Source organism: Pezoporus wallicus, unplaced genomic scaffold, assembly GCF_028554395.1.
Source record: "Pezoporus wallicus isolate ANWC-B61680 ecotype Strahan unplaced genomic scaffold, APGP_CSIRO_Pwel_v1 contig_13368, whole genome shotgun sequence".
NCBI classification, from domain to species: Eukaryota; Metazoa; Chordata; class Aves; order Psittaciformes; family Psittacidae; genus Pezoporus; species Pezoporus wallicus.
Window position 1 is genome coordinate 509170 of NW_026641141.1, and position 144179 is coordinate 653348.

Consider the following 144179-nt stretch of genomic DNA (forward strand, 5'->3'; position numbering starts at 1 on the left):
GGGGTGAGAATCTGCCTTCCCATCGTTGAGGTCTATGGAAAGTGCTTCTCACCCCAACCACAGCCATCCTTTCATACAAGCAGCATTCACATTGAACATCACTGGTGGACGTGCAATGTGGTAAACTTCATTTTTTTAGCCCCACAAGCAAGTGTAAATGTCTGGAAAATAAATTCTCTCTCCTGCTCCCAGGCAAAAATTGGCCTTTTTGTGTGGTTGATGTGAGAATAACCAGACCCTGTTAATTCAGCCCTACACTCAGCAGTAACAGGGAAATAAATTAGCAGCCATGACACAAAGGAAGCAGAAGTGACAGCAATTGCTTTCTGTTTTACAGGGTTTGGGCAAGACCATTTGAGCTTAAAATACAATCAGCATGTGCTAATACTGCCACTTGCATGTAATGGATGCAGCTATCGTATCACAAAGTACAGCAGCACCAAGAGTACATGCAGATTAATATTGTAGAAGTGAAGGAAGAGCTTTAACATGCCCATCAGGAGCCTCACGTTTTAAAGCATGTAAATCTAATGGGCCCAAGATGAATAAAACCAGAGAGCAGGAAAAAAAAAGGGGGGTAATTCAAGACAGAGTTAAAAATACAGTTATTTTTTAATTGTGCGGAGAAATTACTATGCAGTGATTTTGTGTTGCAGATGGACATTGCAATAGGCCACATTCTAGTGTGAAAACATCTGCATTTACCTCAGCAGCTGCACGCAGTGTTTCCCCATGTCTTTTGCCTGGCCTCAGCAGCCTACTGGGAGCCATAAAGCATCCTGACTAAATTGGTTGCAGGATGTGCATCCCATGGATGTGACTGTTGCCTTATAGCTCAGGAGGAAGCCTCAGCAGCTCACACCTCTGCACAGCCACAGCGCTTGGGGCATCAGCCATCTGCCATCCTTTTAAAGGTGGCTCCAAAGGCAGGAGACATCCTCACTTCACCCCGAAAGCCTGTTCAAGTGTTGGAGAAGCTGGGAAAACATTTTTGGGCCCTACGCCCTGCTCAGCTAGCAAGAGAAGTTAAGCATGACTGGTGTGACTGCATACAAGGGGCTTTTAAGAACAGGAGTCTTGGAGAAACAAACCAAGAAATGCTTCTTCCAAGGTGTTCATCCAAACATGCGGCACATACAGTAGCGGCTATAGGATGTAGTAGTTTCAGCCCCCTCCACATATGGTCCCATTTGCCTGTGGAGGGTTGAGTAAACAGGAGGCAGAGGGTACAGCAGGCGAGGCAGCTCTGCCAGGGCTTATCATAATACCCATCTCTGAAGAAGGCAATTACACATGCTATGAATGAAGTTATTCAGTGAACACATTCAGTTCTCCAGCCAGCCTAATAGGCTGTAATTTAACTCTGTTTCCCTTCACACTGAAAGAAAAAGGAAATCGATAACTGATAGGCAAGCTGCTGATGTGGAAGAAATACTATTATAGCTCTAAACTGGTACTTCCTTGCACCACGGGTTTTATGATGCTGTGATGCTGTGGGACCCCGCAACCAAGATCTGAACAGCCTCTACTCACTAACCTGGTTTAAATTCATGAATGGAAACCCTCCTCTGTAGCTAGCTAGACAGCAGGAACTCACCAGCTGAGATTTATTTCAAAGAATCCTCCCCCCTTTCCTGAGGCTTTTGTTATTGCCACTGCCAAGTTGCAGAGTCACAACAGCCACAATGGGGCTGAAACTCCCAGGGCTCAACCGCCCCCAGGTCTGCTCCAGGCTCCTCAGGTTTAACACTGGCTGTAAATCTTTCCAAATCTAGTGATTTTCCAGCCCCCCATAGCTGCTTCTGCCATGATTTCCAATGGAGCAGATGGTAGCACTACTGTCGCTATTCAGTACGATTATTGAATATTTATTAGCTGATGTTTGTGCTGTTCACCATTGGGCCACCAAGAAAGTGACTGCAGGACACAAGTGACCGCATGAGTCTGTGTATGATGATCTCTTTTGTCACACAGCTGCTGGTATCTAAGCAGTGAGGAGTGAACAGGCTGTCACTCCCACTGTCACCAACACCTCTTTTGCCTGTCACACTTTTCCTGCATATCACTGCCTTCAGGAGCCCCCAGACCTTCCCTAGGTGTTGCTGGGAGATGGCAGATGTGCCACATCAGTCTGCCTTCAACTAATCATTCAAAACTGCCAGTGCAAGCAGTGGAACAGCACGCTCTGATCCCACTGCAGAGACCCCCTATGGCAGAGAGCAGTGAAGGTCACCATCAGCACACAACAGGCCCTGGACAGGCCACTTGGTAACAGACCTGCAGACATAGCACAGGTGGGGAGCCCAAGCGACCTCCTGCACTGCGAGGTCACTGGCTGTTGAAAGGATTCTAGTGTTTCCCTGTAAAAACCCCTGAGTGTACTCTCTTCAGAACCATGTCCATGGGCTAGGAAACAGCAATAAGCAGCCAAAGTTTTCCTACAGTTCTCAAGTTCAAGTTAGGTAGCGGTGCCAGAGGCTTTCATCAGATGAGTAGAAACTATTTGCACATTGAGTCTTGTTCTTAACACTCCTCCTGGATCTGCAAACTGACAAGAAAAACAAAATCACATCAAGTACTCAGCCATTTGCCCAGAATCTGCAGGAGATTTTGGGAACTTCCTCACTAGAAGTCATAGAGACAGAGATGGTTTGGGCTGGAAGGGACCTTGAAGATCATCTACATCCAACCCCTGACATGAGCAGGGACACCTTCCACTACAGCAGGCTGCTCCAAGCCCCATCCAGCCTGGCCTTGAACACTGCCAGGGATGGGGCAGCCACAGCTTCTCTGGGCAACCTGTGCCAGTGCCTCAGCACCCTCACAGGGAATATAAACAGTAAGGAAAAGGAGCAACCTGAGACACGACCTTGTCTGGGGGGCTTGAAAACAAAGCTTCCCAAACCACCCCAGCCACATGAGCACAGCCTGCTCTGAGCCCAGGCCAGAGCAGGCAAACATGGTTCTTGTCAGTGCCTGCCCCCAGTTTGTCAGCCCTGCCCTCCACCACACACCTTTCACCAGGCACTGTGCTGCACACAGGGCTCCCTGCAGGGCAGGGCTTCAGCCTGAGCCGCAGCTCAAAGGTCACAGCATCACCACAGCAGCCATAGCACAGAGTGGGCAGAGAGGCAGCCGTGCAGAGCTGCTTACAGCATCCCAGCAGCTCCATCTCTCTGTGTAGCTACCGAGTAGGAGTTGTGGCGTGATGTTTAGGAGGGGCTTGCAGGGACAGGCTTTGAGCAGATCCCCTAGCAAGCCATCAGCAGTCACTGCGCCTGGTTCGGCTTTTTCTGACATTCACTGGGCACCAGAGGACAGGAGCCAAAGCCATGGAAGTACCCAAAATACTGTCTTTTCATCAGTCTGTTCATCCCTTTTCAGCATTGGTTGATGACCTCCTCCATGCCTCTGCAGCGAGAGGCATTCCCTAAGGAAACAGGCATCTCCATAGCAGGAGTCAACACCTCATCCCTGATGCCAGGCTGATCCATGCAGCTCACTGTGACAGCTCCTCTTGTACCACCAGCTTATTAAAGATGCTGCAGCAGTTACCCAGGGCCATTCCCAGAGTGACATTAACCAAACTGTACTACAGCAAAAAAAAAAAAAAAAAGGATTGATAAGGATTTGTCCCTGCAAACCTGCCACCTCCTACACGAGAGCCAATGCAGTGATGAATGGTGCAGGCAAAGCAATAGCAGTCCTGCGGCAGGACATTTCCTGGGTAAGCCCTTTAAGCAGATTTGGGAATAAGGATCAGCGTTGCAGGAGCCCCTGGTCAGCAGAGCTCCACAAGAAGCTGCGATATTGGAAGCACCACTGCCCATCATTGAAATCTTATGTCTGTCACTCAGAAATCCTCTTTGATTTCATTAGAAGCACCAAAATGCAACAGGGAATTCCTGATCCTGTCCATGTGGCTACACACAACCAGCCAAAGGCCAAAGTTACTGTTCTCCAAAGCAGGCACGCGTGCTCCACACTGAGATTTAACTGTATTTACTTTAAGATGAAAATCCTTAGTTTAAGATTTTGGTTAGCAGAGTACAGCTCTAGCCTCACAGCTTGGGCAGCCTTCAGCCCTAGAGCCAGTGGAAACAGGAGAAGCTTCTGACTGTGCCGTTGCCATTACCTGTGCCCAGGTGCGAGGAGCAGGGCAGGCAGCTGCCTGCAAACCAGGAAGAGCAGCTCCCAATAGCAGTACTACAGTGCCCATCTTACCCTTCTGCTCCGGGGAAAGTATTGCTAAAACCTGACGTTCAAAGCCTTCTTTCTCCCCTCAGCTCCGCTGTTGCCTACGTGTAGCGCGCACTCTGTGCGCACCAGCCGTGTCCCTCAGTGCGCACATACATACAGTTTACCCACACACGTGTATTCCTGCGGAGCGCAGCGCAGGGCTCCCCGGCCCCACCACCGTCCTCCCGGCAAACACATCCTCTGCCACACGTAACGTTAACACATCAGCGCCTCCGGTGGCTGCTTCCCTCCCAGAAGGAGCTCTAGAGAGCACGGTGACAGAGCATTAACACTTACTGACTCAAGGGCTCCACCAGGAGGAAATCCAGCCCGGTTCATTCCCTCGGAAGGGCTGACGGGAGGCGCTCCCCTGCCAGGTTGGGGGTGACTGGCAGGGAGGCCACACTTGGGGTTTAACAACGCTCAAAGGCAAGGAGGAGGAACGTGGCGGAGTGTCAGCTGGCCAGGGGCTTGCTCCAGATGTGCTGCCACACACCGTGTCCTCGTCTGCTGCTAAATCTCACCAGCCCAGAAACAGGGCCTCCAGGCTGCCAAGAAACACTGAGAGTGAGCTTGCTAACTGCCCTGTCTTCACCCACTTTCTTCACTTTCCCAGCAAGGTCTGGGAATAGTCACTAATACACTGCACTCCACAGTGGTTTTACGATCAGAGAGCAGGGCTGGGCGCACACTGTCCACCCATGACATCAAGTCAAGGGTTCAGTAGGACCCATGCATCCGCTTGAATGAGAATCAGTCTTTTTGAAGCATGATGGCCACAGTGTGAGATACACAGAGCCAGACCCAGCTTGTGCACCAGAACCCTCAGGAGCACAAAGATTCTGCCCAAACCCAGCACTGGAGCAGAGTGAACCTTATGCCCTGCATGCCTGTCTCAAGGAGTCACAAAGGGGCAGCAGGGACAAGACTTTTGACTTGACACCCTCGAGGACACCATCTTGTATGAACCTCAGCCAGCACAGACTGTGGTGCCTAAGGCTGGGCTGCAGGCATGCCTGGGGCTGAACCCTACACTGTGGGGCCCAGGCACAGTCAGAATGCCCAATGCAAGGGCACGATGCCCTAGACAGATCAGTTACCACCCACCAAAATTACATTACTGGAGTGTTTCTTCTTTGAACCTAAGGGACTCCCAGGAAATTTCTCCTTGAGCCAGAAGATTCCAGAAAAAAAGTATTTGTTTGCTCCCTAAACTGCAAACACCATTTCTGAGAACAAAACCCAGCAAGCTGAGAGCTCACTAAGTGCAAGACAGCGTATGGAGCACTCTTAACTCTCTCCCGCGACCCAAAAGCTGTAAACACCAATTTACTCTGGCATGGCCCAGTTTCATCATTTTGGATATCTCATGATAGAGCATGTAACAACAAACAAAGGCATGCTCCTCTCCACATTCAAGTTTTATTGAAACTGTACACGTATTATACACACAAACGGGAGCTGCTGTACCAGACTTTGGCATCTCCTCTGCATTTACAAAACCTGAGCACATAGCAGTTTCATACTTGTATATTCTGTACACTCTCTTCCTAATTCACAATACTCAAAACAAACGCTTTTTCACAGTTTTAGTGACATAAAAATAGGTTCCATTCCTCAGATAACAGACCCATTTAACAAAATTTTCTCTTTTTCCCCCAGTACCACAGTATTTCCAAAAGGTGCTGGATTTTCTTCCCAAGCCCATAGTTCTCTTGCAGTTGCAGGGCACTAGTGAGGGACATCAATCCCAGCTTTTCTCTGTATTCTCCAAGATCCCCTCTGCCCTCCCTAAGTACCTTATGTCAAATGAAGCAGGCACTTCTGTAGGCAAGATAGCCGTCCTGTTTCCGTGCCCATTACATACTCACAATCTTTTACTGAGACCAAACAAAAAGAGTCAGTTCTGCTGCTTATTTTTACACCAGGGACAACTGTTCACTAGGAACTATGCTAAAGCAGTGGACCTGTTTCCTGGAACTCAAGTACCCAGGGCTATGCCTGATGTGGGCTGGCAGGGAAATAACACCCCTACCACCCCATCACCAATAACCCTGGGCCGTCAGCTCATCTCATGGCAGGCGTATTGAAAGCAGAACAAGATGTTTGCAACAATAAGAAAGACTTATAAAAGCTCTTATACAAATTGCTGAACATTATGAAAAAATGCTTGGGTTTAATGAAGAACCCTTTGTCCAGCTCATGTGCACTCACTTCAGCAAAAAGAACATATCTATTTGCAAGTAACCCACCTACAACTGAATAGTATCTCTTCCATCCCAAGTACCCCTGCAGCATGCTTGCCATTACTCCATTGATTCATTTGCTGCATGTGACATCAAAGAACTTGAGCAACTTCCAGACACACACTGGAACACACCAAAACCCAAAGAGCAGTCCTCTGTGAGATGCTGCTGATCCACACTACTTCAAGATTTGGTTTTAAAAGGTTTAATGCCTTCCTCCAGAATCGATTCTGTGATGGTTTCAATGGTTCACATTAAACACACAACTTGAAGTACCTTCACACATTACTGGTGCTTCCTTACAGCCTAAGCAGTACGTTTGTAGCACCTCCAGGGATAATTCTTTGGAACAATATGCCTTCTCACCCCATCAATGCACAAGGGAAACAGAGAAGGGGAAAATATTAAACCACCCAGCATGACAAAGGGAAGACAGACCACACCCAGAGCTGGCTGTTCCAGTGTTGGATGCTGATTGCAACTCAGCACAACTACAGACTGCTTAATAAGGCACTTGTTCAGAGAAGCATGGAAAAACAAGGAGCACAAGACAAAGACATACAGGATGTGTGTTTTCTCCTCTATTAACAGGCTTGCCTTTTCAAGGAGCATTCAAAGACCACTGACCTGCTCAGTAACAGCTGTAAGACAAAAATCATATGTATTTGATTTAAACTCCCACCAGCAGCCATCGGTTTTGCAACCAGAGTAAAACATTTCCAGACAGAACCCAAGTTAATGGGAAGATCAAAGTGTATCCCTGGATTTAGCAAGATTTTATAGTACACAGGTTATATCTTCCCACAATCACTTATTACTCTATCTACAGCAAGATGAAAGGGAAGAGCTTTTATTCTAAACCAACTCTATAAACATGAAAATAGAAACCATGAAAATCATTTATAACAACATATATACAGAGTGCTACCTTATCTGGTTTTCAGATTAAAATCCCATAACATGAGGTAAATACACAGTTTGCTTTCTTAAAGTACTACCGAAGTCTTTAAAAAGTAGCTGTATCCAGGTGATTTTTAAAGACAGCAATCACAGCAGATGAATCAAGGGAATCTTCAAAAGGCAATCCTCCTAAAAAGCCATATAAAAAGGACACCCCCCCCTTTTTTTCCTTAAATAGAGAAATATATTTACTTCTCTGGCAAACAACATGAAAACCCAGGAAAAAAAAAAAACAGTAGACTTCAATTCCAGGAGAGAAAACGGAGACAACTTCACAGCATAAACTGAAATGGGCAGAGGGCAACAGTCACTGTTCATTTGCCAAGTCATCAAAAATCCGCATCCAGAGTGAAGACATTGTCCATTGTTTCTGCCATAACAGCAAAACGTTGATATTCTGAAACCCGCTTCTCAAAGAAATTTGTTTTTCCTTCCAGAGAAATATTTTCCATGAAATCAAAAGGATTTTCTGCATGAAAGGCCTGTGAAAGGGAAACACCATTACCCTGGTGATTCTGAAAGGGTAACAGTGCTTTAAAAAACTTCAACAAACAAAACAGTCAAACCCTTTCAAACTAGCTCATCCCTTGCTGCAATATGCTGTAGGATCTATGGACCTCTATCTAAGCAAATTCAGTACTGTCACTCCTCAGGAGTTTGGTCTGTGGTGAAGCTCACCAGTGCAAGGTGCTTACTACCCTTGGAGGACCACAGAGCTTGAGCACAGCACAAGCTTCCCATTACAAACTTGCAGAGCAGCTGAAGGGAAACAATGGCATAAATTGTTCTTGCTCCTTTAAACAGTGAAGGATATACATTAGTGCTGTGGTTTCAGCTGTCACTCACAGAAAGTGGAAGCACTAAATATGACCTGCTCCCAGGCACATCAAGAGTGCTTTGTGCCGACAGCTTTCCTGGGCTACCAGGGCAGGCCAGCACTTCAGGCAAATGCATCTCTTACCTTTGAGAACCCAAGCTCCATCAGTAACCGGTCTGCAACAAATTCAATATATTGTTTCATCAAAGTGCAATTCATTCCGATCAGACCTACAGGTAATGCCTCTGTTAGAAACTCCTACAAGTTAAAATATAGGCAACATTTAGAGAAATGAAATTTAAGAAGGAAAAGGGAGAGAAGACACCTGTGTTTCACGGTAACATGATTTGTGATATTCCAGGCTCCTCAGGCACTTGTCTGAATAAATAACTTGTATCATTAAACTCAACAAGTGTCTTCTGCTTCCAGTAGTTGTTTGTACCTTCCTTTATTTTTAGCACATTTTTCTGGAAAAGGCACAAGAATTTTTATTACTGCCCCTCTCATCTGCCTTCCCCCTCCTCCCTGTACGAACCCAAGCTTCACTGTACACCTGAACTCCAACTTCCATAAAACCTACAGACCATACTAAAGGGAGCAGGAATAGATCCAGAAAACTACTGTTTTCCTTGGCTTCCAGCCATTATGGAACAACAGATCAGAGAGGACAGTGATTTATGTAAGTGCTGAACACAGCCACGTACATACTTAGGCACCAGTGCAATACCTAACAGTGAGGCAAAGCCAGGGCATCTGTCATCATCACAGTAGTTAAATAACAACAGAAAAGAAACAGTAAACTACAATCCCGCCAAACACGTAGCAGCGCAGAAACTTGTAGTTGCAAATGGGTAGCAGCTCGTGTGAAACAACCTGACAGCAGCCTCAGAACTCAGCATAGTACTTGTGGCCACAGCAGACCCTGTCTTCGCCTGAGGACAGGCGGGGATGTGCATACAGTAGGGAGAGACAAAGATCCTGAAAGGACAGAGGTAACAAACACTTCTCTAAGTGACCCTTGTGGCTGGACTACATGGTTGTTGTAAGTATTTTCCAACTGGAACTATTCTAACCTACCCTATCCTATCCTAAAGAAGACAGCCTTTCTTACTGGAGGAAACCAGCTGCCAGCTTCAGCTTCTCCCAGTTGATTGACAACTGAATCAGGAAGTCTCTGATTCTTATTGTCACCATCAAGGAAGAGAGAAAGGATAATATAATGCATCAGGGATCCAGGGCTGAGCCAAGTTTCAATTTATTTATGCACACAAGACTGATCCTGCAGTGCCCACGATGCTGTCACGGCCAGGCTTACCTGCTCGATTTCAACAGCATTAACGATGATCTCACGGACCCGCTCTTCTGATGGCCTGTTCACTAAATAATGGAACATGAGACAAGCAAAATCACAGTGTAGACCCTGAAGTAACAGAGAACATGAGAAAAAAAACTCAGGTTTTCCTTCCTTCACATAGTTTGCTCTTTGAAGCCACTTCATTCAGGTTAAAGACTGTCAAGCAGGAGGCTAGGAAGCCTCATGTTAGCACACGTAGCAGGCACTTTTAGTTTATAACCCAGTTAATAACATCTGAAATCCAACATGTGCCATCTATGCCAAAATAATGCTCAGCATACATATTTCTCAGGTAAATATTTTTGAGAGCTGCTCTACTGCGAGTGATCCTTAACAGAGCCCTGCTGGGTCCCTGCCTTCCACCAGAGATGCTTCTGCAGAAAATCTCCTACATCAAGATCTGCAAAACTACCTGCCAGTTAAGGTAGACTGTTTACCTGCTCTCCACTTGGAGATACCTGTACAGAAATACTTGGTTTAAGTTCCTTCAATAGCATTCTTCCCTTGCTTCTCGTCACAGCATTTTCATAAAGAAAGATTTAGATTAGAGTCACAAAACCCAAGAACAAGTCTCTCCACACAATGTGCAGTTACTGTGAGGAATTCGCTACCACAACATGCATAGATTTTTAATACTTAAGACTACTGTGCCCCAACTCAACCCACCCTCACATCCACGCCGCTATCCTGCACAAGGCCAGTAAACTCTGCTCATTCCCAAGCTTCCCAAGACTTCCAGAAAAGCCTCCAGCCAGGACAAGACAACATCAGGAAAGATGAGCAATTCCTCACAGTCTGAGGGGGATCCCAGACAGCTGCTCTAAGAGGTGCCTCCATTTTGACTGGCTACAGCTTGAGACTCTGGCATCAGCCATACCTACTGCTGCTAGACTAAAGCAGCACTGTGCTACTGCCTCTCCTCCTGACAGCAAGGTGGTGATTACAGCCTATATGGACCATTAGGGCACATCCAGAGTGAAAACCCATCAGAAGGATTTGGTGGATGGTGGGCTATGAGACAGCCCTCTGCTATTGTTAACAACAGGCAAAACAAATCCAAGAAGCAAAATGTTTTTCAGAAAGGCCACAAAATCCTTGAGATTCAGGTCATGAAACAGCCCTGAAATAACGTAATTTGGGAAATACTCCTCCTCTAGGGACAGCACTAGGTGCCTGCTGCAGGGTTCCGTGGTCTTGTTCAGGGCAACATCACCAGCAGGCTGCAGGATGTGCCTGGCTTCTCCCTGAAGTGGCGTGCTGCCCTGACTGGTGCTCCCACCAGCTTTGCACCTTTAAGAATCAGAATTGCACCAGCTCAAAAAACAGCCTGAGAACAGAGCCTACAGCTCAAAACACATTAAGCACCAACGATTTATCTGTTCAGGTGCATCAGAAAAGAGTTTCTGTACTTTTCCACTGTGGATTCTTTTTACTGCCACTGCTTCTGTAACAGTATTTCCTGGTTTTTGGTGCAGGTGCTGTGTGCACCAAGCCTTACATTTCGCAACAGCTCTGCAGCTTGAATTATGCCAGTGGGGCTCAAGAAAAAAAATCAGTCTTTTGGTGCTCAACTCTGCAAAGTACAGTTACACTGCTGTATGGAGGAACTTAAATCTCATTCACCTGAGAGTGACCCTTCTGACAAATATACTTCACTTGAATACATCAGTTCACGATGACTCACAGGAACAAAAGACACAAAGAAGGCCAAGGCTGAAGAACTGTTTTGCTTACTGATCATATCAATTTCTTCCAAAGTGTCTTTTAAATTAAAGGCATCTTGCAAGATGCCTCTTTTCAAACCAGTTTACCTAATACATGGAAATTACTTACATTATGATAAAGATCTCTATTCTTTTAGACCAACTCTGGTAAATTCAAACCACTAGCTTTTTATACTGCATACAAAACTGGTCCTTCCGCTTCTTTAGTACTGCCAGCACCATAAGATGTGTGGTACCTCAAAGACGGGCCCCAACCATAAGCAACTGCTGCCAACTGGCAGGCAGCAGTGCAGGAAGCAGTGAAAAGCAAAGGCACTTGTCACCACATGGCCTGACACATTCAATGTGCATCCCCTCAGATACATCACATCTTAAGCTAAGAAGCACTCACCTCTAATGCAGATCTGTAGCTGCCCACACCCAGGAAGTTCTACTGCTGTGCAGTAACACCAGAACATGGAGAGGAATGGTATCTGCTGCTTATGCAGCACCCTAACACAGCTAGCCAGGCAATGGATGCAGGCGACCATCTGCAAGCTCTGGGACGCACAGCTAGGGGCTGTAATGGGGAGTGGTACAAGGAGACCACTTGGACCTGACTAAAGGTGTACAGCAAGGCTCACACATGTCCTAGTGAGGTCCTTGCTCAAGAGAGCCAACGCTGCAGCTGGAAACCATGCAACTCCACGCCAGTCTTTGGGCAGCCAGGCACAGGAAAACAAATGTCCCCTTCAATCAAAAATGTCCACCTTTTAAGTCATACTTAAGTCATACTAAGCATAACAGTATAGCTAATATTTATGTTTATTCCCTTTAAAAACAGGCATTGCTGCTGAGGAACATAGCATCTTCATTAATATAATTCTGCCTTTCCCCTGGAAACCCACCTTTCCTCCCAGACAGTATGTAAGATATTACATACATTACCTCATCTCTGCTAATAAGTTCATTGGAGAAAGTCAGCCCTGGCATCAGGCCCCTCTTCTTCAGCCAAAATATAGCAGCAAAGGAACCCGAAAAGAAGATGCCTTCAACAGCAGCAAAGGCAACCACTCTCTCACCTGTTTAACAGAACACATTTTCAGTTAGACACAAAACAGTGTATTGCTTGTCAGCAAGATGCACTATTTGCATCAGACAGACAGATGCTGGAGAGAAGCAATCCCCTCTGCAGCACCAGGTGCTGTATTTGACCACATCTTTCAGCAGATCTCGAGGCACATGGGGTCTACACGCACAACAGCACTTAACCACAGGCAATGCCAGCAGAACTGAAGAACCAGAGCACCCACTGAAACTGTCACAGGTCAGAAGGGAAAGAACATATCTATCCAAAGTGGGCAGGACATTGGTACTTCTTTATCTCTTTCTCCTAAAAGGCAGGAAAATGGATGTGTAATTAATAGACAAAACCAAGAGAAGAGCTGATCTCCTATAAATTAAACTAAAAGCCCTACTTGTTGAGAATCTACATAAAACCATATTCTTGTAAGAGTGCAATACACATAATGTAATTCATCAAGACACAAATAACTACTTACATTATCCCACCTTTCATCCAAGGATGAACTATTGGTCCCAGTTCTCCCTGTTTTCTACAGGAATGTATTTCTTCAGACTCTTAAAACCATCTGACTGCCTAGTAAAGACACATCATTCCATGTACTCTATTTTTAACAACTTCACAAGAGCCTTGGATAAATTCTAACATGAAAGCTTATGCATTAAGTGCTGGTGCCTTTTCACAGTAAGAACTGCATAGAATTTTCTTTAAAAAAAAAAACACCTCGTAACAGCCACATGTTCTACTTCCCCTACGAGATGCAAATGCCATCTACTGGCTCATCTGAGGAAATTCAAGTCAGGAAAAAGCATGAAGAGCAATACAAACTGTATCAAGAAGTTACTAAGGAAAGAATTTGTCGGGCAACACTAAAAATCTCCTAGGTTACTTCTAGAGAGGAATGGAGCAAAGCTGCTCATACTATATAGATTCAGTGAAGGACAAGACTGAATATCAATAAGATTTTTAGTACATTCCACCTAACTAGCTATCATACAAATGAGTTACGCTGAACCAAAAATCACCAATCAGCAGCACCACATAATGTGAGTGCACAGTGGGAGACCACAGAACAGGTACAACAACTGAAACCTCAGCATAAGAAATCAATCAAACTGTGGAGACCTGGCTACAGGGCAGGTCCCCAAGCTGTAAGGAAACACCACGCAAACAAGCCACTCAGCCACTTCCATATGCCATATCTCCGTATGATATATCCATAACTGTAAGACCTGGGCCTCACAAATGTTTTAAATCTGGGAAGTCTTCTCAGTAAGATTAAAAAAGAGAAGAGGAAAAATGCACCTTACAAAAATTTGGATAGGATGCATGAAGTTTGAAGGCACCGAGGGAACATTGCCTTTTGAGTTAGGGAACCTACTGATTCCTAGCACACCCCATGCTGCTGGGAGCAAAATGAAGGAGATGAAGAAGAGATGCCATCATACACAGCAAGCAAAGCCAGACTAGGGAGGTAGTGGGACACTCCAGGACAGGAGGATCTACAGCTACAGAAAGAACTCCACTCAAAAATGAGCTGTGAACAACAGATGATGCAAAAAAATGATATTCAGATTTATTTTGTTTGTCTGGATGAATCTCTCCATCTCCTACACTTTCTCTGTTTGGTTTAAAAACTTCACCAGACTCTGCTCATTATGCATTTCAGCTACAATACGTCTTTCAGAGTCAACATTGTAAGCTGAATGCAACTGAATGCAACACTGGAAAGGACGCTCTGCATTATGCTGATGGAAGATCAGCCAGTGTCCCAGCTCTGAAATGAGATACAAAAAGTAGAAACCCGGTCCCAACAGCAAACCAGAAACACCAGAGACAGATGATTTTTGAACCTTTTTCACTCAGACTCAGTCACGCTGTTACAAAAATGGCTAACTACATACATTTGTCTGTATAAACATGAACACAGAAAAAGCTTGGACTTCAGCTGCCCAGTTCTGCACACTAGGAGCCAACTGAAAGAAATAAGTGAAACCCCTAGAAACTCACCACTCCAGGGTGGTGAGGCACTGGAATGGGTTGCCCAGGGAGGCTGTGAATGCTCCATCCCTGGCAGTGTTCAAGACCAGGTTGGATGAGGCCTTGGGTGATATGATTTAGCATAAGGGGTCCCTGCCCACGGCAGGGGGGTTGGACCTAGATGATCTTAAGGTCCTTTCCAACCCTAACTATTCTATGATTCTAAATAAGGTCTACAAGCAAAACCTGAGGAAAGTAGCATAAAGACAAAGACAGAGAAGTCTACAAGCAGTTCGCATAACATGATTCTAGTGGGCACTGACATTACAATATTGCTTTAGCTGAAGATATAAATATACATGCTCAGCAAAAGTTACTTCTAATTCTTTAGCTAAATCAGAGAGCCAGAAGCCACTACATCATCTGTGGAGAATTTATTTCATGTTCCAGGGATGCAGCTCACTTCCAGAGGATTAGTTTGTGACATGTGACAGGAACAAATTTTTAAGAAGCTACATACCAAAAGTGGATTCTCTGTCATCAATCCACTTCAGAGCCCAGTCTGCTTTCTTCTTGACACAAGGCATTGTTTCAACAGCATTAAATAAGTAATCCCTATAAAAGAAAAGAAATAGAAAACATCAATATAATAAAAAGTGACTGATGTAAATCTGCCCTGGCTGTCCACACTGGCTCCACCAGAGGAACCCATTATGCCAGGCTCTGAACTAATCCAAATAAGAGACTTGGGACTCACAAGGGACAATCATCTGGCCTGGTTTTGTCTGGGAAAGAGTTAATTTTCTTCCCAGTAGCTAGTACGGTGCTGTGTTTTGGATTTAGGGTGAGAATAATGTTGATAACACACTGACGTTTTAGTTGTTGCTGAGCAGTGCTTATACTAAGTCAAGGACTTTTCATCTTCTCACACCACCCCACCAGCAAGTAGGCTGAGGGCACAAGAAGCTGGGAGGAGACACAGCCAGGAAGCTGACCCAAACTGGCCAAAAGGATATTCCATACCATATGACGCCATGCTCAGTATATTCACTAGGGGAAAGCTGGCCAAGGGCCACTGCTCAGGAACTGGCTGGGCATCGGTCAGCCAGAGGCGAGCAATCGCATTGTGCATCACAGGTTTTGCATATTCTAATTCTTTTATCACCATTGTTGTTATTTTCCATTCCTTTTCTGTCCCATTAAACTGTCTGGATCTCAACAAGTGGAGGGGGAGGGAAGGAGCAAGCGCCTGTGTGGTTTTGCTGCCTGTCGGGTTAAACCACAACATGATCTTTGATAACAAGGGCACAAGGAGGCAGATGTGCAGAAAGCAACAATACCAAGGTCTCAAGAGGAGGTGAGCTGCAGAGATGGGAAATGAAGTCAGACCCAGGAGTGACCACTCACCAGACCACCCACCGGACTCCAAGCCAGACGGCAGCTACTTCCTACCCACAGAGCTAAACCTCATCTTGCACAACTCCACAAAAGGAACTGGACAATTCCCATGAGCACAGGCTCTGTTACCATGCTAAACACCTGAAATGAAACCTTGCAGTCCTCGCACTGTTACCACACAGGATGCTACCGTGGGATACCAAGCTCTGCCTGACCATCAGCACTGTGGAGTCTCTGAGGGAAAGTGCTTCTTTTCAAATGTATTACCATTTGCACTAGGAAGGTCTACAGACAACAAAGGTATGGGGTCTCCAAAGAATCCAATACGTTAAACAGTTCAAGTCATATGAAAAAGCACTGACAACAAAAAAGCTGTCAGGATGGCAGTAACATTGATTACTGTACATTAGAAACACCAGCTGGATCACAAGCACTCAATTTCCTGAGGCAGATCATTTGCTGATGTGACAGCAAGCACCTCAGGAACATAATAACCACAAGGAAACTCTAACAGCATTTCATATCATCCACACTTTCTGCAATCAAAGATTTATACAAGTATTAACTAACTTTCTGACAGTCCCACACAGGTCTGTTGGTCGGTGATACTTCCCTGTATTTTGGGGGTGAGGCATGAAAGTCTTGAAAGCTTTAAGGGGCTGGCCCCAACTCCCCTAGTAAGTCAGTATGAAAACGGAAGGCAGCTGCTTGCTTCTACTGCCCAGCAATTGTGCCCCCAGTCTAGGTGACAAGATTTCCCCAAGGTCTTTAACACATCCAGAGGTTTACCTTTTCTCAGGATCTTTGATGTAGGTGTCTATGAGCAAGCTGTACATCTCTGAGTGAACGTTCTCAATGAGAATCTGAAAGCCGTAGAAACAACGGGCTTCTGGGATCTGCACTTCCTGACTAAAACGTGCCACCTGCCAAAACCAGAAAGCATGGCAATGAGGACAGTAAAACCAGTTCTGCATGACAGTACTGTAAACTTAGAATCACAGAATCATAGAATCGTTAGGGTTGGAAAGGACCTTAAGATCATCTAGTTCCAACCCCCCCTGACATGGGCAGGGACACCTTACGCTAAATCGTATCACCCAAGGCCTCGTCCAACCTGGCCTTGAACACTGCCAGGGATGGAGCATTCACAACCTCCCTGGGCAACCCATTCCAGTGCCTCACCACCCTAACAGGAAAGAATTTCCTTCTTATATCCAACCTAAACTTCCCCTGTTTAAGTGTTAACCCGTTGCCCCTTGTCCTATCACTACAGTCCCTAATGAAGAGTCCGTTCCCAGCATCCCTATAGCCCCCCTTCAGATACTGGAAGGCTGCTATGAGGTCTCCATGCAGCCTTCTCTTCTCCAGGCTGAACAGCCCCAACTTCCTCAGCCTGTCTTCATACAGGAGGTGCTCCAGTCCCCTGATCATCCTCGTGGCCCTTCTCTGGACTTGTTCCAACAGTTCCATGTCCTTTTTATGTTGAGGACACCAGAACTGCACACAAAGACAATAGATCTCTACCCTGAAGAAAGGATGGGGGCTATTCAGCCCTTCTTTATTCACAGGTATGTCAACAGGTGTGGTGCAGAAGAAAATAAAGAAAGCTAGCTAGAAATAAATACATCTGCTGTGCATATTGGATAGAGAGCTCTAGTGAAGCATGAGGGCACAGGTACACAGGAGAACAGCGAAATATTGCAGTAGAAATCACTTCCTGTGGAACAAAGCCTCAGACTTTTTGTTTATCACTAAAAAAACCCAAACCTGTATAAGGCACACTCATGCAATATATGCAGATACTATGACATTCTACACATTAGAGACATTCAAGATTTAAACTGGGCATTTGCAGCCAGCTACCACTGATAACCTGTGGTGAGACATTCTGCAGAACTGATTTCAGCAGGAAGATTTCTCTACCTTTTTAGCATCATCCACCTGCAGCCCTCAAAGATTTTAGGATGCTGTTCAGTGAGAGCCAAATGGGTTTTACCAAAATGAAGCATACAGACCATGGCACAGCACAATCCTTCCCTACTTCTCATCCAACACAAATACAGGAAGAAGTGTGGGATTCTATTAATTCAATGAGAAACATGGATCAACACAGTCAGGCAGAAGGCTGAGCTTAAAAACTGCATCCAAGAGTGACGTGGAGTCTTGCTGACCACAGCTGGCCCAATTTAACTCAGACACTGGCCCCAGTGGAACAAGCTGCTTATTCCCCTTGGCAAAGGTGAGATGATGGGAAGAAAAAAAAGTGCACATTTAATAAACTTACGCATTAATGTCAGAAAACCAAAATTAAAAGCCAGTAAGCCAATAAACCAATAAAATCAGTATTTAAGCCCTCTCTAAAGCTTCCTTACCAGGTTTTCATTTACAATTCCATCACTGGCTGCAAAAAATGCCAGAACATGAGAAATAAAGTATTTTTCATCTGCTTTCAGCTTGTTCCAGTGAGGAAGGTCCTTTGACAAATCAACCTAATGAAATGAAAGAAGAAAAGCGTTATTGCCCTTTGAGTCTGTCATTCTATAAGAACAGAATCAGTCTAGTCAAATGACCACAGCAGAGTTTTGGATTTTGCTCTCAAATCTTCACATGTAAAGGATTTAAATACATGTGGCTGTAAAAGACAACAGACACACAGCAGTACTGCTGTCTCCCTCTGCAACAGTAACATCATGTGTTTGCTTTGCAGTTTACACTTCGTAATTTAGAATAAAAATCAGTGTCAGTTGAATTATAAATAAATCAGATTTTGAAAAGCATTAGTACCTTCTTACCATGAGTATGAACATGCACCAATAAGCTGAGTTCATTCTGAGACACTTAACTCTACTTGAAATAAATGCTAATGCTGCAAGAAACCCATACCCAGGTGTGCCAAACGATGGACTGAGGGGACCTTTGCCTTTGGCAGGTTTTCAGCCTCCATCCTGCCAAAGAATGGCACAGGGCTAATGCTGTGCAACTGCTCTCCTCTACCAGACTGAGCTCCAGCCACAGCAGAAACCGCAACTTCCTTGGCAAAGCCTTTTCTGTTTGTTTGTTCGGAGGGATTTCTGAACCACAGCAGCAGTTAGGTAGGGCCAGATGTGAAAAATATGGAGGCCTAAAACCATATATGTGTATACGTGTGTGTGTATAAAACATGTACACGTATAGGTGTGCATATCAACACATATACACAAACAGGTTTTACAGTTAACTTTCCAGTTCATTGGGAAATGCACTGTCAGATGGCAGGACAGTGTAAGAAGGAATCATCAATATGGTAAAATGCTGATCAGGCAGGAGTTTTAAATGCCTTTTCTTTTATGGTTTAAATCAACCTCTACTGCAACAGGGCAGCAAGCCTCCCAGGCTAGCAATGGAATAGCACTTCTACAGGCAGCAGCTCCTCACCATCCCAGGACACTGGCCTATTTAGAGACTACCAGTACTTCCAGTTCATTGCCTGCAACTGCAGATCACCGGCCACACACAAGGCTGCAGAAGTTCTTGAGTTAGAATGAGTTCAGCTGGCAGGTAACCTCTCCCGATCAGTGCAACGCCCAGAAGCTTCCTCTGCTGCAAGCGTAGCAACCTGAGTACTGCTCAGGTCTGGCTAACCTGGGAAAAACTTACAGCTTGCAGTGTAACACTGTAACCAGTGAGAAGCATTTTTATCAAGTGTCCCTAATTATCACCATCTTTCTGGAAACTGGGTGCCTAACACTAAAGACCAGCAATCACATGAAATTACACAGAAGATCTTACATAGCCAAGGAGCTTGTTGCAGGCACCGACACCACAGCAGGATAGCAGCTACTAGACCACAAATCAGAGTCGTAGAGCTCTCTCCGTAACCAGAGAAGTGCCCCAGGATTCGATTACACCTCTGCTAAACCAAAAACCTAGAGCAGATCTGCTGAAGTTGCCTGGTGGAAGCAGCTTTTTTTCCAGTGCCCGTGAAGGGAGTCCTGCTCTGTCAGAGGCACCTTGTGTTTGAGGCAATTAACTCCAACCCCTTACAACATGGGAGCCAGCAGCAGAGCTAGGAAAGATGCACCAGGACCCCAGTTTGAGTGCCTTGTGCCAACCCACTGCTCACCTCTTCTGCAGTCCAAAAGGAGGCCTGAGCCTGTTTATACATTTTCCATATGTCTGGGTACTGGATGGGGAAGATGACAAACCGACGTGGGTTTTTTCTGAGCAGAGGCTCATCGACAGGGTCCAAGCCATTTTCAGCAGCACTCTGAGGGGAGCTCTGAAGATGAAGCACACACAGATCTTGTTAAGGTTGCCGTTACTTATTACTTCTCTTCCCCATGTCCCAGAGGCGTGGTTCAGAAGCCACTCATGTCACACACGACACTCACCTGCCCCCCTGGGGTACCTGCTCCCTTGCCCTCCATCCGCACTCCCACTGCCAGGGCAGCAGGGCTGCCTGCCTGGATCCACCGACTGCTCCCTGCCAGGAAGCTCCTGCGTGCAGAGGAAGCGTCTCTCCAGCGCAAGGAGGAAATCTGCCCAGGAGATGGCATCAGCGGCTGCAGTACGGCACAGGGGAGGTGTGTGCAAGCTGCTGCTGCTGCCCGCCTGCACCCAGCACCGCTGCGCAAGCCTCACCCCCCAGGATACCTCCAGAGCATTTCCTGTACATCAAGCCACTGGAGGGACTGACTTACTTTAAAATGCCATGAGAGCACAGCAACTAATCCCCTTTGGTAGAGGAACAGCCCTGTGCCACAGCAAGTCTGCACGGAGGTCTGCCTATGCAGTCCCGAGGGGAGCAGAAGGCAGCCCAAGTCAGCGTGGGTCTGGAGGCTGCTCTTAAATGCTGACATGAAGCTGTGTGCCCTCCTGCCAACAGCAGGCAGCAGGAAAAGCCCTGCCCGGACGCACCCACCCCACCTCACTCCCGCTGCACAAGCTCCTGCCAAACACCTGACCAGAACTCTGCCTCACAGAGCTACCAGCCTGGCTGAGGCAGGCACAGCTGTGTTTAGGAGACAGGCCAGTGAAGAGCAGCATGGAGAGGGCACTCCACAAGTGGCACCTTCACCTCACCTCCAGCTGGGAAGACCCATCCCTGGGATCAACATCAGACAGCATCCTTGCCAGGCATGTCACCAAGCACCTACTGAAGACAACCTCGGAGAGCTGTCAGGAGAAGGGCTGGCAACTCACGCTAACCAAAGTTTGCATGCCATCAGGATGCCTTTATGTGTTAGTTATGAGATCCCACCTCCACCTCCACATGAAGTATTACACACAATACAGAAGGGAAGGGGAGCAACTGACTACCATTGCTTCTACCCTCCCAGGAGGCGCCAAACTCCTTTCCCTACCCAGTCTGCTTGTAATCACTCACACAATAAAAAGTGATTCTTTATATCAGTTTGGAAAATACCCTCAAACAAATAATTCTACTCACATTTAAAACCAAACAAACCACAAATACCTATGCAGCTTGCATAGCTGGCACACGTACCGCAGAGTCCTAAAGAAAACACATCAGGAAGCACATTCTGGGTTACAATTTTACCATTTTATTACGTTTTTAAATATTACTCAACTACATGAGACAGATTTCCCAGCACCACCTTGCTGAGTCCCTGCTGAAGGCTACGACAGTGCCAGACCTTTCGTATTTCCTGGGACGCAGACAGTTGCAGTAACCCACTGGAAGTGCCAGAAGGGAGAATGTGGGCTGGCTGGGGAGGGCTCCCCACCTTAGCACACACCTTCTCAGGGCCTGCCACACAGCTGGCACCTCCATCTGCTTCTGCACCAGCCACATCGGTGGAAAGGAAACACTGCAAAAGCCTTCCTTGTTAGCCCAGTGTTACCCTGAGCCTTTTACCCTTCCATACTGCCTGGGGACTATTCCCAAGTATATATTTTAGCTTCACAAGCTGTACAAGCAGTTGCTAACTCAGCCTTGATGCTCTTAAGCCTGTCAAAAGCCAGCATACCCAGCCCATAATGCACAGAGATAACCTGAGAAATACTTCTGGTGTCCAGAAGTGAAGCAGAGTACATAAAGAGTAAAGTTCCAGTATGGCAAGAAAACTAGAGACCAAGGAGCACTTGTCATGTTTCCAATGGCCTTTAACAGCTACAGACCACAGAGGGGTCAACACACCAGAAACAGTGTCAGTACACAGCGAGACAGAAAGGCAAGAGAAGAAAAAACCTGTGAAGCAGTGTGTGTGCTCTGTAGAGCCCTCACGCCAGGAAAGCAGAAGGATGGCTGGAGAAGGTAACAGTCACTACATCAACACACCTCCTGTTTTCAGTCTGCACCCAGCACCTTTTCCTTATTCCTACAATGGTGTATAAAACAATCAACACTCAACATAATAATGAAGAACATCCAGTTTATAATGTGAACATTCTACTTTCTGTTCAGACAACATGAACCAAATGCACAAAAGAGCTGGAGCTGGCAGACACAGCCCTACCCCTGATCTAGCAGGGTCAGCCAGAGCAGATTGCACGGGACTGCATCCAGCCAAGGTTTTGGTATCTCCAACGATGGAGACTAACACAACCTCCATGAGCAACCTGTGCCAGTATTTGACTCCCTTCACAACAAACAAGTGCCTTCTTACATGCAAATGTTATCTCCTGTGTTTCAGCACGTGCCTGTTGCCTCTGGTCTTATCATGGGGTACTACCAAGAACAATCTGGCTCCATCACCTTTATTCCACCAGGTAGTTACGCACACTGATGAGATCCCCAGAGCCTTCTCTTCTCCAGGCTAAACAGGCCCAGCACTCATGGCTCCTCTTCTTATGACAGATATTCCAATCCCTTAACTATCAGCCCTTTGATGGACACACTGCAGTACATCATATCCCAGTTGTTCTGCAACTGCAACCAACCCTTCTGGTGATGACAATAAACCCAACAGACAACAATGACTGAAAAGTGGTACTGGAGCTCTTTCTCTTAATTTCAACACAGCAGACTAGGAAGCAATTAACATGTATACACATACAACCACCACCTCACAGCAATAGCTGTTGGGCTGTGTATACAAGTATCTTGGTTATCAGCTGTAGCCAGGGAAAACGCTAAAGGTGCTGGCAGAGCCAGCACTGTGATGGGGCACATACCATGTTGTAGTATCTGACCGTGACCTCTTCCACACCCTGAAAGAAGGCAGTAGGTACACTGCACGAGCTCCCAAGGGCTTCAGGCTGGCCCTGAGTAGCCCAAGCCATGCTACTGGTGACACTGGGAAGATCACAGTGCTCTGGGGAGACACAGCTTCCACTGCACAGCAGCTGAGGAGCACAGCACCTGCTGGTTCTGTCTGCTGAAGGGATGCACAGCACTAAAGCTTGCCTCCGGGCAGGCTGGTGCGAGCACCTCTTCACCATACATACATGTGATCAGCATATCGCTATTCACAGACAGAAAAAATAAGGGCTTTTTCAGGCTTGTATTTAACACAGCAAATCCCAGATTTAGGCAACGTAAGTACTGCTGAGATGCAAAGGTTTGGGAACATCACGAGGGACTTTGTATTATAGAGATCCTTCACCTTCGCACCCCTCAGCCTGGCTTCGCAGGCTGGTGCTGCGGAGCACCCAGGAGGAGCTCACGCACCTCCCTGGGTCAGCCCCTCCCGGCCCACAGGAGCTCGGGGTACAGCGGACTGGCTGTGCCCCCCCAGCCCCGGGCAGGCTCAGCCCTGCGAGCCCAGGAGGCAGAGCCCTGTGCTGCCCAGGCCCTGCGCCAGACACCAGGGCTGCCAGGCCTGTCCGAGGCCGGGCCCGACTCCCGGCTGTGTTCATACATCACAGGTAAGCTCTGAGTGCTCTCCGCAGCCACGGTGCCGCCGCAGGGTACGGCCCCCGGGAGCGGGACAAGGACGCGAGGGCGCCCCGTGCCCTTCCCAGGGCCACCGCAACCGCCGCCACGGAGCCGCGCCACAGAGCCACGGGCGGCCGGGGTGGCCAGGACCCCTGCACGCCCGCCCCGCGCCCCCCGGGGAGGCGGCGACAGCTCCCGGCACCCGGCGGTGCGGAGGCCGCGGCGCCCGGCTACAGCCGGCTGCTCGGGCACGGGCCGGGCTGGGCCGGAGCCTGCAAGGCCGAAGACGGGACAGCGCCGAGCAGAGCTGCGCTGCCCTCGGCTGGCTTCCGCACGCCCACCGCACCTGTCCCCGGCGGCCGGTGGGTCCCCCGGCCGCGCGGCAGCGACTGCGCGCCCGGGACATCTGCCGTGAAGCCTCGCCGCCCCGACCTTACCGGCTCCGGCCCAGCCGGCTCCTGCAGGGCCGCTCGCCCCCGGCTCTCGCCCATGGCCGCGGGAGGGCGGTGGTGGTTGAAGGGGGAACACCACGGTTGCGGCAGCTCCTCCTCCCCGGGGCGGGGCGGACAACGGCCGCTGCCCCGAGCCCCGCGGCAGAGCTCGGGCGCCGGAGGGCCGGAAAAAAGGAGTGGCTGCGGGGCCGGGGCCGTCCCCCATCGCCCGGCTGACGGCAGGGGATGGAGCGGGGGAAGCGGCCCGTGCTTGCAGCCAGCCTCTGACCTCAGGGCAGACAGCGCAGGAGAGTGTGCGACCTCCGCGGCCGCCGAGAGAGAGGCCGAACCGTGGGGTGGTGGAGCGCTGACCACAGTTGATGCGTTCAAAACCGTCAAGAAAAAATAAACAACCTCCCACAACAGGGAGAAAATTGTGGACAATCCTCCAGAGGACGATAATGGAAGATGAACTAGTGGAGGGAGTTAACTGCTTGGGTCAACTATTTACTGGAGAACATGTACAGAGCTAAAGATAGCAGTGGTAGCTGCCACCGAGGCAGAACCTGAAGTGCCTGTACCCAGTAATAAGGAGGCATTCTAAAAGCGTACAGGAGCAACCAACCAATGTATGGAAAAGCCTTTAATCCACCCTGAGCTAATACAGAACACCCTCCAGCAACTGTGTAGGAGACATACATGGTTGCAGTGGTTGGAGATGCTTACAGGGGCTTCCAAGTGCGAACAGGGCCAGTGAAAGTCCCACTGACATTTGTTTCTGTCACTTCTTGCAAGCACAGAGATTGCATCCAGAGCTAGGACCCAGCTGAGTTCAGTGGTCTTCTCTTCTTTCCTCATCCCAAAGCTGGGCAGGTCCTTGGATCCTGTTCCTGTAGGGGTGTGGGTTATTTACTAAAACACTGAAATAGTCCAAGACTAAGAAGAAAAGTCCCACCCAATGGGTAGTGCCTGGTTTGTCATGAAGACCTCACATCAAAGACAAATCTAAAAGCAAAGACCGGTGAGCCACAACGAGCAGCAAGACAAGCGGGGAGCACACAAGCACAACTGAGCTGTACTTAGAGTCCGAGAGAAATGCCTGGAGACCAGGGTGGTCCCTTCAGGAGGAGGAGGACATGGAGGCCTGGTGTTCTCAGTAGAGATGAATCCACAGACAGTGTGTACTGTCCTCACGACCGGTACCAGGTGCTCTCCAGTCCAAGTGCCAGCCAAATGTCCCCACCACCCCACAGCCAGGGAAGGCACAGAGTGCTCAGGGAGGGCTGCAGGGAATTCTGGTATCCTCTTCCAGAAAGGTAACCTTCAGTTTTGTTAGTTCTCTGCCATCAAGAATTTCAGATTATTTTCTCCAAGGCACCAGGCTGCCACAGAGTGACTGAGACCTTCCCTATCCCTGCTTCCCAAGCACGGGAAGTGGGAGCTGGGCCAGCTGGGCTGATCCAGACTGTCCGTATCTACCTCCTCTTGCTTTATACATTCTGTGAGAGGAGCTCAAGCCTCCCCAGGACAGGGTGTGAGGAAAGTTCAGCAGCGAGATCCATGCAGCATGGTGACCATGCTCATCCGAAGCTCAAGAACAGCTTTGGGTTTTGTACATTGAGTTTTCTGAGGAGCAAAAACACCGCCCTAAGCAACAAGTTACTCAGCAGTGCACTAGAAACACGCAAACAGTAAATGAGAAAAGGTGGGTTTACACCAACATCTGCTGTTACCTGTCTACTGCTCTTTCTGAGTGTCCTGGTTTCAGCACACCGAGTCAGCTTTTCAGTGCTATTACCCAGGTACCCATACAAGTTGCTTAATATTCATATCCAACAACAGCTCCACTCACTGGCATACAAAGTACCAGGGACTCCAATTTTTTGTCCAGAGCAAATGATTAGAGAAACACTGATTGATGTAGAGTAAACCCAACTGACCCATTAACACTGACAAATTACACTGGTGTGTCTAATGCAGAGTGTGCTGATGGTGTATGAGGGAGACGTGAGTTTCAGGGCAAAAACCACTAAGCAGCAAAACTTAGGCATGCTAATCCTGTCAAATAACACTGACCTTCCTAGCAGTTCTCTTAGCCCCCTAACCTGATTATCCTGGCTGCTCTTGCAAAACTCCCCAAACAAGGGATTGTCCCGCTGAGTATTTGACAAGGTTTAAGAACTACCACAAATAAGTATCTTTAGCAATAGAAAGGAGTTCTAGTATCTGGGGATAACTCCTTAAAGTCACACCTGCCCTTTAAGAGATGCACAGCAAACATCTATTTACATAATGCCTAGATTAATATACAAAGGAAAAATACTGCAAAGGAAGTATACCACAAGGATTAACAAAGCAGCAGTTGGCTGCTCTTGCACCTCCACAGAAATCCACCAACTTGTTAGCTTTGTTTATATTAGTTACAACGTGCACATGATACTGAAATATGGAAAAGCACATGTGGAACTGTAAAACAGTTTACAAGCAGAATAATCATATACATCAAGTACAGCATTATGCATGATTTTGCATGTTACTCAGCTCTACCTATGATGTCATATTCAGAAGGAGCTCCTCAGCAGGAGGTGGAAGCTGTATTCATTCCTTAGTTCCCAATTGCCCAGTGGTACAGCACAGAACTACAGAATACCACGTTGGCAAGGACTTCAAGAATCATCTGGTCCAACCTTTCTAGGCAAGCATAACCTAGCCTAGATGACCCAGCTCCCTGTCCTGGTCTACCAGCCTCATACCTGCACTCGCTCACAACAAACATGGGTGCTAGGAGCTGTGTTTCTGCATGGGGAGGGACTCTGATGTGCAGGATCACATCCGCTGTCATGTCCTGAGGCAGCACACTGCCAGAACGGGTGTTCCTGCAGGGTGACCTGTGGCTTCACAACAGCTCTCTCTCGCTCTGCTAACTGCAATTAATGGAGGTGCAGCAGCAGCACACACCTTTAGTGCACCTTTGGACAGACCCTGAGCTCATGGGATTACAGCAGAGCTTTGCATTCCTAAAACGTGCTCTGTCCAACAGAGTAATTATGACCCACTAAAACCGAAACACCACAGTTGCATTTAGCAGTCCTAAAAATAATAAAAGCAATTTAAAAAAATGGAGTCCATATTAGCAGCGCACTTTTTCATGGCAAGGCAAAATCAGTTACTGATAGTGTCCCAAAATTTTACATTCTAAAGCATCCCAAATGCAGTAATCACAGCTTAAATTATAATTGCTCTTCCCTCCCCTTCCCCCAAAAGGTATTACTTATTTTAGGAGTGGTTAGATGCCTTTTAAAAATGCTTTATAAATATCATTTTTTCTATGAAGAATGCCATTTCAGGTAAATTGAAGAATTTTCTTATGTAAATTAAATTCACTTAAAACTGTTTTCTTTGGAGTGTCCTTGCAAAGCAAACTAACTACAGGCTGTGGCAGCAACCTATTTTCCAATAGGCTCACATGATTACAGTACTCACACACGTTTGTGTTAGTTGCCATTATCACTGGACAAGGGATACTAAGAAGTTTTACCACAGGAGCAACCGTTTCTTGCTATACTAAATGGTATATTACTATAATAGTAACAACAAAAAATACCTGTATATTAAGAAAGCCATTGATAAATGGGAGCAAAAGAAGTCCTACAGGCTTATGTTTCAAGCAAGATATAAAGTTATCCTCTTAAAGACAACTCCACAGAAAATCTTTAAAAGGTATATGAAAAATTAAAAGCTCTCCATGATGCTCAATTCAGTAAATCTGTTCAATCATAAACTACTCAAGTAGCTCCAAATGAAAACCATGAAAGTAGTTTCCAACTAGGAAAGGACCCATCGCTGCTCCTGGTGATGCTAGAAGTCCTGCTGGGCAATGAGTACATTGCGATGGAGGCCAGATTCCAGTTGTGATGCCTGTTCTATGTCCTCCCCACACAGACCACGTGGGAACTTCCAGCACTGCGAGTTCAAGTCTCTGGAGCTTTTGCTAGACCCGTTCACCTACACACTTCAATCTGTGTGTGGACATTCACACCTTGGGATAAGCAAATGCCACACGCACTCAAATCCAGTTAATCCAGGCTTGCAGAATTTTCTGTTCTGTTTTGACAGACCTGTTCTTAAAAAGGCAGTATGAAGAGTTCAGATCAAATCATACAAAGCTTGAGAAGAAAAAGGGAATAAAAGCTACTATGATAGACAGCCGTAGTTTGCCCTAGAGAGAGGAAGCCAGAGAAAAGTGTCACTAAAGCAAAAATTACAGACATGGAAAAAGCTCAGAATGGCATTTACAGATTCACACACATGACAAGATCCACAGATAAGGACACTATAAAAGGGAGTTAAAGGAGAACAGCAGCAAGCTTCCTCTGGGAAGGTTGCAACTAACCCACTGCACTCTCTCACACGGTGTTAAGCATGATGAAGAGGTGTGCTGAATTAGGGCACCCTGGGAGAAGCGGGACCGTAAGGGAGGCGGGTGCTGGGGACTGGGCACTTTTTAGACCTGCACTCCAGCTACCCAGGGAAGGCTCCCTCCTTGCCCTCTGTGCACTTCTCCTTGGGTGCATATATGGAAGAAGTAAACTTCAGAAAAACAGCAGCTCTGTATACAATTGTGCAAGTTATACAAAGATAGTTTTAAGAGATTAGTAAAATTTCCCTTCCTCTGGCTCCCTGAATGACTGCGGCTGCACAAGAAGGGTATTGCTTTCCATTCACAGACTTGCCACTTTACAGCTTTTTCACTGCATGTTACCTAATGACCAGATGACTAACTTGCAGGAAAGAAAACTTCCTCCCAGACCAAACAGATGGGAAAGGCCACTTGATGACAAGTCCATCCAATTTTTCACTTCTGGAAAACTAACGAAGCTGGAACAAGCAAATTTGTTTCTGCACTGGATATAGTCAGCTGAGAACAGAAACCAACAAGAATTAGCTCTGGAAGTTAGCACTAAGGTGTCAGCTCTCCCTAGTTCAGAATAGAAACTAGTCTAGTAGTTGGTGATAATGTTTCATTAGGAGCTAATTTTATCTCCTTTTTCAGCAGTTACGGATTTAGGACTATTCAAAAATGTAAACATTACAGGATTTTCTTTTAACTAGTTTCTCTACCTCTTAAAAGTGAACTAACAGAAGGGCTTAAGCCAAAGGGAGATGAGGTGTATGATTTTAATAAACATTTTTCTTATTAAAATCTTGATATAGTTTAAATATACCATACAGAGGAAAAAAGCTATTTATAAAGCTACATACACATTTCAAGTCAATCATGACAGCATAAATCATTCTAGAGTCCCTCTTATCAGAATGCCTTGTGTGTGTATATATGGTGAGCTACTGAGTTATCGGTATAATTTCTGTCTAGCTATACATTACAGGACTTTAAAAAATGTTTAACCTATATACAAATATATATACATATAACATATATTTATATGTTATACATACACATACACTTATATACATATACACACAATACATATATATATATATACACACACGCATAGTACTTTACATTTATATATGGCCTTTCATCCAAGGGCCTTGGATACTTTTTAATACATCGAGTCTCACAAAGCTTTGTGAGGGAGGGAGCTTTATTTTACAGACTGTAGATTTGATGCCTATTCTAAACAGTTTGTCTTGTTGCCATCTACTTACTTTACACATTTCAGTTAGAGGCATTTTTGGTAATGGAAATAATGACACCAGTTAGAAATCCAGGCATATGTTGCTTTGTACCCTTGTAACTATCCTCCTTAGTATATGAGAACAGCCATGCCAGCATAAATTTTCTCTATACTAATACACCTACAGCTAAACTTGTGTAGCTGTACTGCTTTTCATTTTTAGCTGATATTAGCACAGTAAAATCCAATACAGTTTTGAACTTAAGATACACTGGAGGTCACAACAGGAAATCCCGACTAGAATCCAATCCTCAAATACTGAAACTACTCTTTTCTAAGATAATTGACTTAAGAGCTATTAGTACATGCAGAAATAATTCTACACCCGTTTCCTCAGTTATCCGCAACTTAACTACACAAGTCTGAACCAGTCAGCCTTATTTAGAAAACAGGATTTTCAACATCAATTTGGCAACTGGTGATCAGAATTTCTGATGTCAGCTGTCCTCCATACCTCTAGCAACTAAATAAACTCTGAAAACAGAGGCTTTTTTTTAAAATCACAACTGTGGGTAACTTCTGGTCATCCTCAACTAGCTGACAGAAAGGAAAACCCAGTGGAGCTCCAGCAAAGGTGAATTCCACTTGGATTTTGACAGAACGATAATTTTCTTCCAACAAAAGGAAGAAAAATCGCAAACATGGACTCATGGTGTTGGAGAAGCAAGAAAGAGGGAGAACAACATCACCACCACAAAAGCTCTTAACCTTCAGTACTTCAGCCTGCTAAGCTTTCAGATACTTGTTTTGACACAGAAAAAGTAGCTCCTTCCTTTATTAATCACTTCCTAACTCTCAAAAATCTCTCAAGCATTAGGGAAAACAAGTCCTAGATTATGGTCAAAGACTGCCCTCCCCAAAAGCAACCAACCACTTCAAAAGTGAACATACAGCAGAACCCACTACAATGCAGTTTGGGAATTTTATCCTGACCTAATTACCTTGAGAGTTTTCAGAACAAGCCACTTTCCCTTCAAACCAATTCTGTGAAAAGAAGGGGTTGCCTGGCCTGTTTCATTCAGGATTCTCTGCTAACTGTAAAATGTGGGCTGAATATCTTCTGCAGGTCAATTTTTCAGTTACAAAATCCAGATTTTTAATGAACAACTATGTTTAGTGTATGCAGTTAGCTAAAGTATAAATGGCTAAATAAATAAAAACTATTGTTTCTTCAATATGGCTTGGTATTTTGTCTGTAATTTCTTTATTAAAAAACTGTAACAAGATACTTAAAAAAAGGCTAGATACAAAAGAAGTTAAGCTGCTCACGAACATTAAAGTTTTCCAAAATGTATCTTCAATAATCATGATCTTATAAACATTTTACAGTTACCAGAAAGTGCCCAGGCTGAGTTTACATAGTTAAGATAACGTAGTACAAGTGTTGGGTTAGAACTGGTAGTGGAACAATCGCCTGACTGTCTGTTCACTGAAACAGGGATACAAAAATGTTGATTGTGAACTATGAAATACTGTGCATTGGCCTCATCATATGTACAGGAAAAAAAAACCCAAACTGAAACAAAAAGCCACTAAGGTTACAGATTACATGCAAAATATTAGTGATGGTATCTGATGTGCCAGAGTTCAATGCAATCAGAACAAAAATTGCAATGAAAGTGGTTTCGTAGGTGAACGATCCCAACTCTGGGATCTGAGCTGTCAGGAACTTTTTACAAGTTCAATATACATGATACACAACTGCAGCCAACCACAAATTAAACACCATTTAAAAATAAAAAAAGTTAAAATAAAACACAGAACATACTTAATTTTTTATTTCGAAATTCCCTACTCCCTCTATACAAGAACCTTTGCTGAAACACTTTCCACAAAGGCAGCAGTGAATTTTCAGAACATTTTACATATTTTCCCTCAGCAAAAAGATAAATCACAGTGTAAATTATATTGTTCTGCTGTCATCTTTGGCTGGGGTTAGGCAAAGGAGTTACTGACTAGCAAACTGTTGCAATCAGATCTTGCCAGTGCTCCTTAGGCCTTTATGTTACAAATTTAGTACAGGAATGTTTGCATTTAAATCTTTAAAGTACCACCAGGGGTATGACAGCATTAACTTTCATAAACTTTTATAGACAAATGGAAAAATCTACAAAACTTAGCTAGTAATATTACACAGCAATACACACTTTTTATACTCTACACAAAACCAAAATTCTTGGTCTTAATGGCGAGTAACAATTTCTGTTTCAAAATCTGCTTAGAGGAATAGAGTGGGACATAAAGGCGAGAAATGCAAGTGTTTGCTGTAGGAAGATGTTGGTCATCTGGAGGTCTTATTGTAATTGACGGCATAGGCTGGAATCCCTCCTCACTGGCAGGCAATGATGGACTTGAGGTCCAAAAGTAAACCTGAAAAAAGAAGACAGCATTTAAAATGTTGCTGTACAAGGCTAAAATTTGTATTGCCTACATGTTGTATAGGGATAGGTTAAAGAACTGCACAGTCACAGCAAGTTTGGTCATACTATGTTCAATATTCCAGCTAACTCAATGGTTATGCTACATGGTTTTGTAGTGGCTTCCTTCCTTTGACTGTTCATTTTATGTTTTTCTGTTAAAACTGATAAAAGCAGCATTCAAAATGATCCTGCATCAACAAATCTTCAGTAAATCACATGCCCCCAGGTGGATCTGGGGAGATGGTGACTGCCATCAATAGAAAATGCATCAGAAAGGTTTCACAAGTTAGTGGCTACAGAATGTAATGGTTGTACAGACAAAAAGGCAGCAACAGAGAACATTTGCTTTACTGTCTGAAGTGTGATATAATGACCTGCAGGGCAGAATCACTACCAAATATGCCTTAACAAATGTGTTCTAGATTTTCTGTTTTTCAGATTAGTCCTTATTTCCTTTTAGCAAACTGTAAAGGGAGTACCCTAAGTAGTAGAAGGTTTTTAGGAAGCACACAATGAACACAATTTATAGACAACTTTTACAAAATGAACCCTGCTGAACAGTATCTCACTCTTTCATGCTTCTCATCAGCTATTCCTAAAGGGCTCTGAGAAAGAGATAGTGTCATTACTGACATCTTTCAGCGAGGACACAGGTATTGCCTTTGGGATACACAGATTATCGAGGAGGAGAACTCAACCTCAAGACCCCACTTGCCCACAGCACAGCTGCCAAACCACAGTTACTCAGTTTAAGAATAACTGTGCAGAGACTCTACTTCCGTGAGAGACCTGTGAATATGGATAAGGACACACTGCACTTACTTTCAGCTGCAAGGAAGGTCTAGGATTCACACCTGATGTTTCCAGAACTGAGAGTCTAATCAAACCCTGTTACATTGCTTTGCAACCTTAATTTTTCACATACAGGTAGACACAGTTAAAAACAGTAATGATGCCTAAGTTATTCCAGTTCCTCTGTACATTTCCCCTGGGAACAGACAACTTACAAGATCTTGTCTTTCTGTCATGCTCATCTTCTCAACTATTGACCAAAACCAACGCTTGAATTGCAAAAGCTTCTCGGCATTTTCTCCTGTGTGAAATAAAAGAAGATATATAATTCATCTGGTGCACTGGACAGTAAATATTAAGAAATCTGTTTTACCTGTACTGCAAGTTGGATCTCAGCTAAGTCTCATTCATAAAATCCAGATACTGGAGACACTAGTAGCTTCAAAACTAATACACATACTTCTGAATGTAAAAGCCAACTCTGAAATACCTCAATACAACCCTCATCCCCTCCCTCTCAAAAAGCCTAACAACAGCTAAATATAAAAATAATTTATAAAATATTTATAAAATAATTTATAAAAATATTAAAAAATATGCAAGAAATATCAGACTGTATCCATCACATTTATAGTTCTGAAGTTGGCTCAGAACTTTTAGAAGGAAAGACAGGCTACCAATAATACAATCCTTGTATTTAAGATATAGCGACAGGAAAGCTGGGAAAGCCTCTCCCCACCCCCCTATTGAAGGTAAATATTTTCAAAGGTATGTAAAAACAATAATAACTGTATTAGGACTTTCAGTGACTTCTTAAGTGATGTCAAATTTGAAGAGGTAGTTTGACGCTGGTAACTTTACACAGAACAGGCAGCCTTAAGTTATTCCTGCAACTCAGTTTCTGAATGAGGAAGTTCTTTCATACCTGACTCATCATTGAAAGAGGTAAAGCTGATTAGCATTTGCACATTTACTTCACCACAGCCATTTACTAGAAGTCTGAAATCTTCTGCTGTCAAATCTTCTAATGAATTCTTTGGAAGTACATCCAGGAGACCCTTCCTCATTGCCTTAAGTAAAAGACCACAAGGTTCACATTATAGTCATAATCATTTTCAGACTGACTATAAATGCATTACCAAAACATTCCATGGGAAATCTCCCATTATCTCAGAATTCCTTATTCTCCTAGCTGTTCTTTCCTTTCAAACCTTTGCCATCTGAGATTCAAATATTCTGAAGCAAAGAACTGCACCAATCTGTTAAACCCTACACCTACTGTTGCAAAAGAAAGCAGTAATGATTTGAACTAATATTCTGACCAGAAGCAAATGCACTCTCTAATGCTAAAAAGTCAGGTATTTTGCTGAGCTACACTGAATCTACTGAGCATTACAAAAAGCATCCTGCATGTTACTTTTTCTTTGCTTCCACAGATACTCACATGCCAACTCTGCTTTAAAAATGTTATACACACACATATTTTATATGAATAAAATCCTGAAAAGATTAGAAATTTCATTTTCAAAATGAAAGTATGAATAGATTTGTCTTAGGAAATTCCCAAGTGAATACAAACATTATGGCTTTCAACTCTTAAAATAAACAAGAGTGAAATTATGAATACAGCCACACACTGAGATCAAGTAGCCTATTTCTGGCAACATGTTCTGTCTGTGAGAACTGTGGAGCTAAACTTCGCAGAGGTAATCAAGCAGTCTGCTAGCCTATCTCAGAAGTATAGCAGGAAACCACCGCCCTCAGAAATGACCAAGATTAGATGTAGTATCATATAACAGACAGTAAGTAGTTCCCCGTACTGGACCTTCATTAACTGTTAACAAGAATATATGGTTCCATAACTTCAATTTAAAAAGTTCTTCCTTCAAAATCCAAATTATTTTTAATGCAGTTTTATAGTCAATTGCTAGGGCTCTTGCCAGGGTAGTAAAATAAAAGCAAAGCTGTATGTTTCATAACTGATTTTTGCTTTTCAAATGAGGACACAAGTCAGAAGTTCAAGGTGATTTATATAAGTATTTTGAAATTGCTTTTTAATCTGTTTATAAGGCTAACCAAATCAAAGGTGACAGACGACTGTAACAGTCACTGCTAAATACAAAGCAAAAATTCCAGGAGGGTATGTGCCATTTGAGCTCAAGAAATGAATATACAAGCTTAAACCAATGAGATCAAGTTTAAAAGAAATTACCTTTCATTCTACAGAAGTATGTGGTCTGCACAGTACTGCACAAACAGCTGTATCATTATGAAACATTAGGACATTACATATTTTTAACCAAGCTGTCAAGACTTCAAATGAAACCTGAGTAGCAATACTGTTGTTAATGATACCAGAATTATCTCACTGAAAATTCATATATTTTTTTGTTCTTCCGTTTTTAAAAATACTGCACCGAAGACTTACATGTAGAGGTTGTTCTGCTACTACCAACATCCGGTGTTCTGCGTATTTCCGGACATATTCATATACATTCTGAGGAGTGACTGGTATATTTACACCATTGGAAATAAGTTCAACCTATGGCAAAGTAACAAGCACCATTTAAAAAGAAGAAAAAAAGGAAATAAGATTATTACAACAGACACAGTAAGCTGCACAGTGATTTATTACTTAATATGCCTCTAAAAACAAGAAAAAATTCCGATTAAAGGTTAGCTTTAAAGATTCCCTAGGATTGACTGTGCTATCCAGACTTCATGGTAGGCTCTACATCAGCTTCAAGGAGAAAAGCCACACTTCAGTGTCCAAGAACCACCCTGTATTTGAGTCTAGGAAACGTAAAACATTATCTCTGCCACCTGGCAAGTACACGGGTTATATACATGAACACTACCGCATGCATAAGCTGTCCAGTTCTGAAGCTACAGAGATACAGGTTTTTCTGTGCTTACCTGCCCTCCACCCTCCTCCTTACACAGGTCTATTGCAAAGGCTAAATCCATTGCTGCAAACACTGCATCAGCATCTGTACTCTGCGAAGCGAGGATAAGTTGCCGAAGGCTTTCATACATAACCGGATCAAAAAAAGCAAAGTCATGCCAGTTCACCTATAAAAAAAAGATAGATGTTTGAAAGTAATGTTTGAAGCACTCCTGTTGTTCAAGAATATACTCAAAATTATGTGATCTGTGCCTAATCTATGCACTGGCATACAGCAGTGCATCACCCATGTAAAAAGCATACAAACACTTGGAAGTAAAGGCAGTCAAACTGATATATTCAGCCACCTCTGAAGGTACATTGGAACACTCAACTGAGGTGCATTACCAGAATGTAAAGATAGACCTCTAAGGCCTTTCCTGACGTTAAGGGCATAGAGGCTATAAGGAAAATTTACAGGGTTTTTTTTAAACAAATTCTTCTACATATTACCTAGATAACAGAAATATGATGGAGGCTGACTGAAACTGGAAACAATTTGCATTGCTGCTACAAAATGCTGAAAGTTCCCCTCCACTTAAAACACATACATATTGCTGATATGTATACACATTTAAGTGACCAATGGCTGAAATGTATACCACAGTTTCCAACAATTAAAATACCAATGTCTAATTCTTGTTTACGTAGTTCGTTGCTTCTTTGTTCTTTATCAGCCTGGAGAGAAGTCATCTACAAACTAAACTAAACCTAAAATACTCTTTAATGTATCCGACATTTAACTGAAAGGAATGCAAACGGAAGAAAAAGCTGAAGAATATAATTAGAAGGGAATATTTCTTGGAAGATATCAGGGGATTCTTGGAGGCATATCTTTCTGCCATTAAGCCTTTTTCATCAAAGATTGTATGTATCTTGGATAACCGATTATGTGACCAACAGTTTTTAAAGAAAAAACAACAGTAACAAACCTTGGTTTAAGTTCGTTGCATCACACAGAACTCACAATGCTACCGACTAATGCATGAAAAATGCAATATATAATATGGATTTCTGGCGTGTGGAAGCATTTTTTGCCAAAAGTTTAGGTAATTATTCTCCGAATTAAGTTATATCTACACCTGAGACAAAATGACAAATTCAAGGAGTTCTCTCAAATACTGAGGAAAATGCCTTTTAGAAAGCTGACATGCTGTTGCCTAGTACTGTTGAACACTACATCTTCAAGTCTTCAGTCTCAGGCAGAGAAAAAGAGGAGACAGTAAGCTGTTTCTGAAGACAGTAACAGGCTAGCCTACTATAAATCATTACATCTTGGTCAAATACCTGACACCTGGTACACGCACTCAGTTCAAACTCTAGGAAATGATAAAACTAATATTCTTCAAATTAAATTTAAAGGCAGCCTTACAGTTCCAGTATCAACTCTGCTACTCAATGCATGCACAAAAGAAAATAAAACAGTTTTTCAAGATTAAGTTTCATTAATTGAAGAAAATTAAAATTTCTGTGTCAATTTACCTTTCTGCCGAGAAGAACTTTGATTACGTGTCTATTTAACGTGATGGGACACAGCTCATTCTGCAACAAGCACAATCCTAGGATTCTGAAAACATGCATATGGGTTTTGATTCAGCACAAGAGAAATTACACTGGAGATCATTCAGCAAACTCACATTAGGAAAGTCAAAATATTCTAAGAATCAAGCTGCAGGTAGCTTTCCAGCCCTGTCTATCCCAAAAAGAAAATTATAGACATATATGATTTCAAAAAAGTATTTCCTTCAATATAAAACTTCCACATTGTTAAAAAAAGATAAAAATATAACAGGAAAAGAAACTTCACACTGTTTTCACACAGTGCAAATTCCCCACTATTTAGCTCCAAGTGAGAAATACAAAGCATAAAAGTAATAAAACTTTTGCAGCTAGTATCATTGGTACTCTCCGTGGTATTTTGTATATTCATCTTTTACATGTTTCAGACTGCACTAGTTACTAGTAGCATACCTGCCAATGTTTCTGAAACAATTCAGCCTTGCTTCTGTGTTTTTACCAGGTCTTGGTGTATAAAAACCTCGTTTTCCAGGTTGGTAGAAAAGTGGTGCATTGTCATCCCCATCATCTGTATCATCTAATTCCATATCTACAACACTGCGGCTGGAACCATGTCGCTTTCTGTTTTCCTGTTTTGAAAGTCAGAATAGCAATTAACATACTTAATTCTAGTTACTGACACACATCAAGAAGCTATTTGCTGCTAGACCCAAAGGTTCAAGTTCACTGCTTAAGAATTTCCATTATATTTCCTAATGGTAACATTTTATACCTCTTGTCTTGCATGATAAAGGAGAGGTACAGTTGCTTAAGTTTTTAAAATTAACTGATATAATTGGAGCTTAAGTAAGTTTAATTTGTGCAACAATTCATTACCTGCACTTTATCTGAAGAGTCTAGCAATCCAAGATCCAATATACTGTCAGCACCATTCTCCCTTGACAAGGGAAAAAAAGATAAAGGCAGATTTAATTTCACAGTAAGGAACTGGGATATTCTGAAACGAGACAGATTAGATTAAACCAAAGTCAACAAGTCTCTAATCCAAAGAAAAATACATACAACAAAGCAAGGAATAAGTTGTATGTATCAGAGTTAGCTGTAGCATAGTCAAAGTGTTTTGGTCACAAAATCTGTTCTCATTTCTTACCTAAATCCTTGATACTTTACCTGCCATGTGCAATAATGAGTTCCATAGCTTCATCAACTCTTGCTCTAAGTGAATCTTCACTAGCTAGTAACAGAAGCAGCTGAGCAGGGGACAGTTCCAGCAACATTCCTGTGATTTTACTTGCAAATGCCTGGGGATAAGGAATTATATGACTTGGTATTCTCCTCCAGTTCGCTCATTTTCAAATATAGTTTTATGAAAGTTTTAGTATTTTTAATATAGAATTTACTGCAAGACACTTCCTAAGCTAAATAATAAATTACAGAAACAAAATCTTAAGAAAATGCCAAATAATATAGGAACAGTCCTACTTGTTCTAATAATTTATGTTAAACAATAATGGACAAGAAAATTAATTTTTAATTTAAAAAGGACAAGAGCAACGTATAATCAAGTGTATGAAACTGTTAAGTCTTACTGGTTGCATTGCTTGCACTCGAGGGTAGAGCCTTTCTCCAAGGGCTTGTCTGTGTGCTGGAAGAGGGTCAGGGTCATCGCTAGGATTTCCCTCTGATGCTGGTCTAAAAGGCCGTGTGTCAATGGAAAGTTGTCTTCTAAAGTCCCTTAAGAAAATTAGAGCACTCTGTACTTATTTCAGAGGAAATACACAAAAATCTAGAACAGTATCATTTGCACACAGATGCAAAAAAGCATTAGCTTTTATGCCGGAATAGTAGTGTTGCTCACAACTGCTTGGAGAGAATGATTCAGAAGCACATAATCAAATGAACCAGAGATTTTTAGTTCTACTAGTATTCTGGATACAGCAGTCAGACATGCCAGCAATGAAAATGTTTATGAACCACCTCACAATTTTATTCTAGTACACAATTTTTTATTATTGTTTTAAGCAGGACAGATGGATGGCAAATAGTTGAGACATAATCTATCAATGCTAAAGTAAGCATTATTATTCTTTAAAGAACTGAAGTATATATTGGATTGGAAAAAAAAATTACCCTGAAAATTGCTCCTGAAAGTAAAAAAAGCCGGACACCTTTAATTTGAGGAAGTAAAGGTATCTTTCCTGAAGATGACCAAGGCAATAATTCTGTTTGACAAAGTATCTCCAACAAATTGAAAATATATATCACTTACCTATCCCTATCTCTCCGAGAACCAGCTCGTAAGCCACTACTTCTCCGCATTTCTCTCTCCCGCTCCCTTTCCCGATCTCTCTCTCCCCTATTTCGCAATCTCTGCATCAGACCTGAAGGGGAAAAAGCCTCATAAGCTCATAAACACCTTTATATTTCTTTCTCCTACTTAAGTTTCAGTGTAAGGAGGACACGGCTTCAGAAGATAGCTTGAAAGACGTAAATGAGACAGACCACTTCACTCAAAAGTAGTGACTGGGGTTCAGTCAAACTTAAGAAAGGAACCTGAAGTGTCTGTACCAACTTACAAATGCTGAAGTACTTCAAGAGTTATATATACTTTCAAAAACATTAAAATGTATTCATGACAAGCCAGATGGAGCAGTTATATTAAAATGTGTAACCTCTTACTAGCTAAAATCTTGACAATTATTACCTACTGGAGAGGAAGATGCTCAAAAGAACTGAAAGTATGTAAAGCAGACTTTTGTTTCTAGAAAAACAAGAGCTTCCTGTTTCTAGAAGCAGAAAGAATGCCATTTCCTTGCCCCAGAGAAGTAACATGCACAATTTTCACAGTTCCTCTGGTAACTAAGCTCTGAGACAATGCCAAGTACTTCAGTGTAAAAAAAAAATCCAAGGCTTTTATGAATGTTATCTGTAGATTAACTGCTATGCATCACTTACTTGTATGGGTACCTTTGTTGGCATTCTGAATGCAATCTAGATTTGGCAGTTTCTCGTTTGACAGAAAAGCTTGTGCAATAGCAGTGTAAAAGCTTCGTGCTACACCACTGCCTTCTCCAGGCTCATCCTTAAAAGTAACTTTTACTCTGTGTACAGCCATCGGAGTAGTAGCACACCTGCGACCAAAATGATTGTTGAGCTGCCTCATGGTCTGCTGAATTAGAAGATCTCTGTCTCGATCAACCTAATAAAAACACAAAAAAAGTTTCAACTTCACAAGAAGTTTCTGGACACTTGTGCATAGACTGAGAAAACACCAATTAGACTGTGAGAAACTACAGCTCACAAAGTAAAGTTTAAGACACCTTCTTGCAGATTCTGAAATACAATTTCTCCTAGCAAGTTATATTAGCAAGTTATCCTGTGTGCAATAATTCAATTAATGAAAACAATTCAGAAGATAAACTAACATTTTTTACCTCCAATGTTAAATCCCTGGATTGCTGGTTTCTAAGCTTTTCCATCTCTCTACGGAACTTTGATTCCTTTACTTCAAAGCCACCTAATTCAGTCAGGATCTTAAAAAACAAAAAACAAAATCAGAATGAGGGAGGTGCACAATTTAATTTGAAGAGGAACTGCCCTTACACTGGGAAACACGTACCGATCCAGGCTCTGCTCCAACATCTTCCATGAATACTCTACCAAACAATTCTAAGGAAAGGCGCCAACGTCCCAGCAACATGTCATGAGATATAACCATGCCCATGAAGCTACACTGTGGCCTGATAGAAGGCAGGAATAAACAACAGAGAAGAAAATCAGCTGAAATTTCAGACACAGTTTGTGTACTTCATCTTTTTCTCATCCTCTGCCTTCAAATAAGCTCTTCTGATAAACACCACCACAGTACAGTAAGTTTGTGGACAAAAGCATATGAAATGGTTTAGTTTCAGCTGAAACACACATCTTCCTTCCAAGGAGAAATTACTCTCAAAGCATGTAACTTCACTGCTCCACGGAATTTACTGTTATTGGTCCCCCTTCAATCAAAACCTCAGTATTTTTTTTTAAAAGAGCTGCAATTCAAAGTGTGGGCAGTTCAGCCCCTCACTGCAAGAAGGGTGGGCAGCATCACCCTGCAAACATGGCAAGCTGTCAATTCCAGTTTTTAAACTTAGCTACCCAGGACACCATAGTAGGTCTGTAGCAGGAAGCCAGGTAGTAAAGGACTTTTACTATAGTTTGCCCAGACTTCCTTGAAGACTGTTTGACTGTTCATTTTAAAACTATCAAACTACAAATTCAAACTAAAGCTGCCCATTTAAAGTTTAGAAGACTTTTCAGAGTCCCAAATATTCTTTTGTCAGCTCAGTAATATTTCACAGAGTGACTTTTAACTCGAACTACCTGAAAGATGTGAGAGGTGGCCCTTCACTTTCTGTCAATCCTATCTCTGCCAACAAGCTGCTTTTCAGTTGTGCTGCAAGATCATGAGCTGAAGGCCCTGGCTTTGAACTCTCAGATTCTTCTGTAGGCACGTTTTGTTCCTCCCCTTCCTTCTTTTGCCGATTTTGCATGCTCATAACATTTTTTAAGTTGGCTGCATAAGACATTTTAGTTGGAAGAACCTAAAGAGGAGAAGTAAAATTTAATTGCACTTTCAAAGTAGTCTATAAGGCTTTTTCAGGATACATGTAATTTTTAAGCCTCACAAGTATGAGCAATGTAATGGACCTGTTAAACACAATAACCTCAATCATTTCAACTACAAAACCACACATTTTCCCACTTCATGCTTGCCATTTAATGCTTGGTCTGTAGCCAAGTCAATTTACTGGGATATAGGAATATTAAAGTCTTTTTATCATAAATAATGATATAATTGGCATTTCAAAATTAACTTGGGACCGTACTGCAGCCTTTGAAAATAATTCTTGAAATCTGCTATAAATCAGTAATCATAAAAGTTCCTACATTAAAAAAAAAAAATCCAAACCCACACTTTCAATAAAAGGTCCAAGTTTTCACACGTACTTTCACACTTACGTAATTTGAAATTATTCTGAAAGCCACTTAAAATTCTCCCTGAAAATACTGAAGTGTCTTTTTAAGGAATGAAGGTAGTAGCTTCAATTGTTAAAGTAATAAAAACTTTAAATCTACCTCAAGGCAGTTTCTATCCACTGTGACTTCCATTAAGCATTTCCCACTGTTGGCAGAAGATGAATACAGACCCTGACTTGGTCGGCCAAACAGATCTTCTTTGCGAGCATTTGGCTGAAAATTAACAGAAGCATTCTGGGTAAATAATATACTTCAGTTAGAAGTGAAAAAGCAAAATGCAGTTTTCTTCCAGAACATCATCTCTGATGTCACCTGTAATAGATGAGGCTGGTCTGCCAGTGGGATGGCTTCTGCCAGAGGAACCTCAAAAGGATTGGGTGGAATGCAGCCAAGGAACGTCATAGAGTCTGATCGTCTGAAAAATGGATGGTTTTGGCCAGTCTCTGCTGGAAGGGAGTCATCATCTTTGTCGTTGAGTGTAGCACCTAAATATCAGAGAAGATTTCAATGCAATTTTAACAGTTATAGAAGCAAAGAATTTAAAATACCAAAATGTTAATACGCTTCCCTCTCAGCTACCTGACTGGAGGAACTTTAATACTTCTACAGGATGCTTCCACAAATCCCGTATTTTTATTAAGATGCAGTTATGACTTTTTTTCTTTTTTACCGTAACTAATTTTACTGAACACGTACTCCTAATCTATATATACTCGGTACAGAGCACATATTCCACCATTTTCAGCAGCAGTTTCATCAGATCAAAAAAATCAGTTTAACTCCAAACCAAATTTTAAATCCTGTCATAGTATAGAATAAGTAAGAGATGACAAAAAGAAGGCCCAGAAATGAGAATAGGCAATGGCAGAACAAATTTGGCAAGGAATTATGGTAAGGAAACCTTTCAAAAAAAACAACTTCAGTGTAACATACAAGTAGCAAAACTTATTCAAATTCTCAGCTAGCTAAAGGGGAAAAAAAGCTAAGAAAGCATAAGTGGTATTTTTGCATACTACAGAAGTGTATCTGTACACTCACTTTGATTGGTGTCATCATCATTTTCATGTTCTGAATCTTCATTGTCAAGACCCAGTTCCAAAAGTTCCCGAGTTCTTAAAAAAAAGAAAGAATAGTCAATCCTTTGAAGAAAACATTAGGCAAGACACAGCTGTAGCAATCAGTAAAAGCAAGAGTATAATCTGTAAGTGTGCTTGAGAGATATACAAAATAAGAATGAACGCACTCTAAAATCAAAGTACTGTAGAGTACTTCTCATTACGTACTCACTACTTTACTCACACAGTTACTCTCCTACCCATTTAGCCACCTACTAAGTTTGATCTAAAAAGCTGCAGCTTCAGACAGTGATTGGTATGCTTGTTTTTAAGGACTCGTCTATATATAAAACCTAGGAACCCTACATTAGTGTAAGAAATACAAGTGAGTACTAGTCTAAAATTTACTGGTGTAGAATAAATATGCCCAGTCTTACAAAAATGTCACTGATCACACTTCAGAAAGTTAAGCCTGCAAGCTGCATATTAAAGAAATGGATTTCACTGTATTAAGAAAACAAGGATCAAGAACTTTGACTTGCATTCATTTCTGGCAGTTTGTGCATTGTGAAATATATTCCGAAACTAGATGATGACCAGTAAGATCTCATTTCATACAGGCTACTAAAACGTTATCTAGCAGACGCAACTGTTTGAATTTGAACCACTGATCTTTAATTGAAAAGGTCTGTGCCTTCATAGCTTTATAAGCATTTTGTGTGAATTTTGCAATTCTTTGATGAACAGTTATTTGCCAGATTTCAATATGTGAATTCTGGAGGGACAAGCAGATTCCAGGAGTATCTTATTGCCTGGAAAAGGCTTAAAGCCACAGCTCTAACTATTCAAGTCAGCCAGTACAAAATCTCATTTATTGTTTTAAATCACCCCTACTTGTAAGGAAACTACTGTTAACATCAGCATCCTCTGGTATGCATTTTGAGATCATAATAAGCCTTACATTATATACAATAATATTATATACAAGCAAAGATATATTGAACATGACACTGGAACTAAAGCAGCAGCCCAATATATATTTAAAGTATCAATACCTCTTATTTTACAGTTACTAAATTTATAGAGAAAAGGAAAAGTTATGTTTAACCTGTGATACTGACAATTCAGGGCAGGAAGGGGCAAAGATGTGCATTTATTTAACCGTTGACTATGACTATTCAGGTATGTTACCTCAAAACTTAGTAAGAAATGGGAACAGATAGCGCAGACTACCAACACACAGATAATTCTATGACCATTAACTGACATTTCAAAATCAAACAACATTTCTAAAAAAAAAGAAAATTAAAATCTTGCAATATATTAAAAAGTAATAAATGCATCCTGTAAAATGCTAGAGTTGAAGTAGCAGGGATTTAGAGATTTTCAACTTAAGGACATTTTCAGCTCTTTGATTTTCCTACCAAGTAAGTCTCAAATATCCAAAACCAAACAGAAAACAGCTAAGCCCATCATACTGAACTTTTTTATTTTTTTCCACATTGTTCTTAACATGTTTGAGAGAACTCCAAATAAGTTTGTCATCATGTTAAACGTTAACAGCAGACTGCACTTTTCAGATGAAAAATTGCCCTGCGTACATCTTTTAGAGGAACTGCCATGGAGCTTAAAATCAAATTAAAGTTTCAGCAGCAAGAAAGAAATTTTTTAGCAATCAGCGTAAAAAGATTTGAACAGGATACTGCAGCAAGCTTATCAAACATACATTATACACCATTATATATGTATTTTTTATATTACGCATGTTACTACATATACAGGCAGAGACGCAGATGTAAGTATATATTTGAGTTGCTGAGCAACACAAATGACTAAAACAAAAGGGCATACACCACTTGTGCAAAAGTGTTTGTTTCTGTGAGTCAGGCTCAGTACCTTTTCCGTTCCAGCTGAGGAGTATCCAATGTTGTCTGTTGATTCATTGCTTTAATCCAGTAAATAAGGGCTTGAAAAACATACGCAACGTGCTTTAATGAACAGACATCCAGAACAGGAAGAACATCTGAGTGCTCATCATTGTGAGAACGCATCAGAGACAGTGCGTAGTTCAGGAAGTCACCACGTGCTGACATCATTCCCTGACGGGCACTGAGTAAAGTAGCTCGTCTAGTGAAAGAAAAGGATGGAATACAGAGAGATCAGGCATCACAGCAGAATTCAGCCTTTACCTATTAGTATTTATTTCTGAAAGATGGATGTGAAAACTAAAAAACAGAAACTCAGTGTGGTAACAACCATATTCCATGCTTTACTATAAGCAGCTCAGGTGCTGCATATTACAAATAATTAATACTCAAGGTGAATGTAACACATAAAAATAAATGAAATAGTATGAACAACATAGGAAGCCAACTTAAAACAGTAAGTAAACTGCTGCATTACAAAATGTCAGCAAACAAGAAGATTAGATTTGACTCCAAGACTGCTAAATCATATCACATAATCAAGCTATTTTCATACCTTCTTCCCTCAAGTGTTCTTAAACTGGCTTCCTCACGGGCTGTCATTCTTTCCCTTCTGGCTGAATTCTGAGAAGCATGGAGAGGATGATTTGGATGGCCAGGATCACCAGCAGATGCTAATGCAGAACCATAACGCAGCTGAGCTTCAGTAGAGTCCATGATACTAACCATCCAATTCCAAGTAGGAATAAGCTTTTCTTCTACGTAATTCTATAGAAAATGAGATGTAATGAGTTTTGCAAAGAGAACTAGATGACGAGAATGCAATCTCAACATAAGCCTCCACCATGGCTTTTATAGTTACACCTGATTCCTTCCAAAGAGGGTGTAAAATCACATTTCAAGAATGACCAAAGAACAGTTTCAGAAAGCTCTACTGCAACTGCTGATTTACTGTAGTGGTATGCAGCTCTCAATACTTTATTCCTTGGTGTCTGTAAAGCTTTCTCACCACCCCTCTCTCTCCTTCGGACATCTCCTCCTCAACTTATGACCACCAAGCATCTTCCAGGTGTGCACATCTTGGGGATTTTGGTCCAATTGCTGACTTTCTAGTAGCTTTAACATCCCTCATCCCGCTATAGCATTCACTAGCCAGATCTTTCACCATTCTTCACCCCTCGCAACTTACTCAGTAAAGACAACAAAGTTAAAACCTGCACAGAGAACTATGTCTGCATACAGACCTCTCCTGGTCCAGTCTTTCTTCACCTGTTCCCAATATAGGGAGAAAAGCAGGCTCCAGAGTCTAACTGCATTGACCTGTTTTTTGTTTGTTTTTTTTTTTATCCAACATCAGGGACAGCAAACAGACATTTATCTGTACAAATCTTTTATCTCATTTAATTATTTGGTCCTTACTAACTTTCTTCTTTTATAAACTCAACAATTCATATTAAAAAGAATAGGGTGAAGGTTTTCAAGTACAGATCACCAGTATCTCCAGAACAGTCAATCCTGACTTTATTATCACTCAGATACCAGTCAGACTAAGCTAAGAAAAAAAGTATGTATAAGAAATATGAACAATTTAATGGAATTAGTAACTACAGCTACTGCAGCATACACTACCTCTCATATAACAGAGAGGTAGTAATATAGAGGTAATATATTAGAGAAGTAAAATAGAGAGGCTGATAGAGCTGGGATAGTTTAGACTCAAGAAATAAACTCAGAAGGATCTTACCAGTGTGTGTAAATAGCTCATAAAAAGGCATAAAGTATACAGAGACAACCTCTTCCCAGTGAATGGACAAGAGGCAATAAGCACAAACTTAAATACCTGAAATGTCCATTTAAACTTTAGCAAAAAACTTTTACTCTAAGAGTTGTCAAACAACAGGCTGCTCAGAGCACTTGTGGAGTCTCCATCCTGGGAGGTATTCAAAACCTAACTGAACATAGCTCCTGAGCAGCCTTCTGTTGACCCTGCAGGGAATTTAGACTAGACTATCTTCAGAGGTCACGCTCAACAACTCTATGATTTTACAAAAAAAAAAAAAAAAAAAAAAAAAAAAAATAAAGTCAGCTGTAGTGGAATTGTTTCTCTGCAGAGATCTGGATGTTCTTACCTGCAAGTTAACTGCATCTTGGTAAGTCAGCTTCACTGCAGCTGGGATCTGGGAGTACACTAAATGATTGTACTTGGGAATCAGACCCATCAGGTCAGATATCTGCCGTATCACAATACTGTATGCTCTTGCTAAGCTGCTTGCAGATGTTAAATAGCTGCTTGCATTACTGGCTTCAAGGGCTGCAGCTGCTGCTGCAGCACTCGTACTGATGGTACCACTTCGACGCAGGTTTGATGGATCAATGTAAATCAAGCCCGCTGAACTTGCTAAACAGAAAAGAAGGTATGACATTAATGAATTCATCTACCCTTTGTTACATATTTTCTGTATTGACTTTTATCATGAACATTTCTAGAAATAAACTGGTAAATATTACTGACATCACAACTGTAACTAGCACAAAATTACTGGCTACAGTAAGCATACTCATATCTTGAGAACTACAACAGATAATTCCTTTTTTTACATTCAAAACCAGAACTGGAACAGTCAAGATAGGTCAGCACTGTCCTTCTATAACAAAAAGACTTCATCCTTATGAGAACAAATGAACACAGAGGAGGGGGCAAGGCCAGAGACAACCGACATGCATTTTATTCAGACTTGCCTGCTGGGGCTGACGTACTAGAAGGAGCAGTGCTAGTAGTTCTCTGGTTTTGGGTATTACGTACAGCCCACTGCATGGAACGGGGAGCCTGGGCAGCACCACTGGCATGTGAGCTATTTGTGGTTCGTTCCAGAGGCTCATCAAGCATGAAGGTCTCCTGTTCTATGTCATCACTCTGACTGCTGCTGCTATCGGAGTCGCTGGAATCATTAGACTGAGAGTCGTCTTCAGAAAAAAATGCTGGAACACTGCTAGCTCCTGTGAGGAAAACAAGCAATAAATGTTAACTGACAACTGCACATTTGTGCCTGTATGATGTCAGTGCTCTAAAACTTTTCCAAGAGAAAAAATTACACATACTAAAAAGGCTCAATTACCACTATTGAAAATCTTTATTAAATTATCCTTGCAACACGCTGCTAACTTTCCACAAGTTTCATGAAAAAGCAGTAAAATTAATTACATTTCAGAAGATAAACTAAGAAATAATTTAATTCAAAAGTTCTTCACTGATTGTGCCCCTAGGCAATGAATTCTAAAAATATGCTTCCAAACTGGACAGTAGAGCACTGGCATTCAAAATGGCTTAAAATGATTGGTCAGGTTTTCTGTTTTGTTTTAAACTGTATCTAACTTCTATACCAAAAAATGAGTGAAAACATTTCATTTAATGAGAAAGCAGAGAAATCTCTTGTAACACATGCAGAAGCTCTGTAAGAGCAAACAAAATTAGGATGCATCTTGGTGCATCTCCTTGTCTAAAAGTCTGTGTAGTACAATTACGGGCAAAGGGAAAGCAATGGAAAAGCAGGAAATGTGAGGAAATGGGGGGGTGGGGCTGCTAGGTGGTGGTGGGGTGCGAAAGAAGCTGGGTAAAGAGAAAAAAAAAAATACAAGAAAGGGAAAAAATAAGATTATAAGGGAAAGGTACATGTGAAAATGTCATAACCAGGTAATTCTCGCTCTGTCCAGTCTAGCTGTGAAGTAATTTCTCTAGTGTACCTCTGGAGTGCTGGATGCAGTCTAGATCCAAAGGGACAAATTCTGCCCTTGTGAAAGCCATACTAAATCACTAACACATTTATTTTTTCTGTACAACTTGATATCTGAATTTGAAGAGCTAGATCATACACAAGATGATGTGGCATACCTGCTTCTGACCCAGCAGTAGCTGCAGTGACAACACTTCTGCGCCCACTAGCATTGTCCTGATTACTGTGGTTACTCTCACTGTCACTTTCTGTTTCAGCAGCAGCTAGCAAATCCAACTCCATATCACTGCCTATAAAAACAATACACAAAACATCTCATGTTTAGAATGTGGAAAAAAATAGCATGACTGTAGTGATTCATATAAGACATCTTAAACCCAGAGCCTCTTACTATAGCAGAAGTTAATGGATACCCAAGGGAGATGTCATAAAAGCAATGCAAACATACAGCAACACATGGAGTATATTTTCTTATTTTCCAGCAGTTTGCAGCCCCTGGCCCTCTCACACCATACTGCACATACACATTCAACACACACACTGAAAATGAAGACTTTAAAGACTCAGAACAAGTCACTGAAGCCAAAGACTCTGCAACTCTTCATGCACATGTATTAGCACAATTAACCATATAAGGTTTCAAATTAATATTTAAGGAATACCTGAAAACTTTAAAAAAATGTAATAAAAAAATACAGGTTCTATTCAAGTTTAACTTTTGAGAATCAAATGTCCTGAATACTCAGCAAGTGAACAGACAGATTTTCTGTACTGTAAATGTATTGACTGAAAACACAAAGCACAGTCAGAAAGAGATGATAATTTTTTTTAAAAACATAGTTTTGAGCCATCTAATCCCCAACTAACTAAATACAAGTCATATTAATTGCAAGAACTTTCATACACAGGGGATTCATTTTATTCAAAATACTGAACCATAATTTATTACTTTCTGATTGGTTTGTAAACTAGCTCACCATAATTCAGATCCCTTTTGAAAACACATCTACCATTAACCACTATTCTATCATTGACCATGCAAGAGCTGGGCTACTTTCGAAGCCTTGGGTGAGATGGTTTAGTGTGAGGTGCCCCTGCCCATGGCAGGGGGGTTGGAACTAGATGATCTTAAGGTCCTTTCCAACCCTAACTATTCTATGATTCTATAGGTTATGTCTGTATTTTACAGTAGCAAATACAAAATGAAAAATAAATATTGTTAACCAGGAACATAACATTTGTTTTGTTGTTTTGTTTTTTTTTATCCTTTGGCACCTTAGTATTTTCTCCTCCAGCAGAAAGAGAAAACTGAATGTATTAATGTGCCTACTACAAGCTGTCACTCTCCTTATCTCCTTTTGTAAGATGTTTTGAGACCCCACTTGCAACACTGTGTGCAATTTTTGTGTCCTCAACGTAAGAGGGACATGGAGCTGTTGGAGCAAGTCCAGAGGAGGGCCTTGAGAATGATACAGGGGCTGAAGCACCTCCCATAAGAAGGCAGACTGAGAGAGCTGGGGCTGTTCAGTCTGGAGAAGAGAAGCTGCAAGGAGACCTCACAGCAATCTTTCAGTAGCTGAAGGGGGCCTACAGGGATGCTGGAGAGGGACGCTTCATCAGGGACTGTAGGAACAGGACAAGAGGTAACAGGTTTACACAAACAGAGAAAGTTCAGTATAGAAATAAGGAAGAAGTTCTTTATTGTGAGGGTGTCTAGGTACTAGAGCAGAGCCTTGGGTGACATGGTCTGGAGTGTGGTATCCTGCCCGTGGCAGGGGGGTGGAACTAGATGATCTTAAGGTCCTTTCCAACCCAAACCATTCTATGATTCTATGACGTATAATCTGAAACCTTTGGATTCTCTACTTGTGCAAGTCTCCCATGTCATTATCACTGGTGACTTCAAAGATACCTTTTATTTATGATGCACAGATTGCTTACCCAAGCAGTAATGTGCTATACATACCATCTTCATCATGCTCATCATGCTGTCCTTCTGCTTCAGCATTTTCTTCACCGTGCTCTTCCTGTTCATCATGATGGTCTTCTTCACCAGCTACCCCCTCAACCACCTCAACCTGGAAAGAGCATTGTAATTTTATACTAGAATATCTTCCATATCAGACATAATCTACATATTTTCAAAAACTCAGAGCAAAATTTATATTAAAAACAGAAGAAAACAAAAAACCCCTCACATCCAAGAAAGATGAGCTCACAATTGAATTGACATGAACAGAAAATGAACTTATAGCCACACAAAACTTGTCTACATTTGTACAGGCCACAGTTTTGGGGGGAAAAAAAAAAAAATCAGGCACATAAATAAAACACAGCACTGGACATTAGATTTTAATTTTGAAAGGGTAAAACTGACTGTAAAACCTAGAATTAGTTTCTAAATATTGAAGAGCTACCATCTTCATAAAAGACCCTGTAGTTCTCTAATAGAACCTAAGAAATAGCAACCATGCATGAAAGACTTAGAAGTTTTTAACAGGGAGTTGTAATATAGCACAAGTTTATATATAAAAGGAAATAACAGATGTATTAATTAGTATTCTAAATCATACTGTAACTGTCAAATGCAAGACACGGTATACTCTAAAATGACTAAATATTGATGAATACAAAACAAGTTACAAACCTCTACTAAAACAATATGCTTACGGCACAGTAGGGCTACTTCAAGTGCTACTCTATCTTTTGCAAATCGGGGTTCCTGATGCATGTGTTTCTGGTTCAGACATTAAAGTATGTGCTAATGCATTAGGTGTGTGCTGAGAAAAAAAAAAATACAAAAAAAAGAAAACCAACCTCTTCCACGTCTGCTGAAACAATATCATCTTGTTCTTCATCCCTGCCACGAACTGGCTGTGACTGGCTGATTCGTCTTTGCTGCGGATTCCTTATGATGTAGGATGACTGAGATTGACTAGAACTTTAAAAACAAAACAAAAGTAGGTTGGACCCTTGGCTGTCATTATGTACCTAAAATTACTGTAGAAATATGTCAGTAGGAAAATACTTCCAAAACGTTTGGCCAGAATAAAAAGCCTCAGAACAAAACCACCTTTAGCAAGTCTTTAAAAAGAACAAATAGTGAGCTTCAGTGAATTTTACCTGCTAGACTGGTCAGATGACGGTCTGGGTGGCAGAGGCTCCACAGAAAACAGTTCTTCACTTCCCTGCATGGCATCTATACTAGTGCTAGCAAGTGTAAAGGGTGCTGTAGGACGTGCAATTCCCATCCTAACTGGAATAATTAGAGATTCTGCTACATTGCACAACTCTTCAACAGCATAAGGCAATAATGCCTGGAATACACGTTTACATTTTCCAATTGGCTGTGGAATAAAATTGCTAGGGGAAAAAAAACAGAGAAAAATAAAGGTTAAATAACTTTTTAACACACACACCCCCCACCAAAAAAAAGTATTATGGTAATATAATAATATCAATTTTAATTTTTTCCCTCCAGAAAGTCAAGACAATTATTTTTAACAGATACATACATTTGCATTTATAGCAACTATGCACAGCTATTCCAGTCAGCTAAAAACATCCTTCAATAATTCAAGACTAAGGCTGAATACCGAAATCTATTACTGACAATCACAGACTGTAGTTCTAAGTTAAAACTCCCTTCTTCCAAAAATCCTAACATTTTAAACAGAAAGGTTCAGTATGAACATGTAAGTTTAACAAGTTTTGTATTAAAAAGCTACATGACATATCATTAGCTAACATGCAGGCTTGAGGTTTGCAACTTTCCGCATTATGCTGCCTACAGACCACAAATTAAGATGTTTCTGCCTACTGTTGATTTTTATCAACTAATTTAATAAAAGAATAAATGTTGAAAAAATAAACCCACCACAGCCAATGCTCACAGGCATCCCACCACTTCACTTACTTTTTCTTTTTGGAGGAAGCCATTTCCACGCTAAGAATGACAAACACTCTTGCCACAGAACGCAGGAATCTCATTGTAACAGCAATAGCTTCTTCTCTGCGCCCTGGCGTATACTTGTTTTGTAATTCCTTTACCAGAGTACCCAGTAAAGTATCTAAGAGCTGTAGAAACAGGTCATTACAACCCAATATAGTGACATGTAATTCAGAAGCATAAAACAAGACACACATTAAGATTTAAAGGGAGATCACAGTTGTAGCACTAGAAATTTACAAAAATACAACCAACAAGTCATTTTCAAATTATTCTCCAAGAATATCACCAGAGATAATCTATAGTTTCATATTATTCAGAAAATCTATGTAAAATATGGCTAAAAGTGCTTACCAAAATGTCTGCTGTGCATTTGACAATGAGGCAGTGAGTAAAACAGTCCAAGCGAATAGTTCCACTTTGTTGGTTAAGGTAAACTTGTTCTTCAGGCAGAAGATGACCTATCCTACTGCTTGCACTAAGACTTGGAAAGAATAAAAAGAAAGGGAATGAATTTTATATAAGTCAGCAGGTCTCCAATATCACATCAAACTTTACATTGACAACTATATCTAAATACACACGGGTCTTTGTTTTCCTGGGAGCCAAACATGATCATGGACTTCAGTGCATTCCAGTCCTGCAAAACACGTTCCAAAGCAAGCTGAGCAAAGCGAGGAGGCTCTAAATCATGATCAGGCATATCAGAATCTAAGGAGACAAAAAAGCAACTTAAGAAAGAGGTACTGAAACATGGGATTTGCCATTTATTACACTGAAACAGCTCTTACCTTCAGGATTTGCAGTTTTACGATTACGATCTTCCCTAATTCTAGGTGGTCTGTACTGGCAGTGTTCCACAGTTTGTCTGGCAACTGTCTGTACTAAAAACAGCAGCAGATGCTCTCCCCTATAATGAAAAATTGATTAGTGGAGATATGATATACCACATATTCAAAAATAATAACAATTATTCTACCCTGGGCATTGCAAATATGAACTTGCCTGCTATTTGGCATGGTAACAAGATTTGTGGTAGTAAGCAGGCGGTAAAGGAGATCAAGGCGAGCAGACTTCTGTCCAGCAATTAGCGTTTTACACTTGCACTTTTCCCAGCAATCACAGTAGGCTGTTGGAGATGTTCGTTTGAGTCTACAAGAAATAGAAAAGGTGAGCTGCAACACTTCTCAGTAACGTACCAAACATTCTCTACACAGGCAAAGGGTCTTAGTGTGCACATTAACATTCCTGGTAAGAGTTTTTTGTTTATTGCAGCAGCAAGATGTCAAAACCTAGCTAAAAAGAGAAATGTAGTTTGTGTGTGGCAACACCTGGTATCTGCTGTTCTTGTTTCCTACACCCATTTCTTTTCATAGCACCTAACTGAAACTCATCCAAGACCATTTATCCTTCCCCAAAATAGCCTTCCAGCCAAGGAAGCTGCCAATCTTCATGACATGCAGTAAAAGCTCAGTAACTGCTACAACACTAAGAATTGTAACAACACTGTTATAACTGTATCTGTTAGCTTATTATAGCTAGGATATTAATGCCGTAACATTTACACCCTCTAACAGTGCCACAGAACCTCTGCAGCTTCAAAGCTTTCGCCAGGCTGATCAGAGACTTCTTGACTGTTCCTCTGACTGCCTACTCACTTTTCCCTTTATTACAGTTGATCTAGGCATTTAATAGGCTACACTTTTCTAAAAGTTTACAAAAATGATCTGTCATCAGGATTCACTGCCTTCAGATAACTGCTAGAGACATCCAAAATTAAAAAATTTATTATTTAGATATATTATTCTCAGAATATAAAACACTTTGAGAATTAGAATTACACACTCTAAATTCTACAAAGTGAAAAGTAGAAGACAGCTTCAGATTACTCTTCCCATTCTAACTCATAAAACAAATCTTGCAGAGCAGAAGAAAGGTATTTTAAATATTTTATTAATTTTCTGTTCTCAAATATCTGAACACTTCAAGGAAAAAAAATTAACTATCAGTAAACAAACCCACAAAATACTGATTTCATTATAAGAAAGAGAATACAATACTTACTTGCAGTCATGGCCTTTGTGACAGACCCTTGCACATTCTGTGCAACAACAAAGCGATTCCAATAGGCCACATGTTCGGCATTCAAATATATCCTAAAAAAAGCATTACCAAAAACATTACACAGTTTTCTCCCTGCAGCACTTGCAATCTCACAGTATTCCAGGTTACAGTGAAAAAAGCACTTGCTCGAACTCATGCCTTCACTTAGAATTAAGTTAATTCCAGAAAGTGAAACTTCATTGTTAGTTTGAATATTCAGTGTTTGCAAAAAGCTGTTTCCATGAAATTGCCAAAGTTAGCCAGAGGGGAAAGAGCCACACTCACAAAGAGCCATACTCTGACCAACACAGCCAGCTTTAAGAGTACAAAGCAATTAGAGGAGGCAATGATCATACCAGACTAAACAATGCAACTTTAATAATTTGAAGATTAGATTAGTAGACTAACACAATCCATGATTGAAACACCTTCCTATTTACTTAAGGAAAAAAAAAAAACACAACACAACAAAAAGCCTCACCTGGTTAATATGTTCTGCACCAGTCCATGTAAAACTGCATGTGTCATTACAACACAAAACATACAAAGGAGAGTCATCTGGATTTGTACCAGAAGGACAAACCATTCCCATAAACACATCATCTTCTTTTTCGCTGGAAGTTGCTTCAGCTAAAAGAACAATCAAATGCCAGTGTTAAAAACCACCCCCAAAATAACAACACCCCACCAACAGAACCAATACTGTACAAACACCTACCATTACAAAATCCCCTACAGAATTAGACTTTTGAATAAAGTCTCTGTCACAATTGCTTGAGAAAGCTTTCTGCTCATCACGTTACAGGTATTTCTTACAGATGCTGCTTCAAAATCCTGACTGAAAAATACAACCACCAACTCTGCCCCACTTTTAAATTCACTGACATTCTAACCAAGTCAGTGGACCACTATTTTGAAGGATTAAAAAGTAATTCACGGGCAATATTCTTATAAGGAATACCCACAGTCCTGTAAGGCCTTGTCACACCGCAGCTCTAATCTGCTGAAGTCTCTTGTTGAGTTCAACTTCATATATTTTCTCTTAAACAATTAGATAGCAACATTGAAAGAGAGTCACAAAATGTGTTTATACAGAAGTCTTTTCAAGAACACGATCTAGCTTGGCACAGTGCTTTATCATATTGTTTTTTTTCCAATTCAAAGAGAAGTTCCAGGTGATACCTCTGAGCTACTGAAAAGCAGTACCATAACCCACTGATGTCTGTAAATCAATGAAATGCTGAAAAGACTAGGAAGAGCACAAAAGCAGTAATATTCATAGAAATCTATTGTAATATACTCACTGCAAAAGAGGAAGATACTCCTTAAGAGGCACATTTCCAAAACATAAAGCAATATGCAGTGTTTTGGAAAGAGATGTTCACCACCATTACCCGCTGCTCAAACACATGTAATTCCACACTCAAAAAAGCACTGTTAATAATGAATCTGCACACATGCAGAACTTTAGAAGGAAACCACAGGCTAGTAATTACTGAAACTGGTGTACCTTTAGCAATTTTCTGTGCAGTTTCTAGAATTGTAATTGCAGCAGGATATGCCCGGCCACTAACTGCTGACATAAATGGTGTCATGCCTCTTGCATCCCTAGGGATAAGAACAGCAGACAAGTTAAAACACACTGAATTTTTTTGTTCTAACAAGAAAGGTAGGAAATAAACTATGAAAAATTAGCACTGCTAATCTTGTGCAAACAGAAAAACCACAGAGTGAATAAGCACTCTTTTATGTGTTTTATTTTTGTGAAATAGACCTATTGTTAAGGGATGGTAGGCCACAAATACAGCCAATAGTCTAACATTCTCCAATTTAACTAATGCACCTTTAAATAACCTTTTCTAAAAGGCTTCTATGTAATAAATTTCATGTGGTATAACATTACAAAGGATATTGAGAATTCATATGAAAATCCTTACTTAGCTGACAGCAATTCTCGAAGATAAGGTTGTAAAACAACACTATCACATAGTAATTTCAGTATGAAATGAGCATTTGCCTTCCGATCCTTTGATTCCACTACAGATGGCTCGGTAGAAGGACCTGTAATGAGAAAAAAGAAAAGTTGCAGAGAAACAGTTTTTCCTCAAAAATGACTACTTATTAAAAACAAACAATTCAATGTTTCACTGGGGTAATTAATCAGTAGCCTGACTAGTCAATGGTTTGCCAGTTTCAGCAACATTTCACTGAAGTAAATTTCAGTTCCAAATCACATTCTGAAATACAGACAGTAATTCCAGTTCCATACTGATTACCATATTTTTACATGTTTTCCATTCCCAAGGTAAAAATAATTTTTACATAAAACACAGCCTGGTGCTTCATTTACTTTCTGCACACTTGTGAAATTCTGCTTCAATCCAATCTTGCTCTGATAAGAGGCATTTTCATATGCAGGAAGTCTGTGCAGGCAAAAACAGCTTTTGAGATAATTTTCCTTCCAAAGCATAGTCAGAGAAGCAGTATGTCCTCACCTGGTATCGTGGAGGTGCTAGGTCCTTGGCCGGTGCCAGTCGCTGCTGTGGTAAGAGATCCCACAGCGGGGGCCAGGATAAAATCAATGTCACCATCTTTTAGTAAACAGAACAGCAGGATGTATATCAATACATAAAAACATCCCTAACAACATGCTCTTTCTGCAATGTCTAGCACACTGCAGGCTTTCTGTATTTAACTGGCACTTCCTACAGATGGCCATATTCCTTGATTAGTAATGTAACTCAGTGTTACAAAACACACTTTGCAGAAGTTTGACACCAGCATTAGAAAGACACATACTGGACTAAAAACCAGTCGTTAAGTCTAAGTAAACTCTCAAAAGCTACCTCAGTGACTGCTTGCTACCTCAATGACATAAGGTATTTCAGTCTCAAGCTGAATTTAAGTGATTCATCTTAAAAGCCATAGTTGCCTTTATTAAATCTTTCATTCTACAGTCTTAATATAATACATGAGAACACTTACCTGGATCCATTGCCGGAGGATCTGGAACCCAGCTGGGAGGAGCTATTGGTGGAGAAACTGGGTCCTGGTGATCACTTGATGAAGCACCGGCTTCATGCCTGCCCAATCCAGCAGCTCTCAAAGATCTTCTCATCATTTCCCTTAATCTCAAACTAAATACAGAACAAAGGTATAAATGAAAATGAGACTGTATTTTTAATTAGAACATTTTAAACACAGAATTGCACATTGAAAAAGGAAACCAAACTCTTCTTATCTCCATTTTTTTTCAGCGTAAAGAATAATGAGAATAAAAAGCATAAGCTGAGGGGTATTATTACTTCTATTTGACATTGGTTTTACCCTAAACTCATTGCTAGGGTGTTATTGTGCAAGGATTGGCTCTTGCTGCTGCTGGGCTTTTTTTTAATCTCACTGCAAGAAGAGGTTAATGAAAGAATAAAAATGGGTCTTGAAAAAAAAAAATAAATCTGAAAGGAGTTACTTGTTTAAGGTTACTTAACGTGAAACACTACTTTACTGAGAACAGTCAATACAGTTTCGAGAAATGCTGCATCATCTTCCTAGAGGGAAAGGTAGTAGGAGTGAGGTAGAAGCCAAAGAACCCAGTATGATACAGAGATACAAACGTAAAGGTAGCTTTGGTTTTTGTTTTATTTTTTAATGCACTACCTCTTAAGAGTAATGTTTCCGACAGAACCCGAGGGGGAAGTTTCAATCCTCACACTTATCTCCCGTTATCAAAAATATCATGGGGGTAAGAACTGCAGCTTGAGAAGGATAACAACATCCTTTCATTTCAATTGCTTTGACTACACAGCTAACTGAAAAAAAAAATGTACTATGCCCTCCTCCAGAGTTCTCTGAACTAACTAGAACTCAGTACAGATAACCATCAAATTCCCTCACGGAGAGCACCACTCTATTTCCATCATGGAAAGAAGAACAACACACATTTCATCAGAAATTAGGATTCTGTCATGGTCAGGAACCTATCCTTTAGAGCCACCTAGATACAAAGGACTCCCACTACAATATAAATACTTAGGGTAAAAAGAATCAACTTAAGTTCTTTCCCACTGGTGTCATGTTGACTGCAGTATTCTTTGTCTGTGTAAGAGACCACCTCCCTCAAAATTCTCTTAAAAGCAAAAAAGCCTGGACACTATAACAGTACTTCCGCAATAAAATTTAATTCCCCTTAGTAAAGAGGACTAGAACTTATCCTCCCACCACTAGTTTTCACACCAGAAATGGCTTCAAAAAACCCACTAGAACTCTAGTTTGGTACTTGAAGAAGTGAAATCTGACTTGCAAGTAGCAACAGAGCCCATTGTCTAACTAGACTGAAGGAAAGAATCACTGAGATTGGTAATTAATATGGAAATCAGCATACAGAAAACAAGAATAAAGCATTAGTCAGTTTACCTTCTGCTGCTTGATGATCCTGCCCTATTTCCTGGCCCATTGCTTGATACCACAGAGATTGCATTTGCAATAGCTTCCACAGCTGAGAGCCTTTCCGCAAATGTGTTCCTTTCAGAGCGCTCTGCTTCTGAAAGATGAGAAAAAGCATTAGTGCCAGCATTTTACTTGGGAAAATTATAAGGAAGGACTAAAGTATGAAACATCACTAATCATAAAACCTTCCCTGCGTTATTTTTATTAATTTATATTTTTTAGAGGGACAGATTCATATATAAATTTTTATTTTGGACAAGCTTAACCATGATTTTCACTGGGTTTGGCTGCTAAAAGGCCATCAAGGAAGGAAACTGAAGGCATTCAAATTGCAGAATAAGCTTTTAGTTTTCAGTATCAGCAAGAGATAAAGACATCTCACATAGCTGATTCCAGACACTTCCTGAGTCAAGGCTTCAAAAGTATTGTCAACCAAAAAAATAACCGGAACACCGTAAAAATACCCTCCCCACACTTCACAATGAGCAGCTATGGACAACAATGCAAAGTCGTGAGTTTCTAAGATACTCTACTTACAAGCATGCTTAGGAAAACTGTGTTACGAGTATAATAAGGTAGCACACTCAGTTTACATAAGACAAAACGAGCATTTCTTCCAACATCTAAACCCTTAAGTACCATGATGTCTAAAAGTCCTCGACATAACATGGCTGAATTGTGCCAAGTGCTATACAGAATGTAAAAAATTGCCGAGTTACACAGTTACAGTACGACTTGAAGCAGCCACTGTGATCACACAGTACTTCTGGAGCCCTCACAAAGGGGGTCACAGCTCTTGAGAGTGATCCTCTAGCAATACAAAGCAATACAACTGTTCCCTGCAACAAACAGATTTCACCTGTCCTTCGTCCAGCAGTAAACTGCAGCTGAATTTTCACTGCTCTGCCCCTGAAGTCACTATTCATTTTCAGAGACTCACCTACTGCAAATGCCTTGGCTTTAAGGGTAATTTGCTGTTAATTTGTCCAATGAACTTTGTCCCAGTTCTCTAGAAAAAACCCTCAGTTTGTATGTGTTCGGTAAAATTATCTGACATTTAGTATCATGACTCTTTAATGATTTGACATGTTTTGGACCTTTCTTTTAAATGTGTCTTTTCCAAGATCCTCTCTACTGGCAAGACTAAGGAGATACTAAATCACAGAGAAACAGAGCAGTTTTGCAGGTCTGGGGCCACTTTTCCTGCAATTCTTTAATCCAGCACTGCAGGAGCTATGGCAAAACTAGGCACAGGATCCAAGAATGAAAAAGCTCATCCCTGCCCATAATATTCCCTTTCTGGCACTTAAGGAGGAATCTGTATGAAGAAGAGTGAAGAATCTCGGGCAGGTACTAGCTGGAAAGGAGCAGTATGTTTTGTAATTGTTAAGGAACATCATATCCAGAGTCTGCAATTGAAGCCTTAACTCCTAAATCAAACGTCTTTTCAGTTTAACAGATGGCTGCACAACTTACAGACAGTAACATTAATCAGCACTGCCCTCCAGATGATGAACAGAAAATAAGCTTGTCTTAATATCCATTGCTAACAGTTACAGCAGAAGGTGGATGTGACTTGACTCTAAAGATATGAATCCCCTTTTAAAAGAATTTTTATGATGGGAAAGAGAGAGGCAGAGGGGTGTTAGAAGTCTATCAGGTTCATGTTTTTCATTTTTCAGAAAGTTAAATTACATCCAAATGAAGTTACTGAAAAAACGTCAAGATTGCAAAGACAAGCACTCAAATTAGGAAAAGTCAGATTAAGTTTGCCCATGCATCCTTATTTCTGCTTCCTTGCGTGCTTACAGTAAAATAATCTTTCTTTGTTAGGTTTTGTTTGGTTGGTCTGGGTTGGGGTTTTTTTGGAGGGAAGGGGGGAGCTGTTTGCCCCCACAACAAGACCCCTGCCTCAATCAGTGCACAGGATGGACGACACATTAAAGATGAAGGGCTGTACAATGAGGAAGCTGTTTATGCCTTGTTTGCTACAACATTTGAAAGCTGCGTAGTAAGGCAGCGACAGCTTGGCAAGGAGAGGGGGAAGCACTGTCTTCTGTTTAATGCCACTGAACACCACTTTGGAGAACTGGAACCTATTTCTGCTACATCTAACAACACACAGCACTATGATCATGATACATTTTACTCATTTCTAGACACCTGAAAGGTGCCCAACTCACAGAAATAATTAACATTCAGAGAACAACTAAAAGTACCAGTAATCCAGCTGTAGAATAAAGTGTTTTGAAATAATACCTACTAAAAAAAAAAATTAGACCAGGCCCTAGGCTTCTCAAGCAGAACCTTCAAAATTAGTTAATAGCTTTGAATACATAAAAACTTCAAACTATAATAAAACTTCAAGCAAGAGATGAGAAAGCTGCAGCATTACCCCCATTTTATAAACAGGGTTATGAGGAACAATTAAGGTCTATAAATGACTAAAATTCAATGACAGCACCATACAAAATCCCACAAGGAAGTTCATTCATTATCCAGTGCAGGGTTTGTATGGTGTGCAATAAATAAGGAATGGGGCCACACACTGAATGATGAGGATAAAAAGAAATATTGAATAGCTACCCATTCGGTGAGCACCGTCCATCTTGTGCACTGAATGAGGTAGTCCTGTGGAAAAAATAGTATGACGGTGTAATTAAAGACCATTTCACAATGCACACCCATGCACAGCACAGGGGTAAACTTCATTCTGGCATTTCCTAATTTTTGAGTGCTTGACTTAGCAACCTTGCTCTGTTAGCATACTTCTTACATAACAGTATTTAACTGTGTCAGTAAGTGGCATTAACAGAAGGCCATTCTTTCACATCTCTTAATACATGTCAACTGCAAGTAGCATTTCCTACTGAAGGCATTAACATATACTACAAAACTTGAAAAATATTGAATACTGTTTCTCTTAAAAGCTTGTTAGTGAAATAACAGGGATACTAGTGATAGAAAGGTGGAAAAACATTTGTTTTCATCCACAATCAACATGTGGATGTGAAAAGTTTGTTCTTTAGAATCAATAAAAACTGTTTAGTATTCTTAACTAGACAATTCTTACAAATCCTCATGAGAGTAATAACAGTGTTGTCACAGCACCTTTGAAAGGCTAGGACCTATTTTAGGTCCCAAACTTTAAGACACCTGTACAGGAAGAATACAGCCTTTATTTCAAATGTTCTTGAAAATGTATAAAAAGTTTATTTTCACAGTATTTTCATTATATTTTTGAGCTCACCCTCTTCCTCTTTTGTTTCTTTGTTGCTGGTTGGAAAGCATACAGACACGCAAGCATGCAGAATATTGCGGTTTCCATCACATCTATGGCCAAGGAATGTCTGCAGCATTTGTGGATTCTGATCCAAGACAACTGCTTGTTCAAGATTCATCAGGTATTGTCTGCAAGCCTCATAGTCACATCGAAGAATGTGCTGCATTAAAGTTTGTTTCTGTACTCAAAAGAATAAAGTATTTTAACAATTTAAAATACAAAAGGCAGACATACAAGCTTCCTAACTTCCAGTTTTCTGGAATTAATAGAAAGGCCTAAATCTAGGACATTAGCTGGAAGTTAGTACAGGAACCGCTGAGAATACACATCATCTCAATTATACCACTGATAAAAAAAAACAGAAATCAGCAAGCATTCAGGGCACAGACAAATTAAAAGGAAAGGAGAAGCTTAAGCAGCCAAAACTATCAGGCTCACAAAACTATGCCTTTGGCTTCAGAGCTGGGTTCTTAAAACAGATTACTTCATGGCTACATGTAACAGGAAAAGTGGTACAACTGAAAAACTAAGGAGTCTACATCAATTAGCTCCTACCTATTTGTTTTAAACAAGTGATATACATGCTGAAAAGCGAATGAACAGAAGTTGCTGAAGGTCTGGGAGGCTCACCCCATATACAACAAGTTTTTTTACAGCGCTGGAATACTCCACTGTGAAATGAATCATAGTCTAACAGGTACACAGTACCTCCTGGTGGCAGCACAGCACACAGCAGATCTAAGTGCACCAAATTACTTGTGGTTTTATACAAGTTTGATAAATAAATTCACAACAGACCTATTCATACAGTAGCACAGATGAGTACAGAACTCTACAGGTGACTGGGGAGAAGGACAGAATATCTTTGCTTAATTTCCTAATGTATGGTCCAAATATATGATACACAAGAAAACAAGTTGTTGGATCCATCAGTAAAAAACTATACACTCATAAAACAAATAAAACTGTACACTGGCAATAAGCATAAAAAGATAACAGTTTTAAAAGTAATGCTCAAAATGGATCTTTCACTCTACTGTAGAAACATATTTGTACTTTCTTGTTTCTAAGAAAATCTTCAGTTGAAATCAGTTTCTTTGAAATAGTGAAATTACAAATCGGTATCTAAACACAAAGTTGCTTTACACATAACTTTATTAATGCAAGAGGAAAAAAAAGTACATAGTTCTGTAGTAAAGAGAATACTTTACCTCAACAGCCATAATGATAACAGCAGCTTTCTTTTTGATGGTCGAGTTAGCAGGAAGATTTGTTAAGGAATGAACACCCATTCCAAGACTACTAATAGGTGGAAGATCAAGCCAGTCAGGGTCTCGTATCCCACCCATACAATCTTTTGCCATTGGATAGATTGTACCATTTCCATCTCTAAGAACAATAGGAGATTCCTACATTTGGAAAAAAAAGTTTTTATCATTAAGTCTCTACAATTTATGAATATTATCTGTCCCAAAAGGTCCAGTTCTGCTTGACTGCCAGTAATGACAACAGTTTACCCTAAATTCTCACTTAGATCATTGTCTCCTATCATGACAAGTGGCAGAATAAGATACCACACTTCCTTTCTCAAATGCTTGAAATGTGCTTAACGTACTAAATACTATTAAAAGTATTTCCTGATGCTTTATATTCTTTACCAATGAAACTCATAGTACCTATACTTTTAGTTTACTTAAATGCTTCAGAGAAAGTTGAATATATTAAAATGAAACATTCTATTTCAGTTCTTTTGCCAAAAGTATTTCCTTCGACTATCCTAAGCAAAATGTATCACATCTGCAGAAGTTACTAGAAGAGTTCAAGTATTTTTTAATCAGCCCTCCTCATGAAGGCCTAGCACAGTGTAATCAAGTTGTATAATCAGATAAGATACTTAACACCAGATAGTAGAAAGAGTTGCATAAAACTTCAATATATCGTTTTTAATGTCAAATACAGTTGGGTTTTTCTTAATATTTCCATTTATTCTGAAGGAGTGGATTTTCATCTGACCCAATTTCAAAGTATAACTAGATGACAAGTATACACTAACACAGGAACTACTGTCAAGTTTTTCCCCCTTTTTTACTCTGTATTCAAGGTAGAATTTGAGTGAGATTATTAGAAGTGCTTAAGTGAGTTAGACTGATATTTCCATCATGCCTTAAAAATATTTATGGTAGCAGCAAGTCTTTCATAACCCATCTGAAGAACTATTTCTTTGCCAGTCTTTGGAAAAGCCCTACAAAAGGCTGTACCATCCTATTCAAAGATGATGGAAAGTTAAGTGCAGTGAGGTTAAATTATTGAGATACAAAACCACAAACCTGTCCAGCTGTAAAAATAGCAACACTTCTCTCATTCTGCCCCAGGAATGCAATGCTGCTAGTAGGGAAATTATTTTCCTGTTCAGCCTTTCCTGTGGCAAGGTCAAATATGCAGTATCGAACCCAGTTCCCAGTTTTCAGAACAGCATGCACTCCTTCAAAGATACACGAAGAAAAATGTTAATGTCTTTTACTGATCGCATCCAGTAAAAGAACTCCTAACTAAAGCACTTTTAAGGAATCACCAGTATCAATGGAAACAACAGCTTATGTTAGTTTGACAATGGTTGGTTTCCACTAGGAAGAGAAACAGGTAATAAAGGCTCTAACAGAGTATCTTACAGGGTAAGTCCTACTTACCTTTTGAATCTACATTTACTGCAAGGATCTCTGTTTTTTCAGGAATACACAGCTTTTTAGGTGTCCTCTGAAAACAGTCAGGAACTTTGGGAGTTCCACCAGTTTTTACAACCTGAAAACACGCATTAAATTTTAAGATGTAATTAAACTCCCAGTGCTGACATTTCAGAATACCCAAACCTTTTTTTAAAGTGTTTCACAAAGACATACCTGCAATTCATCTATTCTGAGCAGCCTACAGTCTTGGAGAAGAGAAGAAGGATCAGGATCTGAATTAGAACTGCTCTGACAGTTCGCATTACTGGACGTGCCCGGAAATTTAACAGCAACATAAGCACCATCCACTTTTAGCACCTACAAGCAGAACACATTACAGTTTTACCAAAAGCTTTGAACAGAAACAGTATAGGTTGATTTGCTTCAAAATAAATTAGACCTTTATCAGGAAAAGAAAAAACAAATATGAAAGTATTAGTAACAAAGTTTATTGTAGACAGAGTCAAAGCACTTGCTCCCCACATAGTGAAAATTCCCTCTCAGAGCACAGACCCTAGTACAAGTACTAGAGAATCACCGATGGCTGTAACAATACTACCCAGAAGTTTCAAAATTCAGACCTACTCTAAAGATCCATGAACTCTGATCTAGACACTACAAGGGCTGAGTTCTATTGAGACTTGCCAGACAACACTACACAAAAACAATGTTTTTGTAAAAAATATTAATCAAGGTACATTTAGATGTTTTCACGGTAATCAGACTAACTCGTAAGTCTGATATCACATGCCAATGGCACAGCCACAGCTTCTACTCTGACATGTAGGGATTGTTTTTTTAACGACTAAATGCTGCTAAAAACACTTTACAAATTTGGGCTGCTTCTGCAAACAGAAGATTGTAAATGGCCAACCTCTAGCAAAATGTATGAAATCTCATTTACTACGTTTCAAATTTATAATCAGGGGCTGGGGTGGGGGGAAGAAACACACCTTAAGAAAAGGCACAATCTCCAAATATTTAAAGCTTCCTATCTCCATAATTAGAAGTTTTCTTTTACATGCTTTCTGTCTGCTCTTAATGCAATGTTACCACTTGCATCACTTTTCACATGTTCAGAGAAATGTTCCAGTTTTTCAAGTGCTGGAACTCTATGGTGACTGTTTCAAAGTCCACATGCCAAATATTTTTTCTTTCCCATTTTATGGTTCAAGAAAAAAAATCATGTAGCTTTAAAAAGTGGAAAATACATTTACTTTGATTTGGCTGAGAAGAACTTCACCTCTTCATAAGGTAACTAAAATGCAGTTCTGTAACTAAATAGCTACTAGTATGGCTACTGGCCTTTGCACAGAAAGAAAATAAAACTATCCATTGACGCAGCAAGCAACTAGGAGCCTGAGTGAAACACCTGATAGGAATTGTACATAACAAGCTCCAAAACAGAGATGTGGTATAATGGATTGGCACTGAACAAGATAGGTAAGTTGCTTCTTTAATTGAAATTATGTAAGTCTGAATTCATTGAAAAATACATTAATAAAAATAAAATGCAAGAGTCTAAAGGATGTCAACACTTTAGCTTACAGAACTAGTGTACTTATACCATTCATATTGCTAATGCAAAAGTTTCATCAATTAGAAACAAGCATTTTACAGAACTCTACAGGCAATGTTTGCCTTATGAGGACTAAACTAAAATAATGGAATCAAACAAATTAAAATTAAGCAACAAAAATGGAAGTCTAAAGGTTTTCTTCCCCAAATGCAAGATCCATTTCAGAGCGTTTTCAGCTACAGGATAAAGAGATCTGATCCTTCTTTTTAATGTAAAAGAAAAAGAAATTGATAAGCTGAAAGATGGACATACATTCTTTATGTCTTTATTTGTCTCCTTTACCCTTATATCAACCCACCAGCACACTCCTTTAAGCCACAATGCCAAAGCACACTGGCAGAAAACATTCCTCTGAAGTCCCTTCCTCAAAAAGTGGAAGCAGATCCTGAGCCCCACTTCTCCTCCCCTGTTCTCTCGTATGGTTGTTCACTAAAAATCACATTAAAGACTGGTATATTTAGAGGCTACTAAGCCTAAGTTGACTACCAGCACTTGAGCCTTTCAGCAGTAAACCTGTCTGGATCCACCAATCATCTGTAGATTCTTTCCCTCTCCAGAATCACCATATTCTCTCTAAAGACACAGCAGCAGAAAACCAGGTAAACATAATTTTTATGTCTTATCTCTTTGTTGGAATGGAAAAAATTTTAACATCACAGAAAAGGCTCCTCCCTCTACCCTCAAAGTAGAATAAGCACTTCCAAAGAAATACCGACACATTTCTTTAAAATTAAGATTAAAAGTTTAAAGATTAAAAAGATTAAAAAATTTCCTAATAGATAGATAATTCTTTCCTAATAGATAACTCTTCTGGGATTCTATCCAGCCTGAGCTCTTTCAATTTAACCTTCTCAATGAAAGACTTCAATCTCAGACAGAAATCAAACAAAAAATACAATGTTCAAGCGACTGACTGAAACAATACAAAGTACAAGTTAAACAACTACTCTACTGAAATTCATGTTCCACAAGATCTCTAGTACTTGATAAACTTTCTGGGCATAGGATCTGCAAAACTGGTAATACATGGAAGTCTCACCGGATTAAGGATAACTTTCATGAACAGAAGTCGCTTGGGGAGGCCCTGGACACTGCCAATAGAAAGCCTCAGACCAAAACAAAACACCAAAGAAGAAAAGGCAGCTCCAACCCAGGCTCTCTACCCTTTTGTTCTAACTGTGGTTCAAAACACCATTTAAGCCTTCCAGTAGAGGAGATCCAGAAGCTAATGCGGGCAGGTATCTGAAAGTGCATGGGATGGACAAAAGCAACTTCTATTCCCCTGATATCAGTGAGCAGTAACGAAGGCTTATTTCAGCCTGTATCTTTTCTAAATGGCAGTGAAAGATGACTGCATCATATTTCTTACCACTGCAGACAACAGAAGAAACAAGTGCCAAGATTTTTCATTATTTCAGTCTTCCATTAGGTGGATAATCTTATAATCATCGTCTCCTCCATGTAATGACATACTTTAAGGAACAAAGGCTTAGTTTTGCTCCAAGCCCATGACGGATTTAAATGGTAATGAGACTGGAATATATTCCAAGGAGAAAGATGACTAAATCCAAGAGTGTATCTAGCAGACTTACACTTTACTCATTTCTTTGTTATAGTAGCTCTTGACACAGCACAAAGACACTTTTACAACTGTATACAGAAACAGTAAAACTCGCTGTCTTGAAGATCTTAGGATCCAAAACATGAAGGACAGATAGAGACAACAGGGCTTTCCCAAAACTGATATGAGGCAAACAATGGTTTAAGCAACTTCAATTAGATCTCAAAACTTCATTTATAGAAACTTGAGTATTTCAATGACTTAACTTGCTCCACACTCCCTTTTGCAGAAATGACCCAAAATTGATAATGAAAATTCACTGTGGGCCTTCTCCTTTCAAAGATACTGCTCAAGGCAAATCTTCCACTCCTGAACAAGTAAACCATTAGGGATGTAAGCAGAAGGACTAAATCCACGTGCCTAGTGTGGACAGTTATTTTCTCTTCTGGTAACATTTTTTTTTTTTATCTTCTCTGAATCCAGCAGAAAGCAACCCAATCTCTTCATTTTGTACAAAACCTTTATTGGCTTTCCTGTTCTGATTTTTGAAAAGCCAATCAGAGAACTGTCTAGATGACCTGATCCCTCCTAACATCACACTACAATGCCAAAGGAGAAACAGTGTTTCCCTCTACAGCACTAAGAGCAAAGGTTTACTAGAGAGAAAATGAAAAAATTACAAGGGCAAAATAAAGTAATAGATCAAACAACTTTACAGTCCTACTAATGAAGCGTAGCATTTCTAATTAATAAAATAAAAAATAAATCTGTTAGTATGTTACATGAGATTCACCTGAATATTAAGTTGCTGTATATGTGAAAGTCAGTCACAACACATGTAACTCTTCACAATCTCACTGGAGAAGTAAGAACCATTGCTTAAGTCACCAAAAATAATCCTCTGGATAAAACCACAGCTGCTTTTCTTAATACTGTGGTTCAACCTAGAGTATCAGAATATTATTTTTTAAGATTCATCACTTTCTATTCACAACACATTCAGTCTTTTATGTGTTCATTGTTTTATGGACAAGCAAAGATGCAACAAAAGTCTAGTCATAAACATTCTGCAGCATCCCCAAAGCTATGATTCTTTTAGCAGCTTATCTAAAAGGGAAAACTTTTTCTTTCCCTCCACAAAGATGGTGGGACAGTGTATTTTAGACAAACCTTGCCAACAGGAACATTCTTAACGTCTTCCACAAATACAACTTCCCTCAGAGACCACTGTTCTTCATTTACTTTCTCCTCCTCTTTTGGGGCAGGAGTAGATCGTCGTCGCTCTGAGACAAAAAAAGTTATTACCAAAAAAGACAGACTTGAAATATTTAATCAAAGCATCAAAATGCAATGTTCAAACATCAAACCTGTCCCACAAAAAAGATTATGAACAGTCCAATCCAGAAATTCACAAGAGGTTAACAAGAATCTGACTTTAAAAGTCAGAGCTACCTAACAGTACACCATGCCACTTCCATGTTTTTCTGTGAATTAGCACTAATAAAGCCTATCTGATAAAAAGCAATTTTTAAGGACATTCAAGCAAAATAACTAGAATACAATAAATTGCTTCATCAGGGTTAAGTATTTAAGCTTTGATGAAAAAGGTTGACATCATGACATCATTCAACCCTGCTCAGTGCTTTTTATCACCTTTACAAATAAACTTTGTCCTCTACATACGAATTTCTGGTAAACATCTAGAAGAGTAGCAAATGAGGCAGAAACATAGCTATTTGGGCTAATAGTAATCGCAATAGTTAGATTTGCTGCAAAAATATTATCTGAACAATAGCTGTATTAACACTTGGGATCAAATTTAAACACATAACATGGCTTACTTAACACTGACAAGAACCTTCAATCTCCTGAATTGAGTATACAGCATAATTATCAATATATTTAAAGTCAGAAGCAGAAAACTTCTAAGCCAGCTGTGAAGTTAACTTCTAACACTAGTACAAAATCTCAAGCAAAATTACAGTCAGGGAAAAATGACAGTTAAAAGAACAGCAGAAGAGAAGAAATCAGCAGCAAAAATTAATTAGTACTACAGATCTGAGCATACGAGATTCTTGGCCACTGAATGAGGCCATCTGATTCTCCAGATGAATGCTTTTTAGAACTGTAGTATATGAACAATTAAACAGGAGCAGAGAGATTTCTTGAAATGACAGCATTGTAATCAACTGTTTATAAGTGTATGGTTTAAACGACAGAAAAAAATGCTTAAGAGATAAGTTGCATAAATTATAACATAGCCTTCTAGGTTTAAGTACAACCTGTACTGTAAGACTTCTCTCACTGCTTTTCTGCATTAGTGAAGTCTAGTTCTAAGCATTTTATGTAATAGACTATGAATTACTGCTTTATTCACTGAAGTTCATAGAACCATAGAATAGTTAGGGCTGGAAAGGGCCTTAAGATCATCTAGTTCCAACACCCCTGCCGTGGGCAGGGACACCTCACACTAAACCATATCACCCAAGGCCTCGTCCAACCTGGTCTTGAACCCTGCCAGGGATGGAGCATTCACAACCTCCCTCGGCAACCTACTCCAGTGCCTCACCACCCTAACAGGAAAGAATTTCCTTCTTATATCCTATTCACCTGCAAGACAAACTGTGTAATAACAGCTTAAAGGGAATTTTCCGAAACAAGTTCAACTTCTCAGCTGTAAAGAAACTCACTCTTATATTGCAATTACACATAAGCAACTTTATCTTCAAACTTCCTCTTTATCACCTCCAGAAAGATACTTTTGATTCTGAGAACTGTTATGCTTGCTTAGATATACTTTTCATCAAGTAGTCACTGCTTATATTAATATTCTTAAATTTAACACTGACAACTCACAGGTTATCTAATGTCTATTACAGAGCTTTCACATACACTGCAGTTCAGACTGAAAGACCAAAAGGGATTCTGAAATTAGTACAGAATCTTTGTAGAACTGCCTTTTATGAAAACTTCTATCTACACAAATATTTTATGTTGCTATGAGCTACATATTACTTACTATATGGCATAGATGCACTGCTTGCTATTGAGGATGCATCACTACAAGTGGAAGCTGGGGATGGTGGAGGCCCCATCTCAGTTTTCACTGGTTCCTGTTTGCTTTCAGGTCTGGAATAAATGATATAATTTAGCATGAAGAAGGAAAAAGGTGATTTTTTTTTTTCCCTGAGAATGACATCCCAGCCACATTTCTTTAATTACACTTTAATGAAATAACTCCATACTCCATCCTAATTGACAAGACTATATATCTGATGTTGGGAATGGTGTTATCCTGATTTATCAGATATTAGCTTGATAATATTAACTGAGCATAGATACAATATTATAGAAAATAAACATCTTTAGATGTGCCTCATCTGAAGACAAGAATAATTACTAGCTTTGTACAGAAACCTGAAACACTAGCTAGAGCGGCTGAACTTTTTCAAGCTATTCTTGAAATGGTTTAAATCCTGTTTTAAGAAACATTTAAATGGCAACTGTCAGCCTGATTTCCTCTTCCTATCCCCAGAGTATGAAGGGACTGAAACAGGTCTCTCAATGCCATGAAGGGCCTGAAAATAGGTCCATAACAAAACCACTTAGTTATTAAAATATAAAATCTTGGAAACTTTGTGAAACACTGCAGGAAAATCTTAAATCTAATATTCCTTCTGCATTTCATATTTGCATAGCTGTTTCACACAACTGAGACACCCTTCTGGCACTGAGCATTTCTGCACAGCTAGCAGAGTTAACAAAAAAGTTAGAATCTTACAAAGGCAGCAGGAAGTTCAAACTGACAAAAGCCTTTTTTCTTTTCATTTTTTAATCAATTAATTCAAGAGAATACCACATAAATGTCCTGTGTGCGTGCATGTGTGCTCTCAACACTTACTTTGCCTCAGTAGTTTTGCTAGCTTTCTCCATGTTTTTCAAGCTCTCAGGTGATCGAAGCTGAAATCGACAGCTGTCATTCATGTTCCAAACAGATTCCATCAACACACCCACTTTAGGAATTCCAGCACTGATTGAAAAAGCAACTGCTCCAGCATGATAGAGGGGGTTATTTCTTAAACACACCTACAGACAGAAATATTTTTTTCTATGAGAACAACGGGTTATACTGAGAGAAGTCATATATGCATGCCATTTTCTTGGTGACATATGCAGTACTCAAAAAATAAAGCTTATGGAACTAGGTGAAGAGGGAAGTCACCATGATGAACTACGCACTTTTCTAGGAAAAAAAGAGACTCTTGTGCCATTCACAGCTGAAAGCAACCACTTTAGCAGTGCAATTGCTTAATAAATAGTATTTAGATGCTCAATCACAAAAGGAACAATTCATCTAATAACAAAGGCTCATCCTGGAGTCAATTATAACAGATTGGGAACAGAAAGAAATGTGTTCCCTCGGAAGAAGCTGTTTTGTCTCATACTAGTTCTAATACTAATCACAAAGAATCCTAACCCTCTGTGCCAGTTATTAACCTTTCTGGTGAAGGCTTCAAACCAAAGGCCTATCCCACTGCATAAATAAATCAAACCCAGACTCTAATGTATTAGGCACTTAAACATCAAATAATTTACAAAGCTATTTGCCCTACTGAGAATCCTATTTCGATACGTATTCTCTCTCAGTAGGTAAGTTAAAACAGAAGTACTTCGTATGAGTACAGCTTGTTCCTCCATGTTTGCAGCCATCAGTCATACATGTAATGGTGACAACACTAACAGAACACACCAATTTACAGTCATATAATTAAAACATACTATTTTAATTCCATACTATTGATACAACTTTTGGGCGTAACAAGAATGCAGCCTTCATTTTGTTTTCAACAGCAGGCTGTAAACTCATCATACATCATGATTAAAATGCCACGTGACAGCTGCACTTGCCTGGGTTCCAACAGTTATGTTTGGCATAGAGGAGATACCAGCACTAGACTTCGGCTTTTTGTTTTTTGCTCTGGCCTTTTCTAGCATTTTCTTCCTTTGGCTGAAAGGAACTACACCCCTGTGGAAAAAGGCATATAATTTTAAAAAGGCTTTGTAATAAACACTCATTTTATAACTTTGAATATTTATTCCTTCTGCTTTATGTAGTGATGATTCAACATACAGGCCTCTGTGCCACCACCTCTAACAATGCTCTGTAGAAATGACAACTTTTCCTGTATTCATCCCCACTTCCCAAATTCATCTCAGCTGGACAATTTATTTGGAGGAGGAGCACATAAGAGATGTCATTGCCAAATGGCTTTTCTTCTAGTCCAAAATGCTGCAAGACCTCTGTCTCAGATGGTACACTCCAGTCACAGCTTTTTAAGTTGCTGGTTGTCCCCAAAGAACTTGAGGACATCCTTCCCATGACTAGTGATAATCTCCAGAACCTGCAGTCATAGGAGCACAGGGTGAGGCTTTTTGGTTTTGTATTCTAAAAGCCTCACTTTCTCTCTGGGGACATGGCTGAAGGAGTCTAAGACTCTTACGACAGACTTAAGCTGCAAGAAAGGGGAAAATAAGACGCTTCTTTTGTAATTTAGCTGTTTAGCTGAAAACTCCCACATACACAGTTAAGCATGCCTATTATTGCGATACTTCATGTTTTAGTCAGTAGGTTATGGAGTTGGACACTTTTATTTAAAATTGTTAAATAAAACATGAAAAGTATCAGTCCTGCGTAACACTGGAAACCAAAATCCTGTCTAGTGTACTAGAGACCATTGTAACTATGGATATCAATAGTAACAGACGGTCTACATCAATCTGATTAACACAAATTCACCACTGCTGACATTTAATCCCTCCCAGAGAGGACAAGCTGGTTAATAAATAAATTGCTTTCAAAGATTACATATATACTAGTAAGTCTTTTTATATATTGCACCAATTATCCTAAAAGCAGTAAAGATGGCAGGTACTAATAGCCAGGTATCTCCAATGTTATAGCTTACTTTGTTATAATTTGTTTCTATATTATGAGTAACTACTTTAAGTGAGGTATGTCATAACATAACAAAAGGGTCAAGAATCAGAGTGCTGCAGTTTTGATTTGGGACTAGAAGTTAGAATAAAATACATCTGTGTTTAAGTTTACAAGCTCAGCTACAATTCTACTTACATATATTCCAAAGAGTTATTAAAATTTAATGAGAAAACTGTTTCATTGAATTAATTTTCAATGCTTTGATTTCCAACTCATCACCAAGTATTTAACTCACGCATGCCTAAAAGCTACTTGAGCTTTGGCCATGACATATAATGCAATGACTTTTGACACACTGACAAAAATAATGCATGCTGACAAAGCATTAGTACTGTTCAATGAATTCACTCAAAAGAGAAATTCATTTCAGAGTGCTTTTGGGAATGACATTTTTGTGGGTTTGAGGGTATTTCTGTTGTGGGTTTTTTGTTGTTTGTTGGTTGGGGGTTTTTAAACACAGACTTCTCAATTATCAAATTCTTAGTTAAAATATTTTAACTAACATTTCATATTTTACCATTTTTAAAAGAGTTAAATTTTAACAAGCTCTAGAGGGAACATCTGATGTTATTGCTCTCTTCTTTAAGATCTGAACCACAAACTAATAGACAAAATTTTCTAACAGAACCTGAGAGAAGATTGTGTACCTCCTATGTGGGTAAGTTTATTCCATACTCATAATCTGAAAAGGCCTGAAAGGTATAAAAAACGTTATTCTCTGATCCTGTGTAGTACTGAGCTATCTGAATCCTGAAGCGTTTATACACATCTCCTGAAAGAATAACCTTGTCCTTTTAGAGTTGTTATAATTAGATCCAAAAACTTTTTTGGCATTAAAGAAGAAAATAAATATGCTTTAAAAAGGGAAACTAAGCTCAAGCGCAGAATTACAAACATCAGAACAACTGTAGTTCAGTTTTGCAACGCTCCTCAGAGCACAACATGAAAAAATCCAGTGGATCTACACTGCTGTAAATAAACACATTTACTTACCACCAATACAAATTGTTCTCTAGTTGAGCACACGTATAAAGAGCACAACAATGTAAAGAAACAATCCGCTCTCCCTGAAGCTCTGAGTATGTCTGTGCAGTGTGTTCTAATTTAGATGCTACGGAGCTTAAAGTTTCATCTACCCACGTAGCAACCTAAGTGAGAAGGGAAGAAAGGAAAAAAAGAAAATTTACAATTTAATGTATATTTACTGGTTTTGAAAGGGGAATGTGGGGTGAAGCAAACCACAAAATGGAAAACAATTATTCTCTTTGGGATTTTATTCACTACACCCTTCTCTTTCTTTCTCTCTTTTCAGGATTTTTTTTTTTCCTCTATTTCCAGTCCCCTAAAAAAAGTAAATTTTAAAAAAAACACCCACCAAAAACAAGAAAAAAAAAAAAACAAACCAACAACAAAACACAAAAACGCATCACAAAAAAAAAACTCACCACCAAAGACCATAGAGGTGTCAAAAAAAACTTCAACAGGTACATATACTTCATTAAATCAGTTTCAAGTTCACTCATAATTGGGCAGAAAAAGCTAACTTTACAGCACTAAAGTTTGAATGCCCTTAAATTTATAGTAAATATATACTGAACATTAACAAGCTTCTCTATTCTTAAACTAGTGTCAGTTTCTACTGTAACAGCAAACAGACAAGTATTTCAGATAATCAGGTAAAACAGGTATCTTCTTACTGTTTCAGCTGTAAATCTGCCACATACTGTTTTTTTTTAAAAAACCTTTTGCATCTATTAGAAAACACTAGCTGGGTTTCTGTTTCGGTTTTACATCTCTACAGAGGAAAGTAAGTAGAACGAATGAACGAATTAAGTACTTTCAACTACTGATGAAGCTGAAGAATCAATTTCTCTGTAATACATTGCAAGTAACTGGAAAACCAAAAACCTCAACTTTGTCAAGTTCAGCAACCTAACACATCTCATACCTTGTTATTTTCAGTGGCAACAGTTGCTCTAATACTATTTGCAGAAAGCAGCACTATCTTTTCATTGGTTAATCCCAAGAACATGGCTCGTGGATGATGCAGTGAAGGATTCTTTGGAAACAGAAAAATATTTTAGATAATCAAGCATATAAATCATTCTGAAGGTAAGCATTTGAAGGTACACAGTACCTGTGCATTTCTGTAAGGCTCTGATTCACTCCACTTCCACTGATAGAGTTCTCCTTTACTGCTAACAGCCACGAGCTCAGAATACAGAGCCCCAATCGAAATAAACTTTGTTCCATCCTACAAATACAGAAATACAAAATGTAAGATAACAAGATTATAAATACACACATATAAATATATAAATGAAAAAAAAAAAAAGAACTTGAATCTGTTTTTTTTCAGAGTTCCCATGACCGTCATACTTGAAAGTAAAGATACATCCAGCTTGTCTGAAACTCAGCATGCCCTCAAACAAACACACACACAAAAAAGCATTACTGCTTCTGACAGAGTGAGGGAATAAGAGACAGATATTCTTTTCCTGAAGCTTAGCAATAACACATACATGGCGATTAAGTTTCTTAAGAGCTTCCACAACAGTTGAGGAACACAACACTGCCCATTAAAGATGGGAAGATCTCTTGAGTTCTGATAAAAAAAAACTTCCCTCTAAAATTCTCACCTTCTGAAATGAATGAAAAAACAATGTAATTCCATTATTTCATTCCTAAGCATACTCATGAAGATATCTTTCAACTACCCAAAAAGAAACAATTACCAAATTCCCTGCCTCATCAGTTAAACAATTCTCATCTTTTACTTCTGAAGGTAAATAACTGCAGATGAAGCTTCTTTAAAAGAAAAAGTGACATCTTAAAAAGTGACATATAACACACTGATTTTTGTATCATTGTGACCTGATATGCTGGAAAAGTTCCAAATTAATGGGTTGTTTCCCCCTCCTCCCCCTTTTCTCCTGTTTAACATCTTACCACAACTCATACAGCATCTTTCTACTACTTAAACAGTTCCACTTTGCTCAACTGCTTCATTCTGTCCCTTACCTGAATCTCTCACAGGCCTATTTTGCCCCCCTCTCATATTTGGTTGTATACCCACCATACAGCAACTACATAACAGAAGCTCACCTTTTTCAAGTTCCTGTTCCCCTCTGTACTGAAACCAAAGTCAAACTACAAAGCTGTAAATTTGAGAGATTTCACAAAACATTTACTTCTGTTTACAGAGAAACATTTGTAAGGTCTATCTACTTGCTGCTTCTCAGCATGTGCAGCTACAGGACAATCACATTCTTTCTAAATTTTTTACTGTAACAACTAAAACTTTCCTTCCACTTAAGGGAGAATACAGCTTTTAAAAAAGTGAAAAACTGGTGCAAATTCAAATGCTGTCTTCTACAGCTATAAATCTGAAAGACAGGCACATGATAACTCATCTTCTGTGCAGTTATTTCCCATCTTTAGCGGCCTCCCAGATTACAACGTACCACATTTAAGCAATTCCACCATATGAGGGAAAACTGACCCCTACCAGACCATTAAAAAAAACAAACCACACTACCCAGTATATTTATCTGTCCCTAAATAAAGGGGCTTTCCTTTCAGCTCTAGAAGTTTACAAGTGGAAATATTTTAGTTCCATAAATGTGACTTCACACTACTTTTTTTTACTTTATTCATGTCCAAAAGTGCACTTTTCAAAAGGTACCTGTCCTTGAATAACATGGGATTCAGTACATCCCTTACCAACAGCTCAAAATGTTTGCCAATACTTTGGGAAAGAAGAAAAAGAAGGCAGCAGGGAATAACAGAACAATCACAAGCAAGTCTTTTTTATACCCTGATAACAGGATCTAGAATTAAGTAAGTCGTAAGAGACTTACTTTGCTCTGGAGGGCATCTACCCACACAACACAGAAGCAGCACAAATGCTAATGTGTGTCATGATTAATACTTGCTATCACATAAATATTGTATATTCTGGGGAAGAACTGCCATCAGAACCTATTGTAGTCTAGTAAGATGCATCTCTACTTCATCCGAATAACTGAATTTTCAGAAGATATCTGGCCTAATGCTCCAAGGAAAGCAATTAATTTTTGCTCCAAGACAGTACCGTTATGACATTTAATCTTGCTAATGTGTTTCACAACTTTTTATAACCACACAGTTTTATACCTCAAGCTCAACACCAAAGAGACCAGCTGTTCCAAATTTTTCCCTCCCTTCCATGAAAATGTTAGCAGTTGTGATCTAAGTGCTACAGGAGCTCCCATAAACACAAGTTAACCACCCTCATCGTGCAGTACTACAGTTCTGCTTCAAATGCTGACATTAAAATGATGAAAAATAAAGGATAAATATTTGCAAACAAGACTGCTTATTTTGCAGTAATTCCTCAGGTACTTTAATCCCTTCCCTAGCTCACTGTCTTTTCCATTAACATTTCAAGATCTCCTTTCCAATTTTCAAATAGGAAGAAACATCTGAACTGGCCTCTCACAGAAATCATCTCCCTCAGGATTCACCTTGAAGAATTTCTGTTGGAAAAACCTTCAGAGTGAGGCTATAGCAAGAAAAAAGCCAGACAATTTATTTTGCATGTTCAGCTGATGGACTGAAGGATGAAAAGTTTAACTACTTTTGGATGAAGTTGAAAGGCCTTTCCAGGAAGACACCTTTATTTAACTGGAAGCTAGGCTTTGTATCAACGCATATGCATTGGTATCTTGGAAGAAGTTCAATATATTTAAATTGAACAAGCATGCAATTAGTATCACAAGAAGTTAATTCCATAAAAAATGCCCAATAAAAGACAGCAATAGCTGTCCTCGGGCAGAATCTGTTGAGTTTGCAAGTAACAAACACCTCACCCGGGGCGGGGGGGGGGAACCCCCACTAATTTCATAAGTATGTTTCAGGGCTAGAGGAAAGAATGGGGTTAACAGGGAAAACATTCCTGAAGTAGGAAAAAAAAAAACCAAATCCACAACAAAACAAAAATAAAACCATAATAACTGGTGTTACCAAAACAAAGCAGTGGAAAACAAAAAGCTAAGTTAGTACTTCAAATATAACCTACATTTATTCTTTTATGCTAAGCCCCCTGAAATCTCCCTCTACACAAGCTAGTTGACCATGCCCTTCTACCATCATGATAAAGCAAGCTGGACAAAAGCTGCCAATTTTCACTGACAGAGGTTCACCATTACTGGCTGAAAAAAATATGAATTAATACTTTAGACCTAAAAGGTCTGGTTGGGAGAACAACTCTGAGACAAACATTCTCTTTAGGTATCACCAAAATGAAGATGACAGGACCTAAACGTGAGCTGCTGGAAACAGAAATAAGCCCCTAAAGAAACCCCCCCTCTTCAAGCTTCTTTATCTATACTTAGTCTGAAAGGAAAAAACAGCAGCAGAAAAAGGAAGCATGACATTTCAAAACAGCAATCTCAGAGATACTGTGGACAGACAGAAATGGGAACACTAGAAAGACACCCCAAGTCCATCAAATTTGGTCTAATAAACATAGGTTAGCACTTCCATTCCTCGGAAGTTTTTTGGTTTGGTTGGTTGGTTGGTTTGGGTTTGTCATGCTTTGTTTTTTAAAGTCATTTCCTCAAGCATTTAGGTAATTTATAAAAAAATTACTACAGATACCCAGTTAGCAACATATAGCTGGTGTTCCTATTATTCTGGTATCTCACATGGGAGTTACTTCTTGCCTTGAAAATGGAATCAGGGTTACAAAGAAAACCAGCCAATAAAAACCAAAGGGATTCTGAAGAAGCAAACAATACTCATTTAAATCACTGGACAACTCAAAACACTGCAAATAAATGTCACCTTACACTATTGCTACTTAAAAGCCTAATCCACTCAAACAGAAAGTATCTCTGGGAATAATAATGCTAATAAAAAAAAAAGATGATTCCTTGATGAAGAATAGCTTAGATTGTTTCACGAGTGTCCTACTGCCTATTAAATGCTTTGACAACCTAAGTAAAAACAGGAAGAAAAAAAATAAAAACCTCAGACCTTATGATCTACAGCAGTGCCTTTGAAACACATGGAGAAGAAAACAAACACTATTAACAGAAGCACAGCTTATAAGTTATTTATCATTTTCCTAAGTGCATAATAAAGAATCTGCCTTATTACATTATCTCACATAAACATGGATATTCAAAAAGGAAATGCAAAGCATGCAAATAAAACAATTTAAAAAATTCAGTACCTTATCTGGCCACCACTGCAAGTCTTCTCCCAAGGAAACAGGACTTTGAACGGGTGTATTCTTCTTGTCCAGGTTTGGTTCCCCTTCCTTACTTGTAGAGCCTCTTTCATTATCAAATGAGGCTCCATCAAGCCACCTTCGTTCACGCAAACGTAAAACGGACTCACGTTCACGCAACAGCTCAGAGTCTCTCTCTAAGGGAAGAAGGAGAACTGGTATGCAATTGGGTCACACCAGTGGGATAAAAGTAAGCCACTCTCTAGTAAAGACCCTTCAGGATGCAACTAACAGCAGTTAAATCTACTCACACAGATTAAAAATAAAGTCCTGACATGCAACATTCAATACATTAACCCTTTCAAGTGTATGTACTTTAGAATTACTGAACATAAAAATAAATTAGAAATGAACTCTTACAGTTTTGTGCAGTATAAAAAAATGCTAAAGCATTTTCACTTACATCATAAGAGGCCAAATACATTTAACACTGCAATTTAAAGTTTTATAGTACAATACGTAGGTTTGTAGCACTGTTTTATCAACGTAATAACAACAACAAAAAAGTCTAAGTCTATATAGTCTGCTAGAGACCTTTATGCAAACCAAAAAAGAGCATTTATTAGAGTTTCATAACTTAAAAAAAAAAAACAAAAACAAAACCCAGTAGTTTGAAAAGGTTAAAGAAAGCAAGCATTAAAAAAAAGCTCTCATATAATGTTTGATAATCCAACCCCTTTTGTTTAAAACAATATTCCATAGGACTGGATTTAATAAATTAAAGTGTGTCTGTTTTGAGTAGATCAAATGAAAACTTTTCAAGAGTCAGACAAGTTTTAAAAAGGATCCTTGTAGGAAAATGTTCCTTACCAAAATGCTTCCCCTCCAATTGGCCTACAAACTGTCTAAAGCCAGTACACTCTGCAGTTCACTCATGCAGATAAATTTTTAAAATCAGGTAATCAAACTAACTTTCCAAGAGTCAACTATGCATGGAAAATAAGTATTAGAAAATTCGTGGTAACGTCTTATATAGAAAAACCTTAGGAAAGGAAAAAAAAGGAGGAATTTAGAAGGAGTTATGTCAGATGCTGAATATTCGTACATGTACATAATGCATTTAAACCTATTAAGTACTTCACTTATGCTCATAAAAATCAACTGAATAACATGTATTAGATGAACACGTTATTATATCTTTGTTTCAACAAATTACGCCACGTCTTGGGTCTTTTGCTGTAGTAGATAAATGGGAGTTTTCACATCAGCCAAACACAACAGCTTGTCATACACGAATTATTTCATAAAGTACTGTATTATTTTCTAGCAAACATCACATTGACCCCTGACTATTAATTTTGTAACAGGAACTTAAGTGTTTAGCAATTAATATACTAAAACATGCTTATGAAAGGCAACAAAACTGTACTGAACAATTACAGCAGAGGTTGGATTAACAGTTTGGAAATACTCTACGCATTTGCGCAACAGCTTCAAAAAGACAGGAAATTGCTGCATGGTCTGTTATAAATCTTTTAGGTGTAATATGCTTTAAAAAAAAAGAAAAAGAAAAAGAAAAAAAAGTAAAATGCCTTAACACTGCTCAAGGAGGTTTTTTTTAATCAGCTGCCAATAGTTCTCATTATCCAACTATAAGAATGCTTCCAAAAAGTAAAATTTAGGGGTTTTTCTCCCTTTAAAGTAGCTATAGTTCCTCATTCCATAAAGGTAATTTCTATCATGGAACAATTAAGGAAATGTGAAGAACAGTGAACAAAGAGCAACCCAAAAGAAACAAAGAAAAAAAAGAATGCTGCATGTCATCGTTGCTCATTTTTAAGCCAAATTAAAGATTTGTAATGCAATCTATGTATTAGTAGGTACTTACACTACAGTTTATTTTAAACTTAACATGCAAAAATTGTGTAACACCTTGCAACACCAAAGATCCACAGATTTAAAATACATGACTATCAAGGTTCTTGCAGAACTTACCTGCTAATACTCATAATTCATTAATAATTTTGATAATGAGTAGCAGTCTATTTGTCTACTCTATATTTGACAACATATCACAGTCTACTTTCGCATTACATCAGAATCTACACCACCAGTGTGTACTACCACTAGCTTTTTCCACAGCAAACTACTTATTACAAAGAAAAAAGGTGCAAAATTACCTCTGGATGAGCCTAGCCTGGAAAGTGATGAGCGCCGAAAGGATGGATAACCAAAGTAACTAATATCTTCTGAAAACATAGCATCAGCATCAATAATGACACTTGGGTGAGCAGAATGTATGTCAGCATCCAGAAGAGACATAAGATCCTCTATAAGAGGAGACAAGGGTCTTAAGTGAATAATCAGCTACTTAAAACAACAGCTAGAGAGACCATCAACTAAACAAATATCAAAACAAAAAAATCCTATTAATTGAATTTCTGCTCTTCAGATTCACCAGTGCAAACTCATGTGCCTCCTATGCAACCACATTTACTATCAAGCTTGGCAGACTAGTGAACAAAACCAGTTTCCCTACAAGAACTGCTCTGTCACTTACCTAACCACATTTCCCAAACAAGACTTGCCCAACACACATTTTTCTGTAACACAGAAATTCAAACTTTAGCCTGTCACTCGAAAGAACAAGGCACCAGGATAAGATACATACATACATACACACATACATACATCTGCACACACACTCATGCACATAATGCAGGACTCCAAAGATAACCTAGAATTAAGGGAGGACAGAACTGATGATAAAAGCCGGCTTTCACAAAGCCACATCTTTGATGTCAAAGACTACATTCCTTCACAGAACGTTTCTTCAACAGAATGACAAAGTTTAATACACAGGTCAGTAGCTTGTAGCTTTCAGTACAAATCTTTACATTGAGCTATGTTACAACAACAGTTATCTGGAAAAAAAGCACAATTTTTAAATACCATGCAGTTAAAAACAGAAACACAACCAAAACAAGAAAGATGAACTTCATTACTGTGACTGCCCTAGCTTCTATGTTAGAGAACTTTGTTCAGTTTATCTGAAATACCGATCACCCTTAAAGTACAAAACAATGTCCTTCCATTTACCAGACTGCAGCTACTATCCACACGCAAAAGAGGCTACCAAAAATTCATATAATTTACTGAAATTCAGCAATATGGCTTATAAGACAAGTAAACCTGACTACCATCTTGCTGCTAAAGAAAGGACAGCTCAGCTTCCCTCCTTCATCCCTGTGGCAGACACCAAATCAGGCAAGGCGGAATTTCTAAACCCACAACTGGCATATTCACCTGGCTTCAAACAATACTTCACAGGGTACAGAAGTAAGGTGGGAAGCAATCTTCAGACTGACTTGACTGGGTAGTCCACCACATTCCCAAGGGTGATGCCTCACCACACACAGCAATGCTGACTAGACCGTACTGCTGCCAAATGCAACAGTTCTGCCCCATCCTGGACTTTCAAGCAAATCTGACTAAAAGCTCAGGCTCCCCAAATTAGGTTTCAGCTAACCCATGCAGGTACATAAACCTCACTAAGATATAAGGGAATCACAGGATAGCTCTTTCTGGCAACAGGACAGCCTTATCTGCTTAATGCACTCGTGAAGCTAAAATGATGCTATACAGAGTCCCTTCAACAAACACAGAAGGAGCACATGTAATTTCAACACATCTAGTTCTCAGCCTGTACCTCGCTGTAAGCATAAAACAAGAGTGGCTAGAAATCAAGGTCTGAAGTTAAATAAAAGCATTCTTAAATAGTATTTCATGGTTTAAGCCCAGCCAGTAACTTAGCACCATGCAGCTATTTGCTCATACCACTCTTCCTTTGCCCCCTCTGGGCGCGATGGGGAAGAAAATCAAAAGAATGTAAACTCCATGGGTTAAGAATAGTCCAATAACTAAGGCACAATATACTACTACTACTAATCATAATAATGATAATGATAAGGGAAATAACAAGCAGAGAAAATATAAAACCTAAAAAGACAAGGAAAAAGAAAAAACCCAATAAACACAAGTGATGTACGACACAATTGCTCACCACCCGTCAACCGATATCCAGCCCGTCTCAAGCAGTGATCTGTTTTTCTGGGTAACTCCCCCCCCGTTTATACACTGGGCATGACATGTTGTGGTACGGGATACCCCTTTGGCTAGTTTGGGTCAGGTGTCCTGTCTCTGCTTTCTCCTGGCTTCCCATGCCCCTCCTCACTGACAGAGCATGAAAGAGTTTTGAAAAAGTCCCTGACTAGGGTAAGCACTATTGAGCAACAACTAAAACATGGATGTGTTATCAGCGTTATTCCCAGACTAAAGCCAAAACACAGCACTGTACTAGCTACTACAAAGGAGAAAAATAACTGTTACAGTTGTAACCAGGACACAGTAAGAACTGATTATTATGGGTCTTTTTCTAAGTGTCTGGAATGGGAGTGGTGGGTAGTGGGGGGGGTGTGTGAAACACAAAGGAGTGGGTACCCAAAAATTGAAAAGGAGCCAGAAGTCTACACTGCCAGTATTAATTTACTTACCTCTTCCACTTACCAATATTAAAGAGTGTTGAGACTTTCACATCCCTCCACATCAGAATATTCATCCTTAAATTTGTGAAGTCTCATCTCCAGGAAATGTAATACCTATCAACTACAACCAGCTGCCCCAAAAAAACTGCACTGTAATCAGTGAGTGCTGTGGATTTCAAAGCAAGCAAGACCTGCACGAATGCTTTCTGCATTAAATAAGTAAGCCACTCAAGTACAGCCTGTGCTTCTTCTAAAAGCATACCATTTGGGACTTGGTGGTTCATCCAGTACATTTTAAGCAGTCATCCTTGACAGACTGCTTGGAAACCCTAGCACTGGATTTCGCAAACAGGCTCTGTCTTACTAAAACACTTCAGATCACTCAGAATGACCTTATTCTGCCTCTACTATATCTATTTTCCACTGGCTTTCCACAATGATAAAGAGCGGTACACCTCACCTTAATGTGTAAACTTGTAAGTACCAGACTTTAAGAGCTGAAAACAAAGCTGAGACTCTGTGGTATCTCCCAAAATCCACATGCTGCTTCTTTTCCCTCCTCCCACATGTACCATGACCACCTCTTCCTAGGTAAGCTCCAACCTCTCCACAGCCTAGCAACTCATTCTCATTTGGTTTTGATCACTGTGCAACCAAGAACTGCAAAAAACTTTTATCTCTGTTTAGGAATGGAGTGGCCTGTGCAGAAAAGAACTCTGCAGCCTCATTAAAAGACAGTATGTTGAGGTTTTTGAAGGTAAACTAAGCCAGAAATCCTCTTGACAGAAAACAGGCACTAACTTGTGACATTCACACACCCTTCCACCACGTTAGGCATCTAGAGTTCAGCTGTGTTTCCAAAAGAAAAGTAAAAATTTGAGCCATCAGAATTAAGAAACAAAACCATGTTGAGGTTTTTTTTCCTAAATGTGCATTAAGCCAAGTGAGGAAATGAAGCCTCTTCCTTTTCTCTTATTTCAACTTCAAATCAGATTTTAATTTTCTTCCAGTATTTCTGCAAGAGATCCCCTTTCTTCCATTTTCCATACATGCTAAAAAAGCTGCTACAACCAATAGGAATAGGAGCCAAATTCACTCCATGCTCCCCTTCAACATCACTGAAATCTTTCTTGTGTTACGAAAACATAGATACTGCAAGGCTACATCCAGCTTAAGAATCCGGGGGGGGGGGGGGGGAACAAAACATTCTCAATGACTTTGTTTTCCTGCTCTTCAGAAAATTCCCATGGGATGACATCATTTACCTCTTGATCTGTGCTAGACCAGAATCAGTCGGCACCCTTTGCATTTAGACGTAATAACTCTGACTAACCTATTTAGGTAAGGAAGTACCTATGATTTCCTAGTAAACACCACTGAAAACTGGAAGCAAAAGGATACCCAGTGCAGAGGGGGAAAAAGACCAAACCCAACAAAACCCACAACCCCTGCCCCAATTAAAAAGCCAAGTTTAGTAGCACGTAAACAGCAATTCAAATACAAAAAAATTTTATTTTCAACAGCTTCATGTGTAGCATTATCACTGGATTCAATAACTGAAGGCATTGCCTAGATTGATTCCAATCTCTAGTTGAGCTCACACTAAACCTTTTCCCATAATGGGGCAATTGTAAGTTCTCCACCCTCTTCTCAGCTGCATATTTTTATGAACTATCCAAGAACTGAATGCCTTGAGCATCTCCTTCTCTTTCAAGTTTGGATTAAACTGGCAAAACTGACAAAGAAACATGTATATTTGTTTCCTAGGAAAGCGAACTCAAACAGAACTCCACAACTCATTTCTCAGTAAGATATATTTCTTCAAAACATTATCCAACTTGAACTTCATCTTAACAAAAAAGAGAGAAAACCACAACTAAAAAACACAAAAGACACCAACAAAACCACAGAAAAACCACACACCTAATTGTTTTCCCCAAAGGCAAGCCACTGAGCTAATCCTACGCTGTGCCCCATTCTCATCTCCTTTCACTGCAAGTCAATACAGTAAGCACTGCAGCAACACCAGCCCATCTCTCTTCTCTATAGGAATAAAAAAAAGCTTTTTAAACAGCTCATCTCAATTCCAAAATCCAAAGTAGCCTGCATGTTGCCAAACCCATGTTCCACAAGTCTCACTAGCAAGAACCCACTATATCATGCAGAAGTTCCTGAGCAAACACGCACACATCTGAACTATGCAAACAACAAAATATTTTAACTTCTACAAAATCTCTATATAGAAGATTAACAGAACATAAAGCTCAGAAGAAGCCTCTAATACAATCTGATGTGAGCTGGAAAAATAATCTAGAGAATTCAAGTCTTTTCTATGCTAAATGATCTTCTTTGTAGTTTTTACCTTGATTATTTTCTTTATGTACTTGTTACATCAAATGAACCCACATTCCCCTCTGCTAACCATCATAAAAGAAAGAGGACTAGACAAGTCAAAGTACGTAAGAGTCCAACAATAAATATCTAAGAGACTCTTACTGAAGGCAGTCTGTACAGAAAAGTAAAGTTCTGCTCTTCTCGTGGAAGAATTTGGGTAGGACTCAGACCAGTTTCTTGTTATTCTAAACGAACAAAAATCAGGTAACAACCTTCATAATACTCACTGTAATTATCACAACTGACTTACTAATGTGTCCTGGTTTGCATTCAAAAAAAATTTATTAAGGTCACAGTTGCTGTAAAGTACTTTAGCTTTTTTTTTTTCATTTATTTTTTAAACCATATGTAAATTATTCTTAAGGTTTTAAAAACAAACAAACAAAAAGCTTCTCTGTCTTGGAAGGCTTGGAGGAACAACCCCTAAATTTAAGGGTCACAAAGCACCAGACATGCAGAAAGTAAAAATTAGCATATACTTCAAAATGCAAGAGTCTCAAAAGTCCTGAGATAAAAAGAGTCTGGTAATTCGCTTTTTTTTGTGCTTGGAAGGGACAAAATCAAGAGACTTTAAAGCACAATTTGAAATACTAAAAAAAAAAATAAAATAAAAGGGGAGGAGAAGGAGAGAAGTTCTTTATCTTTCTGAATCATAAAAACCTAAGAATTGAATGCATATAGCTTTCATCAGTTATCTACAGTTTTCTTTAATGAATTTTGATGTTAAAGAAGAGCATCCAGAAGCAAGGTGACAAATGAAAGCAAAACAAGTGCAAGGTTTCTAGAGCAAAAGACTTTAAAAAGGTTCTACATAGTTCTGAAGTTCAGGATGCTGGTATTTTTCCAGAGAGCTATAGGCACGTTTCTCTGGCCACCAGGTTTTCCTGAAAATTAACCTACATGGTTATGTGACACAAGCAAGGACGGGCAGTTTGTACTACTTAACATACCAACAATAGTCATGGCAACACTGACTCTCCTACTGTTCTCATCACGTTTAGATAATAAATTAATTTCTGTGCAAAGAACTTATTTTTGCCCATAAAACTGAAATAAGACAAACAGAGAAGGCATAGCATGTGGAATCACTGTCCCTCAAAGTGTTTAAAAACCATGTAGATGTCCTTAGTGACACGGTTTTAGTGGTGGACTTGGCAGTCCTGGGGTAAAGGTTGGACTTGATGATCTCAGACAGAGATCATTACTTGATGATCTTAGACACCAGACGATCTTAGACAACAAGAGACACCACTGTCTCCTCCAACCTACATAATTCTACGATTCTATGCTCTACACATTGTGAATTACATCTTTGAAGACTGGAGTTAAAACAAGGTTTCATTTCAATTGTCATTTCCACATCTTTTCCCACAAGAACTGGGAAAGTTATCCCAGTTTCTCTATGTGGTAAAAGAAAAAAAGGAAAAAAATACTAACATTAGAAGGTTGCAAATCCTTATAGGAAGGACTAGTCTAAACAAGGGAGAACCTTTAAAAACTAAGCCAAGAACAAAATGGTTTCCTGGACAGCTAATGAGGACAGTGAAACTCTGCATATTACTTTAATGTATCTCAAATACAAAAGATGCACAGACTGTAATGCAGGCACCTTCAAATAAAAGTTACCAGCCACAGGCTGTCAGTCCCTATCAACTGATCCTTATGATCTCAAGCAGTACTAAGAGAATAGTTAATGCCGTATAAAGCTGGTTAGTATGGTTAAAAGGAACTCCTACAGTAAATGATTACTAACAATGATTTATCTTCTGGAGACTGGTTCTGGAGGAATGCATTTGAGCATGCTTAAAGTAAAAACTCCTGTTCTGAATACTTGGAAAGACTTCAGAGAATTCACTTCCTCCAGGGCATCTGTCTAATGCTATTAAGCTGATCGCTAAAAACCAAGAGTCCAGTTAAAGGTTTTTCACTCCTTTCACCAGATGACTCTTGATTCTACAGCAAAATAAAGCAGCTTGAGAAATGCAACTAAAACTAGAGAGGCAAAATTAAATACAAAGCCTTTGCTTCAGAGCAAAAAAACCAAAAACGAACAAAAAGAAAAAAACAACTTTGTCTAATCATATGATTGACAAGATAAGGATGGAGGAAGCCCATGAACCTTCCTGGTGAACCAGATGAGCAGAAAAAAAAACACTTAACTAGAAAAATATCAAAAGGTCATTTTGACATACAGAAAGAAAAGCTAGTATGTAGTCAGAGTTTAGATGTGATCTTTTCATGCAGTGCACCTAACAAAGACATTAAATTTGGCTGCTATGTTTTCAAATATGGTTACTCAGCAAGAAAAAATTATTCAGCCAATGCAAAAGACAACTCAGTGTTTTATTAAAAGCAATTGTATGGGATGGACAATATTAAAAAAATAGCTGGATTTTAATTACAGTGTTTTACTGGTATAGCCCCAATACTCCAGCATTTATGAGGGGAACTTGATGAATAAAATCTTCAAATTGTAACAACTATAAGGTCTTCTGCCCTCACTTGAGGTATTTTGACTAAAAAAAAGAGCTGTATTATTTTTGTTCTAAAACTGCTGTATCTTAAGAAGTTATGTTAGTAGTGAAAAACATGCAAGTCGCTAGAAGGTTTTAAAATTAGCTTTTATGAGCAAGCCACACAGCAGTCTCAGCATCTCATTGAGCAGCAAAATACAGATGTAAGTAACACTGATGTTACAAAGCCTGGGATTCAAAGAAACCAAAAAAAAAACGCATACAAACAAACAAACAAAAAAAAAAAACCTTCATGCCACCCACAAATAGGGTCAATAGTTATTCTACAGTGCCTGACCTAATCCCTCACGACATCCCCGTACATCTTTTGGTTTGTGCATCTTTAGATTTTGCTCCTATAAGCAAGAACTGTCTTCGCTGCATACCTTGCACAGCACGGAGCACGCTGTCAGCGCTTAAATACAGAAAAATCAGAACACACTGGCATTTTCTTATCAAAAGTTGCAGGATACAAACCTCCAGGAAGATATGATTCACTTGCTGTGTCATCCCCATCATCTCCATCTTCATCATCACGACTCAACAGATTATTTACAGCAAGGTTTACATCAAGATTTGTTCGCTGGAGTTCCCGAATAATAATACTTCTGGACTTTCCTTGTAAAACAACTTGCGCCTGTAAGAGCAGAGCATAATTGGTTCCAGGTCACTGTCAGCTCATCAGCCACCAGCCATAAGAAACAAATGTTTAATTCTAAAAATAGTCTAATAAAACCCAAGAGTCAACTACAGTACATACAGTAAAGATTCACACAGATTTTTTTCAGTTTCTTTAACTAGATAGTCAACCTTCTTTGCTCAAGTAACTGAGCTGAATTCCAACTTGGGTACTGAATTTCTTAATGGAATCTTCTCAAAATGCTTAATGCTGTACCTGACGGATAAGCAAAACCTGGTTTTGAGAATGTTCTGTATGTTCCCATGAAAGTGCTTAAACTTCCTATGCCAATTAACAGTTTTGCAATCAACCGTTGTCCAAAAACCACACTTCATTCCCTGTCTTTGACATCAGTTTCTCTTTCCAGTGCCCTTCAATATGTAACCACCTTACTTCACCTTTTTTTCCCCATCATTCTGGTTCTAACAGCTCATCTTCAGCAATTTCTTTAACACTTAGATTTTATTAGCAAAGTGCAAATGCAGAAAAAGCCTTCCATATGTTAAACACTTGCAATGAATTTACAAAAACCAGAAGCATTCTGGTCTACTCCACTAAACTGAAATCCAAAGCATTTTGTTTTTCCAGACAGACTAGCCTCTACTGAATGCCAGACAAGATGTCGGAGTTCTGGAAGATCACAAACTGTGTGAGTAAGGTAAGAAACCAGCACGGAATGTTTTCAGAATGCAGTAAAAATGAGGCACCAAAAAGCAAAAAAAAAAAAAGAAAGGAACATTTTAACAGCACACAAAGGTAAACTTTTTTTGACATAACATTCTATGCCAGAAGTTTACAGGTTTCTGAGACATGGTGGAATCTATTACACAGATCAGATGTGAAGATTTTCCCACTGGTCTGCTTTAGAGTTATCCAAAAATGTTCTAGACACTTTCTGCTTTAAAGACAGACAAAGTATGCTATTAAAAAAAACCAAACAAAGATCACAGCAAGGGAAGCGAAGTTACAACTTAATCAACAAATGATACATTAGATTACAGAACTGAACTGACTGGAGCAGGGGATATTAGTCTGTTTTCTGTTTTTTGTAAGGTATCCAGGACATCAATAAACACTCTCAAAAAAACAGAACAAAACAAACCTGGAGGTGAACAATGAAGTCAACCCTACCAGTCCACAGTTGAAAGAGACCACTGGGGGTCATCTAAGCAAACCACCTCCTGAAAGCAGGGCTAACCTTGCTTCAGAGTAACCAATACCTCTAGTATTTTGCTTCTGTGAAGGTAGAAGCTCCCAGCTTTTACTGGTTTTGAACTCAAAAAGAGAAACGTGGGTCTATAGATACCCTGCCTGCTACCTCGTATCTTGTGCCAGTCATGCTATTGCCATGCAAGCAGGTTATCTGTGGCCTTAGCAACTAACATCTGTATTCTAAATGTAGACTAACAAGTTATTTGGAACTAAGAAATACAATGCGTTAACAAGCCATATTTTGAATATATTATTTTCGTCTTCTTTGTTGTTTTAACAAATGGCACTTCATCACACAATGCAAAGTCCAACACTTATTCAAGCTTTAATGCATTAGGAGGCATAATTAGAGCAATTTATACGTTAATCAGTTACATATATAAAAATATTAAATAGACATGTCCATGAAGAAAAAATATTAGTATTTTAAGGAAATCAGACGTTTAATGTCTTCCTTTCAAATCTAAAATGGATCACTTCTTTTATCAAACAAGAAAAGAAAGTCAACCTGCCCCTGTTCCTTATTCTCCTTCACTGGTCATATGCTTGAAACGATTTTCAAATATTTTTTCTTACATCTTCCATCTGAAATGAACAATACATGACATTCCTCATCTAGATTAAACCCATACTTTGTCTAAGTGGATGTTTAGGAAATAAAAATGCTAGAATCCAAAATAAAGTCTATCACTCATGCTATGCATTTAAGAATAAAAGCAATTTAGCTAGAGAAAGACAATCTTTTCAATTATATGCCATTACTCCTCAGAGAAATTGCACTACTATTACACCACCTTGCTGTTCACATGCTATGAGAAGCTCTCTAGTTTTCAGCAACAAGCAGTCTCTAGTTCACATACCTGTGAAATGAGCTCCTCTGGAATGACTGATGCTGGAATCACTGGTTGTGGTTGACTCCCCAGCAGTCCAGATCCTCTATCACGTCCTGTGCGTATAACTCTGGTCTGCCTTCGAGAATCTCGAGCTCCAGCAGATGATCTACCAGAAGATCCTCCTCCACTTCCACCAACCCCTGAACTCCAGCGACTTCTAGAAGATTAGGTGACATTTTAATATTTTTTTTTAATACAGCAGCATACTTCAGGGACTACTTCAGAAAGTGAGTATATGTTAACAACTTTTAGACAGTCTCTAAAAAACACTGAAGATTGACTTCATAGACAAACATTATGAAAGTATCTCTCAAAACTACTAAGAACAAGAGCACCAGGCAATTGATAAGTTCTGAAATATGCAGAAGAAACACAGAACAGGATTCCAACTGGAAGTTGTGCTCTTTCCTACTGATACAGTTGTGTGGATGTGTACATACAGAAATACATGCACACACCAATTCCCAGAGTTTCTAAAAGCAATGGTATCAGCAGCGTAACATCCAACACTCAGCTGTTAACTTCCTACTATAAAAGCACATATGCAGCGGCTTCATGGTCAGTGGACTTTTTGACAGAAGGTCACTTACACTCCTAAAATTTCTGAGTTTATTTAAGAAATTGCTTAAGAGTGCACTGGAAAATAAAGTAATCTTATTTACTGCAGAAGAAATCTTATACTCAATAGTTCGCTGATTCTTATGAATGTTTTTCAACCTGTTTTTGTTAGATAAATCAACATCAACCATATACATTGCAAAAACATGCTTGAAATGAAGAGTTTTTCATCACTATGAGTCAGGATCAAAACAAGGGAGTAAAAAGGCAGTGATGTGTAGAAATAAGACAATTTGCCATCTTTACAGCTTTTCACTAATCTTAACACCACAGAACTGTTCTGGATGCAAGACTAAACACACTGTTGTCATGAAAAACACTCTGGTTTGTTCTTCAAGGTTATCTAAACTTTGTTGCACAAATCTAGCTCAAAAGATACTGGATATGGTATTATTACTATTTAATAACCGGTATCAGCAGAACTTTCCTGCTCTCAACCACCCTGATCCTCAATCTCCTTCCAAGAAAAAAAAAGTAAGAAAAAAGGTATGTTCTCTGAAACAGCACAAAATTGACATTGAAAGTATATCACATGTAGCTAGGAAAGCTAATTAATTAAGAATACTTGTCTTTCTTACATGTTATGGCTGAAGTTGATTATTAATACCCTTTGCCAGATAATCGGTTTCTGAAAGTGGGAAGGGGGCTGAAGGGAAAATAAGAGGAAGTCAAAATCTTCCTACACAATTCTTAATACAACTCTCAGCAGGGAAGATGTGGGTTTAAAGGTTGTGTATTGATTTTAATACTTATTACAGATGTATTTTCTACATTTATAAACTATCAATGATGGAATTAAGAAATCTAACAGTTAAAAGCATTTACATTAGCATAAGTCAAATATTCCAAGTGCGTCCTAACTTGGTCCTGTTATGGGGGAAAAAATAATCATAGGGACGCAGCTATTCCTATTAAAGCTATCTAAACCTAGAATAAATATTAATATCGAAATCTTTCTGCTCATTTTTGCTTACCTACTGGTTTTCCACATCTCTTTACTGCCCACTAGCATGCTAACAATTTTCCAAATCCAGTGATTGGAACAGGATTTGACAATTTAAAAGTTTTTAAGACTCAGGTTATTAAATTAAGTAGCCCCTTCATTGAACAGAGCAGTTACAGTGTCTACTATACCACTACTCTACTAGTTTGGAGACTTTCAAATACCCAATTCTGAAACATGCAAGACGAGAGATGACGCACCCTTTAGGGTTTTAACTGGTTATGCTCAGGTAAAAATAACAAGGAAAATAATTTTTTACTTTCCACAGGAAGTTTTTCAACGTGACAACACCAATTTGCCTTTACAGTTTAACACATGGCTTTCAGGTTCAGATTCACAAAGATTTCACAAAAAGCTTGGGGGAGGAGAGGGAAGGGTAACAGACTGAGTTATCTTTCATGCAACAAAGCCCCAGATGAAATTAGCTTATTTGGCAACATAAAGAACATTCACTTTTGTGGAAAAGCTGTAGTTCCTCCCTCTTAATAAATCATTCACATGCAGAAACCAGTTTGTAAACGCAATTCTCCTCACTATGGTCAGTAACCTTAGGAAGCAGCAATGTTCAACACATCTTACAAAAATATATTAACAGAGAGTTCACTGTGATTAGGTAACAGAGATTACTCATATAAAGGGACACCATCAATTTTAAAGTAATAATAAAAAACCTGAATCTGTATAGTACATTTAGTACATAGTACAATTTTAAAGATTCTGAATGACAACCTTTTCCAACTGTTCCCTTCCTATTACTATGTATAGGGCCCAACTAACAAAGTACTGCTCATTACCTGGGGCAGGGGAGAGAAGGCACAACAGAACTGAGCACACAAACGTCTGCAAACATAGATAATGAAGATTCTTCCTGCATAAATGCACTCATTTTACTTTATGCTGCTTGCCTAATGGGGTTTAAATTGATAGTGTCCCTCTAAAAAACTGCTTGTCAAAATCGAGGAACTAAAAAATGTTCCAAAAAAAAGACGGCACAGGCAAAACCAAGCTATTCTTCATACATATATGAAGAATGCTCCAAGTCCTAGGTACTGAAGGGTCACTTGCGTATCTGTTATTTTGACCAAGTCAATAAAGTTTTTCTTGTTACACCCTACCTACGCGACTGCCATAATTATACGTTCCCTTATACATACTGCATACAATTTATATATGTGTATACACATATACTCAAATATGGAACAAACAGATTGCAGCCTCAATCCTATCAAAACTTACCCAAGGGTGTTGCCTGCCAGTCTGCCCAGAGTTTCAGAACCAGACAGAAACCATGGGGAGTCACTAGTCCTGCCTGGCCTGGATGTCCTTCCTGCCCCTGAGCCACTGCTCAACTTTGAACTGAAAGTAAAAGATGGTAAATCAGTCACAAAACAATCCCAAATGGGTTAAGAACAAAACCTGGAATCCCAGGTCTAAATTCTCAGGGACTTAGTCTGGTAACATACCAGCTTAAGCAACACCCTTGGGGAATATTCCAAACTAATCTAACTGTATATTAAGAGGTACACTGAAAGAGAAAGTGGAAAGCATGCCTAACAGATCTTCTGTACATCAGTAATCCATAATAGCACAGTCGCAAATACATATTAAACTAATTATGATTTGAGTTAGCGACTGCGCTAAATTTTCAGTTAGCACATATGTACAAACTGTAATCACCAGGTGTTCTTTCCGTAAACCTGAGCCTGAGTATGCTACTTAGATATTAAGAAGTGACTTGCATTCAAATATGAACCATTTAACAGTCCTATTAAGGAAGACTTACCTGGACCGAAGACAACAGGTCTAGAAAGTGAGCCTCTCCAGATGGGAGACCACTTTCAGAGTGGATTCTACATGAACCTTAACAATTTAACAAAGTTTCTTTTATTTTTTTTCTGAGGGGCTTTTCTCTTGAAGTTAAAGAGATCCTGTCTCACTTATTTTCGAGTCATATCCACTGTTTATTCCTATAAAAATCTGTCAAGCTAGGCTGTTTGGCTGCATCACCATAACCATTACGTACCCACTCAAAGTACCCATTCCAAAGGAACTCTAGTTTAAAAGTAAACAAAAACCAAACCAAAAAAGGAGCTATGCTGCTTATCCAGTTCAGAAGAATGATTTAAGATGAAGAAAAGAGTTTCTTACCCATCATTATTATCAGGTTTACCCAATTCCAATCTGTCTGGTTGAACTGAAAAACCAATCCTGCAGACTCTACCATCCTGCATTTAAAACAAGAAAACCAAGTGTCCAAAACAGAAATGTAAGACAAGTGACAGAAAAAAATACAAACAAAAACAAGGCTTCAGTTACTGCAGAATGTTGATAAATTTGATGTTAGAGGAATTAATTTTAACTGTACAATTTCAAGTTTGTTATGTGAGCAGATTTAAGTAATTTACCTCAAGAAGAAATGCAGCATGATTTGGTCCCACCACACACTGTTTAATAGTGGCCTGTTCCAATACATTCAAAGGGGGGTGGCTGAAAACAAGAAGTGTATATATGTATAATAACATTTCTAAACTTTTAAATTCTGAAAAAAAATAAAAACCAAGTGGTACATGGAAGGCACAATACGCAGTGACAGTTAACGATACAAAACCATTCAAGAATGACTAAATATGTACATTAGTTGAGGCAATAATGATGTATTTTTGGTCATTAAATACAGAAAATACAGAACAAAACCTTAAAGAGATAGAGTTCTCATGTAATGTGATCAGCAAGTGACAACAGGGATTATTCTTCAAATTAAGGCATCACAGGGAGGCTATTTAATAATATTGTTTATCATAAATGAAAATCTAACCTTTTTTTACTAATATAGGAATCCGAAGCATTTTTGAACCTCAGTATTAGCAGAATTGAGGCTAAGAGTGTATCTACAGCACAATCATTTACTTCTTGTTGCTGTTGCTGAAATATTGTACTTTCCTAAGTGGTTTACAGCAGCATGTGGTATGTCTTACCTGTTTAAATTATATTTGTTCAGCTTCTCTGAAACTTCCCTTAATCTGAAACAAAAAGAAATGAAGTTGTTGTTTGAAAGACATCATCCACAGTACACAAAATCCACTTAAGCAGCATATTTACAACATTATAGGAACAACTTACCACCACATTTACTGAAGCTTGATATAAATGTGACATGGTGGAAGCCTGTATAAGAACTGGATGGTGTTCAGCTTCAAATCAGGTTTTGCTTTAGAGTTTTACCCTTCCACCTACTATCTTGCCACAAAACCCCATTCTTTCTTGCATTTCTATGTGGTTTGCAGGTCACTATCAAAAAGCACTATTGCCTTGTTACCACCATTTACATCTTTACACACAAAATAAGCAGATGAAGCAATGAGCATTAACTGTAGATATACTTGTGGTTCCTTGTATAAGCTTGAATACGGTATCCCAGAGCAGACAGCATTATCATTTTCTAGGAAATCCAAGTACGTGGCACATCAGAGCCAAAAATATGCCAGTCAGTTCCCCAAAACTGGACAGGGGAACAGATGCACAAAAGCCAGCACCAAAAGGGTCAAACAAAAAACTTTGATGAGTAGAAGGAATAATCAAGAGCAAATTAACTATATATAGGGTTATGTAAAACATTACCTTTACTAAAAGGGAAAGAGTGTTTCCAAACATTCTTCCATCTTACTTTCATGGCACTTCACCAAATGGATGATCAGAACCAAAAAAAAAGGGCCAACAAACAGATCATTCCTGCTCAGAAGTATGGTATCCAAAAGTGGAAACCAACACAGTAATTTCTAATACACTCAGAAAAGATCCAGGCAGCAAGGATACTCTTGCAATATCAGGTAAGTGTTTCAGGTAAAACTCGAGCTCCTTTCTTCCCAAAGATAACAAGCAAACCTGAAAAGCCCCTAAGCAGCTTCCAATTTTAGACTATATTCAGTATATTAAGTTATAAAACTGAGATGAATCCCGTAAAAATAATGCAAGGTCTTCCTAATTAAGAAAAAAAAAAAACACCCCCACCTTTGGCACCATATTCATCTTGGCATTCCACACACCTCCTTAACCAGCAATACCTATCCAAACCTAAGAGACATGCACAGCAGCACTGTTTTCTTCTGTCTGAACCCGTGTGTTTAAACCCATTCTTTTCACTTGCTTCAACACTTCAGTTTCTACACACAGACTGCTATGGACAACAGACTTCAGGTACTTGCAAGCCCTGAGCATGAGAAAGAATATAGATTTGAAGTCCAAACAACCAAGCTTTAACATTCTCAACTGTCTAACTCTAAAGTGCTTGTCCTGAGGGAAAAAGGGGAAAGATACATGTCTGTTTGAGAAACAAGGTAAGTCATACAGATAGAAATAACTTTCAAGCACAAAAGGAAAGGACTACAGTGAAAGGAGAGCAGGAAGGAAGTGAACATGCTTAGGATCGCCTTTTGCTATCCAAGCCAAGCTGCTGGTTTGCCAGTCGGCAATTTCACACTCCCAGTTTCCAGCCACAAGTGCTTCACACAGGCCAAGAGTACATACATAGATAAGGTTTGTGAAGACAGCCCACAAAAGGGAAAGAGAGAACATAAACCTCACAAAGTATTCCAGAAGAGTGAACTAATGTGGGAGAATGTGGAATGAACCTGGAAGACAAATGGCATACCTTCCACAGCTTACTGGTTTGGTTTTATAAAGCAAGCAGGGATCTGCTGCATAATACATGAGTTAAACATCCCTAAGTTTCATGTCTTAACTATATCACCTAACAGTTTCCTATAGGAATCCTGAGCAGTTTCCCATTAACATTTCTCCTCTTGGCAAGCATAAGTAATAACAGAATAGGAAAACCTACATTTAAGTTCATTGCACTGCCTATGTGAAAAGCTAACAGCAAATAAAGTAGCCCTTTCTTGAAGATGGTTAGTAGACTAGTCTATGAGCAACATTTAAAGCTTCCTTATCCAAGCTTTCTGTCACAAAACCTGAGCATACAGAAAATGGACATTTTTCAATTTTAAAAATTCATCATAATCCTTTTTTAAGGACCCAGCTGCTAAGACTTGCATACTCAGCGCATCTATTACTAACACCAACCTCAAGAGAGTAGGTCTACCTGCAACAGGCTTGGGTCAAGAGCTCTAACAGTACTGAGAAGAGGCTACTGTCAGCACTTAAGGAGAGGAAGCAGAGAAGGATACAAGCAATGATGCTGAAGATACTAACCTCTCCTACAGGAAGGAAAGAAAAACAAGTTAACCACCTCATATGCAACTGCTATAATAGCAGAATTAGCAGGTACTGCCTAATAACCTTGGAGATCCAACAGAACTTGAATTTGATGCAGAACACCCCTGGGTGAAAAGTGTAGCTCCCCAGCACCCCAGCTGCTGGTTTCAGCCCCACTCCTCCCCCTGCCTGCTGCTGCCACCATTGTCCATGTGAACACCAGGCACAAAACTAAACCAGCAGAAAAACAGAGTAAAGCAGAAAGATGTATTTGTGTATTCTGCATGGACAGTATGTGTGCGCTAATAAAAACTCTGGAAACATTTCCTTCAGCAGTCTGAGCCTTTCTATTTGCACAGTCGCATGGTATTGGACTACCAACCCTCTGAAGGGAAAACATGAAATACATATTTAAGATCATTTTAATTTTAACAGCACAACTCAGTAATTTCAACTGAAGAGATACAGCCAGAGACAATTCAATCAATTCTTGCAATAAGGAAGGTCAACACATCTACTGAGACCTTTCTGGATAAAGCAAATCTCCAATATGAATGCCTGGGCAGGCTAAGCTTTGAAAAATGTCCATTAAAGCCATTAAACCATTTCAAAAGACAAAGAGGCAACATGTATTTTGCTCACAGATTTCTGAAGAAATGCACTAACTTGCCACACTTGTACACACAAAGCTTAGTGATGAGGGCTCCTGTGTTGAGACACACATTCTTTAAATATCCTTCCCAAAATTCATCCAGAAACAGTTGTGAGGAAAACAAAAGTCTGTCTGTCCAAGCCAAGCGGGACTGCTTCGATTTAAAGTTTTGCAGCTACAGTTTCTAGCCTCTCCAAACTGATTAGGCTAGAAGGGAATTGCTCACACTAAGCAGCTGAAGGGGCTCCAGTTCAGGACTGCAGGAGCTCAACTTTACAAGTGACACTTTTATTCATTGCAAGATATTCTTTGTCTCAAAGAACATTTCTATTTCCAGAGAAGTTTATCTGAGGACCCATCACTCTACCACATCTTGCTTTATAAAAGCAAGTTAAACTCAGAAGTGCAAGAGAGCTACAGAGAAACTTTATTTCAAAATACCAAGTATTTTATTAAAAAAACTGGGCTTTGGTACATTTTCAAGTAAATTTACTCTATTTTAACAGGTGCCTAAACCCACAAAAGCAAAATTCTAGTTTACATTCTGTGTTTTTACCCAATTTGTGAGAATAAAAATCTGTTTTGAAGTTGTCAGGCTGTCGTGAGATTTATTTTTAAGACATTATAGACTTCAATAGCACCTTCCCTATGCTCAGTCCCCTGTGGCGGTCCAGCAGCAGCAGTCCTACCTTGCCAGTCATCCTGCAGGAATATCCATCCTGCCCAAGTACTTCCATCATGCCAGAAACCACTCACACACAATCAAGACATAAGACATAAGCAGAACTCTTACTGTTATAAGGTTTTAGAATAGTTCAATAAATGTATGTGCATCCTTCTCCTGTATTAGGAAACCAAATTAAAAAAAAAAAGAAAAAAAAACCCATACCTACATCATCTATAGGCAGTGAACATCTGCAAGACCTTTGCAAGCAGGCAAGTAACATGAAAAGCAGAGTGAACTGTAAATAGAAATCTCATGCAGCAAGATTTACATAATTTTCCTATCAACAACTTATTTGCTGTTGAACAGAAGCAGTATTTACAGGTGCTAATAGCTAATCTGACATTTTGCAGCTTTGGTCAAATGACAGTACATCTTGCACATTTATTCACAGGAATTAAAACAATTTCTGCCATCTCAGAGATTAATTTCTGTCACAATATAAAGGAAGCTATTTTTCATCTTTCTCTGCAACTTCAGACTATATTTCTAAATGTCAGCTAGGTCTTTGAAGAGCACATGGTAAAAAAATCACAGAAGTTAAGCAATCCAAACAAAGGATTTAACTGCAGAGATGTAAAACTGAGTGTTTGCATGCTGCAAGTCTCCAGAAGGACGGAAGTTTTTCTGTACTCAGCCACGAACACTATAGAGTCCCTGACAGAATATTTAGAATCCCACGCACAGGTACAAACTGACAGCCTCTGATGTTGGGATGATGTGCTTAAGACTGTAATACACAGGTCACTGTAACAAGAGGACAAAGAAAGTCACTGCTCCACTCAGTCAGTAATCAAATGTACCATGGCTTCACCACATCCTCTCCTCATTCCAAGAAATATAAAATAGGACTATTGGGTTATTACACACTAAACCAACACCTACTGCCCAGGAAATCCCTGAGCTGAAAATTCTTAGAAGCTGGAAAAGCATCACTGTATGTTTGCCCTATTTTAACACTCTTCTCCTGTCATCTAGCAATGGCCACTACCACAAATGGAAGGAAAACAAGACAGACCCTTGTCTGACTGTAACAGCTACTCTTATGTTGCATGGTATTAACCCACATGGGATTACAGAATATGGCTCCCAAACTTTATTTTCTATTTCATAAGACTGTCAGTTTGGTTGATAAATGTGGTTCTGACCATTTAATAGCTCTCTCTTGAACAATATTAACACACTGTGCTGAATCAGTAAGCTATAGCAGAAAGCTAATATGGCAAACATCAAACAAAGTAATCTCCTGAAAACAATTTTCTGCAATACCACTGAAAAATCTTCAGGTAATACAATAACTGCCGGAAGTAAATTCCCTTACAGCAGACCATTATTATTTCATGATATAACAACACTCGTATAGATAATGACCTATATCTAAAGTTAGGTATAAGACAGCCCACAACAAGGTTAAACCAGGGCAAGAAAAAATGGCAAAGATAGGACAGTGGCAACAACATCAGAAAGTTAAAGATAAGATACCCACCAATATCTAATACTGAGAATTAAAGACATACTGCAGACACAGGTAAAATGACTTAGTCATCTTCTTCACCATACAGAGAAGATAATCATCAGTTTTAGTTTTAAGAAAGCAAGGCAGATTTTATATCAATGTGCAGGAGAATGAGCGGAAAGCAGTATATATTGTCTTCCTGGACTTCAGTAAGGCTTTTGAAACCGTCTCCTGCAAGATCTTCACAGAGAAGCTCCTGAAGTATGAATGCATGAGCAGACAATGAGATAAGCTGAAAACTGGCTGAACATGTGGGCCCAGATGGTGGTGATCAGCAGCATGAAGTCTAGTTGAAGGCCAATGACTAGCAGTGTACCCCAGGGGTCAATACGAGGTCCAGTCCTGTGGTTCAGTATTTTCATTAACCATCTGGATGATGGGGCAGAGCGTACCCTCAGCAAGCCTGCTGAGACACCCACCAAACTGGGAGGAATGGCTGGCATGCCAGAGGATCATGCTGCCATCCACAGCACAGCAATCTCCTGACTTCCAGCAAGGAGAAGCAAAAAGTTGAGTATGGGGAGGAATAACCCCATGCAACAAAACATGCTGGGGGCTGCTCAGCTAGAAAGCAGCTCTGCAAGAACAGGACCTGGGAATCCTGCTGGACACCAGGTTGAACTAGCATGAGCTGCCCTGCAGCAAAGACAGGGAACGGTATCCTGGGCTGCCTTAAGGCAAAGCATTGACAGCAGGCTGAGGGAGGTGATGCTTGCCTTTATTCAGCACTGGTGAGGCTACACCTGGAGTTGTGCATCCAGTTCTGAGCTCCCCAGTTCAAGAGTTCTGGAGAGTCCAGCAAAAGGCCACAAAGATGATTAAGGGACTGGAGCACCTCTCAAATGAGGAAAGGCTGGGAGCTGAGACTGTTACACCAAGGGGCCAGGCAAGTGTCTGAGAAAAAAAAGAGTTGCAATGAAAAGTCTGAATATAAACAAAGAAATCACAGATGGAACAAATGGCACTATCCTGACATAGCTCATAGCTATTACAGCACACCTACATATGTTATTTAACACAATATCCAGAGGATCTGGTAGTAAATCCTACAGCTACAGATCATCTAAATGCCTAGTGGTATTTCTGTGGAAAAAAGAAAAATACCCCACAGGAGAATAAGTCAGCCTCAATCTGATGTTATTCTATGACAGCAGACTTCCAAAAACATGAGTCCCAGATTCAGGCAATACAAGACAGAAATCTGTTCCCTGGTATAAAATGCATCAAATCATCATTCTGTGTTCCCAGATTCTGTTCAGCTGCACAAAGTTCTTGTAGCTGCAAAAAGTTTCTGTTTAGCGTTTAACAGAATTAAACATATTCCTTCAGCCAGAAAACCACTGAAAGCTAAACGATTGGATCAACCAACTCAGCTGGGTGGAAGTTCTGAATTTTAAAACAATGGAAACTGTAAGCTATTTAGCTATCCATCATTTCAGTAAGTATATCCTTCCATGAGAGTAAGATGTAGATAACAGGAATTTGCAACACCATGGTTGTCTTCAAGGATACTTTAAAAATACACAAAACAGCATGAGCTAGTATTATTATGTTGAGCAGCATGAATGCTAACTACTAAAATGCAGCTAGGAAGCTGTACAGTGGTTTGACTAGAACACATGAAACTTAAAAGACCACATTTAGACAAAAGGGGGTGAGGAGGAATCCTATTTTACTGACAGAGCATTACTGTAGCAATTCCACCAGGGAAGAAAAAAAAAAACAAAACAAAAAAACTATGAAAATAAAAATCCAGTCATTGTAAAACCTTAAAACCCTTTTGTGTTCCATTTTGACACATTGTGGAAGCTTCTTCAAAAGTTAATTACAAGCCACCAGGGAGGCTCTGTACGTACCAGCACACCAACCTGAAGCCGATTGCCAGGTTCTGGTCACAGCTGAGGCTACTGTGGAAACCCAAATCATAATCTCGGCATCATTTTCCCCTTCATTCTTGCTCTAAGTTTTTGGAAGCTCTTACCACTATGTGTAAAGTTGGAAAATGGCCTTTGATTAGAGCATTCAAAGGTTATCAAAATATTTTAAGAAGAAGGAACTGTCACGTCATTAAATTCTTTGTGTCTTGGCTGGAGAAAAGCAACAGTATATTTTATACAAGTGATTTTATTAAAAACAAAGCACAAACAAGACACTGAATTCTAACTGCTCTGCAAGAAAGTCCAGCATGCTTATTCACATGCTGAATTAGTTTTAGCAATAGGGAAAGATCGTTTAGCATGTCCAGTCCTTTACTTGCCAATTCTTCCATTTCCAAGGCTCAAAGCCTTTAACAAAACCTCTAACATCACAGTATTATCTGCATGTCACTTTTTCAAACTTGTTAAAAAATGCTTTTTAAGTATCAGGTGCTCCTTTCCACACTCCGCACTGTCTTCTACTAAACATACATCTTCAAAAACCTTCCTTTCAGACACTGCATCTTTGATTCAGATAGGAACAGAACAAGGCCTGGCACAGGGAGTAGAGCAGAAAGCAAGCACCATGCCAGAAAAACAAGCAGCCAAATCACTTTATCAGATGCACACTGCAGGCAAAATAACCCAAAAGAAACCCCAGCTTTTGAGGTGTGCAGCTCATCACAATACTTCTCTGCACTGCTGAAAACAGATTCTCTTTCCTATCTGTATGTACCACAGCCACAAAACTCCAGGTGCTTCCCCTCAGCATAACTAGTGTTTTGGTTCCTCTACAAGAACTCATGAAGCAGCACACTGTGTACCTCCTGCTCCACTTTTTGCCTATGGCCATACTATTTTAGGTAACAATCTTGCCAAATACAGATTCTGCACCACAAGAGAAAGCAAGCTGTGGCTGTTGCAGCAAACAGCCTGTTACCCCCCATGCCCTCCCATCAAGAGCATGGCAAGCCTGGCCAGCTTACATCCTGCCTACCCCATCGATCTGCCCTACAACATGATTTGTATCACTGGAATGTTTCATTAAGTACCTTTAAATGCTTGCTCTAGAGATAGGTACATTCTGCCAAACTCAGCAAATTAATGTAAATAATGCCAAAGAAAAAAAAAAGAAAAATAAAGGAAAGAGAAAAGAAAAAGGAGAAGGAAAACTTCTGTCACTAAAGTACAAAGTATGGCTAGAGCCGAAGAAAGGAGTTTCAACAACCTAAGAGAAATCCTTAGTAAAGGTCAGACAACAGTAACTCAGTTATACTAAAAGGAGAAACAATACAGAATGGATTAAAAGCCATAAATCCTCTTTAGAAGAGCACTTCTTGATATTTACTAGAAAAAGAAAAAAAAAAGCAGCCCTGATCATTGTCAGGCTGGACAGAGAACAGCAAAACTTCATACCATAAATGAAAGAATAAATACCGACAGACACATTTAAGAAAATTAATTAGTGAAATGAAAAAAATAAAAGGATAGCACACTTACTCAAGGAAAAGACAAACCCAATGACTTCAAGTGACAACAGAGTAAGGCCCATAGCTCTCGGCCAACAGCATTCACATGGGTATTTATTTTCCAGTTAGGTTTTTCGTAAAAACGCTGTAGCACAAACATTTTTCCATATTAAGTCAATGCCAGACTCCACACTGGAAACTATATAGTGACAGCATAATTTTTTTGAGAATTGAGAGACCTTAATCAAGATCCATCTCCTTGCATTCGACTTACCTTTTTATATCCCAAAGGTGAAAAACCTAAGAGTTAGAGGAAACCTAACGCAGACCAGCAAATGAAGCATTATGAAAGATTAAGCAAATTTGTTAAACGCTGCTTTAGCACAGGCTTAGCTTAAGCTAGCCAACTACTATGTCTACATAGCCTTAAAAAAAAAAAAAAAAAAAGGACAAAAATTAGCATCCTGCCAAACTAGAGATGAGGGCAGAAAATAACACTGCCAAGCCCTGTGTACAGAACACAGTTTCTGTCTGGACTATTTTCTAATGAACAGGAAAACTACAGCTGCACGTGTACAACCATCCTCCATTACTCAAGATATTCCAACAGTTCACAACAGTGATTACTTTGACTAAAAAAGCAAGAATCACAAACAAACAAAAAACACACCCCCTAGAATGTTTTGGGGTTTGTATTGTTTTGTTTGGGTTTTTTTTTTCTGAAGACCAAATTTCATAAGATCACTGCAATCTGCAGTAGCCTTCATTGCTTTCATCTGTTAAGTTACACTACCGTTGTCACAAATTACATTAGCTTATCTCACGGCTGGCAATAAAATGACAACGACAGTGAGAAGTTCCAACACAGTCCATGTCCAAAATAGTACTAGTCATGTGAATGTTTTAAAACTTTTTTCATCCTGCATTCCTTAATAAAACATCATCATATAACACTAAATCAGAAACATAAGGGAGCAAAGCTATTTTGGGGCATCTTTTGGCTAAAAGGTAGTAACCAGTTTAACGAAAAAAAGCTGTCCAAAACAGAACTGCAGAAAGCACACATTTCATCTCCATGGTGGATGTAAACAATTTGAGGAATTGCTAAGAGACATCTTATGGCACACCACCAACAGGCTTGGGATTGCAAAAACCAGCCAATGAGGCAAACCAGAAGATGCTATATTAAAAATCATTTTTAGAACAGCCACAAATAATCATGCTGGGGTGTTACAAAAAGGTGGCAATATTCAGAACCTTTCTATACCAATGTGGACCGGCCTGTAAAACACGCTGATTTGCTGAAAGACAGGGTGAAGCATATTTACCGTGAGAAATTCCGCCTGACAAGTGCTGGCAAGAGCCTTGTGAGACGAAAACAACATTTTTCAAAGATAGCAAATTCAAGAGATACATCACTCAACTGAAACCAAACCGGCAGCTTTACATAAACACAGATGACCAGCGCACCCAGCTTATGCCTTTCTACTCAGTTTTACAGTATATTTGCAGTGTTTAGAATAGGCAAATTTCATACCTTTGTACCAGTGTGATGGTGCATTTTCTCTCAGAAATGTAACAAAAAGCTCTTTAAACTGAAACAAAATAGTTCATTTTGCTTGGAGGGGAAGGGTAAAAAAAAAAAGCAGCAGTGCTGGTTGACTGAAGGGTTTTTAAGCACAGAAAGACTCCAAAAAGTAGAGCACAGAGTTTATTGTCAAAACAGCTCTATGCAAGAAAGAGTTAAAAATTAAGATCTGAAACCTGAATAATCGTTGCTGTAGTGGACTAACTTGAACTGTGACCATCCTCACTTAAGCTGACAGGTTTATAGCTTGGACAAAATAACACGTACACCTTGAAAACTACATTTGCACACTTATTTCAGTATTTTTTTTCCTCCCACTTGTTCCTCCCAGTTTAAAATCCTCTAGCCACTACGACTAAGCTTTGTCCCCATGCTTTCTCTGGAGCATATACAAATGCCAACTATTGCAGTCTTCTATGTGAAGTTGTTACTAAGAGCCAAATCTGTCCTGGACTTCATTGAATTCAAGCTTAAAAAAAATGTTTATGCAACTGAAAAGAAGTAGTTTTTGCATATGGCTTTCTTCTGGTAAGTGGCTGTTGAGCTGATGCAGGGAAAGAGAAAACAGCAGCTTTGAAAGAGAGAATCTTGCAAATTTAACTACTTAATTGCTGTTAGCATAACCACTACAATAAAAGCTACCTTGAAATCTAGTGTAATCACTGCAGTAAAACCTACCTCGAAACCCCTGCTCCTTTATCTGATTTTCAAATACATACCACCATCTATTTCAGTTAAGCCAGTAACAATTAACTCTGCCATAACTGTAAAAGGGCAGCTACAACACACTGCAGAGCTTGCCATGGTACATCCTTGGTTGTTTTCCTGCAAGTGTTAAGTAATTTTTCACTTAAATATAACTGTGTACTGAACAGTTATTAACTTCAGATAGTTTAAGGGGGAAAAAGTGCCATGTCCTTTTTACTTATTTTACGGCTTAATTACAAATTTTTGACACACATCATTTTACAGAAGTATCCTATATGGCAACTAGAACATTTAATAAATATATGCTACATCAAAATTAACTCAGAAGAATGCTATTGATTATAGATTTTAACTTTTACCAAGAATTAGCACATAAATGTCACTGAACCTTACTGCTCTTAGAATTAAAAGCACTGTTTTCTGACAGCTCTGACTTGCACTGCCACGCTTAAAGCACAGTTATTAATATGATACTCCATTAATCTTGCTTTATCATTAGTCTAACAAGAAATATGCTCAAGCCTCATAGATAATTTGAGGAGGAAAAAACAGGCAACATTTGTGCCCCAATTACTGTTTTACTAAATTCCTTGTGACAAGTCACAACTACTCTCTGTCCAGATCACATTCACAGGAACAGTTTCACATTACAGTAGCCAAAATAAACTTGCTGCTTTCAAAATGGAAGGAACTCAAACCTGCTTCCTCTTCTCTATTCTTCACTCCCAACTCTTTCTCCTGCAGCACTTTTCAAAACCCTCCCTTTTTTATCCAGCTATTCTGATGGCCACCCACCAGTTCAACTTCCCAGTGTATTTATTTATAAAACTAGCCCTGATAAAGTGAAGTATCATTTTAGCAAATTAAGTCAGTTTACTGTGGGATCAGACACTTAAAAGTTAGTGCAAGGTAGGAAGTGGGGAAAAGAAACCTTCCCCCTTCAGAAGAGAGCAATTACTTTTAACTGCAACATCTCAGGAAAGTTTCAGCAAGAATATTCACAGACAATTACATACACATTCTCTAAAAGCAGTATCTAGAGCTTAGCAAACAACTGTAACCAAAAGACAACCCTGGCAGAGCAAAGTCCAAAAAGGCCCAGACTTCTGGCCTGTGTAACCTTTCACATTCAACCAGATATGAAATGGTGCTTATGTGTAAGTTCTGATGCTTAACTTCCCAAATCATCATCCTTAAATGACAATAGTGAAATAAGATCAAATCTTAATGCACTGATGCTCAGTGTATGAATCCTGTAACACTGTATAACCACACTGGTGGCACAAACCTTTTGATGCAGCTAAAATATTTTCTTTTCAAAAAAGTGTTTCTAACTAAGAGTGTGATGATAATAATAATGCCATGATAGCAGGGGTTGGAACTAGATGATCTTAAGGTCCTTTCCAACCCTAACTATTCTATGATTCTATGACAGTCATGCCATTCCCTCACTTTCTTCTAAAAGAAGTAAATTTAAATTTTGCTATGCTTTCAAGAAATAAATCATAAAAACAAAGTCAACACTTCTACATTACTGAAGTCTCATCAAGCAAATGTAAGCCAGAGAATTAAAGTACTCCATCAGCAATGGTTCTCCTGTAATTAAACCATCTATTCCTGTTCGAGGCAGGCTAACTTCACTTTTGCTAAAGTAGATTAGGAAACGGTTTAAAGTGTACCAAAATAAAATCACTGGAGCTAAAAAAAGTACTGTATTATCTGCTCACAACTTGCGAGGTTTCTATTTAAGAACAATTCAGTCAATTCCTTCTTTCCCCCAACTTCCTGTCCACAAAGAGGACAGGTACTCTCCCAGCACGCCTGTGACCACAGAAGGGGGAGTTGAGGGCTAAACAAACACTAGCTTATCAGGAGCTCTCTTTCCCTCTCCATGCATGACTCCCACAGACATGTGGCTCCCTGAACAGAATCACACCACACCCTACACCAGCTCCTTCCAGCAACATCTGCTTGGGATTTTTAATACATTTGCTCATCAGCAAATGCAAAGCAGGGCAGGAGGTGTTAAGAAAATCTGACAGAGCAGCAGCACACATATCCACTGATCACTTCCCTATTACCTTGAAATGATGTTTTCATGTACATAAACTACATGATACACAGGCGCAGGCTCAAGGGTATGCATTTGCTAGGTATTTTTTCCATGGAAATTGATTATCAGAGGGTGTAAACAATGCGGGCAAGGTAAAGCACACTTTCAGTTCAGGCATGGCCTAAAGTAAGTAATATTTGAATAATAGAGAAAGGCACTGAATATATGATCAAGAAAAAACAAACTTGTACAAGAGCGAGATAATGCCTTCTTCCCGCAAAGCTGACTGTCCACAAATACTCACTGTAGCTTCAAACGATCTTTTCTCAGTCACATTATTTGTTTCAAAGAACTTACCGCAGGAAAACTTATTACTTGCCACTTCTTAACACTCAAATTCAGAATACCCTCTATTTAACCAACTTCATTACATCTCATCTTCAGGAGAAGAGAAAAAAAAAAACCATATTAACATTGCATCAATGACCACTTCAAAAAACAACACCTTACCCTATGCTAGGGCTTAAATGACTTAGCTGACTAGAATTTTCTTAGTGTAAAACAAAAGCAAAGGCAAAGCCTTGAGACAAATCCTGTCCCTGAAGGTTAGTTCATGCACAGTGAAAGACTCCTCATTCCACAAAGTAGCAAGTTAAACTGCTCCTGTGAGGTCTCATAATAGCCAAGAAAAGGTACCTGTCTCGGTTACACCCACATCCTAACCCAACATAAAATTAAGAAATACACTAAGAAGAATTTACTAAGATTGACTTATCTATGAAACTCTGACAAACTTCTTTCCCAAAGCACAAAGTCTCCAACCCTGAAACATACATGGAACAGGTGGATAACCACAAAATATATCTAATACCCACTGCAACTGAAACTATGCATCACTTTTTCAAAGATTAAAGCCATTAATTATTTACAACCCAATACTTTATGGAGCTGTTTCTCAAACTGCAAGCCCTATGCAATTTTTCTCAAGTTAAATTTCTCATACGCAGTTTGCAGAGAACCAATTGCTTGGGGGAAATTCCAAGTTACCTATCTTCCTAAATAAACTTACCAGAACAAGTTTAACTACCTCAGTTCATCCTAAACAGAAGTTTAGCCTACTATCCATTTAAAAAGGTGAATCTTAATACAACTGCAAAACTAAATATAACCCTATTCTCTATGAGATTTCTTCAGCACAACTACCTTCCAGACATTTGAGTGAATACCACGAACAAGCCTACACTGTTTCAACTTACTTGAGAGAGGTCTAATAACTACAATCAAGGTACAATACTAGCTAGTGTTTCCAAAGTACTTTCAGATGATGAGTAGGCATGCTCAGGAGTTTTCCTAATTATTTGTGGAACTACAGTTACTTTTCCCTTCTTTTTCCAGGTGTTTTACCATTCTCCACGTTGCTGCATGAATAAGAGGGACAACAAATTACACAGAAAAATCTAATAAAAACTGTAAAACACAGAGACACAAACTAGACCAAACTGGAAAAAAAAAAAAATAAAATCAACCCTACTTCCTCACATTCTGGAGGCTAAAAGCAGAGCAATACTTCAGGAGAAGGATGCTTTCCAAACACACTTCACCCCTTCACACATCTCTGCTGATGATCAAGCATAACGCTTCAAGTATTTTACTATAAAAATTCAAAACTGCCATGTATCCTGAACACACAGGCACTGCAGCATTAAACCCCTTGTGGTTTAAAATGTGATTATTCCTTAGATGCAGAACACAAATCCATTACTGAAAACAACACAATTAATCATGTTCAATATACACCACAAGTGAAAGCATACAATGCAGAATTATGGTCCCAAAATCACATTCTGAGAAACAATTATCATCCAGGATGCAGACAGAAAAATCCTCACTTGGGCTACTGACCAGTATCTGCAGCACAGACTCAAAAAAGTCTATAAAACATGAGAGAGAAGAAGAAAAATCATGGAGACATGAGATGTTCCAAGATCCTTAGTTCTATGAGCACATATATGAGAATGTATTAAGCTATCTAGATCCTGATCTATATTGACAGCAATGCTACTGATAAAATTGAACTGGCATTTCCAACACGTGTGTGCCTGAACCCTACTAATGAATCATTCTGATTTCACTGCATTGCAATTTCTGATACACAGCTACTGCACTTCTACTAAAATTATATTTATGAAGTGGAAATTCATGACTTGCAGCTCAGATCAAGGAGCCACCTGATTTTTCAAAATCAGCCACTGCTTAATAGCACTTCTGCAGCTTTCTCCATATATTAATTACCACATATTATGAAGCTTCCTGTATCAAATAGAAGTTGTGAGAGCTGCTGCTGTGGTAAGAAGGAAAAAAATTAAAAAAGAAAAGGAAGTGTTATGAAGACTGAAGTGGCATCATATTTAACATCAATAACTCAACAAAACAGGTGACATTAAAGAAAAAACAGATGAGCTCTCTCACTCTGTGTAAAGTGTGATAATTACACATTAAATGTTCTCTAAAGGCCTACCAACATTCAAACAAGATTTTAAAAACTGGAAAGAAAGAAAAAAAAAAAAAGAAAACACATTGGGGTCCTTTCAAGTTCAAAGTCCAGCTCTTACCCTAAATCAAAACAGTCCAAAGAGGCAGAAAAACTCTTAGTACAGCATCACCTCTCAGTTTGTCACGCTAAAGGAAGATGATGCGCGTCAAATATGAATGTATTACTGTGGAGAAAGCCAATCAACCCCCTAGGAATGGGCAGGTCTACTAGAAGCAGGATCCTGTAAAATGTATTATCGGGTTAAGGAAAAAAAAAATACACTCCACATTAACACACTTCAGGACTTGAACCTATTTTATCACTAGAAATTTCTCTTCCCTGTTTAAGGACATGGATGATGGATGTAGCTCGGCAGAGATTTTATCTTTACAATAACCTATTTTCCTCATCACAAGCTCTCAAACCTCAGATGTGTTTTAACAGGGGCATCTCAGCAAAGACTGGTCTAGGAAAAGTGACCTAACTAGAAACAAGAGTGAAATGAGGTGGACCCTGACCTACTATGAAACCTGGCAAGATCAAAACCAAAAGAATATAACCAAGAGCCCATACTTTAAGGTTCATAAATATTAAAAAACTATTTATAAAAATTAAATAACATTTTTCTACAGTGCAAAAAGAGTATGCTTCTACCCAGTGATGAATAAAGATCTCAATTTATTCACACACAAATTTATAAAAAATTAAGGATTAGCAGTCACACATCTTAAGAATTTCTGTATAAAAGAATACAAAGAAAATGTACAAGCTGTAACGCATACCAGTAGTAACTGCTATACAAGAAATATTTGACAGCCACACAGAATGCTGTCAAATACACATCAAGCAGCGAAGAAAATTCGGTGCATGGATTTATTTTCTCCCAACCATTCAGGTTTCTCCCCAGCCTGCAATTTCTGTCCCTCAATCCAACACAGAAGTTAGCTGCACAGTTTCCAAGCAGGCTGTGCTTCTGTTCTAGCTGTCATTCCCACCCCAGCCAAGGGACACACAACCAGTAATCTGGAGACTGGGCTCCTTTTCTTATTTTAAAAGAGGTACATGTGAGAGAAACGCACAGAACACTGGGGGGACGTGCGCCTGTAACATCCCCAGCGTACGCTTCCTTTATCCTTGCTGCCATCATTCGCTCACACACACCACGATCCCCCCATCTGCATTGTCTGCCTTGCTCCATCTCTGATTAATATGGACACAGCCACACTAGCTCCCTCCTCATCGTGCTGGGCCAAGCATCCTCTGAAGCGCATTTCCCCAGGCAGACTCCGGGATCCCCCAGCAGGCCGGATTACCGCCGAGGCCGCCAAGGGGGCGACAGGCCCGCGGCGAAGGTCACGGCCGCCCACCCCCACGCCTTGCCGGGGCAAAGTTTACAGCGGCGGCCGCCCGGAGAGACCGGGTGTGTACGGCGCGGCCCGCTCCGCTCCTACGAGAGGAAGGAACCGGGGCCCTGCGGCGTGGCTGTAGGACGGCCGCACGGCGCTGGGGAGGGGAGGTGCCGGTGCCTCCTCCGCGGTCGGCGGTGCCCGCTCCCCCGAGGTGCCCCCGCCACGCCGCGATCCGGCCGGCCGCCACCGGCCCCTCCCCTCACCCACAGGGGGCCGAGCCCCGCCTGGCCGGCCCCTCCCCTCCTTTCCCCGCCGCACGGCCTGCCCCTCACCGGTCATTGAGCTGGTTGTTCTTGTAGTTCGTTGCCGCGCCGGTGTGCTCGGTCAGGCCGTTCCCCTGAGTGGCTTGTGCTCCGGCTCGCTAGCCCCTGTTGTGAGCGGCCCCTCGGCCTGTCAGAATGGTTTCGGGGTGGAAGTGAGGCGGGTGTACGAGGCCGTCCCGGAAATCTCCGGTGCGGGGTTGCAGCTGGGCTTCCCCCTCCGGGTGTACGGGCAGCCGCAGATGTGGTTCAGACCCATTGTCCTTGGTCGACTGCGTTCCAAAGTCGGCTCGTCGATTTGTAACTCAGTTGGCGAAGAACGCACACAGTCCTACCTCAACAACCACCCTTCTCCAGGGACGCTGGTGGTATATAAGGATGAAAAGTTACCTCCTAAGTCGATGAAGTACTCAGTGCTGCTCTTGCTGTGCATACTCCCTTCGAACGGGGTTTAATTGGTACTCTTAAAGAGCGTACTTTGCAAATGGTGCTGTTCTTAACAAATTAACATCTCAATTTGCTGAAAGTTGAGTAACAAAGTCAATAAAAAGACATTTGTTTCTATAGAAACTAACACTTCGTCTAGGATTGTACCAAGATTTGGGTTTTAAAAATACTTTTTACTGGAATTTGCAGCTTTTGCACACTGCTTTCACTAATTTTCAGGAAATCGGAAATGTAGAAAAGCAGCCTGGAATTTTATAACGTGAGGAATGCTGGTAATCACATGATAATGGTACAAAAAAAAAATCTAGAACCTAGTTCAGTAAGTTGTAATTAATTTCTAAGCCTGTGTAACAAACCCTGGAAACCTGTCTGTTCCTCCGCTATCAAATCTAAGGAATTCTGTGACTTCCCATCTTCCATTCCCCTTTCTTCCCTAGCTCCTTTTCCAATACAGCCCAAAGGTGCTAATCCAGGAGTTGGCTGATGTAGCTGCTTACCCTCCAAAGATCTGGGGAGTTGTGAAGTTTTTCTCAGTACAGCTCTCCACAACATGAGGGAACACGGGAAAGAGAAAAAATATTCAGCTGATGTGTTCCAAGTTTCTTGTTCTCAGACACTGTTCACCCTATGTTCTGTTCTCAAGTGACAGAGATGTTCAAATGGATTCAAAATGCAAATAAGTAATTTAGTTTTTCCTAGAAGGAAGATCCTAACAGGTTTCTGGAAATGCACAAGGCACGGAATGGGACTCATTCTGTTTCAGTCACAAACCAGTGCAGCAGCTGTGCTTTGAAAAATAAGTACATCCATGATTTGCCTTTTTTTTCCTCTTAGGCCAGAGTTCTGCATTTGATTATAGCAAAGTTTGTTAGTTTTGTCCTGCTTTTTCTTTTTAGCATCAGTCTTTATGCTTTTCTTGAATACATTTTTGTTGTTTATTGCAGTGATTGATTCTTCTAAGCTGGCTTGACTTCAGTCATTTTATCAGGAACACTTGCATGTTTCGATACTCAGCTGAAAGACCTTGCATCTTAATTTGGTTAAAAAAAAAAAAAAAAAAAGATTGTTTGTGTTTGACAGCCATTCCTCTTTTCCACTGAATTTAGGAAGATGTGCCACATGAACTCCTGACGTAGGTCTGGTTGCATCCTTGGGAATGCTTTGGGAAATGTTGGATATGGTTCAGGAGCTTCGGGTATTTATGTTTGCTCTTGGTATCAAGATGTACTTGCCCAAAGCACTTGCATTTCCAAATAACATGACTTGTTCAGTGGTGTTCTCTTAGAGGCTGGGCGCAAGGAAGAGATTTCCATTACTCTCTTCATTCCCCCTTGCACAAGGGTTATGGAAACACAGTAGGTAAAAGACAGGAAAAGAGCTAGGAAAGCCCAAAGGGGGCACACCTCTGTTAAGGGCTCAGCAGTCAGCTGCTGGTATTTCCAAGTAACCCTTTTCTGTAGCCTTAGTTACATTGTGACTGAACCCCAGTTTTAGCCACTGCGTATGGCTGTGCCAATACAAACAGTTGTCATAAGCAAAACTGAAAGAAAAATTAAAATTGACTCCACTGGAACTTGGAGCCAGAATAAACTTGAGTAGTGCAAATGTCAGCTTTTGTTCACACTGAGAGTTTACACTGCTCTTTAAGATGGCAACTTATCATAAACGTAGATGAGAGAACACCAACCCAAGTGTTCAGCTGGCATTGTCGTTATTCCAACAGGAGGTTGTATCAGGGTGGAAGTTCCAGCTGCTGTCAAGAGACCCACACTGCTCTAGCAGGCTGCAAGTCTGTGTCTCACTTTTGGAGCACAGTAAATGGTAACGCACTGAATGCCTCTGTTGTCCACTGATGCATTTCTTAGAAGATAATCATGTAGGTAACACTGTGTGATGGTCCTTTAATTATCTGAAATTATTCCATATAGAATTGTTTTCTGATAACTGCTCATTCTTGCAACTTCTGGGTTTTAAGAACTTAAGAATAAAAGACTTTTCCCAAGTGCTCTGGATTGTTGTGGTCTGTTGGGTGGTGTCCTGGGTTTAGCAGTAGCAGTCATTTTTTCTCCTTAGTAGCTGGTGCAGCACTGTGTTTTTGACTTTCGGCCTGGGAACGGTGCTGATAGCACCAATGTTTTTAGTTACTGCTCAAATGTTTGGTCTGGCCAAGGACTTCGTGAGCCTCATGCTCTGCCAGGGAGGAGGGGAAGCCGGGAGGAAGCAGAGACAGGACACCTGACCCAAACTGACCAAAGAGGTATTCCGTACCACAGCACGTCATGCCCAGGATGTAACGGAGAGTTACCTGGAAGGGCTAGGCACTGCGGAGCTGGATGAGGTATTGGTCGGTGCTTGGTCGGGCTGGGGGGGCGAGTTATCGGTCTGCTGGTGGTGAGGTGATGTATTCTCTTCCCTTGTTATTTCCTTTATCATTGTTATTATTGGTGGTAGCAGTAGTGATTTGTGTTATACCTTAGTTACTAAACTGTTCTTATCTCAACCCGTGGAAGCTGCATTCTTTTTGATTCTCCTCTCCATCCCTCCGTGAGTCGGGGGAGGGAAAGAAGGGGGGGGTGAGTGAACGAGTTGCCTGACTGGGTTTAAACCACGACAGGTGGTGACATCCAGCACTGAAATAGTATTTAAAATTCATATTTGCCAAGTCATGAAAAAAAAACAAGAACAGAACTCGATTTTTTTTCTTTACAAGATGGGTCTTTAAGAGAGGACTTCTGTCCTGGCTTAAGAACTTTAGTTCCCTGTGTTGCACAACTCCTCAGTGTACAGATGGTGCTATTTTCAGGCCTACTGATAAAGCAGCAGCTTCCTTATGAAGGTGCAGCTATAAATACACCAACACCCAACCAGCAGAACAAGTTCCTTGCTGGTATACTTGTCTGTGCGAGATTTTTTGCCAGCTTGAAAACACCATAGAAAATAACTCCTGTGGGATCATTGCTGTCATGTTTGAGATAGATTGAATTTTGATAAGAGTCAGCATTTCCTGAAGTTCTCAGGCTGGTAGAAGTGGATGGGTTGGAAGGGACTTCTGGAGGTCGTCATACCCACCTTCGTGTTCCACACATGCCCGGTTCCAGCAGATCAGGAATGTTCCCATCAGAAATGGCTTGTGAATAATGTGCACCTGTGCAGATCTACTCCTGACCGCTCACTAAACCCACCAGACAGCTGCAGGCCTGGTGCTTTGCACAGAAGTCTGTTAGTCCAGCAGGGAGGAGACGTGCTGGAGGTGTGAGGATTAGGATAGGAGGACTGCAAGGGACCTGGCTCTGTACACAGCACAAGCAGATGCTGGTGAGTGCATCACAGGCAGCGGTGCCTGAGGCTGGTGGGGTATGTTGAAGTCAGGGACGAGGCCCTGAGTAGAGGCAAAGGCTTCTGGCAGCTGAAGAGAGCTTTCCTGGCTGTTAACTCCAGATGTCAACAGATGATATCAGGCTGGCACCATAAGATTGTGTTTGTTGTGGAATAAATGAGTCCAGCATTCCTGGAAGTGTCAACAAGAATGCTGTGCAGAAAACTGCAGCTTCTCTGTGATTCCCATGGAACTTCCCTATAACAAGCAACAAACTGCACTGCAAAGAGAGAAATTTTGTTTCCAGCACCTTGTGCAGCAAATTGAGTCAAAGCAGGGTCCTCACTGCTTCTTGCTCTCCCTCTATTTAGGTAGAGCATAAGACTCAATTGTTTGGGGCTTTAAAACCATGTCCTGTGTTTTGCAACACTAGTACCTGCACAGTTTGCAAGTTAACACTAGAAATTGGACAATTCCATCTGAGGAGGACTGCTCTGCCTTCCATTTGCTTTCTGCTGTCCTGAGCTATGTTTTACCATGCTCAGGTCCCACGTTATTATAGCCCAGTTTTGTTTTATATGTTGCCTGTTAATGATAGCTGAAACTTCATCTTGATGCCAGGTATGAAGTGTTTATTATCTCTTATTTTCGAACTTGTACCTGGCTGTCAAGTGAATAGGTTGCTGTAGTAGAAAAATCATTTGTCTTGTGTACAAAATGGTGCTGATCTGCAAGATGTATTGTCTAAGGCCATGAAAAAGCAGGTAGCTTAGTGAAGTTCAGAGCTGATGAAAACTTGCTTCCCATGGATTTTTTTCTTACAGTGGGTTCTTTGGTGTCTGATGGTGCACACACAGGTACATACCCTGTGGTTCTCCAGTGGCTAGAAGAGGTTGAACTCTGCTGCAGTCTTCCCCTTAGCTGCAGCACTACTCATTTCTCCTGCCCCCTCTCTGATACTTGGGTCAGTTAACAGATACCCCCGAGACCAGAACCTCATGTCAAAATTTGTCCAAAAATAGACTCGAATGTTTGGAAGTTAATATGGTGAGCTAGGCACTTTGACACAGAGCCTGCTGATACAATGCTTGCTGCTGCACATGAACTGAAATATACCTGTTTAAACTCAGGCAATACTGCGAGTACCTGATCTCCTTTCCCCTTTCTTGTCTGAGCTGCTCAAATTTCCTCTCCCCTGCTTTGCAGTGAAGGACTCCTAGGCTAGAAATTAGGATCTTGCATCTGTTTCTCCTTTCTTCAATATACAGGATACATACTTGATTCTGTTTAGGGGAGTCGGCACAGTATACTTGTGATCGAGGTGAGATCTCTGCCAAGTACTCAGTGGAGTTTGTAGATCCACCAGTATCTGGCAGACTGAGATTTTGTTTTGGCAGATGCTTCACTGAACATTGCTCCTCACCCTTGTTTAGCTCCTTGCTAGCATCCATCTCTTCCAGCTCCCACTGACACTTCTAAACACCTCTTTCCCTGACTAGGCATCCTGGACATCTCGCCGAGGCCCAACCACAAAGTTTATGTTATGCCTCACGTATGTGTGGACCAGACCTGTCTGCTGACAAATGCAGCTGAGCACGAGGAGATGTTCCTAGGCACTGTGCAGGAACTGAATGTCCTAGAAACTGAGGCTGTGGGCAGCCACCTTGTGCAACTGTCCCTGAAGGCAGTTTGGGCAGAGGTTGCATGCAGAGTGTAAGTGGTGGGTGTATCTCTGAAGCTTTGAGTCTGCTCTATCACCTGTGCAGGTGTTCCTGTGCAGGCAGCTGAAAAGCAGAGTTGTTCCCATTTGCACGAGAACAGCTTCCTGTAAACTTCTGGTAAAGAACGAAATAATTGTCTGAACTTTAGCATCCTAGAAGGCGCATGTGTAGCCCTAGCAGGTTGTCTGGGCTTCCTGTGCAATTGCCTTCTCTGGCTCATCTGTCTGCAGACTGCCAAGGGAGTCTGGATTATTAACTGGGACAAGAAAAAGGGTTTTATTTCTCTGTTAGTTCCATGTGATGGGTTAGTTACTCTTGTCTTAACCATATTTACCTTCCAAAGTAGCAGTTTGGAAAAAAAAGCTGCCAGTATAAATTGTGAGGGTGAACTGCATTCACAGCAATAGTTCTGTATGGGTGAACTGCATTCACAGCAATAGTTCTGTATGGCCTTGATTCATGTACTACCTTCTGACATCATTGCAGAATAAATTTGTTTCTGACAGGGAAAAGAGTAGAGACCTTCCAAGGCAAAAGCAAGTGAATTATTCCATGGACACCAATGCGACCAGGATTTGCGTTTCTATGGAGTAGCCTACTTTTTAGCCACTGTTCCTCTGCCATCAAATAGCCACCTGTCATAAACAGCTGTTTATAATATAGAAATAAATAGTAGGTAGTTCTGCATTTGGTTTTAATTCCACTTGAAAAATTATTAGAATTAAAAAAAAATTCAAGAGGAGTCAAATGTACCAGAAGTCAGCGGGTGCTGAATGCCCAAGCACTCAGGAGACGTGTTTCTATCCCAAACTGTTTTGAACAGTACCACAGGCACACAGAGAGAAGACTGAGCTGCTTTTGAAACAGCTTCGAAGCAGCCTTTGTTTACAGCTGGCATTTTAATCAAACCAGAGGCTGTATCATTTGCAAAGTAATAAAGCATTCAGGAGAAATGTGGCCAGTTCAGAGTTAGTGTACACAGGGGCTGCAAGTTCACCATCCCTTCTGAAATAGCTCTTCCACATTTCAGCAGCAAGAGGCTCCCATCACAGGTGTGCAGACATGGTATCTGCAGCTTTCCAGGGGTGAAAACATTCTCATCTCTTGGACCACACTGTTCCCTTCAAATGATGGGCTTTGCATTCAGGAAAGATCTCAGCATTCTGCTAAAAGAAGTCTTGTGAGCTTTCTTCTGCTTTGCTTTTCCACCCTTAAGTCACTAAGGACATTCACATGAAACAGGATGGCTGTTTTAACTGTTCCTGCACGTCCCTGTAGCATATCCCCAAGCTGAGAACATAATTGCAGTGGGTCATCACAGCCAGTCTCAGAAGTGATTAAATGTCAAAAAAAAAATAGATGTTGGCTTCATGTAAGGAGAGGCAGCACTAACATATGGGACTCCCATGATACAAAGTTTTAGGAGTTTTATGATGATGGAGCTTAAGTGCTATGAAGGAGAAAAGAAAGGTGCAGTGGGGGCAGTGTTCAGTGGGAGATGCAGTAGATGGAGACCTGTGTTGAGAACTGCTTCAGTAGTTAAAATTTAGCTTCAGTGAAACTAAGAGAGGCAAGAAAATGCAAATAGTTTGAAAATTTTTTTCTCATTGCAGTGTAGGAGGGAAGGGATGCAGGTAACTGATGGATGAACATTTTATTGTGAGTAACAGCAACTGCAACACTTGTCTGTTGTATATCCCTGAACATGTGCTGATGTATGTATTTATAGAGATAGGTAGTAGTTAACATGGAACTGCAGGCAGATTTGCAAATACAGAATTACCTGCTGCTGACTGAACATACAGGTAGTTTCACTTGCAATGATTGTTGCCTGCTGCTATAAGCCAAGGTGAACTGGGATGTTTGTAAATTCATCAGGCTTTAATTATTTGGGCTAAAATATTTAATACTGCATATCTGCCTTTGTCTAATTTCTAGCAGGAGTGTCAAATAAAAGGTTTAGATATTCCAAAAGGCAAAGGTAGAAAAAGAGGCCTTGAATCATCTTTGAAACATTTTGTTGAAAACTGTAATGCCACTGGAGTCTGAAGGAGGGCAGTTTCCTGCAATAGTGTCACTGGCAGGAAACTTCAGAGTTCACCTGTATTTGTGTGATGAGCACTGGGCGAAAAAAACTGAACTAAACATGCCAGGTAGGAACTTGTTGGCATTTGGCAGATCTGTTCACGCAGGGTTACGTACCTTCTTCTCCTTTTCCCCATGCAGCCTGTACTAACTGCCTAGACTCAGCTAGGTTTGCCTAAAGCTTTCCCAAACGCGGTGCCTTCCAGCTGGCAGGGGAGGAGGCATTGAGCCCTCCTGCCCCTTGGCTGCTCCTCTGGGCAGAGCGCCCGCGGGCACACTGCCGTGGCGAACCAGCATCGAGTGGGAAGTGTCTTCTGGTGTTGCCTAGCTTTTGGGACTGCAAAGTCCAGAGCACAGTGCGTTGTTTGGGGTGTCCCGTTTAGAAATGCTGTAAATTTTTAATGCAGAAATTGCAGCAGTTTGCCTGAGGAATGTACAGATTATAGTATATAAGACAGTGGGGTAGGAGTTCAGATAGGCTTCAATCATAACAACAGATGAATTTATGATTAAATGTATATCTTATCCTATTTGGCTTCCTATTTCCTAGGATTTGTTCTGCTGCTCTGATAAACTATGATTTAAAATGCACTGAAGTGTCAGTTCAGTCTAATAGCCCCTTCTACACTGAAACACATCCCTGCTTTATTAGACATTGTGCTTCCTATCTGTCTACCAAAATGAGGAAGAGAAGAGCTGAGGTACGGGACTCAGCCAGCAAAGGCTGACGCATGGGCTGCCAATTGAACATCGAGTAGGAATCAGATCCAGACAGGTCCCTGAATTTAGGTGTTAGCTACAGCAGTCAACGGAGCTGAGAGTGTGATTCAGCTGACCATCCTCTGGTGAACTGAGTCTCTCGTGGCAGTGGGAGTTGGGACATAGCTCATACGGTGTGTCACACCTCTGGGTACACATCCACAGCCTGGAGGTAAGCCCATCCCCCATAAGGATGAAGTGCTGATGACAGAATTCAGGCTCCAGCTGCTGGCATTGTTTCTTCAATTTAATGAGGGGTGGGCTGGAGCGGCTGAGCCCCAGTGATGGTCTGACCTTTGTGTGGGGTGCGTGAGCGCATTAAACCTTATTTAGAGTAGTCAGAATGGCACCAGGAAAGAGCACCCAAGGTTCTGCAGTAAAGAAATGACAGCACTCTGTTAAAATTATTTTTACAACCTCAATAGACAAGTTCAGACAAAGACTCAGCCGAGCCTGCTGAGTACCTGCAGCGTTCGGATCTACCACGTAGTTCTGAAGCTGTGGTTTAGATTTTATTTTCGAGACAAAAGAGTAATTTAGAATTATGCAAATGAGCTTCCAAACGCAGGTATTATGCAGATTTGTGAAGGCAGGAGCAGCGTTAACCCTTGGTTAACCCTCCTCACTGTGGAGGGAGCGCAGCCACAGCAGCTCTGTGACAATTCCCTTCAGCCCTCACACTCTTTAATAACCGTGCTCTTGTGGCAGGGCCTGAAGCGTGAGGCTAACCCTCCTGTACACAAACGCACCACCAGATGGGTTTGGCTTGATGGAGGAGGTGTGTTTGCTGCAATGTTCACCTCGCTGTCCTGCCTGACACAAGCTGTACCCAAATCCAGCCTGGGCATCTCAGAGCAGACAAGCACTGCATCTGCCATCTGCTCCTTCATACAGGTTGTTTCCAGAGTATTTGAAGTGACTGTTGTGGGAGAAATATTAAATTGTTTTTCAAATGTCAGCAGTGCAGTAACATTTTAAAAACAATTGACACTGTCAGCTAGCAATCCTCATCACCCGCTGGGCTGGCTGGTGTACACAAGATGTAGTCGCAGCCTTGACTTTCTGGAGAGGAAGGATGTTAAAAAAGCTCCATGTAGTGCTAATCTGTGGGTTTGATAGGTCATTATCCCACCCAGCTATAAAGGTGGTAGGGATGACTCTCAGCCAGGAAGAGATGGGTTCTGATAGAAATCCAAGGCCTGACCTGCTCTGGAAGTTTGCCCTGATCTCATGACCAACAGCTGACTTAGCTGCATCAGTGCAAATACTACTGCTGAGCAAGAAATCCAAAGGTTTACAGCAGTGAAGTATGGCAAATGGCAGCAGCTGGCAAATCCTCAAAACACAGAAAGATGTAAGTGCAGCTAATCTCTCATGGAGGTGCCTGATGTTGGATTAAAATAGTCATGGTGGCAGCCAAGCCTGAAGAGAAAGGGAGAGTTCATGTAGGGTAGTTTTGGAAGGACTGGGTTTGTGCCTCAGCCATGCCCAGTGGGATGCCAAGCCCCGTGAATATGGGGCTTGTTCTGTGTCAGGCAGGGACAGGTCTTGCTGAGGGCAGAAAGGAGTCTGGCTGCAGCACTGGAAGACTTGACTTCACATTTCCTCTTGCACTTCAGTTGCTTGTGGCTCTCTATGTGAGAGCTCACAGAGCAGCAGAGGTGCCAAGGAAAACACCGAGGCGCTTGGCATTCGCTTTCCAGTTGCTAAATAGGAAGGTGGGAATAAGACTTTCCCCTCTACTATCTTTTAAGAAATGCACATTTGTGTGATGAATTACTTCAGTTAACAAATACTGTCTCGGTGCTGCTCTAGGAGATGGAAGTAATTTGGGTTTATCTCCTGGATCCCCTACACCCATCTCTCACAAGTTTGCTCTGTTCACCAAATTGCTCCCTCCCTTCCTTTCTAGCTTAGGGTGTCACTTCAAGCTGACTGTCTGAGCCAGTACCAAATATTGAATAAGTGCCTCAACATATTCAAACCTGGATGCTTTCAGGGAATTTACAGACTTAAAACATATGTCCAGTTTTAAACTGGATACATATGCATGCGCATGAAGATTAGCACAGTTTAACTACTTTGGTTTTGCTTGGGTTTAAGAGCATTTTTGGCTCAAAAAAGTGACGTCTCTCACGTATTTGGAAAGAGTTGTCCAAAGCACATGACCAACATCTTTTGGTTTCAGATATGCCAGAGGAGCTCACAAGAATGTAATAGATGCAGAGATCAGAGAAAACATTGCTCTGTGTATTTTTATTTCCAAGATGGGCTTGGATTTTTCCTGTTACTCAGCAATGTGAGTGATGGGCTGGTGATCTGGTTAGTGAAAGAAAACAAGCAACAAGCCCACCTACATTGGTTCTGGGTTTTGTTAGTTCTGGAGGGAACAGCTGGAAAGGATATAAATCAGACGCTGCTGCTGTACTGCATTTCCCTTGCCAGCTTAAAAGAACTAAACTAGTTTAAATAGGCAGAAATACTGTTTTATGTCAGCCCACATCTCAAAACAAATGTGAGCACAAAGCCCGTGGAAGGAAGTCGCTAGGAAACCTCTGCAGTGTGCTGAAGAAGTTGTGCGCGCAGGCACCTATATGAGAGGCGGTACTACCTGCCAGCCTGCTATCTCCCAAAAACTGCAGTGCAGGATTGTAGTCCACACTCATTTCCATAAATGAAGCATCAGGAAATGCCTCACAGCTCATTTTAAATCAGTGCAGCTTCAGGGGACTCTAAGCCATTCCCAGAGCCTCCCCTGAAGACTTGACACTAAGGTCCTGTCCATACCAGGGCTGAAGCCCTGACTTCTGTGTTCAGGCAAGGTTTGTCCAGGTTGCTTTGCTATCGCATGCCTGCAGTCATCTTAACTAGGTTCTTAGCAAAGATATTTGCTTCTGTGGGCTCTACCCTTGTCTAAGCTGAGATTTCAGTACGGTAACTTTAAGGCAGACTAACCCTCTGGAGGAAGAGCCACCAAGCCTCTTTTGCACTTAGTCTCAGGGTGGGTTTTGGCAGCAGAGTTCAGGCAGGCATGCTGCTGTCTCAGGTGGTTTTTATGCATGGGTTTACTCCAGAAAGTTGATGTGAATCAATTGAGAATGTTAGAGGTGCAGGTCCACAGTGTCAGGGTGCACACGTTAAAGCCCCCTGTTTTGTACCAACTAGTTGTACTTAAGATATCTTAATCCTCATAATGCTTAATTTCTTTCCCATGGCTACTCCATAGCTGAACATGTTCATTTAAACCTGTTTCTATGAGGAAACTGGTAGCTGAAAGATTGGAGAATCATCAAGGACACACTTTTTATTCATCATGAAGTCATCTGTCAGTGTAGCTTGTGGCTGGGATAAGAAAGGTGAAGACATCAGGTGTTGCTAGGATTGCTTGTCTGTAGATTTCTCAGTAGCTTTTCCCAGAAATGGCTGCTGTGACCACAATGAACAGGGCAATGTGGCCGCGCTTAAAGAGTCTCCATGGAATTCCCTATGTGTGAGAACCCTCAGTGGTGCAGCACCGGCAAATTCCTGCCTGCCACCACCCATCCTCGCTGTGTGGAAAAAGCCTGTCCATCACATTCTGCACTCCTCCCACCTCTCAAGGTGACCCATCCTGGCTAAAAGCCACTGGCACTCAGCAAGTGGACCTTGGGATCTCCACTCCCTCAGAAACAGCAATAAATTAAGGAAACCAGGAATACATGTTAAGACAGCCTGAGGATGCTTCTCTGAAGAAAGATTAGTTTTAAAGCACAGGTATTAATTACATGGCAAAGGAGGCACTCTGGAGAAGACATGATGCTGATATGCTATGCTCTTACATGAAGTGTGGCTGTGACAGAATTTTCCATTCTGGCTTATCTAGTCATTGACACATAAAAAAGGAAAGATGCAGATCTTCATTTTAACTTAAGAAAAAAGCTCTTAGGAAATCCTTTTTTACACAACATATAATTAACATATGGAATCAGCACTGGCTATTCCTGACAGGTTTAGACTAGCTCTGTACTCAGTGGTCTAGCAGTGTTTGTTAGCTGTGTCCCTGTGTGATTCTGTGGGAGGAAGGGCCCCAAAGCATTTTGGAGCAAGAAAACTGTGCGAGAGCTATGGCAACATCTGTGACTTTTCTGGTTCAGAGCAGGTTGTCTGCATTTGAGAAAGGATGACATACATGCATAGTGGTGCATACTTTCCAGTGGTGTTACTGGAGCAAGACTGCATCCAAAGACTGTCAGTTACCACACTTTGGGACTCAGAAAGCAGTACCCACTTCACATGCTCTAACAGTAGTGATAACCACACCTGAACTAGTTCCCTGCACCGTCTTTATGGCCAGTGAGGAGAAATGGGGACCTGACAGACTCAGTTGCAGAGCTGCTGGTGGGATTAACCATGCCCTAGGAAGACCTTTCTTCTCCACTGTCTGCAGAAGAAATTCAGAGGGGAATGGAAGTGTTTGTTGTAGGGGTTGGAAGTGAGTGAACCCTATCAAGATGCCTGGTGACTGCAGCCAGGGAGCTGTCTGCCTGTCTCTCCTATGAAGGCGAGGGCACTGGGCCACTGTCCTGCTTAGTGTCACACAGCTGTAGCTGTCACCTCTGGCAGCCATTCATCCTGCCCCTTTGGTAGGCACAGTTGCCCTGAGGTGAGGATGTGCTCCTCCCATGGATCTCCTTAACCACAGACATTAATGTGTCACTACTTGTCTGTTGGGTCCCGCGTTCACCAGGGCCACGTGCCTCATGCCAATGCAGAGCAGAGCAGGACCCAGGCAGGTCCCGCTCGGATGCAGAGCTGCTGAGTAGTGAGGAGAAACAGGAAAGGCAAGTTCAAAGGCAGGCGTGACACAAAGGAAAAGGTGACGGTGATGACACCAGCAGCTGCTGCACGTGGCAGGCACAGTTCCATGCAACCTGCTGGTGTCCAGTGGACCCCTCACATCATGACGTGCTGCAGCAGCACTGTGTCTCTACTTGAAAGTGAGAAAGGATCTCCATCTCCTCCAGAGCACCCAACATGAGCAGGACTGTTAAGAGGCAAGGTGCCAGAGCAAACCTGACCCCTGCTCATCACCACAACATCCATGTGCATAGGGAACTACCTCTTCCAAAACAGCAGCCCTCACAGAGCCTAGGAGTTGCAGAGCATCTCAGCATCTCATGCTCTGCCTGATGCATGTGGGCCATTCAGGGATCAATGTTTCTAAAATCGGGTGTGATCATTATGCTTCATTAAAGTACAGGTTTATTTTTAAACTCCCCAGTAACAGAAGAAGCTGCTGTCTGACCCTGTCTCACACGCTAACAGTGCAGCCTAAGAATCCTGGAATCATAGAATCATAGAATAGAAGGAGGGAAAGAACTGAAATGTTGCACGATGGCATATGGAGGGATTTAGAATTCATCTAAAATGAAGATGATGAGAACAATGGTTTTGTCTGGTCTTTGATCCCTTTCACAAATACAACCCCTGGATGTGGTTAGATGGGTCTCCTGCAGTGAGCTGGGGTTTTTGTAGTTGCCACTGACTGGAAGTCAGTTCGATTTGTGCATTTTCCCAGTCTGTTTTATAATGAAATCAAATTACTGTTCCCACATCATCAGAGATACTTTACAAGTTTCCTGGGAGAGGACATAAAGCGCCAATGCCAACTTCTTTTTCCTCTCAAAGAGGATGTTTTTGAGTTTTCATTCTTAAACCATTTAACTTGATAATTACCCACAGAGGACGGAAACCAATTCAAACAGCTCTTGGGTAACAGCACTTCACAGAGACATCCTGCACTCCATGTGCAGCTGCAGATCAGTGACATGTTTACCTGTGCTACCAGTGCTGCTCTGAAGCTCCAGCCCTTTTTGGAAAGAGACGCTGTGACTTCATGTAGCCTGGAGAAGACTACAACTGGCTTCTGTTGGGGTTGATTCAGTTCTTGTATCCAGGAGTTCCCCAGATTGGAAGCCAGCCCTGGGAAAGGTTAAAAAAAATAGAATGAAATGAAAATCCATTAACTGACGAACTTTGTATTTCATAATACTTAAATGGTGAAAGCGTCTCTCGTAGAGTGGCGTGTCAGGACGTACCTGATGCCTACAGGTATTTCCAGGTAGAGGTTCAGATCCCTGTGACCATCCCTAAACCAGCTTTTCTTTATGCTTACCACTGTCGGTAGCACTGCAGAAACAAAGTACCAGAAGCTTTTCAGTTTTAACCATCTGATTATCCAAATCAGCTTTGAGGATACTGTAGATAAAACCTCTAAGGCCCTGAGATAGACTCCCTGGAGAAAGTAAGGCTGACCCAGCTGCTGTTTCACCACTGCAAAAGGTGGCCCATGCTTAGTGTCAGGAGGCTGGACCTGTACAGCTGCACAGCTCATCTTTCTGGGTCATTGCAGTTGCTATACACTGCCAAGGAGATCCTCATTGCAAACAAGAACTGCTCATCCTTCTTTAAACAAGGAAGAAAAGCTTGAGAAAAGCAAGGCAAAGTTAGGGTTGAGGTTTTCTTGTCATCACCAGAGCCCATGCCTTTTTCCATCCATGCAGAGTGAAGCTGTCACAGAAGTGATGGGAGGTTGGTGGTGAGAACTGACTGCCAGAGAAAGACATAGAGTCGTAGACATCGTTACTAGTCTGGAGTGTCCAGCCCGTGTTGGTGACTGGTACAGATTTAGTTGGTAACTCATTTCTTGTTAAAACTGACAGATTATTTTCTTTCCTAGCAGAACAGATGCAAGTGGAAATACACAGAATTATCAAGCACTTTAAATAATTTTATTCTTGATATGAATCCCATAAAATATCAGAACGCCAGTTTCTAAACAAAGGACCTAAATAAGCTTGGTTTTGATATTCTTACCATGTTACAATTTGGAATAAAAAGAGATTTGAAATAATCAGCTTTCCCAAGAAAACGTGACTTCTGAGACTCACATAGCTCTATTCATCCTTGTGTAATCCTCAGGGACCCCAGTGATCCCTTCTGACAGGCAGGTCTCCTCCTGTGCTCAGAGGTGCTGCCTGCCATACAGGGAATTCTCATTCACATCTTGTCAGATGCTCAGGGTTGTCTTTCAGGGCAGCAACACCATCTTTTGGGGAAGTACTTTCTTAAGCATACTGGATATGCAGAGGTGCACTGGCATTTGAGTAACCTGGGCACAACTCTGACAAGGGGCTAGACATTACCTTCACCCTGCAGAGGAGAAAACAAAAGGTGGCCTTGGCACATACAGGCTATTTTCTGTGGAAGTGAACACGGATGTTGGAGAAATGAGGGGAATTCTCATGAAGAGTTCTCTCTTACATTGCACTAGCACATTGATTCCTACTCCTGCAGCAACACTGAGTTTCGTTTGTAGAGGGCTGTCCTGAACAGAAGCAGATGTCAGACTATTGACTAACAACATAAGGTGCAGTTTTTCAAAGCAAACAACATTTTGTTCTTTATTTACATTCAGGTAGACAAGACCTAAAAGGGAAGAGCAAGACCCAGCAAATGCCCTACATACTAAACTGCACAGGCACCAATGGCTCTTGGCACTTGTTTTCAGTGGGAGTTTGCACCCCCGGGGCGAGCTGTGCACTGCCAGTTGATGCCCACCTGCCCATTCACCAGGGAGCTGGAAAGCACAGATAGCACACTGCCTTCAGCTGCCCCACAATTTACATCTCTTTTGGGCACCAGACTGGCCGTTTGCTGAGCTATTTGAACTAAATGGGAGCAGTAGGAATACAGTAATGTTGGCTGAAAACAGAAACTGAGGTGAGGGGATTTTCAGAGCAGCTTTAGGGCCTGAAGACTACTGCAGTCCTCCTGTTCATGCTACAGAAATGTGGTGTGGGCATCTGGAAATTACTCTGGTTGTGACATTTATTCATTTAGGTGTAAAAAAGCATGGCCTAGCTCTCAGATCTTTGCTGCTGTGTGCCAGTGGGAGAACAGAAGTGGAAAAGAGCCTGGGATGATGTGGGAAGCATTATTTGAAAATAAGACACCTTAGGACAGCACTAGGAAAAAAGGAAAACTCCTTTAAAGCTGACTAAGCATCAGTGTCGGAGCAGCAGAGTGAGAAGTGTATCAGTGTAAAATATTCAACAAATCATTTAAATTTGAATTGAAGGAATTCAATCGCTCCATTATGAGTTTCAAGTGGAGAAAGAATTCCTTGAGGAAAGATGTAATAAGCAGTTACTGATATAACATGATCTTTTTTTCCCATGAAGGTTAAAGAGTATTAAATCTGTTGGTAAAACCGAGAGGATATCAAAGGATATCCTTTACATAAATAAAGGTTATCCTTTACATAAATAAAGGATATCATTTACATAAATAGTGTGTTGGGAATCCAGAAATCCCATCCCCAGGAGCTCATTCTACAGGTTTGTATGAGAAGCCAATGTCACTCTGAAGAGCAGGAGGCTGAGCTGGAGCCTGACACCCTGGGTCTTTTCCAAGCCTTTCAGAAATGCTTGGCTGGACACATGGGTGAACAGTTACATGGCTAGTTACTTCTGTTCCATATGGAAATTAGGAGAGGGGAAAATGACCATTATTAGCCATTTGAGCACATGGTTACCTGATTTCAGCTGCAGGGTTCTGTATGCTGTATGCATTCACAGTTAAGCAATCTCTGGCTTTCTGTACGAGGGTTAGTCCAGTCTGGGCTTAAAGCGATATCCTTACAGCGTGCTTAAGAATGTGGTTGGGGTGTTAAGAGATCCTGGCTGATATCTGTAAATCAGGATGTCAGACACTGTGGAAACCTGCTAGGTCTGAAAACACATTGAGCAAACTCTGTTTGAATTGATAAGTACTTGCTGTACTTGATCTGTTCTTGCTCAAAAGAGACCAAGAGAGGCTTTGAAATAACTGGTTTATTCAGGCATCATATTTGGAAGGGCAATGAAGGCAGCAGTGCTTCCAGTCCTTAGGGGTTATATTTTGGGTTTGACTGGTTTAGGGTTGGGTTTTTTTTTTGCAAGTTTCATGTCATTTGGAGAATCCTAAACTCCATCTCCATAGACTCCCCTGACTCTGAGTGGGGAGGTTCCTGGCTCCACAGTGAGGACAGGGGAAGGCAGTCACACCTGGCAGTGGTCTGAAGGACATCTTCCAGTTTCCATCCCTGTACTCTGCTTTCACATTTTGAAAGAAAGGTTCTTGGCTTCACGGGTGTCAGGAAGATCTTGACAGCCAGGGGTGCTAAAGGGCTCAGAAACAATGCGCCAAAGAACCTCCGCGGTGTTTGACTTAGCTGTGTTGGGATATTTTTGCCTTTAAGATCATCGTGGGAGTGAGCTGAAGACAATCTGTGAGACTGACAATGGCCAGATCAGAGATGGGTGCTGTGGTCTCTTCAGTCCTTCATCATCCTCCTCCTCACACTGGGTTAGATCTAACCGTGAAGGCTCCCTGGGAGTGCAGCAGACTCAAAGCTGGAGAATGTCCTATTCCACTGATAAGAAAAGACAATTTCAAAACAGTATTTACAAGTTAGGCTTGATAGGGAACTCATTTCCTTGACAGCCCCAAATGTTTCATTGCCAGATCTTAGCAGAAGTCACTTTGACTTTACTGGGCAGGAGCCTGAATAAGCTGAAGCCTGCATCATACCAGAGCGCTTTTACCCTTGTAATTCCTCATGTTGCAGCTGCATCCACGTATCAGCAAGTTGCCGGCAATGTGCACACTGTATTTACAGCCATGGGTGACTTGCGGTGAAGGAGAACTGCTAAAAGACCTTCTTTGCTAGAGGGATTATTGGGACTACCCCACCAGCAGCTGGAGTAACACACTGCTTGGCAGAAGTCCCTCCTTTCCCTATGGAAATGGAGCTGAATTAATTCTTGAAATGACAGCACACCTTCAAGGTGGAGCTGACCTGTGCTCCAAGCAATTCCCATTCTTCCACGTACCTTCTCAGCCATGTTTGTTGCCCCTTTCAAGTGGGGCCAGCTAGGCTGACCCATGTAAACATGGGTACCACTTCCCCATGCCTGAGAAGTCACTAGCTCAGCAGTGATGTTGGCCAAGTCACCTGCACATGGTTGGTTACTTTGCCATTACTCATCCATGCCCAGAAGGGCAGGCAAGCTCTCCCACAGCTCACAGGAAATAATTATAGAGCAGCTCACCTTCCTGCAGCACAAAGCTCTTCCTGATACGTCCCAGAGGCACCAGCAGCATTACTCGTGGTGTGTGATGCTTTCCAGCATGATTGTCATGCCTGGCTCAGCCATCAGCCTGCTCCCATCTGGGGCTGGTCAAGCCCAGGACAATACATCAGTGCTGGGGAGCTGAGGAGGAAGGGGAAGAGTGGACATGGCTCTGGCTAAGGGAAGCAGCCCATTAAGAAATGTCACATTAGCTTGCCTCCGAAGTGAGCAGCTTCTGTAAATTGGATGGCTCTTCATGAGTCAGGAGCCCAGCCCTTTTGTTCCAGAGCTGTGTGTCTTCAGAAGTGGCTGGAGAAGGAGCAGGCATTTTGGAGAAGCTGTTTCACACTGTGGCCCCACTTCCCATTTACTTGGCTGGTTCCTGTGCCACCTCTGCAGCTCACCAGCTGGAGAAAGGGAGTGAAAGGGGAAGGCTGGTGATCTCTCATTCCAGCTTTGCTCAAGTGATGTCTTCTTAACGGCTCCACCTGCACTGCTCTTTTTTTCCTAACCTGGGGATGCCTTGAGTCTTCCTCGTTGCCCTGCAGGAGCAGATGCAGGTTTCTGGCGGAGACCCAGTAGCCTCAGAAAGTCTCTTTACCTGTTTATAGTGATGCCTTAAGACACAGTGCCTGTCTTCAGGAGGTTGACCTCACAGCCTTGGCAGACAGAGAGCTTGTGTGTTGTCCATGGCTGGTGGTATGTCGTGGTGGCACGCAGCTGCTCACCCCAGCACAACGGTGGACTGGAAGAAACTGGGGAGTAGGACCTTCATCCTTCACCTGCCTCTAGCCCTGCTTTGTGGGAAGAGGTGAAACGCCCTTGCCCGATGGAGTCTGTGGCCACCATCTCTCTCACAAGGCACCATACAGGCTCTTTTTGTTTGGGTATTTAGCACAGCAAACACCTCAGTGACTGGAGTGGCCCACAGCCCATTGTCATCTTGGAGGCTCATGGAAAACCCTGTGAGCTGATGCCCACTAACAGCAAGCCTGGTGCATGGGCCCAACAGGCTTTTGGGGGCTGTGGGAATTTGACTGAGCACTGAGTTGTTTAAGATGTCCTCAGCTGCCTCACCAGTCACCTACTGCCGCTGAGGCTGCAGAAGATGCCAACTGCGCCACAATCTTTTCAGAAAGAAGCAAGGCCGTGAGGGAAGGCTGGGAGATAAGGCAGAGAGGAGGTAGAGGGAGGCAAGGCCTATATTCTGGATGGTTTAGAGTGTTTAGCCAAAAAGTTTGGCTAAAGTCAGTTTAGGGGTACCTCTCCCCAGCCTATTGAGATATCAAGCCTGGCCTCAGAAGGACTTGCTAGCATCTCCTTTCATCACAGAATCCCACACCATTGGCTTGGCATCTGTAAGGGAAAACACGCTCCATGCAATCTGTTACTGTTGTGGTATCACCATCAAATCGCACATTTCCGCTCAAAAGGGTTGTTGGTGACAAACTTTATCATTAGATAAAAACACACCCGTGGGCACCTCTGCCTGCAGCCTCCCTGCTCTCCTGCCGGGTGCATGGTGAATCCTCAACGCCCCTTATTTCCTGCACCAGGGAGGTTTAACTTGAAATTGTTTTCAAGCTGCTGCTTTTCCTGCAGAAGCCTGCTGTTGGTCTGTACCCCAGGACTCTGACAGGATGACCTAGCCCAATGCTTGGTTCAAGTGGTCTGCTCCAGGCAAAGTGACCATTCAATTAACCAGCTAGGCAAAGAAACTAACTTTCTAAGGTGTCGTGAAGTAAAAGTGCCTTCATTATAATACTAAAACTCACACCCGCAGGTCAAAAAGACCCCCGGGGTGAAGTCCCCTCCTCTAAGCATAGTGATCAGAAGGAATACCACAGCAAATATAATTCTATGTAGATTACAACCAATCATTGTAACAGGCAGTGTACCAACGTGTAATTTTGTGTACAAAAGTAATGGGAAAGCCAGTACTGGGTGTGCATGATGTGTGGAGAAGCCCAACCAAGCACCCAGGTCTGAATAAACAGCGTGTGGATGGTTTACTGCACACCGGGCAAGAAGACACTTCTTGGACCACACTGTGAGCAATTCACCTTTCCCTGGCACTCACTGGGGGAGCTGCTGGTGCTTCCGGGGGTGCCAGCACCCCACAGACCATCCCAGTGCTTCTGGTTGCCTTTGCCTAACACCATGGCAGGCCATGCTGCGTGCCAGCAAAACACACGTAGGCTTCATGTGTCCAACACCTTGTGCAAAGCACTTGCACATAGGGGAAAGCCATAAAGAGCAATTGCCGCTTTCTTTAATTTATAACTTTTATTTGAGGCTGTGGTAAACAGCAGCAAAAGCAGAGGGGAGGGGAAGGCTGCAGGGGGACGTGCTTTTTCAGCAGGTTGGCAGCAGCCTGCTGCTGGGCGTGCATTTATTTCCCTTCTCCCAGGGCAGTGGTGGTCAGGACCTGGGAATGGGAATCCCCACAAGTTTAAAGAGGAGACTGAGGTTAAAAGCCTGAGTGGAGACCTGGGCTGTATTCATGGTGGTTTCTGTCTGGAGTGGAAATGGGCAGCTTGCATTCCCTCTGCACTGCTGTGCCAGGGCAGGAGAGGGGAACAGCGTGGACAGCCATGCTGAAGCAGCATTGTGCGTGAAACCTCACCCAAGTCACACTCCCTATGGCCCATGGCTCCACTGCCTGGCCGTTGCACACACATCCCTGCCATGCCTCAAGCTCCCCTGGTCCATGGTGGGAGCTGCAGCAGGAGGAAGGTGCAGTTGTGCATGGAGCTGGGCTGCGCTTCCCATGGCAACTGTGGAGCTGTGGTACGTCGGCGCTCCCACGATGTCACAAGGAGCCTGGTGGAAGGCTGCAGGAGCACTGCCAGCGCTGCTCATACACTCACCTCCGACACAGTTCGAGGCAATTTTTCCCCTTGGCAAGTGCAGGCTGCCGCGGCCACAGCCCCGATGCACTTTGCAGCACGATGTCGTGGCACGATCGCCTTTTGGAAGAAGCCAGGCAAGATCTGAGGCAGGTGGAGAGAGAGATGCAGAGCAAGATGAGGCTGATGGACCTGCACCTGCGGCAGCTTCGCGAGGATCTGCCTACGTGCTGCCTGCACCATGTGCGGCCCTGCTGCTCGCACCAGCCTGATGCCTGCCCCTGGGAGAGAAGGGCCATCACCGCGAGGATGGATGTGGAGCGGGAGCTCAAGAGGTAACCAGGATTGCCCTGCTTTCAGCAGGCATCTGCACCCTTTAAGACAGGATGAAGGGAGGCTTGGAGTCAGAACCAGGAGCAGAGGTGTAAACAGATAAGCAGGACAGGAGAGAAATAGCCACCTTCGGAGAAGTTAGTTGAAAGGGGAATGGGAATGCATGGCCAGGCAGCCTGAGAGGAGCCACGCAGGCAGCACCTATGTCAAAAATTATTTGGACCATGGTGCTGTGGTATCAGCCATCTCACAAACTGCACCTGAAGTAAGGTACACAGCAAGATCCAAAGCTGTTCAGCTGTGGAACAAAGTCTGTCTTCAACATAAAATCAGTTTAAATCTGGTAAAACATAATCTTCATAATTAGCCAAAATGTGGCTGCAGGTGGGGTGCAGCACACCACAGACATGTCCATATTTTCCCATCTCATACAGTAGGAAGAATAAGTGTCAGGACTTCTGCATCTCCCTTTTGACCACTGGTGTGATGATTTTGTTCTGTTAATGGAGTTCAAGATTGACTCTAGTAGAGATAAAATCCAAAGGTAGCCCTACAGGAGTTGTTGAAGGATGAAATATTTGGGTGAAGGCACTACCAAGCATTGAGAGACCTCGAGGATTAAGAAGTCCCTTGGTCATCCATCATTCAGCAGTGGGAGTCTCTTGATGCATTGGCATTTTCTCCCCAGACTCAAGCCTCTGAGTTCACTTACATTGCACCTGGAGATGATGAGACCTTCATCTTGGCAATTGAAAGTGTGACATTTTTGTTACTCATGGTGCAGCAGGTACCATCTCACAGTCTGCCATGTGTGTTAGAGGGAAGCTAGAGGGAAAATGGAAAAAGCCTGACTTCTGGGTTAATTTTACTCTGACTTCAGCAAAACTGAAAGTTGCTGTGGGGTCAGCTTAAACTTACTCAGTAGCTGCAGCCCACTTGCTACTCTGTCAAGTAGCAGATTCCAAATCCCAGGTGTTACAGCACTGTGTCCAGGTTTTCACCTGGGCATTGGGTACCAGAACTGGGCAGGTGAAGCATCCCCTTGCAGAATCATTGCACACCAAAATCCCAATAAAGAAGTAGAAAGTCAGTCTGAATGGAACCTGGGGGTGTCTCAGAATGGGCCATGGGATGCTGGGGCGTGCTCTCCCTGAGTGCCAGGCTCCCCCTAGCCCTGCCACACTTGGGACAACTTGCTGGTTTGAACGTAAATCCACACCACTGCCATCTGAAACCACACTACAGCAGGATTTCAGCCCATCACGCTGGGGAATTCAGCTATCCCTGCTCCCAAAAACTGCTGGGAAGCTCCAGTTCTCCTCAGCACATTTATTCTCCTCTGACCAGCAATGTAAAAAAAGACGAAAGGAACAGGTGAAGGAGCCAGCTCTCAGAGAGCACAGAAAACACATCCCAAAATCACCACACCACGTTGAATCACTGCAGGCTTTAAGCAGGATTGCTGAAATGGGTGTACCTGGCTAATGAACTACTCGTCAGGGATTTCTCACCTTAGTGGTCATGGTTCCCTCATTGCTTGCCCCATTTCCTCTTCCATTACATCCGTTATCTTTTTAATTTGTTGCCTTGGGTTCAGTTTAGCTATTGTATCTGAGGCAACCCTTCCATTGCCTACTTTACAAATGGTTTCAATAACAGCCAGCCCTCTGGTTGAGCAGAATCACTGTTTGACGATACTGGAAACCATTTTAATGGCTCAGTGAGCCTCCAGCCCAGCTCTGCAGGATCATTTGGGTTTGGTTTTTTTTTTGCCAATGTGTCTCCTATCCACTGATCACTTTAAACAAAACTCCTCATTAGAAAATGTGATCTATTGTAACTGTTCAAAATGTAGGACAAGGTGTAGGATGGACACACACAGCTTTGTGGTGGTATGTACGTGTGAAAGAGGAGAGCTGGCTTCTCTGTATTAGGTGAAAGAGCTTTTCAGCTTCTCAATTGCCCCATCCCAAGAGAGGACACTACAGTACTCCTGACTGCTGTGGCATGCAGGTGAGAGCGACTTCTGATGGTGCAGACACCACCCCACGTGCTGTGCATCAGCATGAATAGGGATCCAGTAGTTTGCTGTTTATTTCTCTTGTCCTGAAGTTGGTCCACACATTCCTCTGTGAGTTGGACTGAAAGGCTGTCCTCTTGTTTTTATTCCAGCATACAAAGAAGACTTAACAAGATGGTACATTCTGCCCATGATCACAGACTTTTGGCTTTGGTAGACATGAAGGGTTTTGACCCCAAGGAAGTCTCTGTAACAGTGAAAGACAGGAAGGTGAAGGTGGTAGCAGAGCACGAGGAGGAGTTCAGCACCTCAAGAGGGAAGGAGTATAACTACAGAAACATCTCTCAGGAAATCACCCTGCCATCGGGTGTGAGTGAGGATGAGGTGACCTACTCATTGTGCCCCAACAATGTTCTGAAGATCGAAGCAGTAAGGTGCTGTCCTTGTCTTCCGAGCACCACCACAGCAGGGAGCAACACCCAGGCACAGTCATTCCTCTGCCACATCTCTCCATCAGCTTTAGGCCTGTTCCCTTAATCATGCACCAGCAGCTCCCTGGGCCTCTTCCTAAATAAAAGGCAGAACTCTGAGCAGATGTGTGTGTAAGCCTCATCTTGAAGGGCTTTGGTGGGCAAAAAATGAGTGCCAGCAAGAAGATGCAAAGATGGCTTTGGGCATACTTTGCAGTCATTTGCTGGGTACCAAAGGCATGGCTGGAGGTAGCGTGGTTCAGGGCAGGTGTTGCTGTTACATACGACCTCATGGATTTCAAAGGCTGAAAGGCACCCTTTACCCTCAGTCACATTTCTCTCAATCCCACCACTTCCTTTTGAGCTGTAGGATATCTCTAGGGAGAAAACACTAATAATAAACACCTTGAGGGGAGGAGCCTCCTCCCCCAAAACAAGCTGTGCTGTTTGTTCCCTCAGTTTGGTTCTTGCAAAGGCTGCCCAGCAGGGAAGAGCCATGGATGAAGGACAGAGAGCTTCTCCTTAAAAGATGGTGGGACTAAAGCAGGGCACTTACCAGCTGAGGAGGGGATGACTAAAGCATTTCCTGCTGTAGGAATTGATAGCTCCAAGTTAATATAAAAACATTTCTCATGTTGGAAGAGGGGGAGAATTGTCAGTGTAATTTCTTCAAGGTAAGATTAATGAAAAATTCAAAGTCTGAAGTGAGACCTCACATAGCTGCAGCCCCTGCTCTCCCTGAGCACAGGGAGCAACAGGATCAGTGGGATGGAGGTGATGACAGGGGATTGCATTTGCTGCCCTGGCCTCAGTTCCAGTACTCACCACCCTCATCATAAAAAAATTCTTTATTGCATCCAATCTAAATCTACCCTCTTGCAGCTTAAAACCCCTTGTTCTTGGTAAAAAGTCTCTCTCCATCTTTCTTACAAGCCTCCTTTATATACCTATGCCACAAGTAGCCTGGTTCTGCTGATGCTGGTTGAGGATGTTTAGAAATAAGCCACACCTCAACTAGGAGCCTGTAAGGGAGCCTTCTGTGAGAGCAGCTTCAGGGATAGGGACTGGGGATGCTACAGACCCTCAGCAAAGACCATCTTACAAAGCAACCCATCAAGTAATAAAACTGATGCCCCTTTCGGATGAAGTCTTTGCACTTAGTAACTATTTCTACAGAAGCTGTCAAAGTGTGCAGAAGAGAAGCAGATTTCAACACCTCCCATCTACCCCTGACTTCAGGCTTGCAGAATATGTCAAGTCCCTCAGCAATCGAAGGGCTGGCTATGACTGCTCCTATCCTTATTGCTCATCCTTTAACATATGCTCTTCACACTTTGTTCCTAAATTGGGCTCCTAGCACCAAATTACACTCCCAAGCAGCAAGACTTTATTGACAGATATGACTGTATTCCCAGATTTCAAGACCAGAAGGCACTGTCAGATCATCTGCCCTAATCTGTTGTATTATCTTATACCTCAATTAAACTGCCCGCAGTCTAACTTCCAGGAAGGTATGTAGCCTTTATTTGAAGACTTCAGGATACAAACTCCAGCATGTTTCTTTGTATTTTGTTCCAGCTGGCAATTTCCTTGTAATTAAACGCCAGGCCTTGTTACCAACACAAAATCATCTGGCATCCTCAGTCCTTTTTTTTCTCTGCCAGGTAACAGAAGGTCTCTGAAGCTGACTTCGTAGTAACTCTGCAGCAGCTATGAACATCTCCTACGCTGTAAGCAAGTCACTTTTCAGTCTTGAAATCCTGAAGTTTTTCATTGCAGGACCTGGTGTCCAACTCCAATATCTTTAGCTCATTCTTGCCCCTTTTCAAGTTTCCAGTGCCAATGGCAAAGGTGGCCACCAGGACTCGCTGCAGTAATTCCCTCTCTCCCACCTCCTCATGCTGCAGATGTGGACAAGGTTGGTGTGGCACTCCAGGGGACACAAGGAAACATTTGGGGGGAAGTACACTTCAGTTACTGAAGGAAAAACTGCTTGGTATACATTTTTCTTGCAGAAATGAGCCACAAATAGCCATTTTTTCCCTACTGATCAGGACTCCCAGTGTTTACATCCAAAGAGAACTTGCAGGCTGAGGGACACATCTTAGGGGGCATTCTGAAGAAAATTCCTAATTCATTTTATATCCTGTGGGATGCTGGTCTGGGCTGGTAGGAGCATCTTTAGGACCTTATCTGTAATAGAATCATAGAATAGTTAGGATTGAAAAGGACATTAAGATCATAGAAGCAAATCACTCAAGTAGTGACTGGGTTTTGTGAACACCTACATGCTGTAAATGCCTCAGTACACGCTCCAAAGCATTCTTTAAATCTGTATGCTCCAAATACTGCTTAGATGAGAATTTGCTAAGTGAAAACACCTTTGGAAAACCACCATTGACAGCAGAAGCCATGCCCACATCAGTACCTGCCACCAAATCAATTCCTTTGCCACTAGGTGGCAGATTTTATTATTTATTTAATTAATTAATTAATTAATTAATTAATTAATATACCTCTGTAACTAGTTCTTTAAAAGCAAACCTATGAGGCTGGTGTTACAAAGCAATAAGGTCAGCACACACTGCAGCTGTTATTTGCCTTTGCAATGCTAACAGCAAAGAGGAAGGCCAGAGACAGAGCTGTGATTTGTGACGCTGGGCGGGCAGGAGCCCTCGTGACAGACCACCAGCACATTATGTTTCTACACTGCATATGTCGAACTCTGATCCAGCAGTACTTCCCCCTGGAGTACAGCTCCTGGATAAGGCAAGTTTCATGTGCTTCAGCAGCCCAGCTCTGTCACAGGTATTATCCCAATAGGAGCTCCCAGGAGTTGATCATTCTTCAGCATATTGTTGCAACAAATCATCTTGGGGGCCAATTTTGACCATCATCATATAGCAGATGCCCTTTCTGAATTCCCTGGCATGAGGAAGATGCCCAAGAGGGTGACTTGGCTCTGTAGTTACAAACCTTAGCGCATTCTTGAACTCTAGCCTTATCGGGACATTTATAAATAGCTGGAGTCCTAGGAATTTGTAACAGGAGGCTCTCTGGGGATGGTAGCTCCAGGTCTCAGTTTGGTCAGGGATTTATAGGGGGTTTCCTGCAGCCAGGCAGTGCTCTGCAGGCGCAGGTTGTGTAGCAATGTTGCTTCTCTCCCAGCTATCACAAAACTGGGAGAGTGGTACCTTAGTGGGGAGGTGCAAGGTGATCCCAGCCTTCCTCTCCCAGTGCCCCCGTGAGCTGCTGCTACCGGGAGCATGGCACTGCCCGGGCACGGCAGGACTGTTCCTGCCAAGGAGAGAGAGCTGTTGCCTGTCACAGGGGCCGCCCCACGCTGTACACCTCCGGTCTTTGTCCTGAAACTGTTGGTACCACGCTGGCCATGGGGGGCTCCACTGCCCCTCCATGGGAGTGAAAAACTTCATCCATCCGCTTGATTTGTGCTTAAGGTTAAATTTAACCATTGTCCCTGCTAAGACATTTGGCACTGCAGTCCTGCAGATAAACTTTCTAAACCTGTTTTCTGTCACCTCCCCTGGAGAAAGCAGTAAATGCTTAGAAGACAGAGCAGGACCCACGGCTTTGAGCCTGCCTCTGTACCAAAGACTGGGTGGATTTGTTGTCATTCTGGACAACACTTGTCACCTTATTAATAATCCTGCACTGAATTTAGGGGTAAGCTGATACTTCCATGCACTCGTGTGACCGTCAAGGAGCTGCCACCTCCATGAGCATATGACATTGTCCCTTCCTTCGATCTCTTATTTCACCTGCAGGTCCCTTCCCTGGTCTTTTGAATAAAAAGTAATTTTCCCATCTCTGTCTAATTCCCCTTCCATCCCATTTGTCCCTCTCCACTTCAGTTGTGTAGGCCAGGCCTTTCTTTTGGTAAGTGATGTGGGGGGGTTTCTTACCTTGAAAGATGGAGCCCTTTGCTAAAGCTGAAATCCCAGTCCAGGCTGTCCCTAATGTTATCCTATTGGTATCTCTACTATATATAGGTGGTGTGAATGCATACCCATGTAATTGTCTTTCTCAATGTCAACACATCACAAATAATAGAAGGTCTCTCAGCTCTTTGGTCCCTCATGCTGGTCTATAACTTGGGGCATTGCCTCTTTAAAGGCCTGCAAGTGAAAATAATGCTATAATTAAAAACCCTGTAACCCCCTAATCAAACTACAGGGAAAATCCTCACCCCCTGCGCCTCACTAGCACAGATTTTTACTTGCCAGCCTCTTTTTTGTTTGTTTGTTGTTTTCTGCCATAGCTCTGTGCATCTCTGCCTGCGTGTATGGAAACACCTGCAAAAGGGAGAGCTGCCAGGGCTGTGCCTCATGGTCACGGGTGACTGTGGCAATTAAAACAGGTCAAGAGAGAAAACAGAATCCCATCCCTGCTGAGGTGTGGGCTCCGAAGCCCTGGTGGGTCTGGGATCCATGCTGAGCCACGAGGGGCTGCAGCAGCCACAGCACACAACCAGGTGATGACAGCACTCATCCCATCCCTCATGTCCCCACTGTCCTGGGGTTGCCACCTGGGGGTCACCAGCCCTGTGCCTGTGGGGCGCAGAGTTGTGTGCCTGCAGGCACAGAGCTGGGAACACCACCAGAGCATCCAGCCATGTCCTGGTGAGCATTTCAAGGAGTGTTTGAGCCAGCAGTTATGTCAGTGAGACAGCAGAGACCAGAGAGCCTGCCAGCATGCTCACAGCCCACTGAGTGCAGGGTCACACTGGGCACTGGGCAGCGTGCTAGAGCCATGCGGGACCCAGTGCTTTGGGCTGCTACTGCACAGAGCCCTGCCAGAGCCAGGGAAGGCTCCCTCCTCCTGCACGGGAATAGGAAAGGGATGGAGAATAGGAGGGATTGGGGCCAGCAGGTGTGCTGAAGACACTCAAGCTGAGCACAGTCCCCATCAGAGCATCTCCAAGGTGCTGCAGAGTCCATTGCCTCCTGCGCAGGTCGGCAGTGACATCCACACTGAGCAGCAACTCCCACTGCTGTGCCTGTGCCTTGGGTTCTCCCTGGTTACCTGCCAGAATGTTTAAGTATCAGCAGAATCACAGGATGCAGTAGAGGTGACTGGTGCAGCAGATGTGAAGTTTGAGAACACGTTGGGAGTGAGG

General features: G+C 41.1%; 3 protein-coding genes across 4 annotated transcripts; 1 reads left to right on the top strand and 2 right to left on the bottom strand.

The window, feature by feature from the left end:
* Positions 1 to 7044: 7044 nt before the first annotated feature.
* Positions 7045 to 24097, bottom strand: RRM2B (ribonucleotide reductase regulatory TP53 inducible subunit M2B). Of its 2 annotated transcripts, none has more exons than XM_057422155.1 (10): positions 24038 to 24097; positions 19884 to 20039; positions 18154 to 18270; positions 16571 to 16704; positions 14904 to 14998; positions 12268 to 12401; positions 9578 to 9682; positions 8407 to 8520; positions 7638 to 7927; positions 7045 to 7126 (listed from the first exon to the last, which is right to left on the bottom strand). In XM_057422155.1, exons 1-9 carry the CDS (start codon positions 24089 to 24091, stop codon positions 7775 to 7777), a joined length of 1062 nt encoding a protein of 353 aa, XP_057278138.1. In that variant the 5' UTR covers positions 24092 to 24097; the 3' UTR covers positions 7045 to 7126; positions 7638 to 7774. The 2 variants fall into 2 exon arrangements, with proteins under 2 accessions (XP_057278138.1, XP_057278139.1); XM_057422156.1 differs by having other exon boundaries at positions 19884 to 20037; positions 24005 to 24096.
* Positions 24098 to 30907: 6810 nt separating this feature from the next.
* On the bottom strand, positions 30908 to 115321 carry UBR5 (ubiquitin protein ligase E3 component n-recognin 5). The gene is made up of 62 exons (XM_057422141.1): positions 115279 to 115321; positions 115059 to 115192; positions 114901 to 114965; positions 97825 to 97869; positions 97255 to 97336; positions 96998 to 97074; positions 96086 to 96205; positions 93196 to 93385; positions 90922 to 91081; positions 83174 to 83323; positions 80997 to 81208; positions 76917 to 77033; positions 76728 to 76838; positions 75773 to 75927; positions 73690 to 73807; positions 72683 to 72867; positions 71801 to 71910; positions 69952 to 70064; positions 65816 to 65959; positions 65606 to 65717; positions 65246 to 65400; positions 64130 to 64327; positions 62886 to 63096; positions 62222 to 62266; positions 59603 to 59729; positions 58175 to 58326; positions 57685 to 57780; positions 57127 to 57250; positions 56700 to 56797; positions 55671 to 55819; positions 55151 to 55242; positions 54092 to 54238; positions 53878 to 53996; positions 53671 to 53797; positions 53441 to 53570; positions 53054 to 53214; positions 52261 to 52500; positions 51955 to 52078; positions 51104 to 51215; positions 49296 to 49427; positions 48146 to 48403; positions 47536 to 47804; positions 45963 to 46174; positions 45378 to 45608; positions 43465 to 43538; positions 42739 to 42911; positions 42526 to 42639; positions 41770 to 41990; positions 41024 to 41144; positions 40839 to 40937; positions 40360 to 40603; positions 39674 to 39785; positions 38994 to 39138; positions 38575 to 38705; positions 38281 to 38341; positions 37858 to 38033; positions 37369 to 37453; positions 35859 to 36014; positions 35371 to 35484; positions 33868 to 34012; positions 33158 to 33243; positions 30908 to 32100 (listed from the first exon to the last, which is right to left on the bottom strand). Exons 1-62 carry the CDS (start codon positions 115319 to 115321, stop codon positions 31888 to 31890), a joined length of 8622 nt encoding a protein of 2873 aa, XP_057278124.1. The 3' UTR covers positions 30908 to 31887.
* A 20864-nt stretch (positions 115322 to 136185) lies between these two features.
* ODF1 (outer dense fiber of sperm tails 1) lies at positions 136186 to 139167 on the top strand. Its single transcript, XM_057422157.1, has 2 exons — positions 136186 to 136554; positions 138725 to 139167. The coding sequence occupies exons 1-2, from the start codon at positions 136322 to 136324 to the stop codon at positions 139107 to 139109; spliced, it is 618 nt and encodes a 205-aa protein (XP_057278140.1). The 5' UTR covers positions 136186 to 136321; the 3' UTR covers positions 139110 to 139167.
* Positions 139168 to 144179: the final 5012 nt, after the last annotated feature.

Coding starts and splice junctions, on each gene's coding strand:
- UBR5 (XM_057422141.1), bottom strand. CDS start 115,321: ATGCACAGCAAGAGCAGCACTGAGTACTTCATCGACTTAGGAG. Junction 83,324..90,921: donor TGAATCATATCTTCCTGGAG/GTTTGTATCCTG, acceptor CTCCTCTTATAG/AGGATCTTATGTCTCTTCTG. Junction 38,034..38,280: donor ACTCTTCAGATAAAGTGCAG/GTAATGAATTGT, acceptor CTTTCAAAACAG/GAAAACAGAAAGCGACATGG.
- RRM2B (XM_057422155.1), bottom strand. CDS start 24,091: ATGGGCGAGAGCCGGGGGCGAGCGGCCCTGCAGGAGCCGGCTGGGCCG. Junction 20,040..24,037: donor AGCCGGCTGGGCCGGAGCCG/GTAAGGTCGGGG, acceptor CTTCATCTTCAG/AGCTCCCCTCAGAGTGCTGC. Junction 12,402..14,903: donor TGACAGAGAATCCACTTTTG/GTATGTAGCTTC, acceptor TCTGTTAAACAG/GTGAGAGAGTGGTTGCCTTT.
- ODF1 (XM_057422157.1), top strand. CDS start 136,322: ATGTCGTGGCACGATCGCCTTTTGGAAGAAGCCAGGCAAGATCTGAGG. Junction 136,555..138,724: donor GTGGAGCGGGAGCTCAAGAG/GTAACCAGGATT, acceptor TTTTTATTCCAG/CATACAAAGAAGACTTAACA.